Consider the following 144,179-nt stretch of genomic DNA (forward strand, 5'->3'; position numbering starts at 1 on the left):
TGCAACTTCTTTGGAGGATAGGGTCATAATTCAAAAGGATCTGGATAAACTGGGGAAATGGTCTGAGGTAAACAGGATGAAGTTTAATAAGGACAAATGCAAAGTGCTCCACTTGGGAAGGAACAATCAGTGTCACACATACAGAATGGGAAAGGACTGCCTAGGAATGAGTACAGCAGAAAGGGATCTAGGGGTTATAGTGGACCACAAGTTAAATATGAGTCAACAGTGTGATGCTGTTGCATAAAAAGCAAACATGACTCTAGGATGCATTAACAGGTGTGTTTTGAACAAAACATGAGAAGTCATTCTCCTGCTCTACTCTGCACTGGTTAGGCCTCAGCTGGAGTATTGTGTCCAGTTCTAGGCACCGCGGTTCAGGAAGGATGTGGAGAAATTGGAGAGGATCCAGAGGAGAGCAACGAGAATGATCAAAGTTCTAGAGAACATGACCTATGAAGAAAGGCTGAAAGAATTGGGCTTGTTTAGTTTAGAAAAGAGAAGGTTGAGGGGGGACATGATAGCAGTTTTCAGGTATTTAAAAGGGTGTCATAAGGCAGAGGGAGGGAACTTGTTCTTCCTTGCCTCTGAGGATAGAACAAGAGGCAATGGACTGAAATTGCAGCAGGGGAGGTTCAGGTTGGACATTAGGAAAAAGTACCTAACTGTCAGGGTGATCAACCGCTGGAACGATTGCCAAGGGAGGTGGTAGAATCTCCATCACTGGAGCTATTTAAGAAGAGGTTAGATAGATAGCTTTCAGGGATGGTCTAGAAAGTGCTTGGTCCTGCCATGAGGGCAGGGGGCTGGACTCGATGGCCTCTCGAGGTCCCTTCCAGTCCTACTCTTCTATGATTCTATGTAAGCCATGCATCCAGCGTGGCCAGCAACTCTGCATTCCTGTTCTCCAGTTCGTCCATATCATCGTCCGATATGTCTGCACCTATCACATTGTCCCACTCTCTTAGAACAATAAAATGCTGCGTGACTGGTGGGGCAGTGGACATTATGCACTGTGCAACAGCTATAGGCTGTTCAGTGTCTTTGATAGCTCTGTGCAGTAGAGTGAGGGGAAAGCTTTCTTGAAAAGTGACGGAAAAATGGCATGAAGTTCCTTGGACCGGCCCTTTGTTTTCCAGCGACAGATGCATTGCACTCTGGGATGATATCAGACATCCACAAGCAGTAGCCCCCACAAGACCATGTGGCTGAAACCCCAGCACCTTTTGGCTGCCTGGCCAGACCCTGGTCCACCACGCCATGTGGAGGCTGGGCTGTGGGGATCTTGCAGGACATGGGGCAGAAGAGTTGGAGAAACTTCTTTTCTGCAATTCACATCTCGGCAGAGCTGCCCCTCCTCCCCCGCAGGCACCATGTAGATGTCAGGGTAGACCCCGCAACACCGTGCCAGCTGGCTAGCCCTCTCCCCACCAAGCCACGGGATGGCAGTGCAGTATGGACCATGCTTCCAGTAAGCAGCATGTCCTGGCATGCGTGGGGTGAAGGGTTCTGTTTGCAGGGGCTTACCAAAGGCCAGGGGGACTAGCAGAAACCAGCTGAAGGGACCATCTCAACTGGTCCCTCAGCTTGCCCCTCCCCCCAAAAATTACATGTGCTGGGCAGTCTGGCCCCTCAGAGGCAACATGAGCCAGGGCAGGGAGCAGGGACTGGCAGAAACCAGCTGAAAGGACCATGTCAGCTGGTCCCTTAGCTTGCCCTCCCATAAATTTCCGTTTGGGGGCTAGCCCCCCAGCAATGTGTTTCTGGGGTGGCGTTCCCACCTGATAAACCCTCTTTGGGGGCTGGCCTGCACCACCAATGATTTCTGGGGCTTCCCCCTCCTCCTAATATACCCTCTGGTGGGGCCAGCCCACACTGCTAGTGATTTTTGTGGCTAGTTCCCACCTCCAGGAAACTCCAGGCCCTGCTCCAGTAATCTCCCTTCCCAAAGCATTTGGCTTGTGGGAGCCACAGGCTGTGACATGTAGTTTTCTTTAAGGGCGAAAAATTAGCTGAGGGAACGGTTGGTGTGGCCCAGTAGCTGGATGCTTCAACAGCGCTTTTCCTAGTCCTGTGGAGCCAGTTTGTTGGCTGATTAGGCAAAAGTTGTATCATGCTGTCCTGGTATGGTTTCAATGGGGAAAAGTAGCTGAGGGACCAGTTGACATGTCCCAGTCTCTTGGGTGATCCCAGAGCACATTCTGGCATGTGGGTTTGACAGTTCCCTGATGTGCTAGTTGGCAGATTATGCAAAAGTTGTACCTAAAGGCAATACTTTCCATTATTTCAAATGGATCAAATGGAAGGTGATCTTTCAATGGGGGGAAAAGCAGCTGAACAACCAGTTTACATGATTCAGTCACCTTCTGAAGCCAGCCTATGTGGTTTTCTTCCACCTGGGATTCCCTGCTTTTCCTCTGAAAAAATGGCCCTTTGCTTTCCAGAGGAGGGGAATGAGGGCAATGCGATGTGGGAAAATGACATCACATACCCACAACCACTTGCGGGGCACCTTTTTTCCCCATACTGCACCAGTGAAAAAGCCCAGAATGCTATGGAGTAGAGAGACCTGTGGGATAGGGTCTCATAAGGCACTGCTGCAAGTCTATCATTGGTGGTTTAGTATGGCAGCACTAACAACTTTGGAGGGAGGCAGGACACACATTTCACTTTATAAAACCCAGCATTACAAAATTGGATTTAATAAATGTGAATTTGTTGTGTAGTGTAGACATAGCCCAAGTCATTTGTATGGGATCTGAAGCGCCTTGCCATTTTCATTTTAGCCCTCTTCATCTGCCTTTGGGCAAAGGCTGTGATGATTTTCAGAAGAACTGCACATCTCAGATCCGTTTCGAAAGGATAGCAGATGAAAATATTAGGATTTGATTTTTATCATAGCTACATGAAGGAGCTCTTAGCAGTACAGTTCCAGGTCTTCGTATTTAATTGGTGCAGAAAATTTGACTTTACTTCCCGTTTTTCTTTTATAATGCTAATTATCTCTAGATTGGGTATCAGGCTTTGTGAATTACTGCTTATAATATGGTTTTGTCCAAATTATGTGGTTATGAATCTTTGTAAAGGCTTGTTTACACAGAGCAGCCATGTCCAGGGTGGGGAATTGATTTCTAAAGTGCACTATCTGGTACTCATGAAAAGTTCTCAAGTGTGTTTTACTCTCGTGCTGTTTGAAACAGTACTACATGGAAGTGCTTCGGGGAATTGCCATTGTGCACCAGCAAGGTCTTCGTGGACCAGCTAATACTTAACCTGTCAGTGAGCTTTAAAAATCACATTCATATAGCATACGTTGTTGCTTTATGTGGACAAGCCCTAAGGTTTAATAGAGCCAATGAGCCTGGCATGCATGCTGCGTGTGTCTGCATTCTTTCTCCCTTTCTTTGTCATTTGTGTTCCCAAAAGCCATTATCTAGGCCTTGGATTTCTGTGGTCTGCATTTATGTAGATAGGAGATGAAACATAATTTTCACAACTTTACATAAGTAGCTATTTTTTCTTTAAACTTAGAAGAATTACAGTTGCACAAACAATGCTTGCAAGTGTAGCATACACAGGAAATGGAATTCTACAATAATTTGCATTATCCTTTTGCTGCTTTTTTATATTGAAAAAGAAAGCCTTAGGAGAAACCCTAGTATTCTCATTTCATCGGGCAGCCATCAGTGTTGAAGTATTGTTTTTATTTTGTCTTTTTAAAAATGTTCATAAAATCATACAAAATGTAATTTTGATATACCACTGGTTAAAATATTGTTTTAGTAATTTCTTTTAGAGTTTTGGCCAATTGTCTTATATCACAAGTATTATGACATAATAAAAGCTCTTTTGGTCACTGCTACTTCAGTACCCTTTACTTGAGGGATATATTAAAATGCACTCATCTGTAAATATTCTACATACATTAAATAATGTATATTTAATGCTTTTGGACAGTTTGTATAGATGGAAAGCTTATTTCAGTTCCCTGCTACTACAGAATGTAAATAAAGTTGGGTGCTATAATGGACGTTCAGTATATTGTAAAAATGTTACAGTAATAGCTGTTCAGGCCTATGCATTTTTCATCATTTCTTTTATGTAAGGTTGAGTCTCTTCAGCTATGAAACAAACAAGTAATGCCTTCTGTTTACTTGTAGGTGTGATGCTCCCTTTTATTTACTTTTTTTCCACCTTGATATGTATAATATATTCGTAGTTACTCACTTTGAGTTGTGAAGAAGCAGAGTCTGAGAAAAATAATCAAGGGCTTTGTTATATAAAGGAATGTACAAAAGGTACTGCCTTTGTTTTCACATTGTCCACCAAGACTATTGCATTAATCTCATTATGATTACACTTCTCTGTAATATAATAATGTGCACCTAATAAAATCTCCAGCCCAGTTTTACAGCTGTTTTCACTGGACATAAGTCTTTTGAGGCTGTGTCCCTTAACAGTGGTACTAATGGTATTTAATATCATTGAAGAATTATTCCCTCGGAGAGATTTTGTCATTTAATGGCTGTAGGTCTAGACTATCACTACCAAGTGATTAAATAAAAGACAGAAAAATTCTTCATTTATATTAACAATCCTTGTGTACATAAAACTTAAAGGAGTTGGGTTAGCAAGCTAGTACAGGAGTGCCTGTTTTTACAGAATTGCAAAAATCCACATGCTGAATTGACAGAGTACTAGCCCCTTTGGATTATTCTTCCTCAGCGCAACAAAACAGTGACAAAGAATGTAGCATGTGTGCGAGGGGATGCGATCACAATACCTTTTGGGATTGTTTTGCAGTGTGCTGATCATGCCCTGACCCCCACTTTCTTGCTCTCTGAGGCTCCCCACCACCCTGTCTTGCTGGGCCAGGTCCTCTGGCCTCTCCCAGCCAAGGCAGAATTGGGGTTACTGCTCCCCTGCAGAGCAATGCAGACACTGATCCACTTTAGTTTTAGGAGGATACAGTTCTAGGCCATAGCACCCAGGAAAGCAATGCCCCAAACCTTAAATAAATCTCCCTCTGTGCAAAAATTTTGCACAGAGGGCACTCATCAGTTAAGCCCCCTTTTTCTATGAAAGGGAGATAGAGACAGTGGTGGCCTTCCTACTCCATGTAACAATTATTTACACTAGCATCTATTATAAAAAAAGTAGGATTTAAGTGGCTATAAGTGAAAACAGATCAAAATTGAAATGAACACGTATAGCTAGTTCTAATTTCACTAAGAAATCTGTCTCATGTGGAATCCTACCCTTAAGTAGCTGTTCTCATGTCAGGTAAAAATCTTCAAACCCGATCAGTTTTTTCATATTTGGGTTTACAGCCTTTCATAGTTTTTTGTTTTCTCATAGGACACCTCAGGCGAATTCCAAGGAAGACTGAAAACAAAACTGAGCTTCCCATTGCTAAGGTAGATTTTTTCCATAGGGCAGGACATCTTTGTTCTACAACTACCCCTGCCTCCCTATGGGGAAAAAAAACCACTGGATCAGAATGGTTTTCAGTACCAGGTGGTATGGTCACTTGTCTTTCTAGCACCAAATGCTGTCTAGATTTACAGTATAAATAAGTGTTTACAAGTCATTAAGTTAATCACCCAGTTATTAGGGTGCGGGGCAGGTGTAATGGTTCTCATTAGCACACAACTATAAAACAGACTTACAGTTCATATTTTAAACTTCACACAGAAGAATGATCAGTGCCCCAAAATAGAATATACAGATCCAGCAGATTGTAACATTAAAGTTGGTATGTTACATGGAGGTATTTTGTCCAAAGAACCCCTAAGGCTGTGGCCACAACTTTGAAGTGGCCATGCAAATGGCCATTGTGAAGATTACTTATGAGGCACTGAGTTGAATATTCACCACCTCATTAGCATTAGGACGCTTCTGGCCACGGCACTTCGAAAGCGCCACTTTCGAATGCTGGCTGTTCAGCATGGCTACACGGGTCCTTGCTGAAAGGACCCTGCACATTTCGAAATCCCCTTATTCCCCTCCACTGAGAAGAACAAGGGGATTTTGAAATGTGCAGGGTCCTTTCAAAAAGGAACCCCATGTAGCTGCGCCCAGCCACAACCGGAAGCGTCCTAATGCTAAAGAGGCACCGAATATTCAATTCAGTGCCTCATGAGTAATCTTCACTGAGCATAGTATCCTAGAACACCTGTGGGAGTTAGGTATCGGAGGCACTGTTTTGCAGTGGTTCCGGTCATACTTGTTAGGGCATTTTCAGAAGGTGGACCTAGGGTGCTGCTGTTATTCAACTCCATAGCAATGGTGCTGGGGAGTCCCACAAGATTCCATCTTGTCCCCTATGCTGCTTAACATCTACACAAAGCCTCTTGGTGAGGTTGTAAGGCATTTTGGAGAATGGTGCCATGAATATGTTGACAATACCCAAATTTATTTCCTAGTAACCCCAGAACCAGGTATGGTGGTAACTGAGCTAAACCTGTGTCTGGAGGTGCTAATGGACTGTGTGAAGTCTGATAAACTGAAGTTGAATCTAGATAAGACTGAGGTTCTGGGGATCAGGAGACCATGTGTTGAAGAATGTGGCATGGTACCCATTTTAGACAGGGTTACTCTCCCCCCGAAAGAACAGCTGTGCAGCTTGGGAGTCCTCCTGGATTCCTTTCTAACATTTGGAACTCAAATTCCTTTGGTGGCTGGGAGTGCTTTTGGGCAGCTTTATCTGATCTGCCAGCTGCAACCCTTCCTGAACAAGCTTGACTCGACCACTGTGATCCATGCTCCTGTCACATCTTGACTGGATTACTGTAATGAACTGTCTAGAGGGGCTACCTTTAAGGAGTCTTCAGCTAGTCTAGAATATGGCTGCCCAAGTTTTAACTAACTCATTATGCCAGTGCCCAGGCAGCTGCACTGGCTTCCAGTATGTTTCCAGGTACAATTTAAGTATTTCAGGCTTCACAGTTCTCACGGGGCAACCACAGCACTGCTGTAGGGAAAAGAAAAAATACTCGGTCCTTATTTTGTCATTTGTAAAGCACTTGATAGATACTCTACCAGATAATATGATTCCAATTTTTAAAAGCCCTCTCTCTCTAATTCACATTTTGTATCTGACACTTGAGACTACGGTCCTGGGTGTGAGACCTGAACCTTTATAAGACAAAGGAGATTTTGCCTTACCTGTTAAATTCTCTATTTTTAAAGTGCTACAAGCTCTAATCTGTTCCAACCTCAGATTTTTTTTTTTATTGAAATAGTGTGAACCAGAGGCATAGCTCAGTTTCTATACTAAATGTCTACTTTAAGGGCTTCTGGGTATGTCCATGTGTGAAAGCCAGTGCCTCTAGAGTTGGGATACAGAGCTCTATCTCACTGAACTGTAAGCAGTGTCTGTGAGCAGGTGCCAGAAATGCAGTAAGGTGAAGCTATCATGTCAAGCTATATAAGAGAGCACATCTCTAACTGAACTGTCTCATGTGTGCAGACTTATTAGCTAGCTTTAGAATTAGTCGGTTTGGTACATAGGTACTACAGTCCATTTCTGCTTAGAACACCTTGCTGTCTTCTGCGGGGCACTACTTGCAAGTCTTCCACCAAAGGGAATGCCCAAAGGTTTAGTAGTAACTGTTCTCCAAAAGTTGCCTCTGTACATTCAAACTACTAACTCATTTCTTGTGTGCCTCATAATGGTTCCTGTTTCAGGACTCTGCAGGCTAGGGAGAAAGATCTAGTGTTGGAGGAGTGTATTCCCCTATTTAGATGACTTGGTAGTACAAAGATACTCTAGCCCACCCCCAGGCAGATACAGCAGTTTTCTAGAGTTCTGCAGGCTCAATGCTGGAGCGGCTGTGCTGAAGAACAGCAGTTACTGAAGAACAACCCCTATTTCTAAAAATGCCTTCTGTGTTTTAGCAATATAGTTGGTGCAAGTTTAGGATTTAGGGGCACTTCTGTTGCAGAAACTTGTCATATGTATAAAAATCTGCTGGAGAAGCCCGAAGCTGCTACCATGCTGTGAAAGGAGGGCAACCCCATTGTGAAGATCAACAGAAGCTAGATGCATTTCACCTTGCAATTATTTTAGCTCTGGTTGGGCACAGGATTTCCCTTTCCTTCTGGTAATTTCCCCCTCTTTCTTGCCTGTCTCTCTCACCAAAACAAAGATTTGCAGCCAGTGGAAGGAGAGGGAATTAATTTTTTTAAAAATAATATCCAGGACCCATCCATGTTCTCTTTAGAATCTATTGATACAGCTACAGAGCTACGGTCACCATGGTAGGCTGTGTAATCTCATGCGAGAGCAAAGTAGAATATGCTGGATATGGCAGTCACTCCAGCCGAACTCTTTCCTGTACCAGTTCCTTAACTCCCTGCTGCACAGATGTGTTGTCAGCTTCTGTGAACTGAAACCAGGGAACAGGAGAAGTGTGCGTCAAACTGAGCACGAGTTAGGTGTTTAACTATCATTTGCAAGATGAGCGATATTCCAATATGACTATTTAAAGCTTACGCATTTATCCTTCTAAATGGTACTGGTGTGATTCTGCACTTAATGTGCACACCTGCATTTGAGCTTTTCTTTGTAATTTATTGTTCCCAAGTATCCCTCAAGCTACTTGTAGGGTTTATTCTTCTTAAGAATCTAGTGGAACACAGATTCATAAGGATGAATAGATCTGATAAAGACTTTACCTGGAGGTCAGGAATAGCCACCAGGACTTCATTTAAAATTGGGATATTTTTCTGTCTTATACCTTGCATGAAACCTCAATGATGGCTCAGCCTGGCTCTTAAAAGCTATTTTGTAAGCAAATCTAAATCTACCTAAAACAAACAAACAAAAAAAAAAAAGCAGAAGAGTAGCACTTTAAAGACTAACAAAATAATTTATCAGGTGAGCTTTTGTAGGACAGACCTGCTTCTTCAGACCATAGCCAGACCAGAACAGACTCAATATTCTGTGCCTTAAATATTGAGTCTGTTCTGGTCTGGCTATGGTCCGAAGAAGCGGGTCTGTCCCACAAAAGCTCGCCTGATAAATTATTTTGGTAGTCCTTAAAGTGCTACTCTTCTGCTTTTTTTATACTATATAGACTAACACAGCTCTTTCTGTGTTACTAACTACGAGAGTGTGGGCTTTTGATTCATAGGCTGATTGAACACAGCTGACATCTTCCTTTCAGTGTTTTATTGTGAACTAAGGACTGACAGTTTTTGACCAGTTGCTACAGAAACAAAGACAATGCGATCTTTGCAAATTGGATTTTATATACAGTGTACCTCAGAGGACACTAAATACACTTTAAAGGCAAACAGGATGCTAAGAATCATTAAAAAGGGAAAGACAGAGAATATCTTATTGCCTCTGTATAAATCAATAGTACTCCCACACCTCAAATAGTGCCTACAGATGCGATTACCTCATCTCAAAAGGGATATATTGGCATTGGATAAGGTTCAGAAAAGAGCAACAAAAATGATTAGAGGTTTGGAACAAGCACCATATGAAGAAAGATTGAAAAGATGAACTTTTCAGCTTAGAAAAAAGGAGACTAAAGGTGTGTGGGGGTGGGGAGGGATATGATGGAGGCATATAAAATCATGACTAGTGTGGAAATAGTGAATAAAGAAAAGTTATTTACTTGTTCCCATAACAAAAGAACTAGGGCTCACCAGGTAAAATTAATGGGGAGCAGGTTTAAAACTAACATAAGGAAGTTTTTCTTCACACTGAGCATGATAGGCACATGGAACTCCCTGCCAGAGGAGGTTGTGAAGACCAAGGGTTTTAACAGGGTTCAAAAAAGAACTTGATGAATTCATGGAGGTTAGGTCCATCAATGGATATTAGGCAGAGTAGGCAGGAATAGTATCCCTAGCTGCTGTCAGAGGTTGGAAAGTGATGTCAGGAGAGGGATCGCTTTTGCGATTGCCTGTTCTGTTTGCTCCCTCTGTAGCATCAGAAGGTAGTATACTGGGCTCCATGGACCTTTGGTCTGACTCGTTTTGATATTCTGGGGGCCTGGGACACTGAGATAGGGCAAGGAACCTGGGGAGAGTGTGGGACTCGGCATCAGTGGGGACAGGCAAAGTGAGAAGGAAGGGCGCACTGGGGGCTGAGGTGGGAGTGAGAGATTGGCCAAGGAGCCTGACTGTTTGTGAAGCATTAAGGACCTGCAGAGAGAAGTGCCACAGAAACCCCTCTGGGGAAACGAGCAATCTGGCCTGCAGAACAGGGCTTGAATAGCCTACAGTAGCTAAGGCATGTGGCCATTCTGAATGATGCGAAGAAAAAATACTGTATAAGCTGCCCATTATCTGAGTGCTGTCCATCCTGTGCATTCAGTGAGACAGGGGTCCTATGGGCAAAATAGTGTCATTTTATAATTAGCCTGGCCTAATAGTGATCAAACCAAGGTTGTGCAGGTGGTCTTTGTTCTGGTATTTCCTCACTTTTGCCTTTGGAACCCTGATGAGATACTTTTAAATGTATTTTATATTGGTTTATACCAGTGTTTTTCATTCTTTTATAAACTACCCCTTTTAAAAAAAAAAAAAAAAAAAAAAGAGAGAGAGTACTCCCAAACATCTCTTGCATATCCCTAAGGATATGTATACCACTGGTTGAGAAACCTGGTTCTGGTGTAATCTGAGGTTTTGAAAAAAGTGCCATTTAACCTTTCCAGATAGCTGTACCCTTTTCAGCTGTACCACCAAGTTAGACCTCACTTAAAAACTACTTACTTACAAAAACATGCAAAAATATCACAGAAAACTATTACGAAAAACTTGCTGGCTTTCTACCATCTTAGCAAATAAATGAATTGGAATAGAAATATGTACTTACATTTCAGCATATGAAACAGTAGAAACAAATCAGTGTCTGAATGAATTTCCAGATTGTACTGACTTTACTAGTGTTTTTATGGAGCCTGTTGTAAAACTAGATAAATATCTTGATGATTGGATGTACCCCCCAATGGAACTCCGACCCTGCTTGAGAAACACTGTTTTATACAGTGTATGCTGAAATGTGTGCGCACAGAGGCATTTGTTGCAATTTGAGAGACACTTGAAACTGATAACCTCAGATGCTTTAACAATCCTTGCTTGAGCTAAAATAGCAACTGATACTACTAGTTCTGCATTAGCCGCTGAACTTTGTTTGATGATTACACAGGTGATTGGTTTGTTCACCCCCACCCTTGCCCTGGCATAGTTAATGTAGACTGAGAATAGAGCTAATTAATGTGACAGGCCACAGCAGACAGGAATCAGTGAGAAGCCCAGCTGCAGAAAAGTGTTTGGATAGATTTGTAAGGACAGGAAATTAGAAGCAGAGAAAAAGTCTGTACTTTCTGTCTGGGAGAAGGTGGCAAGGTCTGGAAGCTGCAGTGATAGGGAGCTCACAGTTACTCCCTGGCCCGTGGGGAGGAGAGAATTGAGCAGTGAGCAAAGGAGGCAGGGCAGGGAGTAAACATGAGGAAAGGGCTCGAGGAAATGCAGGAAGGTCCAAGAAGGAGCAGATGTTGGGCACTGATTAGAGGGGCCCAGAGCTAGAACTTGGAATAGAGGGCAGGTCTGGGTTCTCCTACCAGCTGTGATGGAGTGGCATCAGGGGAGGATGCCTAAGACTGCTAGTGTGGAGAGACACTTTGAAAGCCTTGATATCCCAAAAGGGGAAAATAGTTTTGTGACCTGGCCAGGAGGTTGAGAGGCAGCTCCTGGAGTAAGTATGAGAAGGATTTTAAGATGGTGTGCAACTGTGGGAAGGCGCATTGACCTTGTGAAGCTAATCCATGGACTGGTCAGGAGGCGGCTGCATCCTAGCGGTGAGTAGACCACCTTGTGGCAGGGTAGTAAAATGAAAACTAAAAGGCAACCTGCAATACAGTAATCGCAAATCATTTAATCCACAGATATTATGGCAATACATCATATACCTTATGGGTGACTCGATCATAGCAAATATTATGACATACCAAGCCACCAGTATAAAAGTAAACAATGAATATACAGAATATACAAGTATGAGAAATACTTGAAAACACTTTTCTTCCACTTTAAGGCTACTAAAGTATATAAATAAAATGACAGACATTTGACTGTTTTCTAAAATATCAGACTCTGATTCCTGATATATGCAACACAAAAAGAACCACATACACAGCATATCCTTTTTCTTTTAGCTGGTCTCCTTTATGAATGGTGGCTTTATTCTGACTTTGTCCAAAAAGAAATCATGCATGCACTTAGTTTGCTCAAAAAATATCTTCCCCACCCCAAGTAATTTTGATATGCTCTGTGCACTAGCATTTGTGTGTGAGATACATGCTGAAAAAAGCATTGGTTAGATAAGTAGTGTTCTGGGGCAGACCTTAGGTTATTAAATATGGTTCTGGTGAAGGTCTGTATTTTCATCATATAAGGCAAATCTTGGAAGTCCTTCTGCCCAAACTTTATCCCTGTATGATGCAACAGAAGGGCAGTCCGCTTTAGTTGGTACTGAGCAGATGCCTCATGGACTCAAAAGAAGTGGGTAGAAAATCATGCCATTATGGTGCTGCCGTTATAAACATTTTTTTGTTTTCCTCGGCTTTTGAAGTAATCTTCAAAGATGAGATAAAAGAACGCTTCTGATTGTTCTATGCAATTGTACCTCTTTAGTGTACAAATCAGGGGTAGCTGGGTATCAAAGGATAATTGCACTATATAAAGGAACCATGGGATTGTTATTGCAAAACATAGGACACATTTGGGTTTTATTTTGTGTGGGGGGATGAGGGGGAGAGAGGATAGAAGTATAAAAAATGTTCTAATATCTGTTATGCTACAGTGTTTGAAGAATATTTACATGTGAAAACAATTCACTGTAATACTGATGAGATCACTGATCTGCTCTGTAAGCATTGCTTAGGTAAACAAATAGTTTACAAAAATGAGGTTTTTTTTTTCATGCATTTTAAAATTATGCTTGTAATTTTTGTCACGCTATTTGGTGTGGAATTTGACATCTGTCTGCAAGGTTATCTGTCACGCGTGTGTCATCTAATGGAAAGTACTGTTTCAAACAAAGGTATCTTTAGAGCTGTCATGGAGGGAGAAGTTTTAAATATACTCCAATGCTACCATAAGCCAGGGATGAATTGCTATAAAATTAACAGAATTTCAAAACAGAGGGAGACACAGTAACATTTGATACTGGCATAGATTTTCTTTCTAGTGTATTCCCTCCTAAGTACCAGGTCTTCAGGGCTAAATTTCAACCTGCCGCATGCAATTGTCTAGAGGAGTGGTTCTCAACCTTTTCACTAGGGCAGACCCCCATCACCCTCCAAACCATTCACAGACCTCCCTCAAAGCCAATTCTAGCTGCTATATACACTTCCTTTAATGAAAAGGAAACCACAAAATAGATTTTTGGACAGCAATTAATAACAGTATTGGAAGATATTTAAAATCATCATGGATTGTAACTTAACAATGTATCTAAAACTTATTTTCTATGTCTTTTTTTTTTTTTTTTGTCGACCCCTTGCAATACCCTCAAGACCCCCAGGTTGAGAGCCACTGGCCTAGAGAAGACAGGAAATATATGGTGCCCTCTTACTCCTTGGCACAAATTATTCATATCACAAGGCATGGGATAGAAAGAAGCCCCATTGGCTCCACTCTGGACCCCACCATTAAGGTCATGCAATCAAGGCAGCACATATGGGGAAATAAACTTGTCCAGCTTTAACTGGTAGGACTTGGTGACTCCATGATCTATCCCACTGTACTTAACAGAGATTTTGGCTAGCTGTATAACCATGCTGGTGGATTAGTGACTGATAGAGGTCACTGTCTACCAGTCGTAAGGCGCTAAAGCACATAAGGGCTAGAAAATGCTGATTCAACAAAACAAAGTTTCCACAAAACAGCAGCAGGTTCAATGAATTGCCCATCTTGAAAAAATATTGAGAAAAGTACTGGAAGTGAAAAATTTTGATTTTTCTGGTTCAAAATTATTTGTTTTGAATGTTTAAGTTAATAAGCCTGAAAAAAAATCTGTTTAAACTAAGAGTAAACTTTATTGAAGCATTTGAATTGCCCTAAAACAGAAATCTGCTTTTTCCAGTTCCTAGATGTTTTTGAAATGTCTTTTTTGCACTGATTTGAGATTGGAAAATATTTTGAACTCTCAAATATATTCAGGACAAGAAAATTTTCTCACCCATCTCTGTTGAGTAAACCAACTAGTTTGCATAGATTGACCACTTTTGGCTTATTTCAGTGACTGACTTGCTTCCAGGAGGCCTTGAAGTATGTCCTATCATACATCCTACACATTCTGAGGTGCTCTGCTCCACTGCAGATAGAGCATGTAAATTAATGGGTGCCCATGTAAAGATTGAAACTCATTAACAATTTGACTTTTGGAGGATTTAATCACAACAAAGTTGGCTTTCAGATAAATCAGTAACATATTTCCCTCTGCTTTCAAAAGAGAGAGCTTACCTTAGATGAGTAATGAGCAATACTGATACCAACCTTTCCTCATTCTTTCTTAAGAGCAATGCTAAATTCTTACCTGGTGTGTGGTGTTTTTTTTTTTTATTGAATAACTTCAGGAGTAATTTACAAAGGAGAAAACTTTACGGATCAGGACACAAAAGCTAAGTGACTTATCAAAGATCACAGAAGTCAGTGGCAGAGCTGGAATTAGTTGTTTTAAGCACTAGACCATGCTGCTTTGTTTTGTGATGTCCTAGTCTGGGGTTTATACAATCCAGACTCTCACCTGGACAGCTCTGCTGTTGCAGCCACTGTAAATTTTCTGCAAGATCTTTAGTTCTTCCTAGTTCTGTGATAGGTATTGATTGGTCTGTTCGTTCAGTGTTTTTTTTAAAAACATGTATCAGGATAAGCTACAACAGGTTCTTGGTGATGCTTGTAAGTTTCCCATGTTAACAAGCCTAGTTACAGAGCTGCAGATGTTCAGTACTTAGATGGCACTGTGAAAATACCAGCTTGGGACCCCTGCTTACCACGTGTCACTGTTTGACTGTAAACACAACTAATTACAATGGACAGACACGAAGCCAAGGCTGAAAAGTTGTTCCATACATTGTATACTGTCTTTTGAGACTGCCTGCTATTCACAGATGGAAATGGTGTTTCAATGGAGAAGGAAGGAATGGCTTCACTGTACCAGTTATCAGTGTTCGCCTCAGGTGTCCAGCTCTGGTGTCATGGTGTTCTTCAGCAGGATATTTATGCTCTCGTACTGAAAACAGTAATTGCAGAGGAAGTAGCATGGCCCTCTAATCTAAGCCTATGTGGTGGGCCGGTGTGCAAGGCCTGAACCTGGGGGAACCCCTGTTATTAAAGCCAGTGTTGTATGCCATTATTTAGCTTCTTCATTATGTTTGACCTTAGTTGGTGGGTGTTTTTCAGAACCAAAAGCACAAGTTTTTCACTTCTCTTCCCAGACGCAAAGCAACAGTCACCGATAGGCGCATGCTTCTTAAAGAAGCTTCTCTACTCTCTTCTCCATTATAGTCACCTGCCAAATTGGAAGTGGGCTCTCATATCTGTTCCCACTGCTACTGAAGGGACAGAACTTGTGCCCCTCCAGAGCCCACATCCCATTTGAGCCTCAACTCTTTTTTAGGAATAATAAAAACATATACTTGGGTGTTTGGGGGGGGCGGTCAGTTCTATGCAACACTCTTCTGCCTTTCCCCTTCTATCTCTGACACTGCCATATGTATTGAGTTTAGGTTCACTGTCACACAACAAGACCCAACACAGATACCGAGTTCATGATGTACTGTGATCTTGTTCAGCATAATGAACATCAGCATCCCCGTTGACCCTTTTCTTTGAAAAGGATGAAATTCCTGTGACCTGAGAATTCCCCGTTGTAGCTTTCTTGGTGTGTTTTTTTTTCTTTTTTTTTCCTTCATGACAAGCCAAGTGTGCATATGATGGTTTCTGATTAAGTCTGTGTAGCAGGAGGATGGTAGGAAGGAAGCTCACAAGCTTCGCCACAACTCGACAAGTATGGCTAGTTTGCTGCAGTTCTAGGAGAGAGTTTGCTTTGTTTTACAAAAGGCAAAGTTTCAGAGGACTTTCTCATCAAGTAGTTTGTTGATTCCATCACATATCTTTGTGAGGTAAGGTCGGCAATCCCCATCAAGGCTATACAAGGCAGAGAGAAATTCCACATCTGCAAAGTGGTTGAAGACATGGTTGATACGCCCGTGGGACCTGGGTGTCAGGTGTCGCTCTACCAGTTCATGCACCAGGTCTTTGCATTCGTTCAGAAGTCCTGCAAGAACATTTCTATCGAAGGTGTATTCTACCTCATAGAAACTGACGAGCGTCATGGCTGTCTGATTCAGCTTCTTTCTGAATTTTTCGACAATCTCTAGCTCTTCTTGGTTGAACTGATTGTTTCGGTAGAGGATCCCAATTTTTATTGCCACTTTAATCAAGTCTTTCATAATTTTGTGAGCTTCCTTCTTGTTCCCTGTGTGTTCTTTAGTTACTTTATATAACTCATCAAATATTTCACTGCTTGTGTCATCGATGAGCATGTTAGCCATAGTTTTGGTAGCCATTTTACTCAGGATCTTCTTCTGTGCTTGCAGCGCAAGGTTCTTTGAACTGAAACAATCGGGACCTATTGCAGAGGAGGGAAAAAAATAATTGTACTTGGAAATAATTTGTAGTGGTAAATTAACTAATAATTCAGGCTGTTTGCTAGTCATGCATATAAGGTGTCTACGGCTGACACGTTCAGGGAATTGTCCAAGGACAGAGGCACTAGAAATGCAAATTTAGGTCATGTCTTCAATACTGTTCCCCCCCCCCTCGCCCCCCACATCAGTTCTCATAGCTTCAGAAGCTCGTGTCAATATCCCAGTTCTTGATTCCTAAAATTAGGGGCTGGTCTAGAGGGATGGTGTAGCTGATGTAAATTTATATCTTGAATAAATTCCTTTAATCCTTTGCAAGCATTAAAACTCCATGCATAGTCTTGGTTTTCAAAATAGACAAAGCTTTAAAATGAAAGCTTCCCCAGCTGAAAAAGTTTTGTTTAGACAATGTGCACAGAGATGTAAATAGCTGTCAAAGACTCTAAGATTAAATGTGGTTGAGAAATACAGGGCCCATGAAGAATTATAGGCACAGTCACAGGGTGTCGCTATTGCTCCATACTTGATATAATTAGGAAGCATTTAAAAAAGTTGAGGGCACAGCTCCATAAACATAAATGTATACGTATCAGAGGGGAAGTCGAGTTAGTCTGTATCTTCAGAAACAACAAGAAGTCCTGTGGCACCTTATAGACTAACAGATATACTAACAGACGCATCTGATGAAGCGGGTCTTGGCCCACAAAAGCTTATGCTCCAAAACATCTGTTAGTCTATATGGTGCCCCAGGACTTCTTGTTATAAATGTATGTGTCTTTACTCTCAAATTTGGCATATTGACAACAAAACCTATCATTACAGAGTAAAGTTTTTGTAAGAATTTCTCCTGCAGAAGAAGGATGAGTAGTTTTTTTTTTTATATAACCATCATAAACCTGTATATCTTGCATTTTACACCCACATGGCTGTATTAATTTACATAATCTGACTGTCATTGAGCATGTTGTTTAAGCCTGTACTTCACTTTAAACATGTTTAGCTCTCTTTCAGCAAGGTATTTCAATGGAATTAAAGATTGCAATATTTGCCATACTCTCTTGTTCAGCATAAAGTGGTGGTGGTTGGGTTTTTTTGGGAGGGTGGGGGTGGGAGCGAGGGAGAAGTGTTTACAGTGGAAAAATAAAAGGCAATTAATTAGCTGTACAGAATAACCAGATAGGTGATTGCTGCTTCTGTGGTATGGTGCTTGGAGTGTTTATGGCTGTGTCTAGACTAGCCCCCCAACTTCAAAGGGGGCATGGGAATTCGGGTGTTGGGAGATTACTGATGAAGTGCTATGGTGCATGTGCAGCACTTCATTAGGCTAATTCACCCCGTGGCAACTTCAAAGTGTGAAACTTTCAAGTGCCGGCTTGTGTGTAGCCGCGGGTATTTAGAAAATTTTGAGGAGTAAAGGGACTTGGAAATAGTTCAGGCACATTGAAGGACTCACAGCTACACGCAAGCCAGCACTTTAAGGCCGTGTCTACATGTGCACGCTACTTCGAAGTAGCGCCCGTCACGGCTACACGTGTTGGATGCTATTTCAAAGTTGAAATCGACTTTAGGCGGCGAGACGTCGAAGCCGCTAACCCCATGAGGGGATGGGAATAGCGCCCTACTTCAAAGTTGAACGTCGAAGTAGGGCATGTGTAGACGATCCGCGTCCCGCAACATCGAAATAGCGGGGTCTGCCATGGCGGCCATCAGCTGAGGGGTTGAGAGACGCTCTCTCTCCAGCCCCTGTGGGGCTCTATGGTCACCGTGTGCAGCAGCCCTCAGCCCAGGGCTTCTGGCTGCTGCTGCTGCAGCTGGGGATCCATGCTGCATGCACAGGGTCTGCAACCAGTTGTCGGCTCTGTGGATCTTGTGGTGTTTAGTGCAACTGTGACTGGGAGGGGCGCTTTAAGGGAGCGGCTTGCTGTTGAGTCTGCCCTGTGACCCTGTCTGCAGCGGTTCCTGGCACCCTTATTTCGATGTGTGCTACTTTGGCGTGTAGACGTTCCTTCGTAGCGCCTATTTCGATGTGGTGCTGCCCAACGTCGAAGTTGAACGTCGACGTTGCCAGCCCTGGAGGACGTGTAGACATTATTCATTGAAATCGACTATTTGGATGTCGCTACATCGAAATAAGCTATTTCGATGTAGCGTGCACGTGTAGACGTAGCCTAAAGTTGCTGTGGGGGAGAATTAGGCTAATGAAGTGCTGCATATGCACTGCAGCACTTCATTAGTAGTTTCTCAGCACCCTAATTACCATGCCCCCTTCGAAGTTGGCGGCTAGTCTAGACACAGCCTATATGTGACACACAAGCAGTTTGGTCTATGTGGTAAAGCAGTGATAAGTGGGCACAAGTCAAGAACCAGTGAACCTCAGAGGTAGCCAACAGCACGGTCACTTTTAGTAACAGAATCTTGCCTCCTGCCTTGTCTCTATTTTCATCTAGTTATTTCTTTGAATTACAGTATAGAGTTTAGAAGCCTTAGTGGAGATTAGGTCCCATTCTGCAAAGCCAACACATAGTAGCTGTCCCACTTCCCAGGAGTGTAAAGTCTAAATGGATAAGATACACCAAAAGTGAGGGGAGTGAAGACGCATTGAACCAGAAATCGGGGGAAGATGCGCAGCTCATGTTTCACACTGTAGCAGTCCAGTAGTATCTATGAAACTGCTTCTTTCTGGCCATGGAGGATGTATTCCTTCCACAGGCAACTGGACCCTCACTCATCTAAACTTTGGATATACCCAAGCACAGGATCTGGCTCTAAATTAGCAGGCTGGAGGACTCTAAGACAAAACTTCAAATAAGCAGAGTTCTGCTCTCACTGACACACAAACCAAGCTCCAGGGTAACTCTTGTGGGGTACTTTGTGGAGGGGACATTAGCTCCCTCTAACAGAGATGAAATGTCAAGGAATAGAGAATTGATGAAGACGTGATCATGAGATGAGGCTTCTTTTTCATCTTTCTCCCTCTTTCTCTCATAAGTCAGTTGCTCAGCAGACGGGGTACTGTAACATTCACCACGGTGTGCAGGACAGCAGAAAGTGCTGCTCTGAGAGGTGGGAGTAAGTACTGTGTTTCTGGTAGCACTTATAACATACTAACAGCTGAACAAAATCCAAAAAGGCCTAGTCCTTGCCCTGTAGCATTTACACAGTAGTAGCTCTCAATTGCTAAGTCGAGTCCTGAATCTCCATAAATGTGCAGCTGTCCCTACCAGCTGAATACCTGTACATTTTTCCCCTCTGGCCCACCTCAGGGCCATTCACTTTCTTGCTCCAGCCATTAGAAGATCAGGTTAACTCTAATGCACATGTTGTGGAGTTGCCAACAAATGATGGTTCAGGAGCTTATCGTTTCATTGTCTGTAACAGTACTGAACTGTTGGAATGGGACAGATTCTCAGAGCCTGCTGCTCTTGAGGGATACTAGGTTAGCCCCCAAAGACCTATTCCAGTACTGGAGAAAGCCCGATAGAAGAATAATCCTGAAATTTCTCCAATGACTGGACTGAAGGTAGCTCTAAACTACATAGTCAATAATGTCTAGAGTAACCTCAGCCACGGACGCAGGTAAGGAGCTGCTATGAGTGATGCCAATTAAGGACGGCTGGCTGACTGGGGTTGCACTTGCTTAAAATCCTGTAGGCTGTGGAGCTGGGACAACCATCATACTGATTTAGCTACTGGAGTGGTCCAGAGCATCCCCGCAGTGATGTGGTCAAATGTCACTGACACGTGAGTTGGTCTCCTCTGTTGGGCTGGAAGGAGAGCTCAGCCAAACTTCAGTGAGTGGCATTGTGATCTAGTGCAGTGATCAGCACATTTATCACCGTGTGACACACTTCAGCACTCATGAGTGTGCCATGAAATAAAACCCAATCCCCCTTCCCTACCTCACCCCAGAGCCAGGCACCCCCAGCCTCCCCCACTCTAACTTGCTGCTAGAGACTCACCAGAGGCACCTCCCCGCTGCCGCCGCCGCCATGCTCTTCTTCCACCGAGGAGGGGGCGTGTGCACAGAGCGGCAGACAGCACTCCTGGTGTGTGGCTCTGAGGCACAGTGTGCCACAATGCACCAGTTGTGGAACGCTGGTCTAGTGCACGGCATTGCAACACAACTCAGATTGGGCCTGGCCACCCACCCATCCATCCAGCTAGGCCAACTGGTGGTGTGATCCAGGCCACAGGGAGTGCAGCGCGGTTCAGTCAGAACCCAAATCCAGGCAGCACCAGCTCATGTGCTTTGTGGCTAAGGAGGGGGGCAAGACTTCCTGGCTGAAGCAGACATGGGGTCACTACAGGAGAAAGGAGGGTCTGAGCAGGAACGGGCACAGGGGCCCTGCTGGGGACGAGGGGAAACTAGAATTTGTGCTCCCCCCAAGAAATGTGTGAATTGGCACTACAGGCTGTTGCATCAGACCACAGTGCCAGAGGATTGTCTTTACACTGGGATGACCCTCCTGAGGCTGGTTCTTAGTTTTGGGGTGCTCACACAGACTGAGCACTTTTTCATGTCTCGGGTATTTTGAGTCTCATTATTTTGGATTCTGCTCAAAACAGGCTATGTCTACACTCCCAGGGTTTTCTCAACATTACTTATTTAGACATTAGAACATCAAAATAAGTAATGTTGGAAAAATCACATTCACACAACCCCAGCGCATTGTGAAATGGAGCATTCTCATTTACTACCACAGTTCACACCCACAGCACTGCAAAAGGAGCCAAAACTAGCTGTGCTTTGTTCACACACACACTCCTTTTTTCAACCTTGAAGGGGGAGGCGGGGGCAGGTTGGCTGAAGTTTGCAAAGCAGGAGTAATTATTTGGAGGGAAAAGCCCTCTTATCTTGAATTATCCTGCTTAGCTGTGTGACTGCTATGGGGTGGTGGTGGTTTTTCTCCAGGAGGGGGGAGCTTTTTTTCTGAAAGAAGACATCCTCTGCTATGTAGACAAGCCCAAAGACTGAGGACATGCTTCTGGGATTACAGTGAATTAGAAATTGTTTTCCTGGAGAATTATTTCACTCTCCTAAAGATCTGATACAAAAACACATTTGATATGTTTCTGACTATTCCAAAATTGTCCATTCAGTTACTTTTGCTACTTTCTGCTGATTTAAAAATATATGGCAGATATCAAAGCTTTGAATTTCTAAACATTATATTTCCTCCTTGGCTGCATCATGCAACTATATAATTAACCAGGGCTTGATGGGTAGGTGTGGGTGTTCTTTTTTACCCCATATTGAGGGACTCAATTTGAATTAAATGTGATGTGAATTAGTGCAAACAGCTCTTAATTTGATAACTACTGAATAAAGAGTGGTATTTTAAAAAAGGATTATTCCACACAGCTACTGTTAAAATTCCTAGTCTTAGACAGCCTCTTTTTACCCATCAGGGAAAATTAAGAAATAAATAATAGGAAACAATGGTAGCCATTGGATAAACATTTCAGCAAAGATGTAGATAAATTGGAGAGGGTCCACAAAAGAGCAACAAAAATGATGAAAGGTCTAGAAAACATGACCTATGGGGAAAGACTGAAAGAATTTGGTTTGCTTAATCTGGAAAAGAGAAGGCTGAGAGGAAAAAGGTAACAGCTTTCAAGTACCTAAAAGGGTGTTACAAGGAGGAGGAAGAAAAAATATTCTCCTTAACCTCTGAAGATAGGACAAGAAGCAATGGACTTCTTGTCTGCACCTTCCTTGCTGCAGTTTAAGTTGGTGTAACATTATGGGTGAGGAGGGTGGTTCTGGGCATAGCTGATGGAACCAATCCTAAGTAAATTGCTTAAAATGGGGCCCACTTACAGCTCAAATTGTGAGTTCCTTCTTACTCAGGCAAATGAGACCTGTCACAAATATACCTCCGCCAGCCAGAAGCCCCACAACCAAACCCACAGATTCTTCTGCCCCCACGAAGAGATAAGGGACATCCCCAGATCAATATATACTCGGATCTTACCCAAAACAGCATGTCGTGCCAATCCTTTAGAATCTAAAGGTTTATTAACAAAGAGAGAAAAGAGTGAGAGAGAGAGTGTTAGTGGTACATTATGTACATCAATTACAGGTATTGATGCAGGCCAGCAGTGTTATATGTTTGATTTCTGGCAGGTCTCTGAAAATACACCCCAGGAGGGATGAGCCGCAATCCCCATAGGCTTAGTTCACGAGGATGGAAAACACAGATGGTCACTGCCGGGCCATCTTATAGCTTGCCATGTGAAGGGGGGGGAAATTTCTTTTCTTCTTCTTCCATAGGCAATGGAGGGTCACCTGACCAGGTGACCTGCCATGGCACTCTGCCATTGATCACTGGGCTAGCCAGCGTGTCCCAGTCCATGTCCATAAAATATGGAATCGAAGTCTGAGTCTCCAGGCATCTGTTCCTTTGTTTAGCCCATGTCACCTGCCTGGGGAGGTGATCACACCTTGTACTGTGAATCTCAGCACTAAAATGTTTCTAGTTCAGGTATAAAGCCAGTATCTATAACTTTATATACAAACATGGCAGAGTGAGTGCATTACCAGCTTTCATTAGACACCTCACTTGGGCCACCTGGCCCAAGATGTGGTGCAACCTAATACAATAATCACAGAAATGGCTTTCATATTTGATTTAAAAATCCAATAGTGTCACAGTTGGCCATTCGGAAAAAACTTCCTAACTGTAAGGGTGGATAAACACTGGAATAAATTGCGCAGGGAGGCTGTGGAATCTCCATTATTGGATATTGCAGAACAGGTTGGATAAAATCTAACAGGGATGGTGTAGATGGTGCTTAGTCCTGCTGTGAGGGCAGGGGACTGGGCTGGATGACCTCTTGAGGTCCCTTCCAGTTCTAGTGTTTCTATAAATTATACATTTTGGGTTATGCAGATTACTTCATCATGGATGGATTTTCTGATATAGCCTTTCGCCTAAGTATCTGCAAGGCCATCTTCTTTGCCCTGGCCTTCACTGGGACTCGGTCCAACTCCTCTGAAAGGTAATGAGTTGGATTGGTTGGGTGTCATTGCAGAACTGATTCACTGCAAATGTGGTTGCAGCCTGTTCTGTGCACACAAGCCTGTGTGTATGTGCACGTGGTCATGTTGTATATAAACATTCAAGGAGCACATTATTTCTGTAGCCTCAGTCAATGGCACACAGTAAAAATAAGCATGCATTCTTCTTCGAGTGTCCCCGTGGGTGCTCCACAATAGGTGTCGGGCTCGCCCGGCGCCGCAGATCGGATCTTCCAAGCAGTTTCTGCCGGACCGCGTATGCGCCGGCGCGTGCCGCTCCCTTGCGCGCTCCTGGCCACGTGCGCGATCCGGTCCCCGCCAGTTCCTCTTAACCGCCGTCGGCTGCAGACGGAATCCGAACTAGGCTAAGGCCAAGTTAGCGTATTCAATGGTTTTAACTGTTTTTTTCTTTAAAGTTTTCAAGTTCTGAGGCTACTGCAAGTTAGCCAGTTTTTTTTTTTTTTTTTTTTTTGGAAAAATAACAACAACAACAAGCGGGACGGCATTCAGTCCAGTCCCAGTAACAAGCGGAACACCGGAAGCCAGGAGCCTAGGGCCATCAGCCCTCCTGCCACGGCAGGCTATCGGAGAAGGGGAAAAACAGCACAGAGAAGGTGCTAAGTACCGATTAACAACTGAAAGACTCACCAACAATGTCCTCTTCAGGATTTAAGAAATGTGAGTCCTGCCGAGAGGCAATGCCAGCGTCTGATGGGCACAGTCTCTGCATAAGGTGCCTGGGGGAGTCCCATGTCACGCAGAAATGCTCCTTCTGTGCAAAACTAACAGCCAGAGCAAGGAAGGACAGGGAGATGCAGCTTAAAATGCTGCTCTTCGACAAGGCCCTCCAGCCAGACATGCCGGAGCGGCCGCAGCAGGAGGGACCCTCCGGGGCCCATAAAAGGAAAGCCGCCTCCCTCACCCCATCAGCGCAAAAACGGAGGAAAGTCTCCCCAGCCCGATCCCTGCCGGCAGCAACAGCGAGCAGGACGGGAGGAGCGCACAGCCCCCAGCCGCAGCAACAGCTGATCGGCGGCGGCATGGAGAGCCACGTGGAAGCGGCTCAGCCTCCGATAATCAAACAGCCGCCCCGCACCGCAGGCAGGGTGGTGGCTAAACAAGCGCTGGTACCGGCGGCACCGCAAGCAGTGGCACCGACCCCCGGGGAACCGGCGGTGCAGAGTGCGCAGGCACGCAGCCTGCAGGCACCGGAGGACACCGCCCGTGCAGCACCGCCCATGAGCGTGCCGAGCACGGCGCGGATGGGGCCGAGATCCCCTACACGCCAGGGGGCGGAGTTACCTCCTCAAGGGAGGGGGAAGGCTGCACACAAAACGAGGCACCGCAGCCCCTCTCCAGACAGGGCTGCGGAGTTGCTTTCTTTCAGCCCTCCGCTTATGCTGCAGACTCCAACCAGAAGGCAGGGGTCCCCCCTAGCCTACCCGGAGCCCCCGTCTCCATTTTTACAACCAGCCTCGCCCTGGCTGGGACCACCTTCACCCTTCCTGGGGTTTGAGCCGCTGGAATACGATCCAAAATCACTCTCTTCAGTGTCCCAGATCTCTTGACGATCTCGCTCCCCCAGACGCAGAGGGTATGCACCAAGGGAGTGGTCTAAGTCACCTTCCCAAGAACAGTGCCTATATTGCCATGGTTGCCCCTATCACGCGGGGCATAGACACCACCGGCAATCTACTAGGGAAAGATCCCCACAGACGATCTCGTATCCCCGAGGGCAATCGCGAACGGGGACAGAGACTCAAGTATCTCAGGGGGGACTGGTTATGGAACCCTGAGATTTTCCCTCGCAAGCCTCTAGCGAGAGGGTGTACCATCACCAACAGGAACCGGAAGGGTCCAGAGAGGCTTACCCCAGTGGTTCCTCGCTCTCCTCCCCGGACGAGGCTACGGCCCCAGGGGACGTCCATCCTCCGGACGATCTCAAACAGTTTCAAGAGCTGTTTAAGAGGGTGGCCTTCACGCAAAGCATCCAGACAGCAGAGGTGCAAGAGAAACACCATAAGCTCCTCAAAAATCTGAGACCTCCGGCCTCCTCCAAAATAGCAATACCGCTTGATGAAGCAATCTTGGAGTCCGCCACTACGATATGGCAGACCCCTGCGACTATTCCGCCTGTCCACAAGAGAGCGGATAAGAAATATTTCATGCCGGCGAAGGGCATGGAGTTCCTGTTCAGCCACCCACAACCAAATTCCTTGGTGGTGGAGCCGTCGCAACAAAGATCAAAGACATCTCAATTCAGGACAGGGGAACAGACAAAGATGCCAAGAAGCTAGAGCTGTTCGGCAGAAAGGTCTGCTCCTCCTCCACTCTACTGTTGCGAATGGCAAATTACGCAGCGCATTTAGCGAACCATAATTTCGACAACTACACTAGGTTAACCTCCCTCATGGACTCGCTTCCAGAGGACAAGAAACCGGTGCTCAAGGCCATCGTGCAAGAAGGCTACGCGGCCTCGAGGACGGGAGTTCAGATCGCCCTGGATGTTGCGGACACAGCAGCACGTTCCACAGCTACGGCAGTGGTGATGCAAAGGGGGTCCTGGCTCCAGACTTCGGGTATACCGAGGGATCTGCAGGCAAAGATAGTCGACCTTCCCTTCGACTCGCAGAAGCTGTTTGCTGAATCAACTGACTCAGTCCTTCATTCCAGTAAAGATTCAAGAGCCACACTTAGGACCCTGGGGATTTACACCCCTCCATACAGAAAGAAAAAGTACTACCCTCAACAAAGACAGTACCAGTACCAGCAACAGCGTCCCCAGTACCACAGGGGTTACGAGCAAGGGCGACATCAACAGCACCAGCAGTACAGAACTCCCAGGCGACGTTCACAACAGAGCCGTGCATCCTCGGGGCAGGGCCAAAGGCCACAAGTTTGACACACAGATCCAGGGCTGCGCCATCACTACCATCGCACAAGGTCATCCGAAGCGGCTATTCCACCATCGCCTCCAACCATTCTACAACCAGTGGCAAAGGATCACCACAGACAAATGGGTGCTGGAGATCATAGCCACGGGGTACGCCATCCCCTTCCAGTCGCTCCCACCGCCACGACCTCCACCCAGGCCCCACCTCCAGGAGGCCTCCCACGTAGCGATGCTCAAACAGGAGGTAGACCATCTCATGCTCATAGGGGCAGTGGAAAGAGTGCCGGAGCAACTGCAAGGAAAAGGGTTCTACTCGAGGTACTTCCTCACGGAGAAAAAGACAGGAGGCTGGAGGCCCATCTTAGATCTTTGAGGCCTCAACCGGTACCTGCGCAAGCAACGCTTTCGGATGATCACAATCGCCTCCATCCTTACGGCACTGGATGATGGAGATTGGTTCGCAGCCCTCGATTTACAAGACGCGTATTTTCACATAACTATCCATCCGGCTCACCGGCGATTCCTCCGGTTCATGGTAGGCAAAGAACATTTTCAATACAAGGTCCTACCGTTTGTCCTCTCCTCGGCCCCCAGAGTCTTCACCAAGACCTTGGCAGTGGTGTCAGCCTACCTGCACAGACAGGGGGTATTTATATTCCCGTATCTGGACGACTGCCTACTCAAAGGGGCCTCGAAGCAGGAGGTACTACGCATGATACGCGTCACAGCAGGCACGTTCTCTTCGCTCGGCCTGGTTATCAATCTGGCAAAATCAAAGATAGACCCCACACAGGACATAGAGTTCATAGGGGCACGCATAAATTCTATTACAGCGAGAGTATATCTACCAGAGACTCGCTTTTGGGCCATCGGCTCCCTCGTGCAGGTCATCACCTTCAGCCCTACGGTGCCGGTCCTGACGTGCTTACAGCTGCTGGGCCACATGGCAGCGACGACGTTCGTAGTACAGAACGCCAAGTTACATATGCGCAGCATGCAGCACTGGCTGGCGAGCGTATACAAACCGGCAGCACACACCGTTCACAGGGTGGTGTCGCCCACAGCAGAGGTGCGCAAATCCCTGCAATGGTGGGTAAACCCCAAGAACTTGCTAACAGGGGTACCCTTCCACCAACCACAAATATCGGTTTTTCTTACTACAGATGCCTCCCTCATAGGGTGGGGAGCACACATGGGCGAAGAGGTGACTCAAGGGCTGTGGTCCTCCACGGAGCAGTCACTGCACATAAATATACTGGAGCTCAGAGCAGTGTTCAACGCCTGCAGACACTTTCGAGACCATATACAAGGCAAAGTCGTCGGGATCAGTACAGACAATACCTCCACCATGTTTTATATAAACTGGCAAGGAGGAGCTCGGTCCCGTGCCTTATGTGCGGAAGCAGTCCGGTTATGGAACTGGTGCATCGCCAACAATATAATCTTGAAAGCCTCGTACTTACCAGGCACTCACAATGTGAAGGCAGACCAGCTGAGCAGGCGTTTTGCACTCACGCATGAGTGGCAGATCCGTCCCGATCTGCTACGACCGATTTTCCACGCATGGGGTTTTCCCCAGGTAGACCTGTTTGCCACTCAACACAACAAGAAGTGCCCATGATTCTGCTCCAGGGCAGGACTGGGACAGGGGTCCCTGGGGGACGCGTTCGCGATCTCGTGGAGGGGCCCCCTGCTTTACGCTTTTCCTCCCACAGTGCTGATCCACAAAGTCTTGCAGAAAGCCAGGAGGGAAGGAGCCCAAATGATCCTGATAGTCCCAACGTGGGATCGACAACAATGGTTCCCCCTACTCCTGCGCATGTCGGACCGTCCACCGATGCCTCTTCCGGTGGTGCCGGATCTGCTCACGCAAGCCCAGGGGTTCATAGTGCATCCGCACCCCCAAGGCCTGCGACTACAAGCGTGGTTAATCCATGGCTCAGCTCCCTAGAGAGCACATGCATGGAGGAAATGCAGCAAGTCCTAGAAAGTAGCAGGAGGACTTCCACCAGGAAGACCTACAAGCAGAAATGGACTCGCTTCACGGCTTGGTGTTCTACCAAACAGCTGGCCCCCCTTTCGGTGCCTATACCTGTAATATTAGAGTATTTACTGGACCTCAAGAGAGGAGGACTCTCACTATCCTCATTAAAGGTCCACCTTGCCGCCATTTTCGGCGTTCAGACACGAGGAGGAAGGGCACACGGTGTTCACCCATCCCATGGTTACCAGGTTCCTCAAAGGGTTGGTAAACCTATACCCCCCTCGGAAACCGCTTCCACCTTCGTGGAACTTGGACCTGGTGCTTAACGTGCTAACGGGACCACCGTTCGAGCCCTTGGCCACGGTTTCCCTCCACCTCCTTACGATAAAGACGACCTTTCTTCTCGCAATTACGTCAGCTCGCAGGGTGAGCGAGCTTGCGGCAGTTATGGCAACGCCACCCTGCACTGTTTTTTCCAAGGAGGTGGTAACCATAAGGCTGCATCCAGCCTTTGTTCCCAAGGTTTCTTCTGAGTTTCACATTAACGAACCTATTGTTTTACCCTCATTTTATCCAAAGCCTCATAACTCTAACAAAGAGACGCGCCTACACCTCCTGGACATGAGGAGGGCGCTAGCCTTCTATGTAGACAGGACCAAGTCCTTCCGGAAAACGGATAGACTCCTAGTCTCTCTCACTCCCAAATCGAAAGGAGAAGGTCTCTCTTCGCAGAGAATCTCGAAGCACATCGTATCCTGCATAAAAATGTGCTACGAACTCAAAAAGACTCCTTTACTGGCCACTCCCAGGGCTCATTCCACTAGGGCGGTGGTGGCATCAACAGCCTTTTTCAAGGGCGTTGCGCTAAAAGACATTTGCAGAGCGGCGACCTGGTCATCCTATGACACCTTCGCCAAACATTACACCCTTCACAGGGTATTCCAAGAGGATACCCGTCTCTCGACAGCGGTCCTCTCGGGGACAAGCTGCACATAATCCGATTTACCCACCTCCTATCTTGGGTTACTGCTGGGTAGTCACCTATTGTGGAGCACCCACGGGGACACTCGAAGAAGAAAGACAGGTTACTCATCGTAGTAACAGTGGTTCTTCGAGATGTGTCCCCGTGGGTGCTCCACTACCTGCCCATCCTCCCCGCTTCGGATCTCTATTTAGTGTTTTGCAGGAGCATCCGAGGCGGTTGGTCAAGGAACTGGCGGGGACCGGATCACGCACATGGCCAGGAGCGCGCAAGGGAACGGCACGCGCCGGTGCATGCGCGGTCTGGGAGAAACTGCTTGGAAGATCCGATCTGCGGCGCCGGGCGAGCCCGACACCTATTGTGGAGCACCCACGGGGACACATCTCGAAGAACCACCGTTACTACGGTGAGTAACCTGTCTATATTAAAGGCTCCATAAAGCTAACTGAAAATTTAATTAATGATAGTGCATATTAATGACAAGACTGCGTTAAAACCAGATTTTCATAATTTCAACATAATTATTGCATTCTAATAAATCCTTTAAGAAAATATTTTTTCTTTGAAGTCTCTTCTATCGGGGCAGCTTTTCTTATGCCAATTTGCTGACTGCAGGAACTTGTAAAATAAGAAACACTAGCCAGTAGGGTTTGAACATAATATTTTATGTCACTTCTACAGCAATTTGGTAGGATTTACATGTCAGAGACAGACTCATGAAAGTACAGTACCAGCCTGCAGCAATTCCAGAGAGATTCTGTTTGGCTGAGCAGTGCACATTTTTACTGAATGTGAGCTCTTTGCATAGGAGGTCACAGCTTCCTCTCAGATGGTCCTACACTATTTTGATCCTTGCTTTGGTCTCCTGGGGAACAGCCAACTGTAACACACACTGTCCAGAGCCATCCATTTCCTGAAGGCTCAACAATGCTGGCTAAGAAGGACGCAGCCCCCCTCTCTGCCCTGTGAATTCCATTGGCTTTGCGTTTACCCCTAACAATTTTCAAAAGTCTGCTGCGTACAGAATGTTATTTCAGAAATGACCTTGTCAGCCATGATCTTCCAAGCCATGTACCTGGACACCATGGGCCTAGGTGCTATATAAAAGTATAAGCTAGATAGGGACAGTGTTGTGCGAGGCACCTAGATTGTCTATTTGAATGCTAGTGCTGCAGTATTGGCAGTGGTAGGCTCCCAGCTGTAGAATGTCCTGTCTGAACAAATCAGACTGAGACCTTTTGTTCTGGTCAGTGTGTAAAGCCACTTAGGAGGAAAAAGATCAGGAAGAGTGCTCTAAGTAACATGGCTCCTCAACCAGTCATAGGCAGAGACTAACCCCAGAATGCTGGTTGTAAAACCCTTCACTTCTACTGGTAGCACTAAAGGACTGGGTATATTAAGTAAGAGGCAGTCGTAGACTCAAAAACCTCTAGATGTGATCTAAACACCACATGGGGACAGACCCACATTCAGTTCTTTAACATCTGTGACTATACAAATTGTCAAAGATCTTCTGATCTGGGAGAACAGAGAGGGGGAAAGAGCTATTTGTTTTGGATTCCTGCTTCCAAGTATTAATCAGAACTCAGACCCCAAATCAGTGATTGCCTTTCAAAGATTAGGCAGCTAGTCACGCTGATCAGATTTAAGACATTAATGAGGTCCTAGGCTTCATTCTTGAAGCTGTATCCTTGTGCCTTGTTCTCAGCTCTCCGCAAAAATATGACTCCTTTGCTTGCCACATAGGAACAGTCTATCTGCTGCTCTCTAAGTAACAGGACAGAGTATGAGCCTGTTAACCTTTTAGGAACATTTCTGTAGGTACAGTTATAAAACAGCTTAGCTGCGTCTACACTAGCAAGTACATCTGGAAAATCCAGCCCTCTTCTGAAAGAGCCTGTGGAGCGTCTACACACACCACGTGCTCTTTTGAAAGTGAACTGAAAGAACACGGTTCTTCTTTTGAAAGTGCTCCTCCGGTTCCGTAGTAGGAAGAGCACCCTCCTTTGAAAGAAAAGATGTAGGTGCACCACGGGCCACTCTTTCAAAATAGGAGTCAGGCCATGGTGCTAGCAAGATAGGGTGTGGAGATGCCTTGGCCAGCAGCAGTGGAGCTTTATGCTCCCCGCACCTGGCTGCGTTTAAAGATGCAGGGTCCCAGAAACTCCATGGCTGGAAACTGGGAGCATGCTGGCAGCACAGGTACAAGGTGCTTGGAGCACGCTGTCAGAGCCACTTCCAGAACATTGCTAGCCAGCAATGGACAACTGCTGCAGGAGCCCCAGGGCCTCCCCTCACAGGGCTTGCAGAGCCCCGGCCAGTCCCTGAAAAAACAGGCACCCTCATGGTCTGAGCTGGAGCTCAGGGACCTCCTTGGAATGTGGAAGGAGGAGGCCCTCCAGGAGATGAGTGGGAAGTGGTGGAATGCAACTGCCTTCTCCTGCCTCGCCACCAGACTGGCTGCTCAGGGACACCCTGCCCCCACCAGGAGCAGGCCAGGCGCAAAGTGAAAGAGCTCCAGGAGGCCTACGCCTGGGCCTGTGATATAGCTGGCTGGTCAGGGACAGGTCCTGCAACTTGCCCCTTCTCTCAGGAGCTCCGGAGCTTCCTGGGGCCCCGGGACACTGTGGTGGATGTGCACCCGAAGGCCAAGGTGGAAGAGTGGCCCAGTGAGGAGGGTGACCTGGTCATTGACCTCTCCTCATGGTTGTGCCAGACCTTGGCGAAGGACCCTCCAGTAAGTACCTGGTGGGGTGCACATCCCAGCTTGAGGGGCAGGGGCATTCACTTGTTTGGCTACATGTATTGTGTGATTTATAACACAGCTAGAAGAGGATAATTTGCCATTTGTTGGCTGTACAGATGTCGGACAAGGCATTTATCTACATTCTTTTTAGCCATTTATCATTCTTTGTAGGCACAAACCACACTGCATGTTATATCTGCAGAGGCTAATGAAAGGAAGTCTGCTCTGCATTCATCATTTAGAATGAGGTCCTTTGATAAGATACAGATAATGATCAAAAACTAGTCACATTTAGAAGCAGGAAATGGTGTGGAAAGGGGGAGCATGGCTAGATCACACACAAGCTGAAGAGGCCTCTTCAAGAGCTCCAACCAAAATTTAGAGCTGAAAAATTCTCATGCGAGGGTCGCATCAGTAAAGCCTCCTGTTTTTGGTAGTGGTGAGTGCACTGGTGATGCAAATGGCATGTAAACGTGCCTGATCTACTAAGGTGAATGAAACCCAACAGATTCCAATGCATATAGTAGAAATACTGGGGGGAAAAAATGGTAATTGTAGAGCCAAGACTGGCTACAAAAGGACCTTTATTGGTTTTAAGAGGTTTTGAAACAGAAAGACCATCTGCAGTAGTCTCAAAACATGTTGATTCCAGATGGCTGAACAGAGTACAAGGTGTTGAGGAGTGAGTCCTCAGCTATTTTTTGCAGGTCAATATGCATTTTTTCATGTACATGTTGCGTGCAATACCAAAACAGTGCACACGCCCATTTAAACAATTCACAAAGCAGATCCTGCAAGACTATAGGTGGAAACAGACTCGGATCCTGTCCACGTGAAATATAAAACCATTTTGCTAATAATTGTGTTCAAGCACAACCACTGACAAGTCTGGAAGGGTGTTTTTCTTCCTTGAGAAACTGCTGAAGAATATGTTGGTGAGGGGGTGAGATTAATATGATGCACAGACAAAAATCCTTGCTGTGCTGAACAGGTATTCTAGTAATGACCCTATTTACGCTAGCATGGATGTGGCCATTCAGTCACTCATGTCTTGTATTTGCAGTAAGTGTGATGGCAGACTCCTGTTACATGAGGATTGAGATAACATTTTTTTGGTTTGGTCCAGTATGCACAGAAGAGCCCTTTTGCACGTCTGCCACTGAGAGCTGCTGTGAAATATGCAATTTAGGTTACTTAACAATAAGTTGTACAGGCCTTTCTTCCCTATAGCAGATCACAGTGGGCGTTGTGGGTGTTAACTCCCATCTAGATGGTCAGTCTTTACCAAAAGATGTCTCCCAAGGTGGATGCTACACCTTACTTTTCCAAACAATATAGATCTGTAAAAATCCAAGGCTATTGTTTGGGTTCTGACCACAAAGATGGTTTGGTCTTATGCACGCTGCAAGACCGATGTTTTAGGTACCATGAGACTCTCACATTGTAACCAGACTCCCTTCAGCCTGGTGTTACTTACTAAGGGGAAGTTTGTATTGCCACTGTCTTTGTGTCTGTAGCATAATAAACATGGGTCTTGAGCTCTTAGTTGAGCTCTCTTTGCCTTTAGCTTGAGGTCATGAGAGATGCTAGTGGTAATTACAGATAAAGTGGCTGGTGCTCGTGTGCAGAAAATTAACTTACTTCAGCATCCAATGAGGTTGTGTGTGATCTTTTGTCTTAGAGCAGATTCAGGTTGTAGAAATGGGTAGTAGGACGCTGGATCTGCTAATTGACTGTTTAATGGTAGAAAAAGGAGCAGTGAAAGAATGCAGAATGTGATTGTAGGACAAAACCACAAACCAATTGGTCCAGTATGACCCACAGGTATATCCATTACTCCAGAGTAATGATAGGATTTGCACAGCAAAAATATTCAGTGTGTCTAACAATTTCAAACCAACAAACCCTATGGACCAGATGGAATTTATCAGCAATTTTTTTTTTTTTTTTTTGAGGAAGGCCAGTTTAAACCTGTAGAAGTGTCTAGGGTCCCGTGCTCAAACTTCTAAAGCTTTTAAATTGCTCTTATGGGCGTGTGCCCATGTGAAAAGGCAGTCTGCTTTCATAACAACCTGAGAATAAGGACTGTCAAGACTGTCTAGCCAGAGGCAGCTGAACAGTGTCCAAATACAGGAACACTAGTACTATTAATCTAATGTACACACTGATTGGGGCAATTTGGAAAGCAGCAGCACTACCATTAGGGCGACCGTATCTCCCTGTCCCAAATAAGGGACAGGGAGATACAGGGGTGAGAGTGGCTCCTCCTGGCTCCACCAAGCCCTGGGAAGCCGGGAAGGATGCAACAGCCACCAGCCCTCCCCTGAGAAAGCAGCAGCTGCTGGCCCTCCCCCAGGAGTCCAAGGCTCGGGGAAGTGACTCCCACCAGCAGCTGCCCCTATGTAGCTGCGGGCAGAAAAGGTCAGCCGGGGGGAGGGCCGAAATATGGGACAATTAGTCCCTTTAAAAAAAAAAGTAGGGACACCTTTTTGGCACACCAGCCATGGGACCGTTCCGCCAGCCATGGGACGGATGTCACCCTGATTACCATAAGCAGTGAAATGGCAAAATTAAAAATCGGTTGTTTTCCCTTCTGTCCTTCTAACAGCACAAATCACTTTTTGAAATGCTGCCTCGCAAATGAGTGAATGGCGTTAGCTAGCACAGTGGCCTAGCGGAAGAACTTCCTCCCCAAGATAGTAGCTTCAGACTTGACCTGCAAGTAGGAATGAACGGAGTTGTCTTGGTGTATGTTACAAAACCAGCTCACCCTCTGGCATCTCTTCATAAGATGCCCAAGCACGACTAACAAAAGGTGATGGGAGAAGAGGCAGTCTGACAAAGCCACGTGAGAAAATTTGCATAGCACCTTGCGCTAGATTAGGCAGTTCTCCTCCTTCACAAGCCCACAGTGAATACTTGAAAAAAATACAGGGAACTGAATGCAGGAGAACAGATCTGTCCATTCTGAGAGTATGCAGTGTAGCTGTGTCAGTCTGAGGACAGCAGAGAGACAAGGTAGGTGAGGTAATATCTTTTATGGGCCAGTTTCTGTTGGGGTGAGACCCATGTGTACAGACAAGCCCACCAATGGGAATTGGCTATACGTACCCTTAGATGGCTTTGACAATCCCAGTCCTAGAGTTTTAACTTTAAAATGATTGGGACAAGTTCATCTCTAGTAGAGCTCCATCAGTGTGGGTTCTACCCAGGAGGAGAGTGATTCTCAATCTGAGAACACCACAAGAATCTATTTAACTGTATCTCCTTAAAACCTGACGCAATCCAGACACTATGTACAACTGTCATTTCACATTGCAGGCAGGAGGTTTATGTGCAAGACTTGAGCTAGGACAAAGGAAAATTTAACCGAGAGGCTTGACGTCACGTACGATTAGCCCAACTCTTGTACCAGAAACGGAACTATGAAACATCAAATGCTGCATAACTGATACAGTCGTGGTATTTTGGCACATGAAGTAAATTTAGCCCAAGCAAGCAACAACAATGAAGTTATTTGTGCAAGATGCTTTACCAAGTCCTGGTCAGGATGATTTAGTTAGGGTTGATCCTGCTTTAGGCAAGGGGCTGGACTCAAAGACATCCTGAGGTCCCTTCCAGCCATAGGATTCTACAAACCTTGTAAAGTAAGACCCTCTTGCATTAAAAATTAAATCAGGGTGTTAGAATGATTGCTGTTTTGATTTTTGTACCCAACTGTGTCATGAGAAAACAAAAGGAGGGCTGTTCTCCGTATCAGCCAAAGAAGCAAACACTATTGGTTAATGTTTGGCGGTTGATAAATAAAAAGAAGAGTTTGTATATACAGCACATCAAGATAAACAGACATGAAAACCAAGCTGTGCTTTTTTTTTTCCCCCCTTAATTGGAGAAGTCCAGTTACAGTAAAGAGGGGTATGTATGGCTGGTTACTGTGGAAATAGAATGGTTCGTCTGTTGTTTACTATAAGTTTTAACAAATGCTCCGTGATATGCTGAACCCTGCACTTTACACAAATATTTAAATACTTTCAGTGTTACTGCAAGATTACTTTGATACCAACCAAGTGCAAACAAATGTCAAAAAGACAAATGCCCCTAGTGACCAGAGGACAATCATTTTAACAAGAGTAAATACATTCAGAGCACGAACTCGCACATCCAGGGCAAGAATTAGAATAGGGAGGACTTTGCAATAAGTGAAGCAGTAACAGACTAAATAACACATGCCTGCCAAAGCCTAGCTGCCCTGAACTCTCCACCATAGTTTTTTCCCAATGTGTGGCAATCCCAAGCAAGAAAATGGGCCCCTTGGTAGTATCTTTTGGCTACTGCTACAGCATAAACTACAATAAACACTAGTCTCTCTCTCTAGTCAAGACAGTTTATGGCTGCTCCAACAGAAGTGTGCTGCAAGGACCAGAAGCTACCCACACGTAAGTGAAAGAAAGCTGTAATTCACATGCTTTGAATTCCCTAAACCAGGGAGGGAAGCCTGTAAAACAGCAATGGCCAGGTCTGGCAACCTATGGCGGATGTCTACCCTATAGTGAACAGATGGGCCAGTTAACAGCTCAGGCTGCACCAGGGGAAGGAGGCAGGGTGCAAAGATTAAATGAGACTGCACCAGAAGAGGAGGGGTCCATATAAAGCCCAGGAGATGAGAACAGAAAAGGGCTGCTAGGAACAGGGGGCCAACAGCCTCGCTGGGTCCCTGGGCAAGGTGGGGGAGGAGCTAGCTCTGCACCCACAGAAGGGCTGGGGTCTTGGGTGGAAGGGACAGAGCTGGGGCTAGCTTCCCTCAGGAAGCTTCAGCACCACCCAGAATGGGCCATGCCTGCCAGAGGCAGTCCTCTGTGCTTCCTGGAGTGCACCGCTCAGACGTCTGGTGGGGGCGGCAACAAGAAGCCCCAAGCCCTTTTGAACTGTCAGGCCCTGGGTCAGTTGCACCACCTCCCTTGCTGTCAGCAGGGCTGGCTGCAAGTAGTCCGCAGCCCTTTCTGGGGAGAAGGGAGTGGTGGGGCCTGGGACTGCCATGGGGCCCAGGACAAAATGTGTGCGAAAGCCCACACCCCCAGAAGTGGTGGGGCCTCGGGCATAGGCGGCAAGGCCAAGGGCGTTCCCTCAGTGTGGTCCAGGACACAATGCCCTGCCCCAGAGGCACACAAAGTGGCACTCTGGCAGTAGTTCCAAGGCGCTCGGGCAGCTGTGGCTGGGTACACCAGGTCCTTTTGAATTGCTGGGTCCCAGTGCATTTGCCTGTGTTATCCCCGCATGTCACTGAGCCTGGAAGGGAGGTGTGCTTCAGGTCAGAGCTAGGTAGCCCACTGTTCCTCCCTGTGAGGAGTAAGTTTAGGCTGGCTAACCCAGAGAAGGGAGAGAGCCAGAAAGATCGGAAAGGCCTGTGGTAAAAGCACTAAAGGACAGAATAGGGCAGGCTGCTGCTGAGGGCCCAGAACTGGAGCCCAAAGCAGAGGGCAGGCTGGGCTCTCTTATCAGTCACTGGGGAAATGAGGCAGTCTTCCTTGGAAAACTTCCATATTCTGGAAGGGGAAAGACCACAATGACTTGGCTGAGGAGGAGGAAGCAGTAGTTCCTGGAGTGCGAGAGACTGTAAGGTGAAACAAGATGGGTGAAGAGACTGGAAGGTGCAGCACCTGAAAACAGCTAATCCCCCTGAGGAAGTGCCACTAACGGTGAGCCCCATGACTCAACTCCTTCTCTTCTATGCAGACAGGGTGGTGTGCATGAGATTTAGCTCCTGGCATTGTACAGAGAGCTATACAATGCACATCCAGCGCCCAAATAGTCCCTGTACATTGGCAGAACAGATGAAGTGGCAATTGCCAAATGCTGTTGTCTGAGTGGTTATTGTATTTCTTCCTCCACTGAGATAGGGAATGCTTGTGATATTTCCAACATCTGGGAACTTGTGGCAAGTGCTGATTTATTTTTTTTAGAGTGATGACCACGGAGGTGGAATGTGCTTAGTAGTATAGCATACTGTCTGATACATATGTGTGACGTGTGGACACAACTGTGTAGAACTTTCTAGGAGATAAGGTTGGGGAGGTAATATCTTTCATATCACTTTGTCTCTTAACCTCCTGGGATCAACACAGCTATACAACTGCATAGAACGTCTAAAACATTAGTGGGCACCGTGAATTGGGTCGGCCTCTGAATAACTGACAGTGATATTTCCAGCTTTGCTTTACTATATTACTAATACTGTTTACATAGAAAATTTTGGGCATTAAGCCATGAACGCTTCAACTGAATTTTTTGAAAATATTTTGTTTTTATTTTCTCCCATCAAGATGTTTTAGACACCTGCTTTCTTTCTAGAGGCACGTTTATCTTCTGATGCAATGTGGACATGAAAATAAGTTCCTGTGCTGTGTAACAGACACCTAATTATAAGGATAATCTGCTTTTATGAAAATTTACACTTGACATAATATCCTGTTATGGAAAATTATATGACTAGACAATTACAAAATCCCGATAGTCATGATGGAAGTATTTATTCCTCAATAAAGACAAGTCCTGAGTTCTGTGGAAACCTTAGGAATATAACGAACAGCAGGCCAACTGTCCTGATGAAAGAAACCTCTTGTATAGCTTTCCAAAAATAGAATATTTAATGATTTTTCCCTACAATCTTTTCCCGGAAGTAATAATTATCAAGAGTAGAAATGACCTTCCTGACAAAGTGTAGCTGGCCACTGAGAATGTTGAGTAGTAAATCTTGTGTCTAACACTGCTTTTTCCGGCTAAATAATCTTATTCTTCACAGCAGTGGTCTGCAACCGGTGTCCTATGGTGCTTAGCGTGCCTTAGAGTCATGTGCTGGGAGTGCCAACCACTGCTCTGCAAACGCACCCCACTGCTTGATGGGAGAAACATGCAGCAGCAGTGACTCTGTTTGTAGGCATCGAATTAGAGCATGGGGAGTGTGGATTGGGTCATAGTGGGGCACTGGGAGTGTCTGGTTCTGGAAGAGGGGAGGGGGATTGGATTACAGCTGGGGATTGCCTGGCTGTGGGGGAGCGGGAGAGGATTGGGTTATATATATTGAGTATGCTGTGAAATTGTAACGAGTGCAGAAGTGTGCCATGGGGTGTTAAAGGTACAGCTTTATAGTACCTCTTCTCTCCTAAATAGCGATTTGCATAAACATTAAAGAAGTTGCCTGGGTATTTGGCGCAAGTCCTGACAGATGTTTATGACCAGACTTTGGGAAGAGGTAGACAGACAGGATGCTGAGCTCTCTAGAAAATCTGGCCCTTAAAATCTAGGCAGTGACCATGTAGCTAAGCTAACCAACAGACTGGAGTACCCCGAGTGAAATCTGCTTTGACCTATGGAACCAAAACTTCGTTTTCTTCCCTTCCATTAATGGACCCTGTTGCTCCATGCTCACGGAATGTAAGAAAGAGAAGATGTTTGTTGTTCAATGAACTGTTTGTTATTGACACTCCCATATAGATTCCAAACCCATCCCCTAAAAATAATAATCTGTACTTCACACTACACTTTGCCATGCCCTATGATCATGGATTTTTACATTCTCCCAATGGAAGAATTAAAAGTGTATGAAAACAAAAAAGCAGTAAAGTAGCACTTTAAAGACTAACAAAATAATTTAATAGGTGAGGTTTCGTGGGACAGACCCACTTCTTCAGACCGTAGCCATACTAGAACAGACTCGATATTTAAGGCACAGAGAACCAAAACAGTAATCAAAGTTGACAAATCAGAAAAAAATTATCAAGGTGAGCAAATCAGAGAGTGGTGGCGGGGGGGAGTCAAGAATTAGATTAAGCCAAGTATGCCAAAGAGCCCCTATAATGTCCCTATATATAATATTATTATTATTATCTGTAATAAAGCCCCTATAATAATAGGGGCTCTTTGGCATACTTGGCTTAATCTAATTCTTGACTCCCCCCGCCCTGCCCCTCTGCTCTCTGATTTGCTCACCTTAATAATTAATTTTCTGATTTGTCAGCTTGATTACTGTTTTGGTTCTCTATGCCTTAAATATCGAGTCTGTTCTGGTATGGCTACGGTCTGAAGAAGTGGGTCTGTCCCATGAAAGCTCACCTAATAAATTACTTTGTTAGTCTATGTAGTATCAAAACAAAAAAGCAGTCAAGTAGCACTTTAAAGACTAACACGGCTCCTTCTCTGTAACTAAAAGTGTTATGAAAATCATTGCTTCTAAAGTGGGCTAAACTCAATAATTGGCACCACATGGGCATATGCATATTGCTTTCTCACTCTGCCGGCGTTGTTTTCAATGAGGTGACAAAGTACTGAAGTTTGTAAGCCTCCCCTGATCTGAGAGGTTCACAGGCCAGGAACTTGTCATTCTCCCTGTCTTGTTGCATCACAACTGGGCTGGAGACAATGAGAAGACTTTCTTATTTTATCTGATGCAAGCTGTTAATTCACAGTTACAGAATTTCCAGCCCCAGTGTGAGGGGAGTACCAGACAAGGCGTGTTTTGTGGAGAGTCCTAGCTCTACAGTCTTGGATTGCAAGGAGCTCATCGAGCACTATGCCTCATAGTGTAGCTCTAAAGCACTGGGACAGTCCGAAGGAGTTACTGTAGCTTTTCAAGAAGCACCAGCTACAGGTCTCCCCAAACCAGGCACCTCTCATCAAATGAGCAGCAGCTCTTCCGCAGCAACAGTATGGCCCCTCTGGTTCCCTTATTACTGACTGGAAGACTGGATTTATATCCACTTTTGTAATTTTACTTAATCCAGATTAATTTTCCTGTATGCTCCAATGAAGACAAGCCTATCCAAACTGTTGTAAGTAAAATGAAAATGGATCTAACCACTTCAGGGACATTGGTGCAGGTTCTGGTCTTGGAACTAGATATACACAGTGGTGAGATTTTCACTGTCATTTAAAGCAGAAAGCTTCATTTCTCTGGATTTTGATGTGCTGATGTTCCTCTAATTCAGAACAGAAATTATTAATCAGATCTAATGATCTGTGTAAGAACATAGCAGTCCTGAAGATCTCTTCCCTCTTTGAGCCAGTGAGACTGTTAAGGATATCCGCATTAGCCACTGCTAGCTTTGTGTGCCAACTAAAAATATTTTATTCCAGTAGAAACCTTGTGTGAAAAATTGCACTGCAGCTCTGTCTAAACACAAGAGTTGTATGACTGTAACAATGCTGGTATACTGAGAGTGGTAATTTCCCCTAGTGTGACAGCAATTATCAATGTACTTAGGCAGCATACATATTTCTGTATGGCATAGAAAACAAGCTCTATCAGTGTCAGCATACTTATAATAGTATAATTGTGTATGTGCCAAGGGCATGCCATTATTAAAAATCACACTCCTAACTAAAATGGTCTTACTAATATAAAATCTCTATAGACCAGTGTTTCTTAAACTGTTCCACAGAACACTGGTGTTCCCCAAACAACTCGCAGGTGTGCCATGAATGATTAGGAAAACACACTGATGGTCTATGTTTTCTGTTGTTAAAACCAGATACAATGCTGTGATACTTGATTAAATTACTTCATTTGACTTTTTGTTCCGTATGTTGCTGTTATGTTTATTTTTGGTCTGACAATTTTTTTTGAAAACTTTCATAGGTGTTCAGTGGTCTCAAAGGTTGTGTCTACACTTGCATTTCTCTTTTGAAAGAGCAGTGTAGACACAGGGTTTGAAAGAAGGAAGGAAGGGGCATGTGTAGACCCAGCCAAAGATGGGGTTTACTTTTGAAAGAGCAGTGTCTACACTGGTTTTCTTCTTTCGAAAGTAGCTATTTCAAAATATGCAAATGAGGTGTCAGATATGCAAATCTGCACCTCATTTGCATTTTCAACGTCACTCATTTGGTATACAATCCCAATTTTTCTCTAAACTATCATAGGCAATCAGACTTGGAACTTAGTGACTGCCATAGGTCCTGCAACCTCCATCTTGTGCCATTTTATCTGCTTTATGTCTGCCTTCAGCCAGGATGAAGGATGACTCAAAGTTAGGAATAGGTATATTTGGGGGCTTCCACATCTATGGAAAAGAACAAATGATATGTCCTCCATGTGCCATAATTCAACAGACTACCAGCCACAGAATATTGCCCCAAGAAGATGGCTGGAATTTGTCCAAGTCTTAATGCTAACTCTACAAAACATTTTCAATAAAAAGGAGAGCTCATTTCTCAATGCATGAAATGTAATGCACACTAATGAAACTACAAACTGAATCTTAACAAATCCACGAGGATTATTGCTACTGGGAAGGTACGCAGGCATGCAGATGTATCATGCAGATTCTACTTCATCTTTTTATGAAAACTGAGTGAATGTCTGCCTTAAGGTAAAAGTATTCATTATGTAAAATAAGCATGAATTGTTTAACAGTAATGAAAGAAAAATCCTCGAGTTGTGATGGAAAAACAGGAGGAAGAAAGATTGCAAGTGTTTTTGCTTGCAGTTTAGATTAAAGGTGTTGAGCATAGTATAAATATTTAGATTGCAATATTTCTGACCCAAGGTTACATAAATAACATTATACAATCAAAGCCTTCAGAGGACAACTGTTCATTAGGATAATCTGACTTGCTTATTGGATAGATTACAAAACATGTCCTGACAAGAGGACCATCCTAATAATGGAGACTATATCTTAGTCAACAAGGAACTCCTATTAACAGTTAGCATTAGGTGTAAGTGTGCTGGTGTGGAAATTTACTCACCGAAGCCTTTTACCGGAGGAAGGTGACATGAAAATGGTCCTATAGAACCACCAAACAGCTATAATAATTTGTCTCCAGTAAGTCCATTTCAGCACTGTTGCAAGGCATGCGTATAGCAGTTGATATTCTCACGGGCCTGTGGTGTTCCAGTTACACCCCTGTACCTTTGAATACATCCTCCTTATATTGTCATTGGCTCAGAATCATATTTTTCATCAAAGGGGAAAATCCACTAATGGTCAGCTGTGATTTGGCAGAAAAAAAAAAAACAACTCCTCTCCGAGCTCTACAACAGAATGGAACAAGTCTCAATGGCCACTGTAGCTCCGCGGGTTCAAAGAGGCGGCCCACATCAGGCTGCAGTTGCGCAAAGTACTTACATATGTATACTAGGACAACTAATGTTTAAAGTTATTGCATGTGCTCAAGTATCTCTCTGGATCAGGGCCTTAGTGTGTAGTGAAGAAGCACTATCAGTCAATACAAGATAAGAAGTCAGTGGAGAGAGGGCCTTTCCTTTGACTTCAGTGGGGGTGCATCTACACTTGGAACTAAAATAGTAACAGAGAAGGACCCGTGTTAGTCTATATACTATCAAACCAAAAAAGTGAGCTTTCGAAAAGTGGGTCTGTCCCATGAAAGCTCACCTAATAAATTATTTTGTTAGTCTTTAAAGTGCTACTTGACTGCTTTTTTGTTTTGACTAGGAACTAACTTAGAAGTTAGGCACTACATCGAAGTAGCTAGTAGAGAGTCTACGCACATTTTCCCTCGCTTCAAAGTTAACGTCAAAGTAGGGAGCCCAGCGTCTAAGTACTCACTCCATTCTGAGGAATGGACTAGTGCCCTACTTCGAAGGTTAACTCTGAAGTAGGGTTTGTGCAGACGCTCTACTTCGAAGTTATTTTTTTAGTGTAGACACAGCCTGGGAGTAGAATCAGGCTCCAGGAACTGAATCAAATGGAGAAGTGTAGCAACACTGTCATACTCCCACTGCTCCTTAAGATGCCACTAAAATTGCTGTCCTCCCCTCTCATTTTACATTTGCAAAAGGACAAAAAGAAATGCTATGAATCCTCACCTGCTACAATGGTAATTCTACCTCTTGACAAAACAAAAAAGTAGTCCTGTAGCATTTTAAAGACTAACACAATGATTTATCAGGTGATGAGATTTGTGGGACAGACTAACATCTTCAGATCTGGAAATTCTGATAAAAGTAAACTGGCAGAATGAGAATTTATTAAAGATAGAAAAAATGAAGACCGATGAATCAGCTATATATGACAGAAGAGGGGGCTAAAGGTGGGGGAAGAGTGGGGGGAAAAAAAAACAAGTTACTGCAAGTGTCTATTAAGTTCAGGGACTTGCCTGAGATCACTATGAATATCAAAGAAACTGGGGAAACTGTCCTTGTCATTCATAAGGTAATCACTATCTTTATTGAGGCCAAGGCATAAAGTGTTGAGCTTGAGAATAAACTCCAATTCAAATGTCTCCCTTTGTAATCTGGTGTTAGTCTCTGTTTCAGGATGCAAGTTTTCAGGTTTTGGATGCTATGGTGTGCTCCCCTGAAATGCTCACTGACAGGTTTAAGTGTGTTCAGATTCCTAATGTCTGATGTGTCCATTCATTCTTTGGCACAGTGATTGTCCAGTTTGTCCAATATACATAGAGGGGCATTCCTGGCACATGATGGCACAGATCACATTAGTGGAGGTACAGGAATATGAGCCCGATTATGTAATTGACATGGTTAGGTCTAGTGATGGTGTCTAGAGTAAATATGCAGAGCTGGCAATGGGCTTTGTTGCAGGGAAAAGTTCCAGGATTAGTATTCTGTGGTATGCCACGTGGCTGCTAGGCAGAATTTTCCCGAGGTTCATCCGCTGTCTGTAGGAAAGAACAGACCTCTCGCCCAGGGCCTCTGAGAGCGCAGCATCATGTTGCAGTGTAAATTGCAGCGTGTCGATTAATGTGCTGGAGGGGTTGAGTTGTGGGGGGCTATAGATAAGTGGTGGTCTGTTGTTAACCTTCTTGGGCTGATCTAGAAGTAGCTGGTTTCTGGGTATTTGTCTGGCCCTGTCAATCTTGAAGATTTTGGTAGAGATACAGACTAACATGACCATCTCTCTGTCACTATCCTACATCCTGACAAGACCATCCCCACTGTACATGGTCACTTGGCATTCTCTACCTTGCTCTAGTTAGCAATTTCCATACCTTGAGCACAGATTCTGGAGAGAATCTCTGCTGCACTCTGTCCAGAGTATTTAGAGCCTGTTTTACTTTCCTTCCAGCACAGAATAGGTGTGGAAATTTTCAAGGTGAAGCAGGAATGTTGCCAAGGGAGGCCAAGGTCCACTTGACCTCTTCACAGTGCTTGGATTTTCATCCACCTAGCAGCGGGCTCATATAATGAACTCTTATGAGAACCTGCTCATTCTATTGGAGACTTGTGCAAAGTTTACCCCCTTATTTAATCTAACAAAGTGAAAACTCCTTCATTAGTAGTAGCTTAGTTCTGACATCCTTGCTCAGAACAAGCTCCTGCTGAGTTGGTTGAGAGGCCTACTGGAGTAAGGGCAGGCAGGTGGTTCTTGCTCTGCATTCTCCCTCCTAATAACGCAAGGGGAAATTGTCAGCTGAGTCCAGCTCTCTGGCTCCCTGTTTGGCACCCATCCTGTGTAGGAGAACCCTCTGTTAATTGTCCACTCAGAGATGGGCGTTTTAATCACTGCCCTGCCAGACATCACGCAGGAGCTAAGCACCCCTGCACAGATGGCTTTTTGAAAAATCAAGGACCAGAATCAGTCTGGTCTCAGGTTTGGCAATCTGTTTTTGATTCTCTCAACTTGTGGCTCCACCCATTCATCAAGGGAAATGAAACTGTAAGCGCCATATGAATTGTGAGCAGTGGAAACAGGACTGCCATCCGAGCAGTTGAAACTAAATGTATTTGTAGTAGGGTGGTGCCTAAGACGCCATGCATGGTCCAGGACTCCACTCTGTCAGATGCTGTACAAACACAAGGGCTACATCTACACTAGCCAAAAACTTTGAAATGGCCATGCAAATGGCCATTTCGAAGTCTACTAATGAAGTGCTGAAATACATATTCAGTGCCTCATTAGCATGTGGGCAGTTGTGGCACTTCGAAATTGATGCGGCTCGCCGCCACGTGGCTTGTCCCGACTGGGGCTCCTTTTCTAAACGACCCCAGCTACTTCGAAGTCCCCTTATTCCTATGAGCAGATAGGAATAAGGAGACTTCGAAGTAGCCGGGGTCCTTTCGAAAAGGAGCCCCGTCTGGCCGAGCCACATCAATTTCGAAGTGCCGCGGCTGCCCGCATGCTAACGAGGCACTGAATATGTATTTCAGCGCTTCATTAGTAAACTTTGAAATTTTGGCTAGTGTAGACATGGTCAAGAAGATACATTTCCAATCTAAGTAGGTTCTATTATGGTAAGCTTAGAAAGGAATAATTGCATCTGTCACAAGTTAATGCTCATCCATGTGCCAGAAATGATCTTGAGTCCTTCCTGAGCATTTGCTCAAGACTTGGAAACTAATGCCCTAAAAATGCTTAGGCCACAGACAAAGATTCGTGCATGTGTTTCATTGCTATATAAAGGTATAAACTGTTACAGTCATGTTTAAACAAACTTTGCCAGCTAACAAACTAGCTGAACGTATCAAAGCCTCACTGAATGATTTCTCATTTGCTAATGTTTTGTTGTTTATTGAAGGAAACTTCTTCATGCTATTTAGACAATGACAAAATCTGTGGACTGCTTACAGTGACATAGAACAACGTAAAATATTTAACAAGAAAGGTTAAAGGGCTGCCCTCATCTCTCAAGGAGGAGGTCCCTCTTTATCCTTCCTTCTGGTTTTATTTATCATTAATTTGAGTTGCTAATTTTCTGCTATTCAGTCCCATATTGTGCTGCATTTGAAGCTTCACTAGAAGTGATGGGAGGAACTGAAACAAAATTGGCCTGATCTTAATGGAGTCACCCTTGTTGCCAAATTCAAGTCCTGGCCAGCTTTATTTTTTTCCCCCAAGTCTATTCAGATAGTTTCTTTGGAAGTGATCTGTGTCCCTTCCTCTTGGTCAAAACCTGAAAATGCTGAGGGCCTCCTTGGAGGTGCTGGCTGTTCCAGGCTGCCATTCCCATCGGGGTAAGCTCAGAGTTCCCAGCACATCCTCAGCATCGTGCAGCATAGAGTCCTTTGTGGCTGCTTGTCTGTCTCCTTTAAAGTTTGTTTTAGAACTAACACTGCCAGCATCTTCCCAACAGCCAGCTGCCTGCTTGTACTCCGAGTGCAAAGCCTGACAATTTACTATTAACTACTTTTCAATGTCCTTTCCCCCATGCTTTAAATACTGAAGTGCTTGCTGTGAAAACAAATGTCTGAGCTTTCCAAGCCGCTTGACCCTTCCGGCATACTTAATAGCCCCACTGCTTATGTGAGACCATTTCTCACAGGCCATGGCTCTCACAATAGCATCATACTATGCCTTATAAGCTGCCGTGACACTGGTGCCTGCCTGTTGCATCCTCACTGAATTGCTAGAGCTGTTAGTATACCCCATGATTTACATAGTTGATTCACCTCCACAAGAGGCAGTAGCTGTGGGAGAAGCCCTCCCATCCCCATCACGCTGTCTGCCCCTGGAGTTAGGTTCCTATTCCTGTGTTGCTTACATGGGAGGTTCTCATGCCCCTGAGCAACTTAGTTACACTGACTGTAAGTTGTAGTGTAGAGTTGGCCTGTGGGCAGCCCTGGTATTACACCAGTGGGCATTCATTTGACTTTATACAAGCAATAACTTGAAGAAGCCTGTGACAGAATGCAAGAGGCTACCAAGTGAGCCAGCCCTGGGATCACTGCAGGCAGGTCTATGCTACTGTGGAAATCGATCTAATTTACATCTCTCAGGGCTGTGGAAACGACATGCCATGAATGATGCAAGCTAATGATCTGTAGGTTGTGTCCACTTTGGCACGATGCCCATGGAAGGATGCTCTCCCATTGGCACAATGCTTTCACTGGACGAGTCCCCAACATAGTACTTTTAATGTAGCAATTAGCTCCCCAGACAAAGCTGGTAGAAGTAGATAATCAGTCTGGTTGGCTGGGTGGGATAAGGTCAGGCAAAGTAAAGACTTGCTTGGGGGAGGAGGCAGGGAGGGGAACAGGGCGAGCTGAGCCCAGTCACATGGAGGCCTCAGAGAAAGGAGCCCTCTGTTCTCCTCGGTCCTGAGGAGCAGGCCAAAGGCACTGTAGATAATGAAAACAGATTGTCACATGGGGATTGTTGTGGTAGTGATGGAGGGAACTTAAAAGGGGGCTGTGAATGCACAGCCCGTGAAGCCCACACCGTTCCTGTGAAGAAGACAGGAGTGAAGGCACACCGTGTTACAGAGCCATATCACGCAAAGAGATGGGATCGGAGGTTGCCAAAAAACATCTCTCCCTTTTCTCTGTCAAGAGGATGGCTGGAAATCAGATCAGCCTTTTTGGACTTGTCGCTTTCATTCTAAAATAACTCTGAGCTTAACAAATGGCTGCTGAGGTCAAAAGGATAATTAGTGAGCTAGCCTCCCAAGGCTTTGTTCCAGCATCTATGCCGGGAGCAGATTATACTAAAATCACTCTGCTCTGTCTCACCTCCCCATCTGAAGACTCCAGTAAATTATACAATGACTCTAAATCAATTTTCAATTAATCTCTCAAGATCATCCCCTGCTACTTCTGTAACTGGCAACATTAATGTCAGAAATACAAATCTGTATGTTGCAATTCAGAGAGCTGAATGCAGGAATTTATCCTGGGCAAAGTTGAACTCTTTCCCTTTCTTAATCCAGGCAGCTACAGTAATTGTGAAATTTGTTGTACTTCAGTCAAAGGTGAGCTGAGAAATCCAATCACCTGTGGATTTGGGCTAGGAAATTCTGAAGTTGCTCAGTGCTACTGAGGGCAAAATAAACCCTGGGAAGGCAACATGCTGTGCTTTACCGTTTTGTGTCCATTCACCACTACTGTCAAAACAAAAAGAGCATGCTTTGGAGTGTGTCCAGGGAGACACGGGATACATTTGTAATGATATTGTCTAATGCTGTTTTACCATGTGCTTTTTACTTTTTTATATTTGCCTATGAATGACCTTAGTTGTATTGCTTGCTTTTTAAATCTGTGCAAAATTTAAAGAATCACTGAAAATATACACGGAGAGAGCATTCTCATCTTTGCTCTCTAAACCCCATTGCTCTAAAAAAGTTCACAAACTCTTCTTGCAGTGTTCAGGGCATTTGCTCAGAGAAACTAAAGACTCAAATTCTGAAGGAAAATGGTTTTTGCCCCGCCCCTTTTTTCCCCCACAAGTTCCATTGCATCTCCTAGCACTAGCCTTTCCTTCCAGAGAAACTACATCTAAAGTAGTAAAGCAGTCTAATTAATATTAAGTAGAGTCAAAGGGATTTAGGAAATGATCCAACTTCAGTGGAAGACAATAAGGTTTATTTATTTATTTATTTATTTTTCTTCAGAGGGATGTACTCTTCAGCATTAATAAAGGTAGCAGAATCTAGTCCTATATAGTTGTGATGTCCTGTATGATAATATGGAGGTTGCTTCTCCAGGTATAATTGCTTCCCATTTGTTTAGGTTTGATCCCAAGAGTTCTTCCTCAAATGAAACCGAATTAACATCTACAAGATACACATCCAAAATTGTTTTAGATTGTTACTTAAAGGGAATTGTAATCTACTGTATGTTGTAAGAGAGACCCACTACGCTGAGTGTCATTCTCTCTCACTACATGGTCATGAAATATAATGTTTGGCATTATTTGTCCAATTTCTGACATGCACAGCCTAGGGGACACTCCTGAATTCAAGACACTATTTCAGGCAAAGATGTTTTTGTGGTATTCGAGCTCTAATCTTCAAGGCTAGAAACTGGATCAGCAAGTGCAAAAAGTGACTGACTGATTCTACTAATTGCTCTTCAGAGGTGCTTTCGAGTTACCATAGTGAAGTCTTACTGGCTAAGCGTAGATTACAGGGGTTTGCCAACAGAAATTTTTGTTGGAAGAGATCTTCTGACAAAACTTCTGTCGACAAATCACTGCAAAGCAGATTGCAAGAGCGATCCACTTGGACAGTGAGCAGCTGGACAGTTCTCTGTCAACAGTGGCGTTATTCCTCATGCAAAACAGCAGAACACTGTCCACAAAAGTGCTGCGTTCTGTCAACTTGCTGTCGCCAGAATACCTTGGGAATCTGGATGCTCTGTGGGTTTTGTCAGCAAAATGTCCACTTTGCTGACAAAACCCTCTGGTGAAGACATAGCCATTGTGTCTGCTTTTGCCTCCTTCTCCTTTCTCTTCTTTTCCATCATGAGATGATGATAGGAATTGCCTGGAGTAATAGGATGTAAATTACTAATGTCAGAATCTGTGTAGACTTTTTAAAGAAAGCAACATCCTTGCTTCACTTTACAAGTGAATGGGCAGCACCACTGGACCAGAAGAGCAGGTTCAGGAGCAGCACAATGCGATATGGATGTCTCCATGCAGTAGAAACTATAAATAATCAAATAACTCTATGATAGCATTAGCTATTGAGGCCTCCAAATAGAACGTATAGATTCTACGTAGTTGCTACAGAAATGTACACTGTATTTCTCTGCAGAATGCTTCAGTAAAACAAACTGCATTATCCCTATCCAGAAGACTAGCACAGGAAATATTTCCTTCTCTGTATGTCTCATCAGAATAGCAAGAATGTTTAAACAGCAACACTCTGATGTTCATATAATCTAGCCAATGGTGACCTTTGCCCTAGTTTATTTTCCAGGGGGACTGTAATAGTCTGACCACATAGTCAGTCATAAACATAAAACCCACATCTGCAATAGGGCTGTACTGTCTTTTGTTGGGTGGTGAAGTTAGGAAATGACAGCTAGTAAGCAGTGGTTGACATGGCATCTCCTGACTTGTTTTTCCTTTGCTGTTTTACAGGCAGTAGGCATTCCAACAGCACAGGTGTTTCCTGTTCGAGTGCTCTCAAATTAAATTTCTCCCAGCTACAAAGCTGCAAGAAAACAAGGCAGAACACTCCCAATATTCCACCCGCTTCCACACACGCGCCAAAAACATAACCTTTGCAGTTCTTTTCCTATCTTCTAGCACATGGTTCTAATGATTACTTCTACTTTCAATGTTTCAGCAACTGCTGCTTCTCTTTTCCCTCTCAGGGCACTGACAACCAGGCAGTTTTAAAATCCCAGGGTATGTCTACACTACATTACTCTTTCAAAAGAGGAATGCAAATGAAACACTGATTTACAAATCCAATGCTTCATTTGCATCATCTCTTCCAATTGCTTTTTTGGAAGAGATTTTTTTTCAAAGCAAAAGCAGTGTAGCTGGGGTTCTTTGGGTGGGGAGGGAGGGAGCCCTTTTTCGAAAGAACCTTGTAAACCCTTTTTTTTTCCCCCTCTCCTTCAGGAATAAGGGTTCTTTTGAAAAAGGGGTTCCCCCCATGAAAGAAACTTGAATACTTTTTTTTTTTGGGGGGGGGCGGAGAGATTATGCAAATGAAGCATGAGATTTGTAAATCAGCACTTCATTTGCATTTTTGCCCTCATTTGCATTCCTCTTTTGAAAGAGGAATGTAGTGTAGACATAGCCCTAGAGTATGTCTACACAGCAGGCTTATTTCAAAATAAGCTACTCCAGAAGAGCTTATTTCAACATAAGGCTGCTACGCACAAAATTCACTTTGAAATTTATTTCAAAATGAGCGGTTGTGTTGTGTAGATGCCAGGCAAGTTACTTTAAAATAATGGCTGTTGTTTTGAAATAACTGTGCAGTGTAGACCTACCCTTAGTCTCATTTCTAGTGGATAGTCCACACCTTGACAATAAGAGCTCTTCTTCCCACAGGACTGAGTGGGATTATCTCTCATGTCTAGACATCAGGGATGAAGCAATATGGCATGACAAAGTTCACTCTGCTACTTCTGGAATGATACAAGTTCTGTGGAAAAGCCTGGGGGCAAGATGAAGTTTGTCAATAAAGCACCTTTCATGAGCAGTGAATTCACTGAAAAGAGCAGAAAAGACCTGGTGCCTTCTAATCACCCACCCCTTGCTTCCCTCAGATAAAACTCGACAACTGCTAAATACAATTAATGGGCGTCTCAGGTAGCATTCCCTCTATCTTCTCCATCCATGGGCAGAATAAATTTTATGTGCCCCAAGGCGTGTACAGACGTGCATCACCAATAGAAATACATGCTGCCAGCTGTGGGTGGCTCTGGGTGCTCTGCTAATCAGCTGGGCAGCATCTGAATCTCTCCAGGGGGGCTGCCCAAGGGCTCATCTTACAGGAAACACTGGTCTTTGGTACCTTAAGAGTTAACAGCGCTTACTGAGCCATTTATTTTAAAAAGTTATCAATACGTAAATCGTACAACAGTAAAGAGCAGATTTACAGGTGCAACATTCACCCTAGGATGACATGAATGTAAGATAAAAATAAAGAATGGTTGTCGCTGTCCTTTAGAATCATATCATTCTCATGTGATGTACAGGCAATGCAGTGCCATAACCATCAAGAAAGCTGTTTTGTAATCACAGGCAAACCCCAAAGCACCTATACATGCTAATCACTGTCTTATTGTTTTTCTTACAGCTAAATCTGAAATTGGTCCCTGTTGAATAGATTAAGATTAATGCTTAGGTTTGGTCAGGAGAGGGGAAAATGCTTAGCAAAACTTTATGGTGCAGGCTCAACCCCTTGAGCCCTCAGAACCTGACCAGAGCCGAATGAGAGAATTTGCCAAACCATGGGAGGTCAATATTGTTTAGGAGCATTATCGACCCTCCCACTACTTATTGGGCTCCGAGAACACATTTAGGAGTAAATTACAGCTAAATAACAGTGCAGAACTGGTGGCTGTAAACAAACTTTATGGGACCATGGAAAACTTGCTCACACCCATCAAAAGTGGTTGTCTGGCTATCTAAAATCATGCCATATTATAGATGTTGCTGGACAAGAGAGTGCCAGACTAGAAGTTCAACCTGTACTCGAAATGCTTGCGTGGAATCGTAAGAATATTTACTGGACGCAGTTCAAACCTTGCAGAATTTACAACATTGCAGCATTGTGCTACTGCATAAAATCCAGACAGTATAATGAACTAATTTGTAGGCTGAGAGATGTGCTAAAAGTGAACTGCACAGTGGAAGTGGTGGTGAGAATTAACTATTAATGTCTCTAACGTGCTTTGAAAGCGCTAAGTGTTAGGTCTTAATAACACAGATGACGACACCTGCATTTAAAAAAAAAAAACAACTCCCTTTAACAGATATTGGAAGGGACCGATTCCACTCTGTTACTCTTGTTCAATTTCTCTGAGCTAAATGAACAGCCATTTCCTTCTCCACAGCCAGAGACAAGGGCTGCGTCTACACTATGAGATAAAATTGATTTTAAGTCAGTTAGCCCAATTTTTCCCAGTGCCTGTCCTCACTGTAAATTCCATTAGCTTGATTTCTGGACCACTAAAATCAACTCAATATCAAAATCCTAAAATTGTAGTAACCTGACGGGTGTAGCATTCAATTAGAATTTAAAAATCCAAATGAAGAGTAGTGAGGATGTGGCATGTCCTTAAATCAAATTCATTAGTCTCCACAGATGTCCCATATGTATCCCACAATGAACCACAGTTCTCTGCTCTGGCCTCTTACATCTCTACTACTCTAAAGTGCACAGGAATTAGGCAACAGGACTGTTACAATTCAGCACCTGCCAGCCCATGGCTGTAGAGTCATGAGAGGCTGAAAAATCTTCTCTTTTTCTTTGCTAGGAGCACAGCTGGGGGGGGGGGGGGTCCATGCTTCTGTGTATACCCCTACTCGCTGCCTTTTTTCCTGAGCTGCCTGGTGCCAGCTGCTTGACCCCCCATACCATGTGTCTGCTAGGCTGTGGATGGGAGTTGTGCTTGTCTGGTAGTATGAGAAAGTTCTTTTCAGCCATTTACATGTGGTCCTGATAACCCACCCCCTGTGCCTGGCAGTGCCATACAGTCTGGAACATTCCCACGCCCAGACGCATAAGATGGCTTGACCCTGAACCAATAAAAGGACGTGCTGTGCAAGGTGCCAGGCAGATTGCACGCAATGAGGGTCACAATTTTTTGGGGGCTGGTTGTTGCCAGGGTCTTACAGCTGCCAAGGGGATTTCTCCCTCGGAAGTCATGATATTGAGGGCTGGCTGTAGCCAGGCCTCTTTTGGCCACCCTGAGCCATATGTCTCCATGAAGGCAATGTGTTAGCTATACAATTATCACAGTTGTCGAAGTAAGGCTTGCAGTGGGGAATATTTGTGTCCTAAGGGTCTTGTTTTCATGTGCAAACCTGGCTGTAGTCTGGGGTCTTTTACCCTGATGAATCTTTTTTGGTAGGTGGTCTAAATCCAGATTTATGTCCTGAATCCGCCTCCATGGGCGGTCGCAATTTTCATGGCTGTCAACTCTGTCGTCTTTTAGCTGTGCTGGCCTATGATTGATTCATTTGAGTTTCAGTGCAGCACTTGTGTTTACTTAAACTTACTTAACATGGCAGGGGAAAGAAGGGAATGAAATGTGGGAAGATGGCATCATATACTCACATCTACTTATGGGGCCAGAATTTAATGAAGCTCAGGGAACTGTGCGATAGGTTCCCACAATACACTGTAGCAGCACTCGATTTAAGCTTGGCAGCAGTAAGTCGATTTTGTGAGGAGCATGCAGGAAGGTGAAGATGCTCAAAATCGAATGGATAAAACCCAACGTTAAGAAATCGATTTTAATAAAATCCATCTCTTATTTCATAATGTAGACATAGCCTCAGCCTCAACTCAGTGTTTTCAGTTTTAACCTGATTAGAATGGCTGGGAGCTCCAGAGAATCTCAGTTTCCAGCTTTGGTATCTAGCTCATTTTCAGCAGCATTTGTTTGTTTCCTGTTTACTTTTAGCTGCTTCTCACTATTAATTAATATTCACCCCTTTAATACCTAAGGGCTTCAGAGCTGAATTTTGCTCCACTTACTCATGTGAATAGTCTCACTCAGTACTACTGGTGTGAGTAAAACGAGCAGGACTGGGCTAGAACATGAACAAAAGAATTCCATATTTTCCATATAACTTCCAACACTTGTCCTAATTTTTGTCTGCGTCAAGGCAACCATTATTTCCATGAAAACTTACTGTGCAATATTTATAGTGCAGTAGCACCTTGTCAGAGCACCTTTATGCTTGGCACTCTCTCAGCTTAATGAAAACTATGGCTCCCATCCCAAAGTTGCATCTTTCCCATCATCTTTGCTCTACAATTTTCAACAATATTAATAGAATTTTTTTAAAAAAATCCTTTTGGAAGTACAGATCATCCTGGCTTGGGTCTATACTAGCACCCCCCTTTTTGAAAGGCAGATGCTAATGAGACACTTCAGGGTATGCTAATGAGGTGCTGCAATGAATATGCAGCACCTCCATTAGCATAATGGTGGCCGCGGCACTTGGAAAGTGTTTCTTTTGATCGCGCGTGGCTCATCTACATGGGGTCCTTTTTTGAAAGGCTCCTTCATACTTCAAAATCCCCTTATTCCTATTTGGTTATAGGAATAAGGGGATTTCGAAGCGTGCAGGGTCCTTGCGAAAAGGACCATGTGCAGACAAGCCACACGTGATCAAAAGTGGCACTTTCGAAGTGCTGCCATTATGCTAATGAGGAGCTGCATATTCACTGCAGTGCCTCATTAGCATACCCTGAAGTGTCTCATTAGCATCCCCCTTTCAAAAAGGGGGGTGCTAGTATAGACCCAGCACATATGATGTGATTACATGCAGCTCTATGCCAGTTTACACTAGCAGAGGATCTGTTGCTTGCAGGGAACTAAATATCACAATGCAATTTCTTTCTTGAATTGATTGAGGGCAAGCAATTGAACCTGCATGCATAAGACTCACTTGTATTCCTGAGCATATATCATGGCCCTGTCTTCAGATTCAGTCTAGGGAGATGCAGATTTATGATTTCTGGCTCTGGCTTGCCGCCATTTTAATGCAGGTCTCCACTCTGATTTCAAATGCAAGTTCAGTCTAAAATTAATTGCCTGATAGGACCCATGGTAACTGTTGCTTCCTGGCTGTATTCTCCAAAATGTATTTTGTTATATGACTTTAGAGGACTACAAAATGTTTTTAGGTCAATTACCAACACCATGAGGTGAGCTAAATCCAGCCAACTCTGAGGAGGAAACATTATTTGCCACAAACTCAGCAGGATTATTTTATATGACTGAGAAATTTCTGTTTTTGAGTAAATTTATGTATTGAACAAGAGCCTTGCTAAATGTACAAAGATTTGGGATAATGCCAGACAACTACTGAAAAAACTAGCCAAATGATCATTTTCATTGAAGTTACAAGCTGGCTTTACATGTAACATCTCTGTATGGCTGAGTTGTGTGTGCCTTTCATATGGTCTCTGTGGTTGAAGTGGATAGTTGATCAGTTTTTTTTCCCGCCAACAAAAGCCTATCATTTTTTTGTGTATGCTTTCATGTTATTGGAGTTCATACGAGTCTCCATGTATCTATTCAGTATCTGAAGTGGTTCCTGCTTTCTTTTTAGTTGGATTAATCTAGACAATTTAGGACTGAAAGTGGGTCAGCTCACTCTTTTTTTGTCTGCTTGATGATGAAAAGGTACTAGAAACTTACATTAAATGCTATCTCAACAATCCTGGAAAAGTCTGGAAAGAGACAAGCATTCCACGAGCTAATAGTAGTTTAACCAAAATTGTTACCCAACTACATACTTTATTGTACGCATTGAGTGAAAGTCACACCTCCACAGAGCCCTGACTCAACACCTATGCACCCTGCTTGTGTGAGACAAGGGCCTATGATTTTGGATAGATACTGGCATCACAGAGGAGAATTTTGCCGTGTCCAGCTGGCCATGGGGGAGAAGAGCAAAGTTTTTAAAAAAGAAGTGGGAAGAATGCTGGATAATGAGTTCTGTATCTCTGCTGATATTGCCCTTCCCTCCTCTGACCTGGTAACTTGCTCGCTTTAATGCAGAGTTCCTTTTGTTCTCTACTTAAAGGTATATAAGGTTGTGAAAAGGAAAGGCAATTTCCCTCATCCAGGGTACACAAGCTCTCTCTATTGCAGGAGTCAGTCATTTTAAGGGGTTGCCACATGACTAACCACTGCTTTCTGGCACTCTGGAGCAGATACTTAATAGGCTCATCTGGTCCATGTCTGGATTATTTATTGGCTACATTACTGGTGCTCATCTGGTTACTGAGGAACATTTACAGGACTTAAATAAAGGTTTTTCATGCGTCAAGAGGAGTAAACTGAAACCAGATTGTGTTACTTGGAAAAGTGATTTACAAAGATGGAAATTATTCTGGTCCAAGAAGTACAGAAATAGAACAGCACAAGCAGCCCCCATAGTTGCCAGCTGAAACAGGAGCCTATTTTGTACTGTGCTTGTTGCTGACTCCTTTCTTGGGTTGCATTCTGCCTGTACGGAAGAAAAATCTTGTTCAACTGCATTTTGAGCTGCTGAGCTTCCTTTCAGGTTGGAAGGGATATGCTTTGGGTGCAGAGTCCCTGGCGCTGTCCCCTGAGTCATCCTGGAAAGCTAAAATAGTGCACCCCTTAAAAGAGACTAGAGATTTGTAGGGGAATTCCATTGGGACCGAGGGACCGCAATCTTTCTATGGCGTTTAGAGCCTCTCTGCTGTAGCAGCCATGGCCTATATCTGGTAAGAGTGGCTGTCACTGATCTCTCACGTGTGGGAGCTGGTTTGGAAATGTGGTAGTCAAACACATTAGTCCTGTTTCCCTATGTCCCCCAAAACTCCTCCTGTGGGCTCAGAGCTTGTAGTCGTCTTGTATAGCTTTTTCACAAACTGGCTACTACATGGAATTGCATCATTGTTTAGGGTCTGCTCTGCGGGGAGCATATATTCAGGATCTGATATTTAGAGAGCAAAACGCTGTGCAGGGCTTTAGGGAGCTTGCTTTATATAAGGTTCAATACCGAAAGCACAGGGGGCATAGAACACCCATGGGCTTGCACATCCTGACCCTTCTATGACGATGTAAGAAATACTGGACTGGTGGGTTGTGCAGGAACAGGATGAAATTAAAGGCTGTGAATGATGTACCTTTGGTGCCATGGAGAAGGGAAGATTAGACAGCACCTCTAAAATTCCCCAATACCTTCCTAAGTAGATAGAAGCTGTGGCTATGCCTGGTGAGCATGGAGAGGACAGACTACATGTCTGTAGCAGCTGACCCAAGCCATGGTGAGGTGAGAGATGTCCTCTAACAAAGAGAAGGGTAGAGGGTATTGGTGCTACAGTGTACCAATCTTGGCCTCTAAATAAGGCTGAGTTAATCTAATGGAAGACATTGGTGAACCACATCGTCTGGCTTCACTTAGGTTTCTCATTACCTCCAACATCAGTCCTCGAAACCACAAACGCAAAATGTACTAGAGGAAATTAAATTCTCATGGCAAAATACTGTATCACACGTGAGCACTAGTAGCAGGAACCCATGAGCCTCACAGAATGCTACAATTCCTCAGTGCACTCATACCATAGGTCAGAGGGCAACCGCACAGTAAAACGTGCCTTTGTATTCTTACAGCATTCATCATTTAAAAAAAAAAAAAAAAAATCAAACCTTGACTGCACAAACTAACTCAGTGCCAGGCTGCCTACAACTTTCTCTTCACTGGAAGGAGCCAGGAAGCTTCAGAGAACTCCTCTACCAGCTGAGAACAATGGGAGTAGTCACTTAAAGCCAGAATTTAAGGATTTTTATGATTTATTCAGAATTATTTGTTTCTGAGTAACAATCATTACTGTCATGCCAAAACCTTAAAACTGTTAGGACACCCTTACCAGCTCATTGGCGCTTGGTTTGCGCAGCAGACTTTTCTTGATCCCCTTATTCAGGGATGGTTTTTAACCCCATAATATCTAATGTATTCATTTTTTCATTCCCCATGCTTGAAATTCATCTAAATGCACAGAGTCTGAACAAGGTGTTATGTCTCCCTGAATTCAGTGGAAAGCCCCACCAAAGTCCAATAAAATCAATGGGATTTTTCTTTCAGGCTCTAACTGAGAAGAGGATCTTTCCAAGCCTCTAGCTCTGGTGTGAATTTTACCTTTTTACTACAGTGGCCTCCAATCTTGTGCTTGAACTTTTTCGATCCCCTTGACAACTGTTGACTTCTCAGGCTTGTTACCGTAAGAACCTTATCTGCTTCTGAGCTGCAGTAACGTTTCTCTTGTGGGTTGCTGCCAATCTGGTGGCTGATCTGAAATTGTTTATTTACATCATATCTAAAAGCTTTTTGATATCCCAATCAGTGGCCAAATGAAATAGTCATTGATTTCTCAGAAGATGTATATCAGTCTTTACATCACTATAAAGAGGAAGAAAAATAGAGAGCTGTGAGATAATGAGTCATAACTTTAGAGTATCTCATTCTTTCAGTGGAAAAAGCTACATCTGTACACACATTGCTAGGGACTGATAATTATAAATACTTAGAAAATGTTAGCAAGCCTTAAAAGTTTATAGAGTATGTTTAAAAACTTCTGTATATTTGTGTACAACTGTTGAAGATATCCAGCTTGATAAACTATCATAACCCAGAACAATGGCAATGTATAAGTTATTAACCCCTGCTAGGGAAATAAAACCAGCTGAGTATCGATCTAACCTAGGCAGTGCTGTTAGTGTTGTCAGTCATTTCCTGAACAGGACTGATGACTGTCTCTATACAGTGCAGAAGGAAAGTGCTTATTAGATTAGTGATGAGAGTCATAGCCTTCTGTGGTAAGTTCTTATTTGGAGAAGAAAAATGGAGCTACATCAATGGTTTCCCAGCAGATACAAAAATCCTCTTGACCTATTAAAAAAGAAACAGTGAGGTAACAGTGTTCCTCTATGCTCCAACAAAACAAAGCTGCAGAAATGTAGCACTTTATAACTAACAAAATGATTTATTCGGTGATGAGCTTTCGTGGGACAGACCAATTGGATCTGATGAAGTGGGTCTGTCCCACGAAAGCTCATCACCGAATAAATCATTTTGTTAGTTATAACGTGCTACGTTGCTGCTGCTTTGCTCTATTAGAAAAGAGCTGGGTTTCAAATAACTCACATATGGTACAGTTTCTCAGCTTGGGAGCTACTTAGAAGAAGTCCTTTTGTCCTTTTACAGTTCTTTTTTCTTTAAAAACAATTGGAAATGAATGTTCTAATTAAAACTGCTCCTTTAAGCTGCATGTTTTGTGTTTAACCCATCCAAATCCTACATGTGAACTGAGTGGAGATAAGAGTAAGCAAATCATGCAGTAGTTGGGGAGAGAAGGGGAACATTCCCTCTCACTTTCCCCTGAGCCAACTACAGCCAGATGTCCAAGAATGCCTATTACAACCTCGGACTATTCCCTTTTGCATTGTGCTTTCACCACCACAGGAGTTCGGGGAATTGCTATGGCAGAACGGCTCCTGGGAAAGTGGGCACTTTTTAAAAATATGACATTTTGATTCATATATTGATTCTTGTGTAAACGGTGCTAACTGTTCTTCCAGTCAGGGCCCCTCCCCCTCCCCCTCCCCCTCCCCCTCCCCCAACCCTCCGTGTGACAGAATCTGCCCTTCTGATACCGCTTTGTGCACTTTAGGTGGTGGTCTCGTTCCCTCAGCATGCTGCAAATACTAGTCTTGGAAGCTGAGGCTCAACCACAGGTATGCAGTTCTAGCTATGGCTATAGAATTGACACCTGTGCTCGTCTAATTTGGCCATCCCTTCTGGGGAAGGTCGATAAGCAAGTTTCTCCCACCAACCTCCCATACTCCTCACATCTTGTGAGGAGTACTGGCGTCGACTGCAACCCCTGAGAGGTTAATTTTGCATATCCATACCAGATGCACAAAACTGAACCCTGGAAGATCGACCCTCAACAGGCCAATCTTCTGGGGTAGTGTAGATGTAGCCTGAGTGTTGCTGGCTGGAGCTGAGCACTCATGGGGAAAAGCCAAAAGTCCTCTTCAGGTTTTCCACCAAGATAAGTCCAAAGCCCTCATTCCAACACCATCAGCTCTGTCTAATCACTCAGGTGGTCTAAATAGCATCCTTGTTGTGTTCAGAAGTCTTGAACATAAAGTGACCAGGGAATCACCCAACTCAAGGGAGTATTTTGAGGATGTCTTCAAGACTGGAATTTATCACCAGAATGGAGACCTATCAAGTGGCAAGAAGGAGGGAAAGGAAAGGAGGACCTTAGTCTGAAAAGAGAAGAAACCAAAATCTTTTGGGTAAAGAGCACTTGCAAAGGGCCACAATGGTGTAGGCTCAGTTATGAGGCAAAAACCAAGGACAGGAAGATAGAGTTCCTCATGCAAGTTTACAAAGACTGGTGCGGAGGGAGAGGCAAGAGCATAACTAAGGAAATATGATTTGTTCAAGAGTAAATGTGTGATTATGTAAGAGAGTCATAAGAGCAAATTGTGTGTGGTGATAACACACATGGGTATTTGGAAGCAAATGTGAAGTACTGTACAGCTAGTAACTAAAACAACAGACTGATGCAGCCCCCCGGCTTGTTTTTATTGTAATTTCCCCCTCTGTTCATATACCAGTTTCTGCTTGCTTTGATCAGTGTGGCACGTGGAGCGCCTTCTACTATAGCAAGACGTACAAATTCCATATCAATTCAAATGAAAGCGAGCGAATGCTGCCTACAAATGTGCCAAAACTATGACAAAATTAAAGTGTAACAGAACTTACAAAGATATTGATGGTGGCAAAAGCCTCAAGATGGAACCCATTAACTTTACTCTTTATCTTTATGGGAACAGAGCCATTCCCACATCAACTGATATCTGGTCTAGCAGCAAATTAAACACTTCCAGCTTGTACCTTGCTTCAAAAAGGAGATCTGGATTCCATTCCTGGCTGTGCTACAGCCTTCCTGCGTAATGCTGGATAAACCCCTGCATTCCTCTGTGCCTCAATTTGCCATCGGTAAAAGAAGGAATAATGCTTCTTCCCTTTATGCTTTGTCTTGTCTAATTAGTTTTGTAAGCACTGTGTGGGACAAGGACTGTCTGTATAACGCCTAGTGCAGCAAGGTTCCTGGTCTCATTTGGTGCCTCAGATTGCTACTGTTCATATTTCACTGGGAGTTGCAGCTATTCTTTACTCCCCTAGGATTCTGCACATAAAGTGTAGGAAGCTTCTGCACTTTGAAGAATGTTACTGAAAAACAGAATCCAAAATCTTGTTTACCGAATACTCAAAATGTCACCTGTGTGCCCACTGGGAGCATGTCTACGTGGTGTTGAAAACCAAAGCTCGCGTCTCCCACTGAAAGAAGTAGGTCCAGCACAAGGGACTACCTCCTCTACGGTGTCTCTCTCAGGCCAAGGGAACAATCCTGCTCAACTCTAGAAAGGCATTGACAGATTTGTTATGAGCTTCACATAACGTGCAGTTATATGTGGCACTGACTTAGATTTCCTCCTAACTGTAAGATTGGATCGTCATGCATATTTAGAAATTGATGCAAAACTTTTTCCTCCAAGCAACACAAAAGAGGCACTAATTAGAGACACAGACCTCCCTTGGTAGGAGGGTTTGCGGCAGCCATGCTATGGGAGGCCCTGCAGTGGCCACCGCAACTGTGACAGGAAGGTCCCTCATAACAAGGCTAACTTGTGTGGCACACGGCAGCCTTGAAGATTACTTGTGGGGGCGAGGTGCAGTAGTACGACAGCAGCAGAGGTCGCCCCTCCCCGCCCTGCACTCACCGTGGCAGCAGGAGCCATGGGAAATGGAGCACTAGCGTTCCCTCTAATTTTTTCCATCCGGGGTGGAAAAAATTTTATGTGCACCAAGGCATGTGCAGATGTGCACCCCCAATAGAAACATGCTGCTGGCTGGGGGTGCTCTGCTAATCAGCTGGGCAGCACCTGTATCTCTCCTGGGCAGCTGCTTAACTGCTCAGCTTACAGGGAATGCTAGCCCCCACCCCAGCCTGCTCCACTCCTCCAAGTGATGCTGGCTCAGGAGAGCAGAGCAGAGTGGCCTGGACTGAGGCCAAGGCACTCTGCTTCTTGCCACCATGGTGAGTGTAGCAACCCTGCTGGCAGATGGCAACAGAGAGGAGCAGGCTATTGGGTTGCTCTGCTTCCCATGGCACCCACTCCTGTGGTGAGAGGCCCTGGTAGTTTCCTGGGTCCCATCTCTCAGTGGAGAAGGCTTCATGGAAGGGCTGCAAGGAAACGGGCAGGGGCAGAGTGAGAGCTGGGAAGAGCTGTGGCAGGAGCAGAGCAGGGCTTGGGGTCGAGGAAGGAGTGAAGTGGTGATAGGATGTAGCAGAGCAGGAGTGGGCCTCAGGTGCAGAGTTGCTCCAGGCCCAGCATCCTCTACAGCATGGTTTCCCAAACTGGGGGCGGGGGGGTCCCACCACCCCCTAGAAAGACCCAGCATTTGCTTCTGGCTCTCAGCTCCTGCCATTTTACGTGTGCGACCCAGCGCAGCTGCTAGAAAAAGCAGGCAGTCGGCAAAGACCCATGTGCCTCCTGCAAAGGTGAGTGAGTGTGGATTGCGGGGGAGGAGGAGGAGAATAGGGCTAGAATGGGGAGGGGGGTGCCTGGCTTTGGCGGAGGGGCAGGCGGGTGGCCCTGGCAGCTCAGGACTCGGCAGGGCGGCTGGCGCTACTAGCATGAGGCTTGGTTGGCTGGTAGGTGGGTGACTGGCCCCGGCATCTGGCAGAAGGGAGGTTGGCTGGCCCTGGCATCATGGGGCTTGGTCAGCTCGGGCAGTTGGTTCTAGCAGCGCAGGGCTCAGGTGGGCAGGTGGCTGGCATGAGCACCTTTTGGCAGCTGGCATGGGGCTCAGGCAGCTGGGGCAGCACCAGGCACCCACAAGGGTGTAAGAAAAACTATCTGTGCTTATTTTTAATTTTAAATAACATTTTTATATTGCTTTATATCAACTTTATTTTAAATTATGGATTGACTTTGTTGTTAAAGCTCGGGTTGGATGATGGTAAAGAAGAGGTGGGGGGATGTGAGGGTTTCTCAAAAATCAAAAGCGGGGGCATGATGCAGAAAATTTTGGGAACCACTGCTCTTCAGACAGGTCTTTCCAGCAAATAAGATGAAGGCTTATTTCCATAAAAATATAGTTAACCTTGTGAAAGTAATAAGGGGTACAGAAAAGAGGGAGTGCAACTGACAATGTACCAGTAGAATAGAACCCCTAAGTTATGAACATCTTAGACATAGAGGTTGTTCATAATTCTGAAACATCTGTCATGCTGAACAGAACATTAGTTTTTCTTTCCAAAGTTTACAGCTGAACATTGAATCAATAATACAGCTTTGAAACTGTACTAAGTAAAAGAAAAGTGCTGCATCTTAATTTAAATGAAACTAAGCATGCTTTCCTTATGTCAAATCTTTTTTAAACTCTGCCTTTATTTTTAGTTTACATTTAACACAGTACTGTGCTGTATTTGATTTTTGTCTCTGCTGCCAATTGTGACTTCCAGTTACAAATGGGGTATGTGGTTGACCAGTCAGTTCATAATTCTGAGATTCCACTGCACAGTTATGTACCCTATACCTTCTTTTATTCACAAACCAGTCTTAGTGGAGTCTTCTATTTTCTTTTTTGGGAGGGTAATTAAAAAAAGAAAAAAAAAGCAGCGTCTTTTTTTTTTTCCACCTTCCTTTCATTCCTTCTACTGTTCCAGTCTGTAACCCTCTTCCCTGCTGTCGTCCCTCTTCACAGAACTGATCCCCTGATTTGTAGTCCATCCACTCAAAGACAGACCATTCTTTTGGCAGACTGGTAACCCAACTTGCCAAAGGAGATGTGAGGAAAGCAGGACTGTTCCCCCTAAAATAATACTAATTATTTTCCCTTGATCACATTGATTTTTCTCATTGTGGCTGTCTGAATTCAGACTCCAGCTGAGCAGTGTTCTCTGATTCTTCTGTGCACCCTACTCCAGTATTATGCAGTACATGCAAATAAAAAAACTGATCATTTTAGAAAGTTCCCTAGGCGCCAGACTGGCCTTGCATAAACTCCCAGGTTTTTAAAATGTGCAACACAAGACAGTTAAACCCAAACTTTATTCTGTTTGTTCTCTTCTGAACCAAACTTCACACGTGAGCTAATTAACTACATCTCTGAATGGACTGGAAATGATTACAGTTCTGTAATGCTGTGGTTTCCTAGCAACCATGAGAGATAAGTTGGAGACTGTGAAAGAGAAACCTGAATAACGGTTTTTCCAGACGCTGAGGGTAATCTTACTCAGGTTTATTTGCTGGCTAGCTAGCTGATTATTTTCACTTTCTTTCTACTTGCCTACTTTAAGGCTACATCTTAAACCTTTAGGTTGTAAGGAGAGAATTTTTTGTAAGGCATTTAATTCTCATGGAAGTGATGAGGCACTCAAGCATCAATTGTTGATTTGAAAATCTCCCTCTAAAATGTTGGAAAGACAATCCTGCCTCCAGCTTCCAAACTCAGACATACATGGTCCCCAATCCCCCAGACCAGGATTTCTGACTAGAAGTCTTGCCTGAATAAAAACTGCAAGCTGAGGCTGGGAGTGCCAAACCCCTTTGAAATGCTGTATGAGCATCACTCTGCCATTCCATGGGGCTTCCACAGGCCGTCCCCCCCACCATACCTGTGGGCCTGCAGTGGCTGTCAGCCCCATTGGGATGCTTTAACTTGGTACAGGGGAGCCACATTTTCTTTGGAAGAATTAGCTGTATTACATCAGTTCCTTCTGTCACTTGTTTCCTGCTACTTTGGACAATTTTAGACCTTAAAGTTAATTATTCTATTTCAGTACTTTATTAGAGGTGACACTGTCACTGCATTCTCAAAAATGTCAGTTTTTCAAGGAAGTTCCTAATCGCATTCTAACAACCAAAATTTCAAAGAAATCTTTCACAGCTCACAATCATTTTGCACCTTGCTGTACAATTGCCACTTACATGTAACCTCCTGTAGCTAGAACTCTGGATTTCAGTTGTATCTCACCACAACTAGAGAAAAGTCTCTACCACATTTTTTTTTTCAACTTTGTGGGGGTTTTTTTGGGGGGGGAGAAGATGAGCATGGGAGCTTCCTTTAGTTTGAAAGTTCCCACCATACCTGAAATAGCCCCCAACTCCTAAATACCAATGTTCAAAGCCCTCGCCAACTAGCATTGAAGAAATTCCTCCGTTCTTTGACCAGTTTCGAGACCTGCACAGCTGTAGCTCCTGTTTCTCTGTATTGCCCAAACTCCCCCCAAGAGCATTTTAAAATACCCAGTGAGACAGGAGAGAGAGTCCTTGTAAATGTATCGGGTCTGTAGAAACTTACTAAAATGTCTGAGTGAAATATTAAATGTGATTAGATGTTTGTTTTGCTCCAGGCTTCTTACAGAGCAGAAACTTACTATTAGCAAGCTGAAATATTCCTTTTATGTCTTTCACTTTATATATTCAGAAATTCACTAATAGGTTCAGTAAACTAACCTAAATATATTTAAAAACAAGAGAATTTCACTTAAGTATTGAGTTTTGGAATACGGTCAAAGTGATCCCAAAAGGGGCAGGTGAGGAACAGTTCCCCTCCTGAGGTACATCATAGGCTGGCATAGCCGAGGTTAAAGATGAACTGAATTAATTATGACAGCTGCTCCAGGCTGCTTTTCATTTACAAGGATGGACTGAGGAATCACCAAGATGTCTGAATGTAGCAACTTCTCCAAATGTAGCTCTTGTCTCTTGTAGCTCTTGTAACTGAATGGGGGCACTTGGAATTTTTGGCTACAGCCTTGAAGACAGCTGGATGGACTAATCTCACGGGGTTTTTTGAGCTCCCAAAACTCCCATTGACCTTTTAATGCCAAATTCACAGGAGATAACTTTTGTTTCTAGCAAAGAGCGCAATTCAGTAACATGAAGGAAATCAAGAGAGGAAGCTAGCAGGGCTGACTGGTATGAAAAGCTTACACAGCATAGAGAAGTGGAGTTAATTGGAATGAGTTTTTGTTAGTGGTCAAGCTTCAATTCTTCTGGGAGATGTACTTTACATTCATATTGCTTTAAGCTGAGAGGTACAAAGCTTCGCCCCCCCCCCCCCCGCCTTTTTTTTTTTTTTTGTTTTCCCCAAGAGGCTTTATGAACATGTTAACCGCTTTAACACCTACAACTTAATTCCATCAGGGCCTGGACAGCCCATACATGGCAATAAGATATGTGGCTTCACTGCCAGCCATTTTGTGCACCAGTTTTTCTTCATGATACACAGGATTAGCTCCCATTTTTTTCTAGGGTTTATGGGGGCCTTGATCCTACTTTCCTTCTCCAGGCTGAACTCCCATCGGTGCCTACATGACAACTATAAAGCATAACTCATTAACCCTGATTAAACTGTACTTTAGTGTTGGGAAGTGCCAACCTCACCACCCACAGTGGCTGGTGACAGGTTCCTACTCTTTGTTCTGGACTAATCTTTACCTAGTGGCAGCCCCCATCTCTGTTGAAGGGGAAGGAAACATTGGGTGTTTCCCCAACCTGGCCAACCACTTGAACTGAACTGAACCTGTGTTCCCTTGAACGTGTACAGGGCTGCCGGAGAGGTATAGTAGCAATCATTCCCTCTGTGTCTGCACATTTTTGACCCCTCTCCACTCCCTACAGCCTCTTAGTGCTAAAACCTAACACTTGCCCAGTCCCTTGTCAAGGCAGGGGTGGAGACAGCAGCTCCACATTCCTAGAAGGGGTGGGGCCTGAGGCAGAAGGGGTGGGACTGGGACAGCCAGCACTTGGTGCTGCCTGGACCATGCCACTTCCCCTTAGCCAGGCTTTAGAACTGCCCAGGGTGGGCTCTGGCAGCAGTATAAAGGACCCAAGCCTCCAGCTGCTGCTGCAGAAGTGGAGGCAGCATCCAGCCATTAACTGTGGACCCTCTTGAATTACCAGGCCCTAAGGCAGTTGCCCCTTTTGCCCCTTCCCATACCCCATCAGTGGGCCTGCCTCAGTGTCCCCTCCTCTTAGGTAACTGAAGAACCATCAAAGCACTTCTCTCACTCTTCCCACTGGAGTCTTCTCTTTCCTTTACTCCAAGGAATTTCAATCTGCTTAGAAAAATAACCCAGGGAAAAGTCATACCCCTATGAAAGGACAATAATAATCCTTGTCGCTTAGAGGCTCCAGTGTTCCTTTTCATGTTAAAACTCAGTGAGAGCCAGCCCAGCTTCTTTAGAGAAACTGCCTGTTTAGTCTAGTTTGAGTCATGTTGGGAATAGTCCTACTTTTGCAAGATTTTACTCCTGCCATTTATGGCATTGTTTTCATTGTTGAGGGAAGTCAGTGAAGCATGTTTAAAGTAGAAAATGGTATTTTCAGGTTTGCTAAACTGCATATCTATTGCCCAGTAAATCTGCAGTGCTATTCCTTTAATTCCTTTTTGTTCCCACTAGAATCTGCAAATTCCTGTGGAATCAAGGTTCCTGGTTAGGCATATATTTTGAAAGGTGTTGCTTTACTATTACCTTGCCACCTCTTCTCCAATCATCCTTGGCTACATCTACACTAGCCCCAAACTTTGAAATGGCCACGCAAATGGCCATTTTGAAGTTTCCTAATGAAGTGCTGAAATGCATATTCAGCGCTTCATTAGCATGCGGGCAGCCACGGCGCTTCGAAATTGACGCAGCTCGCTGCTGTGCGGCTCGTCCCGATGGGGCTCCTTTTTGAAAGGACCCCTCCTACTTCAGAGTCCCCTTATTCCCATCTGCTCATGGGAATAAGGGGACTTCAAAGTAGGCGGGCTCCTTTCGAAAAGGAGCCCCATCGGGATGAGCCGCGCGGCGGCGAGCTGCATCAATTTCGAAGCGCCGCGGCTGCCCGCATGCTAATGAAGCGCTGAATATGCATTTCAGCGCTTCATTAGGAAACTTCGAAATGGCCATTTGCGTGGCCATTTCGAAGTTTGGGGCTAGTGTAGACATGTCCCTTATGTTGCATAAACTTGATTTGAGTTTGTTCAGGGTGTGTGTGTGTGTGTGTGTGTGTGTGTGTGTGTGTGTGTGTGTGTGTGTGTGTGTGTGTGTGTGTGTGTGTGTGTGTGTGTGTGTGTGTGTGTGTTTCCATTTTTTGCCACCATGACATTTTGATCCATGATGGTGCCACCCTTGCAAATGAGCGTTTAATTGCCAAATATTCTTGTATACATTTTTCTAAGTTGATAGGTCTAAATTGTCCAAAGTAGCAGGAAACAAGTGACAGAAGGGATTGAAGTAATACAGATAATTCTTCCAAGGAAAATGTGGCTCCTCAGTCACAAGTTTAAAAGGATTTGTTCTCATTTTGAAAAAGTTGATAGTGTCCCATTTGATCAACTTTACTGAAGTGGGGGAGTAGGACATTAAGTTTGATGTGAGCTTTTTTTTTTGTTTCCATCATCCTTATTGAAATGTAACCACTTTGTTCAGCTCTATTCAGGAGCAGTCAGTGTTAATCTTCAACATCCAAACTAGGATAAAGAGACGTCTAAATCTTCCATGGAAGCATTTCAGATCTTTAGGTGTTTTCTAGCTTAAGCTCCAACTAATGTTCCCTCTAATCTTTTTCCATCTGTGGGCTGAATAAATTTATGTGTGCAAATGTGCACCACCAGTAGAAACAAAACACTTAGCTTGTGGACATTGTGCTAATTGGTTGGATGGCATGTGAATCTCTTCTGAGCAGCCACAAAAGTGCACAGATTACAGGGAACACTGATTCCAGCCCCCTTTCCTTACCTTGTAATGTTACTTTGGCATAGCAGAAAATAAGCAGTGATTGAAGCACTACCTTTAGGGTGTACTCCTCACATGTCTACTACTAGACGCTCCATGGATTAAATTCAGCATTGTGACTGGTCCAGTAGAAGGACTGTGTACTAATGAAGCCCCAGGTGAAGTTTCTTTTGAACTCACCCTCCATGAAAATGAAAAATTAAAAGAACTAAGAGAATCAACACTGCTGTGTAGCAGAAGATGGACAGTAGTACGTGAGGAATGAGCCAATAATAGCTAAAACTTCCATGGTGGGGGGAATAGGATTACTAGTTTTGGATAAATTTACTTGTGGAGGTTTCATCATAAGGCAATCTTTAAAGATTAGTCTCTAATTCCTGGGAACACCTGAACAATCCTGGAGGGCTGGCAATCCTCAGGGGAGAGGAATACTTTCCTATTTAGTGCTACTGAATCTGTGCCTGAAACGTAAACAGCTATACTTTGTTTGTACTGGGGTACGGTCCCAGATCAGGGCTGGCAGGTACAGATACAGAACAAAAGGACAACTGCTGCCCCAAAAAGTTTAACAAGCTGTTTAAGGTTTCATCAAGAATGCAATATAAATTATAAGCACATTGATAATGGGGGAAAAAAAGTGATTTTTCTCAGGCGAAATCTTCCTTTATTTCTGATGTATGGATGTTTGAGCACTTTATTTAAACCTTTAACTACCCAAAAGATGCTACAACGTGCTTGACACAGCAATATTATTCCTTGAAATATTTTGGCAATCCAGATGGACATAATGGATATATAACCACAGAACCTCAATGTCTGTGGTAGTTGGAGACCCACAGTCCCAAGCTCTGTCCAGATTAACGAGAAATTCTGGCAAAAGATATGCATTGTGCAATTTTGCGCTTGCATATCTCTTGCTGACAGTTCTGTCAGGAGAGGCTTTTCCACCAACTTGTCCAACAGGGCCAAATACCAGAAAAACACCTCCCTCGAGATGTCCCTTCTTCCTCAGGGAATGAGTTGCACAGGGATGTCGAGAGAATGTTCCCAGCCGGCAGATCTCTTCTGAGAGAGCTGCAGTCTGGACGCGCACTCTGTCGACAGAAGCCTGTAGTCTAGATGCAGCCACAGGCTTTGCAGAATAAGTGAAATATATCTTTTTTTTTTTTTTTTTTAATTAAATTCAGAAAAGCTAACAGTCAAAAACCCCTAATTCTGCTAAACTGAATTCCCCCCTCCCCCGCTATGTGAGGAAAGCTATATTGTAGCAAGCTGAGTACTGCCTCTTCAGAATGAGACCCCTGCTTAGCCACTGAGAAGGCTGCGCTGCAGGGAGGAATTTTCATCCTGTGTTTCTACAGGCCAAATTTGTCGTTGTCGTTGTTTCAGCTCATTAAAGAGACTGAGCTCTCTCTGAAATGGGGATGTGGGTCAGATACACCCTGTGTCAGGCTCTGCCCCATTCTCCAGGTGAAGGGAGTAAATGCTGGGATCGGCTGACCGAAGCTGGAAGACTCAGAAGTAGACTGGTTTGGATACAGAGGGCAGCCTGAGGTTTGGCTTGGAAGTACAGTCACGCAGGATAAAAAGGCAGTAGCAGTCAGAAATGTTCTCCTTAATTCCCAGGCAGAGAGTCTGGGGAGTGAGAACCACAGGGAGTAAATATTTGGCAGAAGGCTCTAGGTCATGGGAAGACACATGCTCCATAGAGAAAACAGTTTAATGCACATTTTATTGGGACAACTAAAACTCAAGCCTTGAAGAAAAAGGTCTGAAATCCACACACTTTGAGGCGTGGTAACAGAGAGTAAGCTGTGCTAGTCTATACACTATCAAAACAAAAAGCAGTCAAGTAGCACTTTAAAAACTAGCAAAATAGTTTATTAGGTGAGCTTCTGTGGGACAGACCCACTTCTTGATCTTCCCCCCCACCCCTCCACTCTCTGATTTGCTCACCTTGATTATCTTTTTCTGATTTGTCCTCCTTGCTTACTGTTTTGGTTCTCTGTGTCTTAAATATTGAGTCTGTTCTGGTCTGGCTATGGTCTAAAGAAGTGGGTCTGTCCCACGAAAGCTCACCTAATAAACTATTTTGCTAGTCTTTGAAGTGCTACTTGACTGCTTTTTACTTTGAGGAGTGGTTTTAGATGTGCTGAGTGGTCAACTGGCCTGTTGGCTTCTAGGCAGTTTTAATTCAGCTGTGTTCTTAGGGATACGTATAATCTTAGACTGCAAAACACAGACCATACTGATAGCAGAGATTAAATATTCAAGCCCACCCCTAATGTACAGGGAACAAACCTGGAAGGTCCCTGCTACCTTAGAAAATGTGCTAATGACCATGATCATGCTAACAGAGGCGAACAGTTTGTCCTGGTAAGTTCTCCTTCAGTGAATCGGCTTCTCTCTCTAGTTCAGTGCAAAAACTCTGTTTGTAGGAAGGGGAAAAAACAACAACCCAAAAACCTAGTTTGTTTTGTGGATTTTACTCCCCACCCCCGTCGGCTGGCCTGATTTCGTGCACAGCTTTCATTTATTTTTATAAGGGAGGGGCTCAGAGGAAAGGCAGCATCATCTAGTGTAGTGGCTTAAATGGTGGATTGATGAGACTGGCAACATACCATTGTTGGCAATCTGCAACTGCTAGGAGCAAATAACTCCAATGGCTGATGATGGGACACTAGATGGGGAGGGCTCTGAGTTTCTAAAAAGAATATGTTTCCTGATGACTGGCTGGTTGGTCTTGCCCACGTGCTCAGGGTCTGAGTGCCTATCATATTTGGGTCAGGAAGGAATTTTCCCTCAGGTCAGACTGGCAAAGACTCAGGGGGAGGGGTGGGGAGAGGGGGTATTGCCTTCCTCTGCAGCATGGGGCACAGGTCACTTACAGGTTCAGCTAGTGTAAATGGCAGATTCTGTGTAACCTGAAGTCTTTAAATAAGACCTGAAGACTTCAGTAACTCACGCTGGGGTCTATTACAGGAGAGGGTGGCAGAGGTTCACTGAGCACATAAGAATACAAGATGAAAATAAAATTCCAATACAAAATATTGATAGTTATTATTTCCCTCTGTTGAGAGTGCTGAAGTAACTGGGAAATTCTCCAGTGGCCTTTGCTCTGCTTTGATCCTGCTCTATGCTCTTATGTTGACTCAACATATGGTAACAGCCCTGCCCCTTTTCTGTAGCTTTCAACTTTTCTCCTGCTGCCAAAAACGGGCTCAGCACTGTAGGGTGTGTGACGCTATACCATCAGATCATTGTTTCTCTGGGTGGTCCTCCCTGAACTGCTTAGATCAGTCTTACAGCCAATGCAGCACATTACAATGATCTCACTGTTGTGTACAGGAGAATCTTCTCCCATGAAACGTGATTCCTTTTTATGCCATACGTTACACCATAAGCAGAAGGAGAAGACACCGCTCTAGAATTCTAGACTTTAGGTGTGTGACTTCTCCGTTCTGACAAAGCAAAATCTTGCTATCTACCTTTTGCACGGAACAGGTTTATGTGCTTGTGTGCGTACAAGGCTAAGTCTGTCCTAGGGAAATAAATCAATGTCAAATACGCATATCTAGCTATGGCCTTTGTGTAGCTAGAATCAATGCATCAGAATCGACCTATTTCCCTAGTATGGACATAGCCTCTGCTCTGCCATCAACCTTGTGGAGTATAGGGGTCTACTGCCAACTCCACAAGAGCGATTTTTTTGTATGACTTTACCACACGTACAAAATCGAACTCCAGAAGACCAACCCTGACTAGGTCAATCTTCCCAGAAGTATAGACATACCCCAAATCAATTTCCCATTAACTTATAAATACTGAAATCATGTTAGTAAAACCAATCCATTCTGACTCCCACACTAGTTCATGTATATGCTGCTTCAAGAGCTGGATAGTTGCAGCAATTAGAATTAGGGGAAATTTCCTTAGCACAAAAGCGGTATAGGTCTGATCTATACAACCAATTTTGCCCCTGTGAGCCTACAACGTTTCTGTGGTGCTGCCCAGCAACAATTGTGGGGAAGCAGGATGCTCAGACGTATGTCAGGAACTGTTCTAGCCCTGACAGCGACCCAGAATTCAGATGGTATGAAGATGGCTTTCCCCTTTGTCCCAGAATCTGTCCCAGCAATATTACAAGCCTTTCAGATTTATTTGAAATGTATAAAATTATTTTACAGATCTGTTCTGTTGGCGTCCATATATATCTCCTGCTAACAGTAATGAGAGCAAGCTGCTAAGGGAATTACATACCTTCTCCGAAAAGATAACAGCTCATATTCTGCAAACTGTGTTTTTTATTTGGATAGTTATGTGATTATATGGGTATTTATAAAATAAATGCCAATATTCGAATATCTGTGCTTGTAGACTTTAACAATTAAAATTATTCACTTTGCTATAGACTGGAAGCCTGTAAGATTCAACTTCACAATCAAAGCTTCCTGTACATAGCATAAAAATATCTGATTAACCAGACAAAATATTGCTATGAAAGCTAGCTTAGAGTTGTAGGATTTTATTCTTGAGCAACTTTTTTCATCTTTTTTTCATAACCATACGGTCGGTACAGGAGAGAATTTGCTTGCATTGTTGCCAGGGATGATCCAAATAAGACTAGCAATAGGTTGTTCTGAATTATATGCCCCAGTAAGATCTAAAGTTGCCTCTTGCCTCTCTGTCTCAGAAACACAAAAAATAAACTATTGCACAATTACCAGTTTATTATAATGCCACACATCACATATGGATTTCCTTCAAATGTGAAATGCTATCTCAGGCCCCAGCAGGTGCCATGGATAATCAATAAACCTTGTACCATTGTGGTTGCCTCCCATGGTCATTCTGGAGGCCAAGTGATGCTTCTGTACTGCAGTGTACAGACAGCCAAGGTGTTTTTATTGTGCCTTTCCACTTCCTTGCTGCTGTGATGATGGAATTAACAGACCTTCTACAGATCACTCGTAGACCTCTGAGATTGTGCAAAGGGAATTTGTGCTTAGATGAAGCTACACAAAGCAATTAAATTACGCTCAATGTAAGAGCAACCATCATTTAACTATTTACTATATACAGTGACGTAAAATTACATGGAACTTCAGGGAACATGTATTCTGTGTATTCTCAAATTTTCCACCTTTATCTCATTCAAGCAACGCCAAATCAGCAGTGAGAAAGAAGGGAGAGATTCCTGAAGAAGTGGGTTTCAGGTAATATCTGACAGAGTGGGAGAGCTCTTGGATGAGGACAGGGCAAAGGTCACAACTCACTTTTGCTCACGCATCCAGAAACTCATATCTCCTCCTTTTGGGTTCCTTGGTTTCTCCTCTTAGGTGTTCATGTGCTAGACCTCTGCAATACGCTGTACTTGGAGAGGTTGCCCTCGTCCATGCTCTTTGGCCAGAGGAAGGGCTTAGGCTCTAGATACCTCCTTGCCTTTGCTCTTTCTCCTCAGAGGCCAAAGGACTTTGCTTTCTTCACAGTGTAGTTCGTATGAATACTCTGCCAAAGTCTGGAGAGGCAGGCAATGCTTAGCCGCTCTCCTGAGAGAGCAAAAATGTACATCGCTAGAAAGCAATTCCCTTCTCTGCCCTCTCTCGGTCAGACTGACAGCCTCTTGGTGCTTGGGTCCAAGCCAGGGATGTGCATCTCTCTCATTGGACCTGCTACTGAACTCCAGATACTTAGTATCCATTATCATATTAAAGTTAGGTTACTTGTATGCCCGTCTGTCCCTCCCTGCCACCATAGCCGTTTGCTCAGGTGTGCTGCCTGTCTTGCTCTATGGCAGATTCCTCCTCCTGCCTGTCTGCAAATTCACAATTTCAAAATTTATCTTGATTTCTCTCCTGTACATGTGCTTGCTAGTCCACTCCACTACTCTTTTGTTACAGGGGTGAGAGTGCGTCTGCCTGGGAGCATCCCATTTCCATCTCAGCTGACTGCAAAGGAAATATGATTTTTGACTCAATTTTCTACTGTCATGAAATATAAGCTATTGACAGATCCAGTCTGTCCGTCCTCCATGGCAGAAGCATGAAGCCAAGAATGTGGGAGAGAAACCAAGGGGAAAGGAGTGGGAAGAATGATGGGAGAATTAAACCTGTGGGGAATAAGTGTGTATGGTGGGATACGTTGCAAATTATGCAGGGCCTGAAAAGCAAAGATGAGACTCATGGGTAGAAAAAGGTGGCTTGTTAAGGGGGGAATTTTGACAAGGAAGAATGTGGTGGGGCGAAGCGGCGGGAGACGATGGCATTAGTAATATCCTATTAGACCTGAGCAAGAGACAGTGAGGCCAGAGAAGGGAAACGTTCAACCAACCAACTTAAGAGACAGTCCTGGGGTAAGTAGTGCAGCAAGTGAGAAGGGTGGGCTTTGGAAGCATGAAAAATGGTGAGGCAAGAGAGGAAGTTTCCAGCAGGCCCTGCACAGCTGAACAATGGAAGGGGGTAAAGGAAAAAAATTATAGCTACAATAATTGAGTGCAAAGAACCCAGCAGCATCAGTGGCCCTAAAGACCCTAAAGGAGAGAGAGAGTCCTGGCGTTCCTCTCGCCCTCCCTTCTTGTATGTGGCGAGGAAGGTGGGAGCAGCACACACACTTCTTTTTTTAATAGATGCCAACATCCCTCATGTTCTCACCTTGCAGAATTGTACCTGCCCTTATTCTCTGCAGGTGGAACGTCTCCTGACGCTGCCAGCCTAGGGAGTGACCTGCAGTATCACCCTAAAAGGCCACTGGTTCCCAAGGCCACAACCTGGTCCTTTACTTTCTGAGAGGTCACACATCTTATAGCTGAACTTTAAACCACTTGCACAAGCCAAAAATCAGCGCAATTTTCGGGAAGAAGGGGCCGTCTTCCGGACTCCAAATCATGTGATCGCACGCTAATGAGGCGCGGGGAATTTGCATCCATGCCTCATTAGCATATTTCAGGCCGTGTATTACCATGCCACTTTCAGAGAAAGTGGCCTGTGTAGAATCATAGAAGAGTAGCACTGGAAGGGACTTCGAGAGGCCATTGAGTCCAGCCCCCTGCCCTCATGGCAGGACCAAGCACTTCTAAACCATCCCTGAAAGCCATCTATCTAACCTCTTCTTAAATATCTCCAGTGATGGAGATTCTACCACCTCCCTTGGCCCTGGAGAATAGCAGAAGGTACCCTAATCTGGAGGATAGTAAACACCAGCAGATCCACAAACTGACTGCTGGAGCTGCTGTAGGCTCTCAAGCTTTGTCTACACTATCAAGTTTTCTCAACAAAACTGGGTTTTGTTGACAAAGCTCATGGAGCGTCTGCACTTAAAACGAGTTCTGCCAAGAAACTGTCAACAGAACACCACAGTTTTCTCAGAGTTCTGTTGCTTCTGTATGAAGCAGAATGCGTCTGTTGACAGAATCTGTTGACAAAACTATAGTCTAGATGCTCTAACAGACAGGGCTTCTGGTTCACCTGGCAGCCCTATTTGCAGAGCTTCTGGTTGGCCGTTATATAGAGAGAGGGCTGGGCAGTCTGGCTGCTCTCTGTTGACAGAGTGAATTGCTCTTTTGAGCTGCTTCTATGTGCAGGTGCAATCTGTTGACAGAGGTTTTGTCTGAAGATATGTTTCAACAGTAACTTCTCTCAACAGATGGCTGTCGTGTAGATGCATCCTCAGACACACCACGTTCTCCAAAACTGACTGGCAGAATCCTGGAATTTTGATGGGTATTGGTATTTCTCAATCTTAGAAATCTGTTTGGTTTCTGGCATCCTACCTATTCAGTGTGATGTCTGTAAAATCAGTGCTCTGAGAGAGTATGTTAGTGGTGACTTTAAGTGGATGAATAGACTCTCCTTTTAGAAGTCCAATAAGAAAAATCTCAGCCATGTCTGTTCTGGTAACACCAAATTCCTTCTTGCAACGATGATACCTGAAATTAAGCTGTAGTGACTGATACAGGAATATATTCTTAAAAAGAAGTACATGTAAAGGGGAGAAAAGATGGACAAAATGTGTAATCATATGTGGGTTAGCTAGATTCTCTCAAGCATTTTTTGACAGAGGTAAGGTTTAGTTACTGGAGGAGAACAGAATGGAGTCTTTTTTTTTTTTTTTTGGCACAATGGAGAATCTGGTAACCTTCACCAACAGCTGTTTTAGAACAAGAACTAATGGTCATATTTTTAAAGGTACATAAGTATCTTTTAATTCACATAGGTGCCCATTGGGCTTGTCAAACACTTTACTCCCAAGGGGTTACAAAGGTAAATATAAACATTCAGGGTTACAATGCAAAATGTACCACGGAATCATTTATTTTAACATTAAGCAAATGTCAAGGGTTTCATGGCCAAATCACATGAAACATAAGATAGCTATCAAATAAATAAAATTACTTCAAGGGAAATGGTTAAAAGATTTGTGTGTTAGATCTCTATTCACCAGTTAGTTGCCTCTATAATGCATTTACTGAAGGAGTAAGCATCATATTTGGAAAGGAAGGGAGGAAAATGTAATTTAAATACACTTAAGTTGAACTTCGGGGAGCCTGGATGAGTGTTTTCGTAAACATGAAGTTTTGAGATCGTATTTCATGAAAGAGGTATAGGAGCCATCAGTAGCCCTTGCTACCCTCTGTTTGGTTTGTTTGTTTGTTTGTATTTAAGGTTTTAAAAGCACAATACACATTTAAATAAAGAGAGTGAAGGGAACTTCCAATGAGCACGAATAAGTTGCAGGATGCAAAGCCAAGACAGCTTTCCTTTTCAGTCAATAGATGTAGCTGCAGTTTACAGAGAAGAGTCAGAACCAGGGTTAGTAGTTAAGTTTGCAGTTCAGAACTCTTACAATGAACTAATTCTGCCTCTAAAACTGGGGAAAAGGTTGAATCTTGATCCATATTCCAAATCCCTGCATTTGCTGGAGTGTATGGTGATCCGGGGATTTACAGAATTTGCATCTAGGGATTTTACTTGGGACCTTATTTACCAGATTGTAAGGGTATACAAGTAGCGCTTCTCACTTTAGGTTTAACCTATAAAATACCCCCAGTACAAAATAAATTATTACATTGGTGTTTATCTCACGAGCACTGGAAGACTCCAGAAATGCTTTCTTGTATCTAACCACGTAGCAGAGCAGCAATTTTTGGATGACAGGGGCATGACTTCTAAATCACACTAAAGTACTGCGCATTAATTGGTCTTTGTAGAGCTGCTGGTGTGCATTAAAGGTTGGTTAGTGTACTTTAATGTAGTGCTGTTAGAAACAGTTATGTTAAAGCACAGTATGGGACATTACAGTATATACTGCTGTAATGAAGAATTAACATGTACAAACTCATAGTATATACAAAGAATAAAAACTGTGGTAAACTGAGTTTTTGAACATTTATATAAAATTCAGATGGCTAAAACTAAACCCTGACAAATGAAAAACACAAGTCTTTTGAATTTCACTTCTACTGGGACTTCCAACAGAGGAGCTCAGTGTTACACACAATAACTAAACCTCTCACAACCTGGTGCGGAATAAACATTCCCTTCTGAAGTGTAACACAATAATGGCTTACAGCTTGCTGCAAAGCAACACATAAAAGAGGTGGAGAAGACTGCCTGGAACGGCAGGGTATTCATTGTTATTACATAAATTACCACTGAAACTTTTAAGTGCAGCACCAGGAACCAAGCCTCTGAAATCTGAATGCGAAGGTAGGAAAAATAATGCACTGACTGTGCTGAGAGAAAGGGCTTTGTGCCAGCAGCTATTCTGCCTCTCATAACTGATGACCTGTGTTGCACATTAATTGTCCACGTACAGCATTGGAAGACCAAGGCAGAATGAAGCTGAATCTAGACTGTGCAAGAAGCCAGTTAATAGAGCAGTGAGAGAAGTAGAGGTAAGAGAATTCACTTATTTGTCAGCAGCTACAATATGTGCCTGATAAACCATGTCCTATTAGCAAACTATCAGCGTGAGTGACCAAAATTACAGCACAGTAACAAAAATTCATGAGATTGAAGTACAGTAACAGCACATGTGAAGCCTGCCTGACAGGCAAACAGACCAACTCAATTACTTAGAACGTGGGGTTTCCCCCTGTAACGTGAGCAGTGATCACGTGAATGGGGAAAGAGTTATGACCTGCAAAAACTGTAGACACCCAGGATAACAGGGGTAGGTAGAGCATCATTTTGTAGATCCTAACCCATGTCCAGGGAGGGCTGTCAGGTCTGTGCTACTTAAATTGTATGGCTTGTTGTTATGCAGAAGAATGAACTGGATTATCTACATGGCTTTAAAAATCCATAAAGACTAGACGAGGCTCTCTGACTTCACGGGGTTGCTCACCTGCTTAAAATGAAGCTTTTGCAGCTTCCTGACAGGTTTGTCCTAGGATTGGATGGGCCCATGTCATGAGAAACAGCTGCTCCCTGGCCTTCCCCTGGTTTGCAATGCATCCTCAACTCTAGGTCGCAGCCTTACTTCCACAGCCCTCCAGGGAAAGATAGGACTGCGTTGCATTGATGCCACTTCATGCCCCCATCTCCACCATTTCCAATAAGCTTTTCTAAATCCTTCTGTGTCATCCAGCAGAGGGCTGAACAAAAGCCCTTTGCCACAATCTGAGTAGAGGGAGACACTTTTGGTGAATGTGGTACTGAAACAATGTCAACAGCTTTTCCCAGTGTTTATGAATACTGTTTGTTGCGCTGCTGTCCTGCCAGACTTTTCCTGACCAGGCCCTATGACTGTTCCCAGTTTGCTGATTCAGAGCTCTGTTATAGCGATGCAAAAAATGATTGATAACATACTTCAGAACCCCAACAACCCAGGTACTCACCCAGATAAACCACAGCCTTTACATCCTCAAATTTCACAAACGATCGCTGCCCCATTTCAAAAAGCAGTTGTAAATATTGCAGATGTCGTTTCAGTGCTACATACATGAGCTCCATAATTCCTGTCTTTGAAGAACTTTCCCCTGGCTCTTTTAATATTACTATTTATAACACTTTCTATTTCTAAATAATTCTGTCTGCAAAAATAACTGGGCTCTAGGAAGGCTTTTGACTCTACTTTTCATAAAGATAAAAAAACAAAACAAACTTAATGATCACCCATTTATGCAGATCATATAATGTGATAAATGATTTATAGACAATGATTTGCTAAGCAGTCCAAATTGAATAATACAACTGGACAGCTCCAAATGAATTGCGTATGCCTTTAGAGCCCTATTTACAATAATGAATCATTTTAAAATCTAATACTGTTTACTCAGTACATAATTCTTTCCCAGGGTAGAGTTTAGATAATTTATCAGTTTTTAATATGCATTAAGCTGTTAGTGCCTGAAGTTATGGGAAAATGCTAATTCACCGACATCGATAGCAGAAGCCTTATTTACTAAAACAGGCCAGGAATTTTGTCCGGAGCATATACTTGCTTTGGCCACTGGCAGCATACAGAATTCTAAACTGTGAAGCGCTAATGATCTATAAAACCCTAGCCCCAGATGAGAACAGAATATGGGGCCCTAGCTGCAATCCTTCATGGGCCAAATTTCCATTGATTACTCTGAGAATTTGGCATAAGAAGGGCTCCAGAATCAGACTTTTGATAGGATACACTTTCTTGGGGGTGAAAGGGGTGTGGTGAATGACCTTACAGTGCTTTGTAGGAGAGATGTAATTTAGCCCTTTGTCCTGATGTGGTCAGAATACAAATACAGTACTCCTCTGTGCATGCAAAAAAAAAAAAAAAAAAAAAGTCAGTATTCTGAAGTAGGAGCTTAAGTTTCAAACTAGCATGGCAAAAGACTGGTGTAAGTTGAGGTAGCCAGACAGTGCATACCAGATGAGGGTCTGCCCTTCTCTCTTTCTGTCACTCAATCCATAACACTAGTGATATGCTACGACTACTGCAGGCAACTTGAAATTTAATGGCCTGTGCTCCTGGGGAGGAGGAAGGAAGAAAAAAAAGAAAAAAAATGACTAACTCCTAGTGGTCCACTTTCAGAGGCTCAGGGCCTTCACTAGTAATGTGTCCTCATTTCCTCAGCATCTTTTTGGTATAAGGTTTTTATAAAACTGATTCTGCTCTGAAAAGTTACTACTTACAAAATAATTCCTCGATGCCTCTCTCTCTTGTGTGGCTATGGTATATTTTAAGAATTACTTGTTCAACTTCTTTTTTGTGGGGGGGGAAGCTTCTATAGGCTGTTCACACTTTATGGAGTAAAAATGAGTAGGCTATAGTTAAACAAATGAAACTGGACAGGGTATGTGTCGCTTTGAAATGTGGAGTAGAGTCAAAGTGTGAAACCCCCTGCCCCCCGCCTTTAATAAACTGGTTTATACAGTAACAGAGAGATAGCTGTGTTTAGTCTGTATTCTAACAAAAGAAAACAAAACAGTCACATTAATCATTTTGTTAGCCTTTAAAGTGCTACATGACTGCTGTTTTGTTTGGTTTATACAATGTGTTGAAAAGAATGAAGACATATATAGTACATTGAATGTGGGGACAAGCCTTTCAGATGCTAAAATCAAATATATTTGTCTTCTAATAGTTAGCCTGATTAGAAAGCAGGGATGGATGAGACACACTGTGGTTGACGCCAAGTCTCCAAGGCTGGATAGTCTAGCATGGGGATGATGATTTCTCAAGTACAACTGTTTATCCTATATTATGCCACATAAGACACTTTTGGCGGACAACATACAAATATGAAGTTACCATCATGATACAGTATGTTCAAAAACATGGAAAAAGTACTTCTGCTCCTTCTGCAGACTAAGCTTTAATTGGCTATTGATGGAAAAAAGACTCCTGGAATGTTGAGATTAGACTCCAGCTGGATCAGTGGAGGTGCACAAGGGACTGTTTTATCCCTTCAGCACCTGCATTCAGCACCTGTATTGAATGCACAGGGGTGGGGGCGGGGGAGAACTAGTATTGCTGGAGGTATTTCAATCCCTAAAGAATGGGGTGTTGGTTTGTATTTATATTGCAGAAGCAGCTGGGAGCCCTACTGATACACCAGAACCTTCCTGTACTAGGCACTGTACAAACACAATAAAAAGACAATCCCTGCCCAATGGGTCAAGGACGGCCGAGGTCCCTTCTGTCCTCTACAGCAGCCAGGACTAGTGCTAAATGGAGTGCACGCTGAACATCTAAATAGTGTATGTGCTACTCCTGAGAGTGAAGTCCAAGTCCCACTGAAGTCAGCAGCAAAACTCCCATTTGCTTCAACAGGGGCATCACCCTGAATGTGCAACTCCTGACTATCCTGGAGACATTCTGCAACCCCACTCTGCAGGGCAGGCTGCTGCCCACGGATATGGCACTGACAAATTCCTCCCCAGCCTTCCTTTCCTCTGCCTGAGAAATAAATGAACCCTAGATTTTTGTGCCTGCCATAGTGACTGACAATACAACTATCAAACACCCACCCACATATACACTGCACTGTACATATGGAACAGTAGGCGAAAAAGCCCCCCAAAATCCAACAACACACTGCTTTCTCAGAGGAGCATCTGCAGAGTCAAAGACCTAAGGAACAGCTAGTAAAACAATTTCTTTAGGTTGAGGGGTAGGAGACCATTATAGGGCCTTTCTTTAGAAGAATTACACACTACCCATTTAATTCACCTGCCCCATAAGACCAGGGATGCCAGAACGTATTTGATGTTGTACAAGGAGGAAAGAGAGCAGTGGGAGGTTTAATACAGCGTTCAACATCAACTGCTGAAAATTAGCAGACTGCATGAAAAAGAATGTTTAGGGCAATCTCTAATCCCCCCCTCTTTTTTTTCCTTTAAATAAACTCTTCCCTGTGTAACTCAGTGTGTAAGAGGTGATAATTAAGAAGTTGTTAGATATTTTAGTAGCACATGAGCCTGACTTAAAATACATGACAGGGCCCTTCCATAACACGTAAAGCATGGGGAGCTGTACAGCCTGATGTTTGTCTATTACCTTACAAAGATACTAGCAGATTTACCTGGCATTGCTCGGATCAGAGGTGTACCAGGGCTAGGATGTGTTCCCCAGTCCCTGCCTGAGCTCTGGGGTGGGATGGGGCAGGGGAGGCCAGTCTGGACCTGAGCTGGGGTGAGTGGGGGCAGAGCCCAGGATGAATTCCACAGCCAAGGCCTGAGCTCTGGGGGGAAGAAGGGGTAGGGCCAGCAGAGCTTCCCTTGTCTGGAACTCAGGGCTGGGGTGAGAAGGTTTGGTGGTGGGGGAGAGGGCAGAAAGGGTTTGGGGCAAGTTCTTGACCCCAGTGGCTGGGGGGAGGGGTTGGGAAAGGGGTGGGGCCAACAGGGCTCCCCCATCTGGCACTGCGGCAGAGGGGCACTGACGCTGTCCAGTGGCTGGCAGGATCAAGAGCCCCATCCCCAGGTGGCCACTGTTGTCCTGCTGCAGCCACCCCCAGTGGTCACCCTGCAGTATTGCTGTTCCCTGTGCTCACTGCCCCCAGTGGTGAGTCTGAAGAACTGTACGTCATGCCTTCTCTCTGTGCCCCTCCTTTTCCATGGTCTAGAAACCATCAGAGTCCAGGCACTTTCCATTTTCCTGGCACTGTCAATCCCTTCTCTTGCTTTTTTAGGGTAAGAGGAAACTGCCTTCCAAAGTTGGTGGTCCTAGCCATTAAGGTTTGTGAAGAGTTCTTGGAAAAAACAAACCCTCAGATGCGCAAACAAATGGACTCACAGACAGACAGATGCACACATCTACTATATACTTTAGAGGGCGTCTGTCAGCGCTACGTTCATTCAAGAACTCCTCTTAAACCATAAGAACTATGACCACAAAATTTGGTATGCAGGGATGATATATTTCAGACTCACTCCTGGGGGCAGCAAGCCCAGGGAACAGCAATACTGCAAAGTGACCGCTGGGGGCAGCTGCAGCAGGAAAATAGAGGCCACCTGGAGAGAGCACTCTCCACCCTGCTGGAGAAGTGAGTGCCCCTCTACTGCTCAGCCACAGTGCTGTGCAGGGTGAGCCCTGCAGTCTTCCCTGATTCCCCCACACAATTAGCCTCCCAATCATTTGCATGAACCATAGCTTTTTTTCTGTGTATTTTCCAAACAAAAAAAAAAAAACCTCCTTATTTCTCTTATGTACCTGAGCAACGCTGGGTCAATTTGCTAGTGTTAAATAAATGATAAAATGTGCAACAGGACATCACTTACAGATCGACCTCATCCGAAAGCTCTATGCACCAAAAGGAAAAAAATAATCTATAGGAAAGAAACCTAGACTGTTACTAGATTCTTCCAGCAGTGATCTCCCTCTCCTAGATTTTCATACTGACACCCATCACTGGTATATTTGAGTGTCTTTGGTATAAAATCAATAGCAAAGTCTCCAAGGGACTTTATGGAGTCTCTGATACTTTTCCTTTTGCATCTGACGAAGCGGGGGTCTTTGCCCATGAAAACTTATGCTCCAAAAACTCTGTTAGCCTGCAAGGTGCCACAGGATGTCTTGTTGTTTTTCCTTTTACAGGAACTGAAACTCTGGGCTGGGTTATTTTTGGAGAGGAGAAGGTGACTGGAAAGGGCTTGGGAACAAAAAGGGGGGTTGGCCTGTGAGTGTTACTTACAGCAGAAGGGCATTCTCAAAGGAGAAGACTGCAATATTTCCTAATAGATCTTCTCCACCTGAGTCTGGTCTTAATCACAAAATAAGTCTGGCAACAATACACATTAGGGGCATGCTTCTGAGTTCGCTTATATATTTGTGCTGGTGTAACTATGCTGACTGAAAGGAAATACTTCTGATTTACCCCAATGTAAGTCAGAGGAGTCAGGCCCTTCCTGTAACTAGATTCAGAAACCATGTATCTGCTGTCATCTGTAAGTAGTCTTTCGTTGGGCAAGACTACAGGGAACTTGTCTTTATTTGCTTCCTGTGCTGGGCGTCCTTCAATTACTGGACATGTTAACAGTTACTCATTTATTTTACTCGCTACTTAGGGATGTGGGCAATTTGGGGATGATAGAGGAAAGTGTTTTTCCATCAGCGGTTTTCAGTCTTACCTAAAAACTATGCAAACTCAGCCACCACTAAGCAGCTGTTTTATGTTTTTGTGACAGTTACAAGTTAAGACACTCCAAAAATAAAAGTCTAAGGATTTTGCATGTCTGGGTTTGGGGTGGGGGGGAGAGAGTCTTCCTTTCTGAATACTGGGTCAAATACCCAAAAAGAAAAAATGCAGCCCCTGCATGGAAAGCGCAATGGACCAGATTTGTACCCAGATAAGCTCTGCTAAGTTCAGTGGTGTCACACCATGACTGAATTTAACTCCCTAAGACAAATCACATGGTTACCATCAAAGAACCAACTTGGCTTCAATCAAATAGGTGTAACAAGGAAAAGAGGGGGCTGAATGCCTTCTACTATGGGCATTTGTCTTAGCTGGTCAGACAACTCAGGAGGGGTAATTGCTTTTGCTGTCTCCAAAGGTGTAGTGGAATGGAAAGGTCTAAGGGGGAGCTCTGGTGAATTCTCTGTCCTGGGCAGAGTGCATCACCCATTAGATCCACTAACTGCTGCTGTGCTGATGGGGGGACTTATGGCCAGAGACAGTTGCACGGTGTTTCACTGGGCCTGGGGGAGGGGAGGGGAATGAAATGTGCAAGTACAACATGGAGAAGGGCTAGGAATGCGGCTGAGAAGTATCTAGGGTCACAGTATCCCAAACTGACCAGTTGTCCTCCATGTGATACCAGCGCGAACAAGGATACCAGGAGCTGTGTTAACTGCGGCTTTGTACCTAAGACAGGAGCAGCCCTGGCCTCCCCCTGGTCAGCTCAGTCCTCAGCTAGAAGGCTGGGGCCAGTTCCAGTGGTGAAAGAGGTGGACAAACTCGACGCGGGGTAGGACCCCAGCGCCACCCCCAGAAGTTTTGCAGCCCCCTGAGGAAAGCGTAGAAGCCTCTGAGCCTGTCTGGCCTGGCGAGAGCAAAAGGCTGCGGCGGGAAAGGCGGGTTTGCAGAGCGCCCTGCCCAGCTCCGCTCGCCCGAAGCCGCGGCAGGGGGCGGTTAGGTGCAAGGGGGGGAAGAACTTCCTAACTTTCCGAGCAGTTCGCTCTGGCCCAGGCATCCGGGGCGGGCACCTGCCAGGGCCGGGCTGAGTTTACCTGACCCGGGGGTGGGGGAGCAGAGCCGGACTCGATGCCCCTTGGCAGCTCCTTCCAGCCTGGCGCGTCTGTGCCCCCCTGGCTCCGACCCCATCCGGGCAGAACCGTCTCGCGGCGCAGGCAGGGGCTGGCTCAGCCCTCCCCGGCCCGGAGATCGGCGCGGGCGTCCCTCCGCGCCCCCGGCTCCGGCGGCGCTGCCCTGCGCTGGAAGTAGCTGCACAGGATCCGCCCCCGCCCCGAGCCCCGGCTGGGTCCGCGTGGCGCGGCGCGGCGCAGCTCAGCCGCTCCCTCGCCCGGCCGCCCGCCCGCCCTACCTGCCGGTGCCAGCAGCTCCCCTTCGCTCAGCTCGCCGGAGTCCGAGTCCATGGTGCCGCCGCCGCCGCGGAGAACTGCCGCCGGCCGGGGCAGAGCGCAGTGAGCTGGGAGCGCGGGCGGCTCCCTCCTGTCTCCTCCCAGCTCGGGCGCCGCAGGCAGCCGCCTAGCCCCGTGCCATTGGCTGCGGGGCGGTGCCGGGGGCGGGCGGGGGCGGCTCCGCGCTCGCCCTAAACTTGTTACCGAGGTTGAGCTAAGCCCCGGCAGCGGCCCCAGCCCGGCCCCTTAACCCTCTGCTGGGTCCCGCCGGCTCGCTGCTCCCCTGCGCCCTTGGCAGCCAGAGAGCGCACCCAGCCGGTCTCTAGGAGCCGCTCTGCAAGTGCTGGTCGAGCCTCTCTCGTCCGGCGGCTGGGGGGTGGAGACACTTTGCCGGACAAGGGGAGGTCAGTACTGTCCAGCACATACCACCTCCTCCACCGCTTGCTGGCCTCTGAGCAGGCATTTGGGGTAAATTGCAGGTAAGTAACAGCACAGAACAGGGAGAGCCAGGACTGATGTCTGGAAACAAACTTTATGGGACCCTAGGAAACTTGGCCACTCCCATGATTAGTAGTGGTCTAGCTACTTAAAATTGTGCCTGATAACAGATATTGCTGGACAGGAGAGTTCGGGATTAGAGAGGTTCAATCTGTGTTACTCTTCCTGGTATGCCCCATTCACCCATCAGATGGGCTGGTGCCAGGTGCTGTACAAATGCCCAACAAACCTCACTGCAGCTTCCCTAAGGAGCTTCCCAGTGATCTCAGTCTGTGTCCTCTGGTCAGCAGCCTTGCAATGAGGGGAAGGGGCTGCTGAGTTTCTCCTTTTTTGTTCCTCCCCCTTCCCTAGAACCTTTTCTGCCCTTTGACCTGTATTTGTGTCTTCCCTCTGGACTTCCCACCCTAGATCAGCTGCCAGTTCACAGCCCCACCCTGTCTAGCTACTCAAAAACTAAGCAAGGAGAGAGTCAGTGCTGACCTATGTATCTGAGCTACCATCCCAAAGAGATGATAAAGCAAGCATGTTAAAGACTAACCATTTTATTTATTCAGTAATGAGGTTTTGTGACTCATTAACAAATAAAATGGTCAGTCTTTAAGGTGCTACAGGACTGTTTGCTTTGTTTTGCAAAGATACAGACGTACACAGCTACCCCCGGAGACTATATACCATGCAAAGAGATAACAATGGCCATACTGGGTCAGTGGCCAATGTCTGGGAATGTCCTAGAGGGAATGAACAGAACAGGCAATGACGAAGTGATCACCCATTCCCAGTTTTGGACAAACAGAGGCTAGGGACCCTATTCCTGCCCATCCTGGCTCATAGTTATTGATGGACCTGTCTTCAGTGAATTTATCTAGCTCTTACTATCTTAAGGTCAATAATGGGGCAGAGGAGTTCACACCCCTTGTGCCACCTCCCTTCCTGCTGTTGCAGAGCGAGACCCCAGAGCTGTGCTGTGAAGCACCCAGAGTGCAAAGTTGCCCAGACTGGCATGGCCTAACCCTGTGTAGCAGAACCACAGCAGCAAAAGCGGAGTCAGAATTTTCCTCACAAACTGTAGAAAGTCCCCGTGTTCCCTGTGTGCTAAAGTGCAAGCCGCTGAGACAACAGACCTCAGGATGTCACAGTCTGGTCTCTCCGCAGGACACACCTCTGTATGAAAGAGGAGGGTAGCTGCAAGCTGCATCATTTGTATTTTGTAGGTTAGGAGCAACTTAATTTGGGAAGTTGTCATCATGATCCTTAGTGGGTAAAGTTGGACCCTCCAGCCTTATGTTAACAAGACATTTGTGGGATTTCCTAGACAGCCATGTCAACTCCATGATAATGACAACAAAGTCTGTCTTTAACATCTAATTGTTTGCATTTAAGTTTATAATGATCGCTACAAATGATACTGAACAAAGTTGGATAACGGAAGTATATGTATCCAAATCTAAGGCTGTGTCTAGATTGAAGAGAGCTGTTGGCAAAAGATAAGCAAATTGCACGATACATTTGTGTATCTCCTGGCGACAGTTCTGTCGGGGGGAACCCCTCTGCCAACACATCCCTTCTTCCTCATGGAATGAGGATGACTGATGTTGGCAGAAGGCTCCTGGAGTGGCAGACTTCTGTCAGGAGACCTCCAGGCTCCCAACAGAAGCCTGCAATCTAGACATAGCCTAAGAGAGAGAGAAAACTCCTAAGCTTAAGCAATGAATCTGCTGTCTCTCACTGAAGCAGGGGTTTGCAACCTGTGACTCTGGAGCTGCATGCAGCTCTTTAAGGACTTCTTTGTGGCTCCCAGTGCTATAATTACAAAGATAGAAACAAAATCCCTCCTGATGATTTGATAATCAGTGAACTTCTAAAAGCCCAGCAGTGAACAACTCATATCTAAATAGCTAAGGATATGTGATCTCGAAACATTGGATAACTCCCCCCTTTTGTAAGATATGACACTGTATCTGTGTTTTCATCATATTGCTTATAAAATCTTGATTTTGAAAAGGAAAAGGAAGCTTACGGCATTCCTACTGTGAAGGGCAACTTGCAGTTTAAGAAAGAGAACTGAAATTAAACATGAAGTGAAATTTGCAAAATTAAAATAGGAAGACAGTGGTACAAACACACACACACACGTAAAGTGTGAGGAAATAGAATATGTAAAAAGTTTGTGAACATCCCACAGTAAATATGTATCCCCTTACAAATCAAAGTACCGGCGGGTGAGCTGTGGCTAGACGCGTGCCAGTACTTCGAAGTTTAAAACTTCAAAGTTTCTGCGGGGGTGGGGGGGGGGTATTTGCTTAATGAAGTGCTTCCTATGCATGGCAGCACTTCATTAGTAAACTCCCAACACCCTAATTACCATCCTTCCTTCAAAGGAAAGTGGTAGTATAGACAAGCCCATTGTGTGTGTATTGTTATTAAGAGGGGTTACAAAAATATGGTTTGATGTTATTTATTAAGGACCATCTCATATTCACATGCATGGCAGCTCTTGAAGTATTGAGATTTTTTTCACCAATTTTGAATAAAATGGCTCTTCTTGCTATTTTGGGTGCTGCCCCCTGCATGATAGCATCCTGAGTGTAAAGGGATAATTCAGACATATTACAGAAAGGAGTAGAGAGCCCAGGGACACAGTGCAAAAGTGTGTTGTGGAAAAAGCTTCATGGCAATAAGAAGTCCTAGAATAATATCACATAATTGCTGCTGGTAATGACAGACTTCATATTCAAAACAAAATCTGAGCGCTCCAAGGTACCAACTCCCCACCTTTTTAACCAGCACAAGCCCAAAGAGTATAAAAATTATTTCTCTGCAAAAAGAAGCAGTCTAATTCTTTAAGATAGAGTGGTGTGGTTGCCTGTCAGATGGGGATTTAGTTTAATCCATCTTCTCAGTCTTTCCTTCACCTGGATGAGCTTCTGAAAAGTGTTTATGTCCTGCTATACAAATATTATCACACGGTTGACAAATGTCAACTTTTTAATGGCAACAACAGCATAAGGCAGGGTATGCTATATTATAATCACCTCTGCTTCTGGGAAAGCTTTAGGAATCCACATTCCATTATTCATATAGTCAGTGGTCAGCCAGTACTCGGTATTAAATGCCACAGATTCAAAAGTCTTTATTAGATGTTCAGTTGTCAATGGACAGCATTCTCTTTCATGACTCTTTAAAGAAGAAGGAGAAGACTTGGCTTGTGATAGTGAAACTGAAAACTGAACCCCACTGGTTTTAATTCTTGTCTGTCTTTTCATCCTTGGATAACCAGACCAATAGATAACACAGTGGAAATGAAATAACTTAATCGATATTGTATTGCGTCAGAGGTGAGAAATAGACACTGTGCATTCTCATTGCTGGCCTTTAATTCTTTTCCATTCCACAGTAAATTCTCTTTCAGGATCATTTTCCTACTTTATTTCTTCTAACGGTAAAGCAGTCACTAAAGTTTTCAGCTGAAATAGAAGGAGCATATTGTTTCATTTCAAACCATATGGTTAGAATTCATTTTTTTTCCTTTAAATGCTTGTTAGCCAGCAGAGTCCAGCACTTGTCTTAACATGTGTCCTGGAAAATTCCATATGCGTAGAGCTCAGAACTACATAGTTGCTACCCATTATAACAGCGTGCTTAGAAAAACCAAATCCAATTAGAGACACTGTGCCATATATATGTAACTTAAATAATAATCTATGTACTGAAAACAGTTTGTTTGATTTTCTTTTCGTTTATTACATGTGCTATAAATTGCTTTCTGTTCAGCTACACAGTTCACTGTTTTGATCTCTGTACCGTAACATGCGTTTCTTATATTACAATACATGCACAGTCCTTTGAATGCATATGGCTACACCAGATGCTGCAATGATACTTTTAAAGGCCCAGATGAACAGGTGGGTTGCCACATCTTCCTGTGCATCTACCCTATTCATGTGACACTCATTTGGAACCCTTTGCTGCCTATTTATTGTACCTGAGTTCTGGCTGTCAGTTTGAGGGCGGGCTCTAAAGACTCACAGTTCATTATCCCTTAGTCAGCATTCAGCCACTATGCAGGTTACATTCACATATGAGCAAACTTGGACTGTGTCTACACATGCCCCTCCTTTTGGAGGGGGCATGTTAATGAGGCAGCTTGGAATATGCTAATGAGGTGCTGATATGAATATGCAGCACCTCATTAGCATAATAATGGCTGCGTGTGATTCAAAAATGCTGCTTTCAGAACACGCGCGGCCCGTGTAGATGGGAGGTTCCAAAAGGAACCCCGCCACCGAACTACAAAAGCCCCTTCTTCCTATTTGCTTTTAGGAAGAGGGGGCTTTCAAAGTCAGGGAGGTCCTTTAGAAATTTCTGAATTTTTTCAGACATAAGGGGCTGGCAACAGAGGGGCTTTTTGCCAGCAGGGGCACGTCTGCATGGCCTCTTTACTGCTGGCACCTCCCTCTGCCGAGAGCAAGCACTCGCACGGCTATGCTAATGAGCCTTAGGACCATGCTAATGAGCAGCCATTTGCAATTTCGAGGCTGCTCGTTAGCATGGAGCTGCCAGGAGAGCTGTTCTGTGTAGGCCCAGCCTTCATAGGCACTGATTTTGTGGGTGCTCTGGGGCTGGAGCATCCATGGGAAAAAATTAGCCAGGTGGGCCTGCCAATGGAGGGACGGGCAAAGGAGGCAATTGCCCCAGGCTCCTTTGAATTGCTGCTGCAGCTGGGAGTATGTCCAGCAGGGCTGAATGCCCCAAGTCCTGTCCCTTCTGGGGTATGGAATTAGGCCTCCCACCCCACCTTCCCCAGGGCCCACAGTGTCTCTCAGCACTGCTGTAGCCAGTGCTCAGCACCCACCAACAGCCAAGCTCCCCACTCTGCATCCCTCAAGTAGCATCTCTGACTCACCAGGTCCCCTACTGATCTACTCTGCCTGTTCTCTTCCAGCACTTCCTTTCACCGTAAAACAGCTGTTTAATGATCTTCAGAGTTCCAGAAGGGAGGGGGAGGAAGGGGGATGCAGTACATTTGGGGGAGGGGGCAGAAAGAGAGAGAATAAGCAAAGGGTGCAGTCAAACACCCCCACTGGGCCAGCAGTCAACACCTAGGTATGTCTTCATGGCACCTCTGTAAGGAAGGAGTGTACTGTTATCCCTATTTTACAGACAGGGATCTGAATTAACTTGCCCAAAGTTAGACAGGAAGGTTGTGGCAGAACATGCAATTGAATCTGGGTCCTCTGCAGCCTAAGCTGTCATCCAAACCACTGGGACAGCCTTGGTCTCTGAGTTAGAAATAGAGCGTGCCAGTGAACAACCAAAGAGACAGGAAAAGGAAACTGGAGAAGTAAAGCAGGGTGAAAGATCTGTGAGTTGTCATAGCTCAGTGGCTGGGTACAGAGACGTAGGAGGAGAACCCCGTGGCCCAAAGCTTTTGAAGCCTCGGGCTGAGTGTTTTCAGATGACTGGGAGAGAGCAATGACTGATCATGTCAAAGACATGACAAATGGATTAAGAAGGACAGAAATGGGGGAGCTTGAGGCTTTGCTAGGTAGTCATGATGAATTCGGTTAGGGCACTTTCAATGGTGTGGCTGGAGTGAAATACTGGATGTGAATGGGCCAAAGAGAAATTTGGTAGAGAGGCATTGAGAGTAGATAACCTGTCACAACATACAGAGGCAATTAAACCTATTTCCTCTGCCTCCCTTCTTTTTCTCCACTCACAACTCCACTACCCTTAATAAGTTCCCTCCATCCCAGGCCCCTATGTTCTGCATACTCCTGGACTCTTTCCTTCCTGCCCATACCAGGTATCTTGCTATACTATGTCACTACCGTACCTTTTTCCATTGGTATCCTGTCTCTTCATTTGTCAGATTCATGCCCATTTGCCACTTCTCCCAGGCTCTACAAATCCAGCTGTCTTCTGCCTCCACACTCTAATTTCTCCTTATTCTCTCTCGAGGCTCTTGCCAACCCTCCCTCCTGACTCCTCACTTTTATCCCATTTTCCGACTCCCAGCTTCATACATTCTATCATGCTGCTCTTATGTTTGACCCAGGCTTCAGCTTTGTCTCTCCTCCTTAAAATTCATCCTTAACATGCCCCCAAGCAACATCTGTGCCCTCTCCTGCCCTCTTGCTCTTGTGTTTAACTTGTCTGAATTAGAGTGTAAAACCTTTGGGCCATGAGGACAATGCACTTTTCTTTTCTTGTGTGAATATAATGGCCTATATATTATCTGTGATGATAATAAATTAATAACCTTTGTTTAATTAGGAACCTCCCCAGAATGTGCTGTTTCTGATGATGTTTATATTTTGTCTTCATATTGTAAAATTTTGCCTTGTTATCACCAAATTCCATTGTTATCTGCCATGTATTTAACTGAATGACATCTAGTAAGAAATTTGCTAAGTGTGGTAGCTTCCATTTACCACTCTTGGGTTCCGTTTCATCTCTTTGCCATGATGCCATTGTGCAGTCTAGTTTGGATGTCAGGGTAGATGGATGTATTTCATGGGGGCTGAACATGCACACTGTTAGACTAAGCGATTGACGTAATGGTTTAGTTGTTATTCTATCAACAGCTTTACCATGCCATTAATTGTCAACCTACCAATTTCTTACTGATATGCAGATGCTAATCAGCCTTTATAAATTCTTTAGCACATTTTATGTCTCTTGCTGCACATGTAATGTTATGTTATAAAAAGAAAGGAGTCTTCTACTTAATTAGAATTCTTTGCATAGCCACCTGCATTGTTTAAGCACTACTCATATGCCAGTATGCTTTCAAAGCTCTCATTTTTTGCTTCTAATTTAGACAAAGTATATGTGACACGTGCTGCATATACGAATATTCAGAAGTGTTTTCTGCCTGCATTTACTTAGGTGGCATGATAAACAGCCTCAGAGGGGTAGCTCTGTCTGTCTGTGGCTTCACAAATAACAAGCAGCCCTGTAGCCCTTTAAACTGTAAATTTGTTAGGTCCTTAGCTTTTGTGGGAAGAAGTGTGTTTTACCCATGAAAGCTCACGACGTAGTACGTTTGTTAATCTTTAAAGTGCTACAGGACTGTTTGTTATGTAGGTAGCATGAGGCATCCTATGGTACCATTCCAGAGTTCTTAGTATCCCATCAGTGTTTTGTCAACCAGTAAATACGCTAGACTGAATGCCAGCTGCATGCCTATGATATTGGTGTTTACTTACAGAAGAGCTGAGGAGGTGATGGTAGCTTTAGGAGAGTTAGATAATCAAGTTTAGGGCAAGGACTGAGATTTGGCTTTGGTGGCATTGATGTGGCACAAGACGTGAGATTTCAGCCCCCAAAAGGCAGATAATTGGCAAGCTCGCCTATCTTGTGAGCTTTTTATCACTCTAGATTGTGTTACTCTTCTAGAGGGCACCTGAGGGTGACAGTAAACATTGGATCACTCCACTGATTTATATTGTCAGATTCCAACAGAGGTTGACTTATTTCCCCCTCTATTTTTAAGCTAGCCTGGCACGAGGGAGGCAAAAACACGACAGGGATAAGCACAGTGGAAATTTATTAGTAGCAAGACACTAATCTGTTTCTGCCTTGTGTTGCACGATGACACCATGAACTGAGGAAGAGGGAGCAGAGAATGTCCTCCTGACCTCAACCGTCCTGACCTATGCAAGTAGGATGCTTTACGTCCCTGCTAAGTTACTTCCACGTCTTCTCTGTCCTTCCCTTGCTACTTGCTGTTTACTATTTGGGGATAGGGTTTCGCTCATAAGGTAGCACTCTTCGTTTCAGATAGCCATTTAAAATGCCTGTGCGCTTAACTAATTTTTAAGCTACAGGTTGAAACTCCCTTGTACAGCACATTCTCGTCTGGCAACATCCATTGTCTTGCCAGACAAGAGATGTTGCTGGATCAGAGAGCAGCTGTGGGACCACAGACAGGGAACTCTGGTAACCTGAGGTATAAGAACTGACTGAGGCACAGAGCCCAGCCATGGACAAGGGAAGCCTGGTAGCCCCACAGCTGGGAACTGTCCAGGATATGGACATCCCACAGGCAGCCCCATCCACAAGGACCCCTGTCTGGCTAGGGGGAACCCTGGCAGCCCCATAGAGTCCCTGCTGGCAGACCCATAGCTGTGGGTACCCCCTCCCAGAACAGAGGGGGGGCAGCAGCCCTGCAGGGGAGCCCTGTTGGTCCCCCGCCTCAGTCAGGCAGCCAGCGTAACCTCTCCTCATCTGGCAAATCCCCTTCTCGGGACCACTGAAGGTGTCAGATGAGGGAGGCACAACCTGCATTCAAGAAATGTGCTATAATGGAGGTTTTTGTTAGGTTGTTTTTGTTTTGTTTCTTAAAGAAATACAAACATTTATGTTTAAGCGAATAAAAGATATTGATCTGGCTTGTGGGTACAAGGAAGACCATCTTGGAGATGGTTCATGGACTTTGTGGGGCAGAGGCAAAGTTTCATGTTCTGAACAGCAGTAGAAATAAGATTTCTTAAGCAATTATGATGTTGACTCAGCCCACTTTCCAAAACAGGAAACACGCAAGCAGAGGGGCTGACAGCTTCCACAGGCCCAGGGGCAAGGTGTGTGTGGGGGGCCCAGCTCCATGCCCCTGGAAAGGGTGGAGTCTGAGTCATAAGGCGTGGGGCCAAGAGCAGTCAGCCCTTGGCTCTACCTGGAGCAAGGCACTGGCCCCCCCATCCCTCAGAAGCCATGCAGCATGGCGGAGGGACGCTCCTGCACCATTCAAAGGGGCCTGGAGCTCCCGGCCACCACCACTGTTGCTGTGGCAGCAGGAGCAGTGGCCACACCCCTTTGAAATGCCAGGCCCCTGTGCATTTACCTCCCCACCCTCCTGCCCCCCCATTGGTGGGCCGGTCTGTATAAAATCTTCTCTTTATGAGAGACTAAGGAAAAGCTCCAACCCATTAACAACCTCAGTGTTTAACAGAACCCCCACCAATCCCTGACCTACTCAGCATGCTGTGGTGTAACAAAGGTTGAGGCTGATAAATGCAAATGTAGCCTCAATTTCAGAAAACATAGCTGGCTTCCTAGTTGCCTTGCACCATTGAAAAGTTTGTATCTGAATACATGTGAGTATAATTACATAACTGTTTATCTATAGACAGTGGAACACATCCTGAACTACATTAAGCACCTGCAACTTACCATGAAAGCTGTGTTTGTTGTAGATTGCTCTGTGCTTGTTAGCAGTTGTCTCATTACCCTGGCATGATCCGGCAGATGCTTATTCATAGAAGCAGTAATGATTCATATGGATAGTCCTGTTGGCCAAACTCTGAGGTATTTTGTTAATCAACCTTTTCTCCAGCCAACCGTCTCTGAAGTTTTTTAAGAAGTTTTAAACGTAATTGTCATGATCCCCAGGCTTTATGAAAACTGGTTATGAATATGCATATGCATAACTTAAAGATGCGTTATATGCAGTACATCATGTGACATCTTTTTAAAAGTTGTCATCCACTAAATCTATATATTCCATTTTTGTGCTTGTATCTTTCTTGTATCTGAAGCTAGAAATATTAAGCGGGAACCTGTTTTATTATTCCAATTCTTCTAGTAAAAGCCATTAATGATACTATAGGAACTTAATGGCTTAAATCAATGAAATCAAATAAAGGATTAAGTCATGCATTGTGAAAAGCTTAACTTTTCATGTAAGCCCAAAGTGTAGATGGTCCTAAAAAGACATGTGGCCATAGCACCAGGTGCTAGAATCTATCTTGAATCTGGTATTTTTTTGTGGAGGTGGGGAGACTAAACGAAGGGTTGCTGTCCTGGGGAAAATCTATATAAGGAAAGGAAAGCAGGTCAGGCTTTTGTCTTCTGAAATTGGTTCCCTACTTTAAGAGGATACACATGGAAAAACTGGAAACAAATGACTCTAAGACACAGAGAGTTGTAAACCCAGGCCAGAAGGAAAAAAATCATTTCTGCCTTGCAACATTTTACCTGAAACACGGACAAAGGATGAGTATACTTTGAAAGTAACTAGGTTCTTAGTGTATTAGGCTTAATTGGCATGTTTTATCTATTTCAGCTTAGTAATGGACTTGAAGTGTCTTTGCCACTTGGAATCAATTAAATACTACTTTTTATACATAATAAAAACACTTGTTTATTATCAAGCCCAGTGTAAATAACTGTTACTTGTGGGGAGAGCAACCACGATGCATATCTCTCCTTCACTGACAGAGAGGACAAATTTATGTGTTTTTTTCTGTGTAAAACTTTCATACAGAGTAAGATGGATATATTTGTGGTCTTCAGGCCATGTTCCTGGGTGCTGTCAATGGCCTTATAGCTGAGCCCTCCCAGAGCTGAGCTGGTTCAGTGACTGTGTTGTCCCATTGGGTTCTTTTACCCCAAGTCTGGGCCTTGGGTGGGGGAGACCAGAGTTTTTGGCTCAGCAGGAAAAGGTGGTAGGGTACCCCAGAGGGCAGTTTGGTGGACTCTGTGGCTTGACCAGCTCACTGGGTGACAATCTCAAGGGAACCCCCGTGATCCAACCTGTCACAGTAACAAGTGGGTAAATATGCTGCCACCCTGAAGTCAACAAGAGTTGAAGATGCTCAGCATCTTGCAGAAAATGCAATATGGAAAAGGATCAAACCTTGAGCAAGGAGTTCAGTTGGTTCCATCTACCTCATTCAGAATGCTCATTTTTCTAGAAATGCTATCCCAGTGCCACTGTCTCAGCCAAAACAGGCTCACTTCCTTGCTTGTTTCAAAGAATTTAAGACCAGACAGGACCCATAATTCATTCAGTCTGACCCTCTGTATACCACAGCTCATTAAATTTCAACCAGTAACCCTTGCATGGAGCAACTTTGATTTAAGAAAAAACCATTGTTTTGAAATAACATTGTTTCATTTATTTTTATGAGAGGAGAGAGGACATTAGTGCATCTTGAATTTCTGCTTATTTTCCATTTGAATCCAGTTAGTTCTTCTAGACTCACCTTTCACATGACCACAGGCATTGTAGCTTTGAAGCCATTACACTTTGCTTTCTTCTCATCAGTGGTATGAACAAACCATTTCACATCAGCATCATCTTATAGATTCCCTTCAGTGAAGGGATCACTGAGGGTCACAGTCTGCACCTCTCTGGAGAAATAAGCTTTTGTCATCTGTGGTTTACTTAAGCCAAATAACCTGCATGGATCAAAGAACAAGGCCCATAGTATTATTTCATCTGTTTTCAGTAGACAGCTGGAGGACAGAGCAGGGAATTAATAGGACCGAGGCGGTTAGCAAAGCTGCTGAACCGGGCCTTGGTTCTGCACACTGTTCCAAATGGCTGGGTTGCTATACCAGCACTGGAGGCACAGAGCTGCTACTGGCCCTGGGTGGGGAGTTTCTGGAGACAAGGAGCTCTGCTGGCTGGAGTGGGGTGACTCAGAGTGCCTGACCTCCCTCGATCCAGCAAACTCTCTCCTTCAAGATGGCTTAGGTCTGAGGGTCCTGGACCAGGGTTAGGGTTCATTCTGTTATCAGGTTGATAGCCCCTGTCCTGTATCCTGTATCCATTTTCTTTTTACTCTATGGATTTGGCACATTTGTTTTGTGTTGTACTTTAATGGGTTTGCATTCACCTCTCACAAGCATCCCCTGGCCAAGTGTGTGTGCCTGCTTTCTGTCTTTTTTATGGAGGCTGAGTCACACGCAGTCTGTGTGCAAAATTAAAAAAAAACCAAGCACTTTCTGGGGTACAGGTCCAACATGGCCTCTCTTGGCCCCCTGTGAGGTCTCTCAGTTTGTTCCCACTCAAGTGATGTCCTCCAGGGCTTCCTCCCTGGAACAAACATCTTCATTCTCTCAGGGACCTTCTGATTCCAGCCCTTTATCTAGGTCATAATAGTCCAACAGTCCACTCTGAGATGCCTCAAGATTCAGGCCACTTATCTCCGTGTTTAATGAGGCGTTGGGGGAACCCAGTGCTGTCCACTAACCCAGCCCAGGGATCCTGGAGATAACAGCTGTCTGCTATGTCCATTCCACTGTAGATCTAATTCTCTGGGCCACTCATCCCATGGCTCTTTGACATCTTCACCCTTACCTCAGAGCTCTGACCTGATTGCCATGAGTTCTGCACATGTAGCTGTCTGCAGAACTTCTACTCATCAAACCCTCCATTCATGCAGTCTTCACTTCTTGAGCTCAACACAGTAACTAACTTTTGCTTTGTTTTGCTTCTCCTTTTATATAGCCTTCTTGGCCCAGTGATTGGCTGCTTTTTCTGCAGCCACTCTAGCCTGCTTGGAGGACCTCTTTTCTGCTCTTTTTCTGGGACATGTTGTGGCAGGACCACCAGACCTCCTGCAGAGGCCCAGTCCACCCTCTCACGTGAACAATAAAAACTTGACTTGGAAATACTTTCCCAAACTGAAAATGTGTGTGCTGTCCCTCTGTAAAATTCTACCTTGCCATGGTTATCAACCAGGTTTTTTATATTATAATGATGATGATGTTAACACCACTAATATTCTAGAAATTTGAGGTATTATTTGCAACTTGCTATTTCAGGACAGGTGGTTAATAACAGTACAAAAGATATTAGAAAACTAATTTAAAAATACCCAGCAAACCTTTCTGCTAGAAATTTTAGTTTTCCAAGGTGTGGAGCAATAGAAAGCATAGAGAACATCAACAGAAATTCCTTGATTGTCTCAGTCCACTCTTTGGGGGTCAGATGCAGAATGTTAGCAGAGTGCCATCACACAAGATGTTAGTTACAAGTAATTTCCTAGGAACACTAATGGGGGAGACGTGATTTTAATTCTAATGGCTGCCATTTAAAATTACACTGACAGTTCATATTCCTTTTCCCCCAGTACTTTGGCTGAATCTTGTCATTCTGTTACCAGGTTGATAGCACTTCTCCAGTGGTTATGCGTTAGAGATATTCCAGGAGTTAACCACAGCTAAGCCATAAGTAAAATACCGTTGAACCAAGAGCAAGATGCTTCTTGTCACTGAGCTATGTTCCATTGTGTTTTGAAGCATTTTTGCCACACATAGTCTGATTATGGGTCATCCTTGTTTTCATCTTTGATTTCAGATTGTGTGTAGGAGGAGAATTCCACAACTTCATGTTACCCTCAGAAAGCAGAGGAAATCTGGTTGCTAGGAAACTGTGGAGGTGTTGTACTTTACTTTCTTTTTAGAATAGTTTGTTAGCTGCCATCAGTGATTCCATCGACCTGTTTTTCATGCAAAACATCCATGTAGCCTCCCATTATCACAAGCTTGTCAGAAGTTCAGAAATACTGCAGAGTAAAAATTGAACTCGAGGTTGAACCTCTCTAGTCTGGCACTCTCTCGTCCGACATCATCTAGAATCCGGCATGATTTTAGTTAGCTGGATGTCCACTTGTCATGAGTGTGTCCAAGTTTCCTGTGGTCCCATAAAGTTGGTTTACAGCTACCAGTTCTGGCTCTCAGTGTTCTGTGCTGCTTATTTAGCTCTAATTTACTCCTAAATATCTTCTAAGGCCCAGGAGGCAGTAGAAGTGTTGGTAATGTGCTAGATAGTAGCGACCTCCTGTGGTACAGCAAATCCTTTTGTTTGGCACCAGTCAGGTCCCACGGGTGCCAAACAAGAGAGGTTCAACCTGTGTTAACTCCATGCTGTTTATTTCTGTTAGTCCGTAACAGATCAGTTTAGATTATATTGTATTTATGACTGCTAATTTTATATTACACTAATATAAATAGATGATGAGTTGAAGCAGAGAGAGATCAAGTGACTCGTTCAAGATCACGCAAGAAGTCTGTGGAAGAGGAATATGATGAACTTAGCTCTCTTGAGTCCTTCTGTAGTCACTTAACCACATAGATATCCTTCCAAATGTTTCACTGTATGCTTTTAACAAGGGCTTCGCTCCTCTCTGGCAGTACAAAGAAGCCCTAAAGCTTCCCTTAAATTGTCCCTTGAGTGTTCTCACACTGGGGAAAGCTCAGGTTGTATAAAGCCACTTCTCCTTCAGCACCCAGTGGGAACAAGGCCAAATGGTGTTGTTGAAGTGTCCTTATGCCCTGGCCAGAACAGCCTCTTGGTGGTCTTGAATGGCCAACACAAATTAGAGCATTTTTTAGGTTGCTCTAATTTGTAGCACAATCCCAAGTCCTTGTTGGCAATATGCTACCTTTGGTCCTGTCTCCATGTATCTTGTGCTGAGCACTTGGTCAAGCCAGTGGTTCTGGCCTTTGTTTTTGGTCCCTCTACTAACCTCTCTCAAAATCCTGAAAGCACCTCTTCCCAACAAGGCCATTGAAACAAATCAAATGAGGAATAAGTAGTAAATGTGATGAACCTCACACAGGCTATGGGATTTTTGGGAAAGTGAACTGGAAATTGTTGAAGTACTATAATGTCAAAACTCCTTATCTGCATTTTGCCAAACCCTGATCTCTGGCGGCGGCTGAGTAGGCATGTAGAATTTCAAGGGCTACATTTCTTTTTGGGGTTTGGTTTGTGTATTTGGATTTCAAAGACGAGATCAGTCTTAACAATCAAGCTTCTAGTAATCTTAGCAGGAGCCCACTGACATGGTGTCTACTCCAACTTAAACAACTGGGAGGAAAATAATGAGGATATTATGGAGAATGGTTGAATTATTCATTATAACCACACTCTTCCTGCAAAATGTTAGTGGACTTGTTTGTAGTCTTTGTAGAAGTTGATGTGAGCGTTAGAATCATGTGGAAGCGCTGTCTCCATCTGACAAGTATGTTATTCCACATCCATTTTGGAAGTAGATAACAAAATGCACCTGACAAGGGAGATCACATTTCCCTACGCTGAATACAGGACACTTGGTAAAATTACTCGTATTTATGTGAGGTCAATGGCAATAATTTAGAATTATGCACTACAAATGTTCAAATTAACATCAAGTTGACTGAGCCCTGGTTAAAAAGAAATACTGAGTAGCTGGACTCTTTTTGATTGATCTTCTTTTCTTTAAGGCAGGCATAGGAATCTATGGCCTCTAGGCCGGATCCAGTCCCTGACTTGCCTGGATTTGTCCCAGGAGGCTTAGGGTTCCCTTCCCACAGTGGTGCAAGTCAGCGCTGGCAGTTCAGCCCCATGCTGAGTTTCCAAGCCTTGGCGCCCCTCTATCTGGCTGGAGTGTGAGTGCCAGCTCCCCGCTCTGGGGGGAAGCAGCAGGGAGCCAGCGTTAAAGCCCCCGGAGACGCGAGGGAGGGCAAAGTATCTCCGTTTGCTGCCATTTCCCTCCTGCCTGCCCAGAAAAACAGCAGTGCAAGGAAGCGTGTGCCTGCAGGCTCCACCTGCAGGAATCTAGGTCAATGGGAGTGGCAGAGGGTAGTGCCTGCAAGCAGAGGGTGGTGCAAAGCCACCTGTACTATCCCATGAGCGGTGCCAGGTAACTGCTCCATTCCCCTGCTCCCTCCCTCATCCTCGCACCCACAACCCCAGTGCTCTCCTGCATTGCATCTACCATCCAGAACCCACACCCCTAGCCTGCTCCTGTACCCTACCTTCCTCCTGCACCCCAACTTCAGGCCACTCCTGCACCCTATATCCCACTCTGACCTGCTCTCCATCTCCAGCCCGCTCCCACACACTGCCTCCCACCCAGCCCCAGCCCCTGCACCTCACCCTACAGCCAACCCTGCACCTAGATTCCACACCCCACTCCTGCACCCTCCCTCCCTCCCAGGCCCTGCACCCTGCTCCTGGCAGCCCCCTCCCACACACTGAACCCCTCATTTTGCCCTCTCCCCAGCTCCTACCCACAAAGTCTACTAGCTCCAGGGCTCAGGAAGATTGAATCCAGCCCTGGGGCGAAGCCCTGAACCCTGTTCCCACCTTCCCTGCAGGGCCTGGGCATGAGGGAGCTGCTAGCAGCTTGAGTTGGATGCCTGAGGTGAGTGTCTCTCTTTTTTTATGCTTCCCAGTCAGGGACCAGATCAGTGAGGCTTTGCCTTTATTTCTTTGCTTTTCACTTGTGTGTGTGGCCCCGCACTGATTTTTCTGTGGGTCATTGGCTCCCATCCCCCAAACGGCTCCCCTGCCCTGCTTTCAGGTTTTCGCAGGTAGAGGTGACACACACATTCCTGTACACCTCTATCACACAGGATGGGGGTGGCTGACTGACCTGAACCAACCCTTGTTACCCAGTACTTTCCATTCCCCTTGCCTGGCTGGGCCCCTGGGATGGATCCGCCTCTCCTGGCAATATGTGGGGGGCATGCAGGGGCACAGCCCACCATCCCCCTGAGATTGCAGTCAGGATTCACACCAGACCGTGACAATCAGCAGCCTCTCAGCACTGCAGGAGGGAGGAGATGGGACCTGCTTCCAGCTGAACGGGGTGGAGGTTGGGGTGATGCAGCCTATGTTTTTCCAGAGGTCTTCCCTTCGCTTCTGCCCCCCCACACCTCCATCCCTTGTAGCTAGAAGCTGCTTGCCCCTTCCTGCCCACACAGTATAGCAATGCAGTTAACACCTCCAAGCTGCTTCTGGCCACTGATATAATCCTGATGCCTCCTGTCCCCTGGCTACATCCTGGGCTGGAAATGGTTTATTCCTAAGGCTGCACTGAGCACCAGGGCCCAGTGAACTGTACTGCCCGGGCTTCAGTGACCCTGGCTAGAGAGATGGCTCAGCAGGGGAGGATGCCTAGGGAATACAGCAAGTCCACACTCCCTGGGAGCAGGACCTAGGGCAGGCGTAGCATACGAAGAGGGTGCTAAGCACCCCTGACTGGAGACCTGCAGGGTTGGGGCCCAAAAGGCCAGAAATGGCTGTCTCTCTGCCGCTGCAGAGCTTAGCTGAGGGGCAGAAAAGTTTCCCTCGCCGGTGCTATGTGGAGCTTTGGCACATGCAGGGCTTGCCACTTGTGGCCGTCACCCCAGGGGTTGGTTCTCTGCACAGTACCAGGAGTGGGACACACCCCACCAGGAGGGATATGAAGGAGCAATGGGAGCTGAGGGGTGAATGGGCACAGCAGGGAGAGGACAGTGAGAGGTGAAGCCTGTAAAAGGCCAATGGGTGGGCAACAGTGTAACCAGCCACTGCCTGTCTGCACTCACCAGCCACCACAGCAAGAATCTGGAGCTGGCTGGAAAAGGAGCAGGGCAGGGATTTGCAGGGGTTGGGCCCCATACGTTGCAGCTTTGCCTGATCAGTCTTGCAGTCGCCCCCATCATCAGCCGCTGGACTGCTCCGCTCACTGACGGTGAGTGGGCGGCTGGGGAGAAAGGATCCGGCCCCACCAGGACTGATGGGAGGGAGAGACAGAAAATACGAGACAATTTGCCCATTTTTAAAAATAATAAGTAGGAACACTTGCCCAGGGTCTTACACACAGCACTGTCCCTCTAAAGATGGGACAGCTGGTCAAACTACACCTGAAGGCGTGCCTGATCAAAAATGGCTTTTGAGACATATTAGACATAGGAAGCAAAGTTAGAGATATATAGGCCAATAGATTAGTTCTTGATTTATTTATTCATCTGACCAGTGAAAGTTATACACCCTATAAAAGGGGGGCAAATGCCTGTCTGCATTAGAAATTATTCAGCCAGCTCAGCATGACTGACAATTTCTGCTTAAAACAAGCCAAAGGCTGTGATCATTGTCAAAATCGTGGACAGAAGTGTTTATAGTACTGATCTGTGTCTAGCTCTTCTGAGCTCCCCTGCATGCTCCATCTGGCATAGGCCTGGGGATAGGCTGGCACTATTTCTGCTATTACCCAAAGAGCTAAGTTGAGGTATTGAGACCCTTAGATACACAGGGGATCTGACCTCGGGATCCTTTGGCAAGTGTGTCAAATGGGAAGGTGAAAGACATCCTAGAAAGGAACAGGTAAAATCCGTTGCCTGAATGTATTTGCAAATAGAGAGTAATATTGTTTGCTGCTCTTGAACTACAACGCTATGACAAATAATCACAAGTTCACCCTGTGAGCCCCCTCTTCCATTAATACTGAAATGCCATCATCCCAGACAGAAAATTCTGTTTTACATGTAGTCTTAGGAACATGCAACACAGACAATTAGATTACATGTAGTCCTACATCCTTCCCAGTACAGCGAATGAAATTACATAGAAGCTTGCTGTCCAGACAGCTGCCAGGGGAGTTATTTGTATTGTACATACACCAGAGGGCCTAGTTTCCCTTCAGCCACATGGATATGAACGTGCTGACTTCAATGGGAATGACTCTTTTGCATCTGAGGGCAGAACTGGGTCCTGCAAATGTACGTTCACTTTGCTTTTGTACAACAGCTTTGAGGGCATAGTTTCCAAATCGGCTGAGACCAGAGATCTGCAGCTAAGGTCAGGTGTAAGGGTTCCTTATGAGCCTAACAGGACATTAAATATAAAAAGCAAATTTAGCTAGAAAGCTGCGTTAACGTTTCAACAGCCGCCATCCAAGTATAGACACGAACTGGGGAAACCTGGTCAGGGTATTGCCTGAAAGCCAGACATCAGGGGACCCCAAAGTTGGGGCACAGATGAGTCTAAATGACTACAGGCCTTCTGTGACCTGTATGGGTCTCCGGGGATCTGTGAGAGAATTCTTTGATCATTTTATTAAGGGGTATTACCCCTTCTCTCTGGCAGAGTCATGTATGGAAAAACCATGAGAAGGATCTCACAAGTCTTTCTTCACTGCAGGACAGCCTCATGCTATGGGACAATCACAGGGCTGATCCTTAGAGCTGGTCAGACAATTAGCCTTCCAATGAGAAATTGTCTCAGAGTTAGGAAAGAAGAGTGAGAGTACCATCCCAGCAGCGAGGGTACTTGCCTGGAATATGAAATTCAGGTTCAAGTCCCTGTTTGCCGGATTCCTGCATCCCAGGTACTTCTGTGCCTTAAGCCACTTAGCTATAGAATCGGCCTCTCCAGTTAGAGTTGCTCCACTCTGTGCAGTCACAGAGAGGTAGCTATGTCAGTATGTCAGTATCACCACAAAAAAAAAAGGGGGGGGCAGTTCTTACGACCTGACCAGTGCCAAACCTGAGCATTTGCCAAACCACGGGAGGTCATTGTCTTGCAGTATTACCAACACTCCCATGGCTTACGGGCTCTTAGAAGACATTTAGGGGTACATTAGAACTGAATAACAGCACAGAATATGGAGAGCCAGGACTGGTGTCTGGAAACAAACTTTATGGGACTGTGGGAAACTTGGCTACACTCATGATAAGCAGTCATTTGGCTAACTGAAATCATGCCAGACCACGGATGCTCCTGGACCAGAGAGTGCTGGGCTTGAAAGGTTCAACCTGTGTCAGACAGTACCTGTTTACACTGACTTTCAACAGGTGTCAGTGTTTGGCAAGAGAGAACCAGACCTGCTGTTGGCAAGGCATTATTTGATTTAAAGAATAAGAATACAGCACAGACCAAAAGATGACAAACCAGCCATTACTATAACAACTGTTTCGACCCAGCATCCTGTCAGAGCAAAATTACAGTCTTGGAAGGAATCTGAGGTGTCTGCCAAATAAGCGCCCTGTCTCTGGAGGTGAGAAGCACTTTCAGTGAGAGCTAGAGATGCTCATAATCTCATAAAAGCTGGCAGAAACAGGCAGGCAGGCAGCTCAGCATCTTGCAGGAAGCACTTAGCACCCTACAGAGACCAGGCCCTAGAAGAGGAGGTAGATGGCTGACACAATGGATAGTAGCGTGGGATGTATTGATGGGTACCCTGTGGAGCACAACCTGCAGACATGCCAGGGCAAAGCGCTTTCCATTTCAGCATGTGATAGAAGGCAAGCCACCTTTATCTTCCTAAAACTGTGAAGCATAAGAGCTTGTTGTCAGGGACCGAGCAGCAGGCTGCAGGCAATACCCACCTGTTGGTTACCTAACACTTTATGAGCTATATATTGACAGCCACGATGAATAATGAACTGAGTCATTCCAGAAATTCACTTTAGATGTCACTAACCTACAGGGTGAGGTGACCACAGCCCCCAAAGAAGGTGTTAGATAAAAATGAGTAGGATGATTTGCAGTCATCCCGCAGTATGTGAGCTAGGAAGCTGCAGGTGGGCTTTTTGGATCCCAAGGAAGCTTCCTAGCTAATGAGTTACAACAAACAATGAATTGCTGCCATTTTAAGAGAAAATGAGCTGTAGCTCTGCCCCCAAACTAAGAAGAAGCCACAGAACAGTGACCGGTGGTAGACAAAGGGCCCAGTCCTGGAACAGAGAGTGTGCAGCAGACTGCTGAGTTTGTGCAAAGTCCCACTGATGTCAGGCTCAGCAGATTAAAAGGGTGCTGTTGGTTACAGGATACCAGAAAACTCATCCATAGATGATGTTACCCTGTAGGGGTGCATGTGACATCTGGGGCATGTCATACTTGCTCACCAACAGGCCTGTTTTAGTTTTACAGAGTGGCTCACTATAATCTAAAAAGCCAGATATATGCTTGTGCGTCTTGAGTGATGCATTCAGATCAATAAGGAGTGGGTTTAAAGTTAGAGGGCGCAGATCTCATGTTTGGGATTTAATTTTACATCCGCTGTACAACTTTTTTTTCCTGTGAAACCCCAAATCTCATATATTACATTTAATCAGTCCACACAGTCCCCCAGATGGAGTTGTACTTCCATTTTTATAATTATTATGGTCTTTTAAAAAAAAATCTGTGTGAGCAGCAGTGTTCCCTCTAATTTTTTCCATCTGTGTGCATTGGGGGATGTGCAGATGTGTATCTCCAGTAGAAACTCAGACTGCTGGCTTTGGGAGCTCTGCTAATCAGCTGGGTGGCATTTGAATCTCTTCTGGATGGCCACCCAAGCTATAAAGGAAGCATTTCCTTTTTGGCATAGCTCTCATCAGAGCATCCCATGCTAGGAACAGAAATTACTGAAGCATTCATAATAAGCACTGAATTAACAAGAAAACAGACACTTTCACTTTAATGTGAACTACTGGAGCCTCTCGGAAAGGCACTCCTAAAATAATTGATTAGGCAGCTTTTCTAAAATTTTGAAGGGTAGGGAGGGGCGTGGTGTGGGAGGTGGAAATGAAAAGGAATTTATGAAACAGAAGCATGCACAAAAGTCCTGGCTGTCGAGAACATACTATTTGTGCCAAAAACTGTCAAAAGTAATTTTGGCATACGAGGATCAGTTTCACAAGCAATCATCTGCCTAATCATAAAGGTTGGCTGATGTGAGAACCTCTTGACATCAAAAGTAGCTAATAATATCTGGAAAAGTAACTCAGCAACACACAGGACAAAATTTATGTGCATTGGTTTACTGAGCCTAAATGTAATAGAACCTAATGGTCTTTTAAATGCATCCCTCCTCGAGTGTTATGAGAAAGAGAATCTTGAAAAACCTTACACAGTGACTCATCTGATATTATGATGTGCCAGTGTTCATGAACAATTCTGTTCATTTTGTGTGGATGTGCATGTGCAAGAGGTGTAGGCAGCAACTACAGTTTTAGATTGTGATGGATCAACCTTTAGTTGGTGAGCTTGTATTTTTGATTTATGAGGAAATGCTTTCCTCTCCTGTACTGTTAGAGGGAAGTAATTCCACCTCTTTAGTGAAGAACGTAATAGTCTGTTTCCCCTTTCCCCTGATATTTCATAGTTTTCAAATGTGTGGTGGAAATTCAACCTCCTTTCATACATGATTAGACAGGGGTTTTTATTCCATTCCTGCAGTCCCTTGTTGACAATACCCTTAAATCAGTACCAGTGGCTTTTCAAGGGACACACTGCCTACCTGGTTCTTGGTCAGATTTTATCTGCTGCTGTAAACTGCCTGTGCAGATGCATGGAGCCCTACAAATTTGCAGATATCCACTTTATATCTAACAATATCCACCAATCATTTTTAGGGGTGCAGATACAAATTTTGTATCTGGCCAGGGTTCTACAGATATTGGTATCTTTCACTAGTTGTCAGTTTCAGCTCTAATTCCCATTTTATCAGGTTACTGGCCTATGCCATAAGCCAAAGACCCCTTAAAACATAAAGCACTCGTTTTCCATTTAAAAAATATTGAGAGTAAGAACAACACCTTCAAAGTGTCCTAGACCCTCATTTCTAACATTAGTGCAATTATCTATCAATTTTTATCCATTTTAGATTCTTCCATCCTGGTAACTATCACTGTGTTTATTTAAAATATTGTCATTTTGATTATCTGTTGAATTACAAAGCCTCCAAGAACAGGTTGATTTACATGTGCTTTGTCTTGCAATGAGGCAGTGTTTGGAATATGAGAGTTCCCACTTGAATCTTGGACTTTGTGTGTGTGTGTGTGTGTGTGTGTGTGTGTGTGTGTGTGTGTGTGTGTGTGTGTGTGTGTGTGTGTGTGTGGAGTGAGCCATTGATCAACAGATCTCATATTCTAAGACGTTGTTGGTGAGCGACTAAATCAATCCTTGATTGGGAGAGCTGATTACAGATATCACATAAAAATCTGCCAACCATGGGTATTGTACATTCCTTTTGCACCCTATGCTTTTCATGTAATACCGGGATACATTGACTCTTAAAGCATTTGAGAGCCTATACAATTGTTTGCCACCAGGACAATCTGTCCTGAGCTTGAATTTCTAAATCATTGGGAGATATGCTGCATGAGTTCATGTTAACCTTTAAGGTATCTTTATAGCACTTGCAATGACCACCAATAGAGTGCTTTCCATGACGAATCTGGCCAAAGAAGAACATCTTTGGTCTCTGTGTATCATACTTCCTCATAACATGATCAAGCCAGTGAACCTGTTTGTTCATAAGCATTGCTTCCATGCCCATGACACAACATAGCTTATGCACCTCCCTCTTAGGAATTTTGTCCCACCAATTCAAATGTGCAATCTTCCTTAGACATGCTTATGTAATTGATCAAGTTTCAAAACCTGACAGAGATGTATTGTCCATGACTCTGATCCGTACAGCAGGATATTCAGGACAACTCCCTAATAAATTGCTACCTTTAACAGCATGGTCATGCCATAGATGTTTGGTCAATCTTCCAAGTGCAGCATTGACTTTGTCTAATTGAGCGGATACATCATCATAAATGTTTAGGCTAGAGGACAGTACCCTTCCAAGGTAACAGATCTTGTCAACAGCCTTAAGGACGGTACCACCACTGGATCACTGGAGTGCTGGGCTCTTTCCAAAGAGGCTGAGACACAACCTCTGTCTTCTTGAGGCTCACTGTCAGAGACATCAGCACCTTGCTTTGTACCATTTGATATTACATTAGGTGCTGATATCTCTCCATTGCTAAGGATGCAACCTAGCATGCCATCATGAAAAGATGGAACAATATTGATACCTTTTTCAAGACAGCCAATTTGCCCAAGTACTTTCCAGAGCCCTTTTCTGTTGACCATGTTGAATGCCTTGGTCAAGTTGATGAAGTATCACACAGAAGTCCTGATGTTGCGCTCTACATTTCTCCTGTATCGGTCTCTAAATATCTGTTGGCAGCACTTCAACCAACATGAGAGACACACTGGCTTTCAGGAATGATGCCATTTTTAAACACATGTAGTGAAAGCCGGTTGTAAAGGAGGTGGGCCAGGATCTCACCAGCTATAGAGGGCAGAGAGGATGCCCTGCTTGTTATCACAGCATGCATGGTCATCTTTCCTCTTGTATATGTATATAGTCAAGAGATTGTGAAGTCCTGGGCACTAGATTCTTCTCCCAAATGGTGATAAATAAATGGGTAAGATAGTATATCAGCAGCTTTATAAATTTCTGATGGAATTGCATCACTGCCAAGCACCTCTCCAGATTTCATCTGTCTAACAGCTTTTTGTACCTCATCAAGAGTTTGTGGTCTTACCAGCTCTGAATCACTAACCCACTGAGGAATCTCCTCAAGAACTCTGCTGTCAGAAGTTGAGATCTGGTTTAATACTTTGCGAAAATGTTCAGTTCAGCGGTCGAGGATTTGTGATCTATTGTCAGAGTGACTGGTGCAGAGCAGACTAGTGTAGATCCAGCAATGTGTGGCCCATAGACTGCCTTCAGCCTGTCATAAAATGCTTTAAAATCATATCTATTGGCTGCACCCTGAAACTTAACTGCGTTCACCTCTTAGACTTAGTAACACACGGCCCATAAGCACTGAGTCTAGCTACTAATGGACTATACTAGTTGCTTAAATTCATGCATTTCATTGTCCACCTTATGGCAAGCACAGTTTCTACCAACTAAAGTTATTTTAGTTGTCTTACATCATATCAACTTAGAGAAGAGCCTACATATTTACTGCCTAGCGTTGGGTTCACCATTCCCACATGAATGGTCTGTATTTGTGTATGTGCAAATAGTTCATAGATAAAGTGCCATTAAACATTGTTCAGGACTATGTAGCATAGTTCATGCTCTTTTTTTGGTGGGACCAATAACTGGGAGAATATGTACTAGTGCAGTGCCAAAGAGTGTACAGTTCTCCCATACTGAAGGCTAAACCTTATACTTTTTGACTGGAGTTATGATTCTCTAGAATCATAGAAATGTAGGACTGGAAGGTCAAGAAGGTCAAGACCAAATAAACATAGACTATCACCTCTTTGTCCAACCTGTCCTTAAAAAAACATCCAATGATGGGGATTCTACAGCTTCTTTGGGAAGTCTCTCCCAGAACTGAACTATCTTTACAGTTAGAAAGCTTTTCCCAATACTTAAATCTTCCTTGTTCAGATTAAGACCATTATTTCTTGTCCCACCTTCAGTGATCATGCTGAACAATTGATCAGTTCTCTTTAGAACAGCCTTTAACATACTAGAAGACTGTGTTTCAGCCCTTGCTCAGTCTTCCTTTCTGAAGACTAAACATACTTTTTTAACCTTTCCTCATAGATCAGGTTTTCTAAAGTTTTTATCGTTTTGTCAGTCTCCTTTGGATTCTCTCCAGTATGTCCACATCTGTCTTACAGTGTGGTGCCCAGAATTGGGCATAGTACTCCCCATAAGGCATCACTAGTGCCAAGTGCACCATGACAATTATATCTTACTTCTTACATGTGCCACACCTGTTAATACACCTCAGAATGATATTAGTCTTCTCCACAACTGCATCAGATTGTTGACTCATTTTCAAGTTGTGATCCACTATACACCTAGATCTTTTTCAGCAGGGCTACCATCCAACCAGTTATTTCCCCCTTTTCTAGTCAAGTAATTTTTCTTCCTAAATAAGATATTTAAAATTTATTGAATTTCAAGATGAAATTCAATATAATTGACTAGAAAAAATATCCCTGAGTAGAAGACATTTCTCATGAATTTGTTCTGCTAGCATTCAAACCATGTATCACACTTGCTGTTAGGTCCCAAGCACTCTGGAACCCCCCTCTACAACTAAGATTCAAAACAAAAAGCAGTCAAGTAGCACTTTAAAGACTAGCAAAATAGTTTATTAGGTGAGCTTTCGTGGGACAGACCCACTTGTTCAGACCCATAGAAGAAGTGGGTCTGTCCCAGAAAAGGTCACCTGATAAACTATTTTGCTAGTCTTTAAAGTGCTACTTGACTGCTTTTTGTTTTGATAGTGTATAGACTAGCACGGCTTCCTCTCTGTTACTATTCAACTAACATTCAGGGATCTCACCTCATTTTAGATCCTCCATTTGTGGCTCATTCTCTCCCTGAACAGCTAAAGCAACCAATGCTGTATAAAACCATGAAGTTTGTTGAAAGCAGCTGCAAGGAGAAGGCCAAATGCTGCCTTACTCTCAAGTGACCAGGACTACCAACTCCCTCCACTCTACCTCAGTGGAAGCAGCATCAGAAACAAGGTCTACCCTGATTCCTTCCCCTACCCCCAACTTCCCTTTCTCTTCCCCACTTTCCTGGCTGCTCCAGCTCCCACAATCACTTCTCCTTCCAGCCAGCCACCCACCCAGTCTGGCTTCTTCAGGGTAACTGATTGCCTGCAGGCCTGTCTCTCCACTTGTGCCTCTCTTTAATAGCTCAGTCCTGTGGGGAGCTGAGCATCTCCTGAGAGGGGCTGTGTGAATCTGCAGTTCCTACTAGCTTTAATGGAATAAGTGAGGACTCAACTTCTGATGCTAGGCCCACAGCCTGAATAAAGCCATGCCAGCGTTGCTATCTCAGTTTGAGTCTGTTTTTCATAGCTTTATAAGGAAAACCCAATGAATACTTATTGTTATTTGTGGAACGCTATTTGCAGCAGTTGTGTATTATATTAGCATCTGACAAAGCATTCATTTTGGTTTACAATGAAATTGTCTCTATTTTAACTGTTTATTCTGATGGAGCTGTCAGTCCTGGTCCTTTGTGTCTGTTGTGGTAACACAGCTGGATTGCTGAGAGTGATTTGTTTGTTTCTGGTCTAGATGAAGGCATTGTGGTGAAAATGTTAACCCTTTTCTGTGCCTTTGTCCTGTAAGGGGGATGGATCTGAGCAGAGATTAGTCAGGCTTGGTCAGTTTTTGGTGTGCAAAAGGCTCTGTTGTATTTGGAAAAAAATACTCACAAGGGGCTCTGTGACCAAGTGGGTGGTGTTCCCTGTAAGATGAGCACGTGTGCATCCACCTAGGAGAGATTCAGGTGCTGCCCAGCTGATTAGCAGAGCACACATAGCTCCCACAGCCAGCAGTGCTTCTACTGGTGGTGCAAGTCTGCACATGCCTTGGTGCACATAACAAAATTTATTCCACAGATGGGTGGAAAAATTTAGAGAGAACATTGTTAGTGGTCTTTTAAAATCTTTATCCTAGGGGCCCACGGGGTTGTGCAGCCATTCAGAACATCAAGGTCCATCTCCTAATTCTTAGGAACTGTCACTAAAAATAAAATAAAAGTCCTTTTCTATAGATAAGTACAACAAAACAGTCTCTGAAAGTCTAAACTGAGGTTAAATAGCAGTAAGGTAGCTATTAAATAAACAGGTAAGTAGAGAAGATGGAGAGCTGGGAGGTGGGTTGGAAATGGGAGGGAGCGCGGGCTATAATGTCAGAGGAAAAGGAGGGTCAGGGCCAAACTGGGAGACAAGATCAAATCAATATCTTAGATGCCAATGTAGAAATGCAAGAAGTATGGGTGATAAGCAGGAAGAACTGGTAGTGCTAATAAATAAATACAACTCTGACATTGTTGGCATCACAGAAACTTGGTGGGATAATACACATGATTGGAATGTTGGTATGGAAGGGTACAGCTTGCTCAGGAAGGATAGACGGGAAAAAGGGAGGAGGTGTTGCCTTGTATATTCAAAATGTACACACTTGGACTGAGGTGGAGATAGACATAGGAAGCAGATGTGTTGAGAGCCTCTGGATTAAGCTAAAAGGGGTAAAAAACAAGGGTGATATCCTGCAAGGAGTCTACTACAGGCCATGTACCCAGATGGAAAAGGTGGATGAGGCTTTTTTAAAACAACTAACAAAATTGTCTAGGGCCTGGGATTTGGTGGTGATGGGGGACTTCAACTATCCAGATATATGTTGGGAAACTAACACAGTGATGCACAGACTATCTAATAAGTTCTTGGACTGCATTGGAGACAACTTTTTATTTCAGAAGGTTGAAAAACCTACCAGCAGGGAAGCTGTCCCAGATTTGATTTTAACAAATAGGGAGGAACTGATTGAGAATCTGAAAGTGGAAGGCAGCTTGGGTGAAAGTGATCATGAAATCATAGCGTTCACAATTTTAAGGAAGGGTAGAAGGGAGAACAGCAAAATAGAGACAATTGATTTCAGGAAGGCAGATTTTGGTAAACTCAGAGAGCTGGTAGGTGGGTCCCATGGGAAGCAAGACTGAGGGGAAAAACAAGGAAGGAGAGTTGGCAGTTTTTCAAAGGGACATTATTAAGGGCCCAGAAGCAAGATATTCCTCTGCATAGGAAAGATAGAAAATATGGTAGAAGACCACCTTGGCTTAACCAGGAGATCTTGCGTGATCTCAAAATGAAAGAGGAATCATAAAAAATGGAAACTAGGACAAATTATGAAGGATGAATATAGGCAAACAACACAGGAACGCAGGGGCAAGATTAGAAAGGCAAAGACACAAAATGAGCTCAAATTAGCTATGGGCATAAAGGGAAACAAGAAGACTTTTTACAAATACATTAAAAGCAAGAGGAAGACCAAGGACAGGGTAGGCCCATTGCTCAGTGAGGAGGGAAAAACAGTAACAGGAAACTTGGAAATGGCAGAGATGCTTAATGACTTTGTTTCGGTCTTCACTGAGAAGTCTGAAGCAGGAATGCCTAACATAGTGAATGCTAGTGGGAAAGGGGTAGGTTTAGAAGATAAAATAAAAAAAAGAACAAGTTAAAAATCATTTAGGAAAGTTAGGTGTCTGCAAGTCACCAGGGCCTGATGAAATGCATCCTAGAATACTCAAGGAGCTGACGGAGGAGGAATCTGAGCCATTAGCTATCATCTTTGGAAAATCTACTCTGTGCTGGTTAGGTCTCAGTTGGAGTATTGTGTCCAGTGCTGGGCGCCACAGTTCAAGAAAGATGTGGAGAAATTGGAAAGGGTCCAGCAAAGAGCAACAAGAATGATCAAAGGTCTAGAGAACATGACCTATAAAGAAAGTCTGAAAGAATTGGGCTTGTTTAGGTTGGAAAAAGAAGATTAAGGGGGACATGACAGCAGTTTTCAGGTATCTAAAAGGGTGTCGTAAGGTGGAGGGAGAAAACTTGTTCTTCTTGGCATCTGAGGATAGAACAAGATGCAGTGGGCTTAAACTGCAGCAAGGGAGGTTTAGGTTGGACATTAGGAAAAAGTTCCTAACTGTCAGGGTGGTCAAACACTGGAATAAGTTGCCTAGGGAGGTTGTGGAATCTCCATCTCTGGAGATATTTAAGAACAGGTTAGATAAGTGTCTATCAGGGATGGTCTAGACAGTACTTGGTCCTGCCATGAGGGCAGGGGCCTGGACACGATGACCTCTCAAGGTCCCTTCCAGTCCTAGCGTTCTATGATTAAATCAGACTGAATGGACTAGAATTAGGATGACCATGGCCAAAAAGGGATACTCCCCAGCCCTCCCCAGCTCAGTGAAATTGAGTGAGTGAGTAAAAGTGGGGGAAAGTGACCAATGGAGGGAGAGGGGGTAGAATGAGTGTGGCAAGGCCTTGGAGAAGAGGCAGGGTAAGGGTGTTCAGTTTTGTTCAGTCAGAAAGTTGGCAAGAATCTGAAAAAACAGGGTTGGGTATTTTTGTCAATTAAGCATTACTAGAAAAATATTCAGGACATTCTGCAAGACAGCCAAATAGACCCTTCATTGGGCATATCGACCAAATCTTACTTTTGACCTCACTTTTGAGATAGCTCCTCACTTTTGACCTCACCATAGTGGATTGACCAGAGACTGGCAAGGATGGGTGCATAAGAGGGATTCTGCACCCATGTAATGCACACAAGGCCCAGCGATATCATCACAGGACCTAACTAACATCAACCACACCATCAGGGGCTCTTCCACCTGCACATCTACTCATATAATATATGCCATCATCTGCTACATCCACCCTGCCTGAATAGACCTTGTCAGCTTGAGACTCCCTCTTTAAATCCTTCTCTGAAATGCCCCCAGTCATGCATCTGATGAAGTGGATCTTTGCCCACAAAAGCTTATGTTCCAAAATATCTGTTAGTCTATAAGGTGCCAGAGTACTTCTTGTGTTTGAAGATACAGACTAACTCGGCTACCTCTCTGATACAAGGCCCAGACGAGCTCAAGGATTTGTATTGAGCAGTTCTCCACGGAACTTCATCTTTCTCCCACTGTACAACCTTCAAGTTATTTCAGTCCCACATAGACAGGAAGATGACCAGACTCTCCTTCCAGAAAGTGTAACGCACATATGCACTCAAATCTGGATAGACTAGCCATGTTCTCTTCTACCCATTGAATTGTCATGGGTTGGAATGAGATTCTTCTCTCTCCTGACTGATATATATATATATATATATTTACAGTATACACAGATACAGTCCAGAAAAGTCTAGCAAAGCACTTTTATCATTTTTAAATCTAGCTGAATCCCTCTAGAATCTTCCTGCTCTGGAAAAATCTTGGTTCTAGAGCATTCTTCTGTTTTTTCCTTCAGTTACATTAAATGCTTTCCTTCAGAACTGTGTTCATCACTGAAGGCCTTTCTGGGGTTCCCTATTTACTGTTTCCTTATTTTCAGTAGGTGTGCCTTTTTCTGAAGCTTTTATCAGCATGTGGATAGTTTATTTCTATGTACTTTACCATTCTCTTTCATAATATTACAAAATTTGCTTTAATATTACAAAGGCAGCTCAGAATTTCCTTTAATACTACAAGAACCATCCCAAATATAACTTCCCTGATAGCAAGTCTGAAGAATCTGAGTTATCTTCTTTGTTGCCACATTTTGTGTCACAGGAGAGGCAATAATGTTCTTTTACTATTTTTTTGTAGAGCACTGACAACATGGTTAGTGCTCTGCAAAACATAGGATAAGATCTAACCCGTTTCCCAAGGAATTCACAATCTAATCCTGGGAATGAGTGGTCAGTTAGGCAATCCGTTCACCAAAAGATTTTAATAAGTTGCTTTTTAATATAATGGCACTATCTTCATTTGGTATTTTCTCTTAAAATTGACAGTCTTGGGCCTTATTTTCATAATGGTGTAATGCCAGGTCCATACACAGCTTTGCACACACATTTTTCGTGCCTACTTTTCAGGAGTAATTTGCATGGGCAAATCAACACTTTAAACATTAAAATATAGCATACATGCAAAAATAGACCTAGGGCTTTGGCTTTTTTTCTGCTGCTATGCACTGATTTTATGGCTTCAATGACGTTTCTACAATAAATACCATATATTTTTCCACATCAGTGTTTTGGATGTCTCTTTCATTTAGCACAAATCTTGATTCCTGGCTCCTAGTCCAATTGTTTTACATTTGTCTTCAATGAATTGCATTTGCAATCTCATAGCCCAGTCATCTAATGACCCAAGTCTTTTGGAATCTGGTTTTATTATTCCTAATTATTTGCTCTGCTTTCAGTTTTAGTATCATCTGTAAACAGAGTTATTGTTTTTGGTACACTTGTTCGTATATGAAACAAAATATGTATCACGGCTAACGTTCAAAATATGCTTTGTAGTTCTGGACAAATTGCTTTTCCATAGATTGTCCGTCTTCCTATGTATAAATGGTACTGCAAATTCACATATATGTACAAAGAGTATGTGGATGAGGTTCCTTTGAAAATATGGCTCAGGATAAATAATACAGGGTTTAAATCTGATGCTTTAACAGATCATAATCCTTTTAAATAGAGAAAAAGGAATCTACCATATACAAAGTGGAGCAGACCAATAAAATTCAACCTTAGTATAACTCCATCAGTGACATTATATCATGGATGATTTTTTAACTGTATTTACAGAAAAGATCCATTTAAAGATTTTGAATAAAATACAAGAAAAATATGTAAAGTGGAAAATGTGTACAGTATGATTACAGTGGAAAAGAGCAGATTGTAAATTGCATAATATAGTCAATATGTAGGATTACATAGACTTAATGGTGTGATAAAATGTGATGACAGATATGAACTGGGTGACACTAGCAGGTATTTTCGGTTCTGCATAGCCATGCCAGACATCTTGTGGTTTTGTAAACTACAAACCAAAGCTGATTTCAGTCTCAGTTATATAAGCTTGCCAACATTTGAGTGGAGAAAGAAGTCTGGAGAAGTGGTTTCAGTTTTGGCTAATCTCGATTTAAAATGGCAATATATAGGGCTGATTTGGATGTAGTAAAACCTTTGTGATTAGCTTTTAGTCTTACAAACTAAACCCAGGGATAAGTTGAATCCGGGTTACATTTATCCTCTTAATATGAGAAGCAGGGGAGGTGGAGCAGGTGACTGCAGAAACAACTCCAGTTTTGGCCCACCACTGACAAAGCAATACTGAACTTAATTTGCCACTGTAATCCATATTGTACTAAAACTGTGTTCTTCTCCCTCTACTAATTTTAGATATAGCAATTCCTCTGGAATTAAAGAAGGAAACTGCTGGTATTTTCAACGTTAAAAAACACAATATATAATATTTTAGTTAGATTAGGAGCATTTTCGCAAAATGATTGTCTGTATTCCTGTAGGGACTGCATGCAAAGTGTTAATAACATAACACAGTTTGATATGCACAAGAACAGATGTCCTGTGGCAAATAAGACTGGGAGAAATTAACAATCATCCTGTTTTCTAATGCACCGTAAAGGAAACATTGAACTGCAAAATGGGGGCTCCTGCTTGGATGCTATTTTCTCCTCCCCCTCATTATTGCACAAAGAAAAATATCAGAACACAATAAAAATAGAAACCAACGTGATTCCATTTGTTCATTTTTATCCTGGAGGGGAGCCTCATTTGATGATCCGTATTCTTCACATAATTGCCAATGAACTGAGCTCACCTTTCAGCTCTGAAGCACAACTGTTAATTGCATAAATGCAATGCATAAAAGCATGTAATGTGACCCTAATGTCAGTTCCAGAACATTGTAACCATGACCTCTTCCTGAGCTATTATCTCACTCACTAAATCATTATGTCCACGAAATATGTGAATGCACCGAAGTTTGAGTAGATAGAGTCTGGAAAAATTATTCCAGAACTGGTCAGTTTGTTTCAAATAGAGATGGGAGAAAATCATGGTTGATTTGGATTCAAGTCCCACTTAGTCAACCTGTAAAAATCTGGGAATGTATGTTACATTGAATAGTTTCATTAGTTTATTGTGCATTTCATCCTGTCAATATTCAAAGATAAGCACATATTCAGTGCCTTATTTACCTTCCTTTTGCATAAGTATAATTTGGGAATAACTCCATTTGAGTCATTGGAGTAACAACAATGTTACAAGAAAAGAATCAGGTTTATGAATTTTTAGAAAACCACAAGGTATCATATTCACATTTCTCTCTTTGTAGGGTAAGATATTTGACAACTGTCATAACTTTTTTTATCTTATTTACATTATTCAATAGGGACACTTAGCCAGATGACCCCCACTCAGAGGGAAGATGCATTTTAGATATTGGAAATCTGTCTTCTACGTGTCTATTTGTATTTGGACTAGCACCTTAAAATATCAACCACTTATTGACTAATGACCTTTTCATGAAAAATGGATACTATTTTTGCTGGCACAATTTTGCCTCCAGTTAATTGTGGGTCCAAATGCTAATATTTAGTTATCTTTCTGCACAGCTGGAGGTCTTAATGAGAGTCTTTTAAAAATCAGGCTGTACAGGTTGAACCTCTCTGGGTGCATCTACACTTAAATTCCTCTTTCGAAAGAGGCATGCAAATGACGGTAAATTGAAAATGCAAATGAGGCATAATTTTGCATATTTGACACCTCATTTGCATATTGTAATTTCAAAAGAGCTTCTTTTGAAAGAAGAAAGCCAGTGGAGATGCTGCTGTTTCAAAAGTAAACCCATCTTCGAAAGAATCCTTCTTCACTTTCGAAAATGGGTTTACTTTCAAAAGAGCAGCATCTACTCTGGCTTTCTTCTTCCAAAAGAAACTCTTTCGAAATCATAATATGCAAATGAGGTGTCAAATATGCCAATTTATGCCTCATTTGCATTTTTGATTTACCCTCATTTGCATACCTCTTTCGAAAGAGGCATGCAAGTGTAAATAAACCCTCTAATCTGGAACTCTCTCATCCAGCAACATCCATCATCTGGTATAATTTCTCATAGCCAGATGATCACTTATCATGGATGTGGCCAAGTTTTCTGTGGCCCATAAAATTTGCTTACAGCCACTAGTCCTGGCTCTCAGTGTTCTGTGCTGTTATGTAGGTGTAATTTACCCCTCAATGTCTTCTAAGAGCCCAGTAAGCAGTGGAAGTGTTGGTAACCTGCTAGACAATATTAACTTCACGTAGGTTGTGTCTACACTAGCCCAAAACTTCGAAATGGCCATGGCTATAGGAATAAGGGGATTTCGAAGTTGCTGGGGTCCTTTCGAAAAGGAGCGCCGTCTGGTTGAGCCGCGCGGATGCGAGCTGCGTCAATTTCGAAGTGCTGCGGCTGCCGGCATTCTAATGAGGTGCTGAATATGTATTTCAGCGCTTCATTAGTAAACTTCGAAATGGCCATTTGCATGGCCATTTTGAAATTTTGGGCTAGTGTAGATGCAGCCATGGTCCAGCAAATTCTGTCATTTGGCACTGGTCGGGTCCCGGGGGTGCTGGATTAGAGGGGTCAACCTGTAATTCTGTATTGATTTTTCAGTGGTTGAGTTCAGGTCTATCAAAGTCAATGGGAATCTTCCCATCTACTCTTTAACTGAAATGAGACTCCAAGCTAAGATCTAGTCCATGTATATTGAGACCTATATCCTCAGAAGTTATTTTTCGTGCTCAACTGGAGATAATTATAAAGGGCATGATTTGTAGAGGCTGAGTGCTGAGCATGCTCTATCAGGTCCCTTTCAAGAATCTAAAGCTGAGTGTCCACAAATCGAGACACCTTTAATTACTAGTCTCTTTTGAAATGTTTGGTCCTGGTTTCTTGGAATACCTTTGTGTAGGTGGTTCTTTGATGGATTCCCTCTCCTCTTATAGTTGACGTGGTGATGGGTTTCAAAGAGAAAATAAAGGATGTAATAAATCAACTGTCCAAAATGTTAAGATTGTTTGGAAATACAAGCAATGGGGCAGACAACAGGAAATCCTGTTCTGAATTATAGAACAATGGATTTTCTACTTTGCTGGTGGTCTGAAGACTGAGTAATTGAGTTCTGCTGTTTATACAATACTGAGAGTTTTCAAGGGTAATACTGCTGGAAGGGCTAGTAAAATGTAGCTGAGTCCCATGATTATTTTCTCCTGGTCTAGCCGGAGAAGTAAGGGGTGATATATTCCAAAAGACAGACCGGAACAAGCATTATTAAAAGCAGTAACCCAACAAAACATAATTCTAATAACTTAGTCCACACTTAATGGATAGTCCAAAGATAGGCTCTACTAAAAATAATGACTGGCTTTTCTGAAGTTCTCAGGATGCAGGAGAACTCCATAGAAAAGTGTTTGGCCCTTTTCAGGGACACAACTCAAAAGCTCCCTTTTAAAGCATGGGAAGATGACACCACTTGTTCCTCTTTAGACTGCCTTCTCCTAGCTATAATGGTATTGGGGACTTCAGTGTTCTTTGGTCTAAACCAGGGGTCAACATGGGTGCAAAGAGTGGCAGGTGAACTGATTTTCATCAGCACGTGAGGAGGGAACTCATCCTTGCCCCTCCTCCCACCATGCGGCTGGGAGCTGGCTCAAAGCCCTGCTGCCAGAGATTAACAAAAGACCAGCTAATGCTACTAACCATCACCTAAACATTAAAGCTCTGCATCTTAATTTATTTATCAACAAAGCTGTTGTAAGTAGGACTATTAGTGACTTTAAAAAGTATCACTGGCATTCAGCCTGTACACAGATGTGAAAAGGTCAAATTTTGGCACTCCACCTCAGAAAGATTGCCAACCCCCATACACTTGCAGTTTGACTGTTCCTTTTATTCAGTCACCCTGGGTCTACATGTGCCCCTTCCTTTTGAAAGCAGCATGTTAATGAGTGTGTACGAAAGATGCTAATGAGGTGCTACAATGAATATGCAGCACTTCATTAGCATAATGACAGCCGCAGTTATTTCAAAGTGTGGCTTTTCAAATCGCACGCCACCTGTGGAGACGGGACCTTCCGAAAGGAACCCCCAGTTTTTGAAAGCCCTTCTTCCTATCTTGTGATCGGAAGAAGGGCTTTTGAAAACTAGGGGGGGTCCTTTTGGAAGGTCCCGTCTCCACGGGTGGTGCGCGATTTGAAAAGCCACACTTTCGAATCGCTGCAGCCGCCATTTGCTAATGAGGTGCTGCATATTCATTGCAGCACCTTATTAGCATCTTTTGAACCTGCTCATTAACATGCTCCTTTTGAAAGGAAGGGGCATGTGTAGACCCAGCATCAGGGTGCGTCTACACTTGCATGCCTCTTTTGAAAGAGGTAGGCAGATAAGGTAAATCGAAAATGCGGATGAGGTATAAATTTGCATATTTGACACCTCATTTGCATATTCAAATTTTGAAAGAGCTTCTTTTGAAAGAAGAATACCAATATAGACGCTGCTCTTTCGAGAGTAAACCCCATCTTTGAAAGAATCCTTCTTCCCATTAACTAGGCTGTGTCTACACTAGCCCAAACTTCAAAATGGCCATGCAAATGGCCATTTTGAAGTTTACTAATGAAGTTTGAAGTTTACTAATGAAGCACTGAAATACATAGTCAGCGCCTCATTGGAATGCCAGCCTCTGAGGCACTTTGAAATTGACGTGGCTCACTGCCACATGGCTCGTCCAAACGTGGCTCCTTTTCGAAGGACCTTGGCAACTTTGAAATCCCCTTATTCCTATCTGCTGATTCCTATCCAATTCCAATTCCTATCTGCAATTTTGAAATGCCGTGGCTGCTGGCACTCTAATGAGGCACTGAATATGTATTTCAGCGCTTCATTAGTAACTTTGAAATGGCCATTCGCATGGCCATTTCAAAGTTTTGAGATAGTGTGGATGTAGCCATAAAGGGAGGAAGGATTCTTTCGAAGATGGGTTTACTTTCGAAAGAGCAGCATCTATACTGACTTTCTTCTTTCAAAAGAAGCTCTTTTGAAATTAGAATCTGCAAATGAGGTACAAAATATGCAAATTTATACCTCATTTGCATTTTTGATTTACCTAATTTGCATACCTCTTTTGAAAGAGGAATGCAAGTGTAGATGCACCCTCAGAGATACAACAATTGAATTAACATATTTATAAGTGTTGTCGTGATCACTGAAAGTTTCCAGTACATTTCTGAGCTTTCTCCTCAAAAACAATAATAGGAAATTTTATTTGCTGGGCATGAACTCTTTAATTATCTAGTTTTCATTTGCCCAGCAAAAGAGGAGTTGGAAACATCTGTTTGAGGTGCCTTCATCTTTGGAAATGTGCAAGAAAAAGATAGGTCTAAAAAATACCTGAGTAGCCCCTATGGTCATTACATTAAGATCAAACTTAGTTTAGGTCTTTGATAAGGGTAGATGAGGGGATGCTGACACATTTCAGGCACGTGTATTCAGCTGGGACAAAGCGGGGGGTGGAATTTATTATGGTTAGCCAACGTGTGAACTGCTTATTGGGGTAGATAACATTTGTTACCCACAACCAGAGGTTCAGGGAGACGGGCAAGTGGGGTTATTTTTATGTAGGTATTTCCCATTATTAAATGGGAATATATCTCTTAATTATGTGAACTTCTCTAAACCAAATCTTGTAACCCCTGGTTAGAATTTCAATATGAACTTTGAGTCAGTAAGTACTTCAGAACTGAGAGGTCTCTCTCTCTCACTCAGTTTCTCAAGAAAAAGAGGAACAGCACTGAATGATCCCTCTGATCTCTTTTTCACTGGCAGTTAGCTGTCTGCGGAACTTACTGCATAATGATTTAGCTGCCCCAGCACTGGTTTTAGCGGATAGTTTCTATTTCAGAAAGTCTTCAAGCCAGATCCTCAGCAACAGTAAAATGTTTGCTGATCTATACCAGTTGACAATCTGTCCCACAATCTGAAGCCTTAAGAAAATAGAAATTTTATTTCTCAAAACCATTGTGAGTCATAGAAGTTTATTTCCAGAAAGACATTCCTAGATGTCAGTCTGGTTTTATGTATTCTTTGGTTTGATCTCTGTAAAGAACTAAAACACAGGATAGTTGTGTCACTGTAGCAGTACACAACAAGGAAAAAAAACCCATCCGTGAGAACACAGAAGCAAACACAAACCAATAAATTATATCACTTGAGATCTCCATGAAAGATAGGAAATGTTAACTTGACAGCTTGTTCTTATAGACTAGAGGCACATTGAGTGAAGCAAACCCTGCTTTTATTTACCTAAGTGGCATGTCTTTGACTTCAGTGGAGTGGCACCAGTATAAACGAGGGCAGAAGTTGGCCAAGTAGAGAATAGAGAGATGAAACTGGATTTGAGGAACAAGTCTTTCAAGACTGGAGTGCCACTTCCATCCAGATAGATAAGAAATAAGATAGATTTTGATATATTTGTCCCACTTATCCTCTAAGCAGTAGCTTTTAGTAAGAAATCTGGAAAGCAGTTTAGAAACTTGATTGGTGTATGCTTAATGAGTCCCTGATTGCAATTAGCAGCTCTTTCGTGCTTAAGGACATAAATTTAGGGAACCTGAATTTTGAAAGAATTTACTACCTGTGCCCATTGGTGTCTACCAAAGTTCCCATTTACATTAATGGTGCAGAGACAAGTGTCAAGAAATAGACTGAGGACAGAACAGAATTTTTTTTCTCCATGTGCAAATTGAGCTAAGTGCTGCAGCTCTTACTTGCTCATGTTCATGTTGCCCACTAAACTCAAGGACCTTGCACGGTGCTGAGCACTCTGGCCCCAGCCCTGCAAAGTACGTATTAAAGTAGGTGGCTAGTCCCAGTGAAATCCTTCAGATTGAAATTTAAGCTTAGGAGAAAGTATGTTCTTAAGTGCTTTGCTTGGTCATCCAGAACACAGAGATGAACCCTGATCCCCTGAGACAGGGGTCGGCAACCTGCAGCTCCAGAGTCGCATGCTTCGAGGAATCATTTGCACAGATGCTGGAATGACCCCACCCTGCTGCCTCTGGAACAATAGCTGTATCTCCAACCTGGCCAGTGCCCGACTTTCCCTCCTCCTCTCACATCTGGCCAGGTCAGGAGTCAGCAGGGTAGCAGTGGGTGGGGCTGGCCAGTGCTCTGTTCATCCTCCTGCTCCTCTGACATCTGGGCAAGGCAGCAGTGGGGCGGTGTTGGCCCTTTGGTTGCTCCTACGTGTTTTGGCACAACTCTCCCTGCAGGGTCTGGATCCCATGTGGGCTCGAGCAGAGCGTGCTACGGTGGGCTGTGGTGAGCAGGGTCCCACTCCAGACCAGTATGGAGCAGTTTGGGTGTCTATTTTCCACCTACACAGTGTTAAAATGGGGATTCTCAAATGTTTTTGGTTCACATCTGAAAAGAGAATTTTTTTTTCATGGACCACCACCTACCCTTGCGTTTGTGAAAAGATAACATCTCTTTGGCGGTTATCAATTGCTTAAGTGGAAAAACTTTAGGAATGTGTTTAATATATTTTAATAGCCTTTGTGATTTAGTAATTGGAAATAAAGGACACAGGGATACATGCAGTAATGGGATACAGTAAAGAAATTGGAGACAAGGAGAAAATTAGTAACATGTTTCAAAAAGAGACATTTTATAATGAGATAGAGCTGTTATTTCTATGCAAATGCAAAGAGCACCCATCATAAATAAGATTACTATGCTGTATGCTCCTAAATTGACCCCCTTTGAATTCCCAATTAATTTCTGGTACTCATTGCCACTAGACAGGACTGATCTTGCAGCTTACTAGGACTTAGAAAGGGTTAAATATTTACATGGATCCCAGTACAAATCATTGTTTGTGCACTGGTCTTAAAATAGGGGTATAGAAAGTATGGTTTCATGTTATTTATTAAGGACTGTATCATATTCACATGCATTGTGGCTCTTGAATTACTGATATTGTACCCAAATTTGAAAAAATGGCTCTTCTCACTATTTTGGCTGTAAATCCCTGCCCTAAGAACTAATGGATGATTTCAGGATCCGTCCCCTTATGTAGGATCGCTGTTGCATTGGCAATAAACAAACAGACCTGTATTTAACAGGAATGGAGTGTTGATGTAGCCTTGTAAGTCCCAGGATATTAGCGAGCCAAGATGGGTAGCCTGATGAAGAGCTCTGCAGCTCAAAAGCTTCTGTCTCTCTCACTCACTAACGGAAGTTGGTCCAACAAAAGATGCTACCTGAGCCACCTTGTCTGTCTTTGTTATTGTTTAATATATTCTCAAATCTCAAACCTTTAGTCCCTTCACCAAGTAAATAAAATACAGAAATCAAACCACACAAAGTGAAATAACAAATAAGCACTTGATTTATATTCTTCAGCCATATATATCCTTGTTTAACGCGTTAAGAAGATAGCCTTCATTTGATGACACTTTTCCTTCAGAAATAAATTTCCTTTTCACTTCTCATTTTATCTCCCCGTTATATGTCTTGTCTATCTCAAAATTAGAAGTGACAATTGCCCACAGGGATTTCACGTCTCTTTGAAGTAAGCATGAGAGAGAAGGTTTCATTTTAGATGTGTTTTTTGGAATATTTTTCTTTCTTGACATCTCACAAGCACAGAATGAATGTCCATGATTGGAAAAATGGTCACTATTTACTGTTCAGAAAAAGCAGCATTGCTTAAGTCTTCACATCAAGGTGATCCAGCCTTTTCTCTGACAGCTAATGTTTGAGGCTCAACAATAGCAGTTAGAGTAAAACCTCAGCTTGTGAATGCCTATCTAATTCCATTAATTTGAAACTGTTGAGAGCTTGGGAGCTTTCCTTTATATTTTAACCTTCTACCAGTATATTGGATTCATGCTGAGCCACAATCCTTATGAAAAATCGCTTTAAACAGCACAATCAGGATTGATATTCAGTTCTGCCATGAATGCAGGGGACTGAACTAGATGACCCATCCATTCATATCTAGTCATATAATTCTGTGATCCCTGGCAACAACTTTGACGATGGTGTATGATTTTCACATTTGCTGCTTTACAGCTGTCTCATTGCCGTGGTTGATTCAGGGGCTCATCTATGCTGGTTCTTCAGAAGGATGTCATTGCTCTATTTTACAATATTATGAACACTTTATAGGCATCTTTTCCCGACGGCACCATTTTGGAAGGGCAAGGTGGCGACAGCTATGTGTACCAGACATTGATTGCTCTTCTTCCCTTTCCCCCACTATCAGGGAGCAAGGGGAAAGCACATAGCTTGTGTCACTTACCTCTCTGCCCCCACCCCAACCAGCAGGGAGTGAGAGGAATGCATGCAAGCTGTGTACTTTTACATGGCTTCCGGACAGACAGGGGAAGGGGAAGAAAAAAAGCAAGCAACATCCAGATGTGCCAGGCTGGAGCAAACTGCCTCCCCATCCCCCCCACCGCTCAACAGCATCCTTATCTTTTCCCTCAGTGAATTAAAAATAACGTGAATACATTTTACTGGTCAAGAAAATTAGAGGTGTAGGGGTGAAGTTCTAGTCACACCCAAGAAAGCCCTGTCGACGGGAGTGAATTCCCCTCAGCACCAGATTCTGATATGGGGCACTTAGGCCATGTCTGTTCATTCTGAGCATGATTCTAGGTCAGGGATTAGGTAGCGTTTGAAACTAGGCTAACTAGGATTATCAGCACTGGCACAGGCTACATTTTCACTTTGGGGAAGATCGACGCTGCCACAGTTGATCTTCGAGAATTCAATTTAGCATGCCTGGTAGGGATGCACTGAATCAAACTCACAGGGCTCCCACGCTGGCACTAGTACTCCTGCCCCTTGGTAGGAGTCAGGGAAGTTGGTTGGAGCATTTTCTCCCATTGATCTCCCACAGTGGGGATGGCACAGAAGCCAAAATCAAGGTACATCCACTCCAATTACCACAACTGGAGTTGTGTATTTTAATTTGACTTTCACCTTTAGTGTACACCTTGCCACAGAAAAAAATGCGTCTTCATCCGGGTGTCTGTAAGTTTGATTAAACTGAAAGAGAGAGATGGGTGACAGCTGAGAATGAAAGAGGGCTAGGTTAAAAAAGTGCAGTTATCACCTTGCTTCCTAAAGCAACCCTGATCACCTCCCTGTCACCATCATTTTTCCTTGTCCTCCCCTCTTCAAAGCCTTATTTTCCCTCAATATTGTCTTACATAGCCCCTTCTAATCTGCTAGTCTTACTTGCCCTCCTTCTCTTTCCTTGATTCACTGCTTCCTTCTCTTTTCAACAGAGTGCAGCAAACAGCTCTGAAAATATACTTAATGTTTGGCCACACTAGTATGTATACTGTAATGATCAGTGCAGGTAGCACCTCTGCTAATAGATGGTGCTGTATCTTATTTTAGCGTTAAGTTGTCTTCTTTGTTATTATATTGGTCAAGGAGGAGAAAGGGCATTAGTAGAAATTCAATTTCTACCTGTCTGTGCAGGAGGTGTTACTTGAGGTGTTTCAATAAATCCTGTGATTCTATAATTGAGTATTATCACAGGTGATACTTAAAATGTTAATAAAGTATAGACTGAGTTCTTTTTCCTGGAACCTTTAGCATCAAGTTTTGACCTCAGTGATTTTTTTGCAGTACTGCAGAATCTTACCAACTGAAATGGTTAAATGGTTAAATTTGACCTATGAGAGAAGATTAAAAGAACTGGGTTTGTTTAGTTTGGAAAAGGCTAAGAGGGGACATGATAGCAGCTTTCAAGTATCTAAAAGGGTGTTAAAAGGAGGAGGGAGAAAAATTATTCTCTTTAGCCTCTGAAAATAGAACAAGAAGCAATGGGCTTAAACTGAAGCAAGGAAGGTTTAGATTGGACATTAGGAAAAAATTCCTAACAGTCAGGATGGTGAACAAATTACTGGAATAAATTGCCTGGGGTGGTTGTAGAATCTCCACGATGGGAGACATTTAAGGACAAGTTAGATAAATTTCTAACAGGGATGATATAGATGGTGCTTGGTCCTGCCATGAGAGCAGTTGAATTGGACTTGCTGACCTCTTGAGGTCCCTGCCAGTTCTAGTATTCTGTGATGCTATGATTATTCATTCATATTATTTCTTTCACAGTAGTACTTACTGCAGGAATTCTCTCACAGAGGCAGAGGTTCAGAACCCCCCCAGGGGGGTGCAGCAGAGTTACTGCATTGTGCGGGTCATGCCTGGTCAACCTCCTCCCCACACCCACTTTGCTTCCAGCATTTATAATAGTATTAAATATATGAAAAGGTGTTTTTAGTTGATAAGGGGTTCACAGTCAGACTTGCTATGTGAAAGGGGTCACCAACACAGAAGTCTGAGACTCATTAGCTTAGAGCTCCCAGCTGATGGGACTCCTTTACAATAGGCTCTGTATGGACTCACAGTCTATGAGAATCCCTGCTCTGGAAAGTTTACATTCTAAATAGGATAAGAGCAAGAGGGGAAATTGAGGCAAATAAAGGAAAAATGTCCATTGTTGTGTGACGTATCAGTGAGAGATCTGGAAGTAGAGTCCAGGGATGAAATCTGGCTCCCACCCATGTCTATGGCAAAACTTCCACGGCATTTCAATGGAATCAGGATGTCACCCCAAGATTACTGGCTCTTTTCCAGTGGCCTGTCCAGAGTTATGCTGCACTGTTGACAAAAACAGACTCTTCTGCAGTATTTACTTCGTACAAATGACTGACATTTTTTCTTAAGGGTTAAAAAAATTACATCATTGTCATTACAGTGGAATTAATGAATGGGGAATTTTTTTCTTTAAGATGTCAAGCCTGGAAAACTAACACATCCTAAAATGAACAAAGGTGACAGTCTGGGATTTTTGAATGAAGAACTCCATAAGGCCCCTTTGGAACTGCCAGCCATTATGGTATGCCTATGGTGGGCTCAACACAGAACAAAGATGTTCCTGACTCGAAGAGCTAACTTACAAAAGCTTAGTTTTTAAAGCTGTGGTTTTCTTTATTCTGGCTTTGACAAGCTAGATTTTCATATGCTTAAATGTTTTATCAACACTACCCTTTATTATATGAAAGACAAATGTTAAAATACATACAGACTCTATTTAAACCCAGTTACTGGTGATGCATATTAAGCACCTATATGACAGCACATTTATGATTAATGTCAGTTTAATGCAAATCACCTTGCAGACAGTATAATATTTTCTCTGGTGTAATATTTATAAAGGAAATCTATTTACATTTTACACTGGCAAAAGGATATTGTGTTCAGTTCCAGTCACTTTCAAGCAGGTATATCCCTACATAATTAATCTCCTCCCTTCTCAAAAGATAAATGCTATTTAATTATGAAATATGTAAAGATTCAAAATGTAAATGCTGTAAATTCAGTACGTCAGGTTTAAGGAATAGAGATTTTGGTGACAAACTATTTAATAATTTATACCCATTGATGTCAATTGGAATCCAAAGCACAAGCTTAATCTTTCTTTGAAATGGTAACTTTGGTGTTATCCTGTAGTTTCAGATGCTTGACTTACAATTATTTATGCATCAGTGAGAGTGTGAGCAGCAGTGATGTATTAAAACAACATTTGTGGATAATAAAAGACCAGTCAAAGAGTGATTAATCATTAGTTCAGTCTGTAACAAATTTAATGCTTACATTTTACATGATCTGCTTTGAGAGTCAGTGAGTGACAGAATAAAATAGCCATCCGTTGCTTAGATTGGGAAGGTGCTTAGGTGAAGAGATAGTATCTTAAACTATGTAGACTAGTCTACAGGCTGAACCTCTCTAGTCCTGGACCCTCAGAACCTGACCAGTTAGACAAGAAAATTTGTTGGACCACAGGAGGTCATATTATCTAGCAGCATTATCAACACTTCCATTGCTTACTGGGCTCTTAGGAGACATTTAGGGGTACATTAGAGCAAAATAATGGCACAGAACACTGAGAACCGGGACTTGTGGCTGTAAACAAACCTTATGAGACCATGGGAAACTTGGCCACGTCCGTGATAAGTGGTCATACAGCTAACTAAAATCATGCTGGATTACGGATGTTGCTGGACAAGAGAGTTATGGATTAGAGAAGTTCAAACTATAATAGAAAGCACTTTCAAATTCAACATACATTTAAAATGCTCCTTTGTCCGGGCCAGGGCTAGGGCATGCAGGACTCAGAAATTCTGTTCCTCTAAAACTACATGTTCGGGACCTTTATCCTCAAATCTTCTTAAAAGAGGAGGAAAAAAGCTCTTCAGCAAAGGTCCAGGGAACTATCCACAATGATTCCAAGATCTCTAGTAACAACGAATTTAGATCCCATCATTTTTGGATGTATAGTTAAGATTATATGTTTCTATGTGCATTACTTTGCCTTTATCAACACCGAATTTCATCTGCCATTGTGCTAGCTAGTCACCCAGTTTTGTGAGATCCCTTTGTAACTCTTGGAAGTCAGCTTTGGACTTACCTGTGTCGAGTAATTTTGTATAATCTGCAGATGTTGCCACCTCACTGGGTACGCCTTTGTCCAGATCATTTATGAATAACTTGTCAGCCCAGGCCCCACTTCCTGCCCTCTGGAGTACACTGTTTATTTCTGCTTTTGTTTCCCATCTTGTAAGTGGAGTACCTAGCAAAGTTTTCATGATCATCTAACTACCCTTCAATTATCTGAATGAGAAATCTTTGATGTTTTACTTACCTGGTTCCTGCCGCTATTTGTAAGCAAACTCCCTACCCCAAAGGCAAAGCTGGGAGCAGCACCAGCTCTGTTGCAGATAAAGTGCTTTAGCTCCAGACACAGTTCTCAAGCAGACATCAAATATGAAATTCAGAGGTTCAAACTTTGTGTGGGGGTGGGGGTGGTTTACAGCACTCTCTAGGCCCCTCTAAATGGTGCCCCTCTCTCCACATACTTAAACCCCTTGGACATAGCTGCAAAATTCTATGTTTTATGGGATAGTGAAAATCTAGCTTAACTTCAGCATAAGGAGGATTCAGTTCTAATACCACTGTATCAACTCATTCCTCCTGCAAAAAGCAACAAAAACAACCCAAAAATACCCATCCCCAAGAATAAATCAACATCTGCATTATCAACGTGATATAAGCCGTGTCTACACGTGCACGCTATTTCGAAGTAGCGGCACCAACTTCAAAATAGCGCCCGTCACGGCTACACGTGTTGGGCGCTATTTCGAAATTGAAATTGACGTTAGGCGGCGAGACGTCGAAGTCGCTAACCCCATGAGGGGATGGGAATAGCGCCCTACCTCGACGTTCAACGTCGAAGTAGGGAACATGTAGACGATCCGCGTCCCGCAATATCGAAATAGCAGGGTCCTCCATGGCGGCCATCAGCTGGGGGGTTGAGAGATGCTCTCTCTCCAGCCCTTGCTGTGCTCTATGGTCACCGTGTGCAGCAGCCCGTAGGCCAGGGCTTCTGGCTGCTGCTGCTGCAGCTGGGGATCCATGCTGCATGCACAGGGTCTGCAACTAGTTGTCGGCTCTGTGTATCTTGCGCTGTTTAGTGAAAGTGTGTCTGGGAGGGGCCCTTTAAGGGAGCGACTTGCTGTTGAGTCCGCCCTGTGACCCTGTCTGCAGCTGTGCCTGGCACCCTTATTTCGATGTGTGCTACTTTGGCGTGTAGATGTTCCCTCGCAGGGCCTATTTCGATGTGGTGCTGCGCAACGTCGATGTTCAACATCGACGTTGCCAGCCCTGGAGGACATGTAGACGTTATTCATCAAAATAGCCTATTTCGATGTCACCACATTGAAATTGGCTACTTCGATGTAGGGTTCACGTGTAGACGTAGCCATTGAGTTCCATATAGCTAGGGGAGGCAGAACGTACTCTAAACTGTGATAACACATAGAGTTGATACTCATTTTTCCATTATAATTTTAAAAATACTGTGTGGGAAAAGGATGCCACAAAAACAAATAAATGGGAAATGCAGCCTGCAGACCTCAGCCACAGATATGCATTGCCAGGTGATAGGCTCATAACCTGCTCAGATGACTAGAAGCCATTAGGAAGGGGAAAATGCTGCCTGTATTTTACTAGTACTGTATGCTGGGAAGTTTTACAGACTTAGGCACCTGACTCCCAATAAAGTTAAATGAGTTTGGCACCTAATTCCCTTAGGCTCTTTTCACATGCGAAGCCCTGATTAATAAAACCTTTCATTTCAGTGGAATCATTTTGGGGCCTGTGGTCAGTGAGGTGCTGGTGGTGCAGATGGCAGCTGAGTTGAATGAAGTTGGTAAAATGTGCTATACTGTGAATTATCTAAGGAAGAAATTTAGGACAGTGGCTGAGACCATGCAAAAGGGTCACTGACAATGGAATGAAATGCATCTTCCCTCGCTGTGGAATATAAGTAACTTCTGACTTTGGTGGGAGATATTTGTATATATGGCAGGGCAACAGGCCTTCCAGAAGTAGTATACGTTGACAACCAAGTTTACTTTCCACTTGCTCAATTTTCTTTCTGTATTTTCCCCAATGATTTTACATGCTGAGGCTGAGTGAACTCCTGTTTTTGTAAATGGTATGAAATAAGCAATATTAAAGTACAGCTCGTGTCAGATTCTACATGAGTCAGAGGTGGGAGGGGGAGATAGACAGCAGGTCAAGTGAGAAGCAGGAACAGAAATCCAGACTGCAGTGTTTCTGATCAGGAGACATATGTTGCATCCCCTTGGTTTGACTCTAGTCAGTAGAGAAGGTGTTGAGGTCAGCTCTGGCATGTTGTTCCGGTAAGTACAGCACATAAAAGAAGACTACAATAATATTGATCAAATTTCACTGCTTGCTAGTGGGTGATAGAACAGGACTGTGTGCAACTTACATATTTTTTTTCCTGAGGACTTCAGTAAATTGGGGCCGTTGACAGTGGGTGAACAGTGGGGAGCAGAGATTTAAAGGGGCATGGAGCTCCTGACCATCACTGCCACAGCCACAGCAGCAGCAGCTGGAGCCCCAGGCTCCATAAATTGCAGCCAGAGCCCCAGGTAGTGCGGGCCAGGGAGTGCTGAAGGGCTGACTGCCAAATGCTAGCCCCCACCTTAGCCTCTTCCACACAAGGCGCCACCCCTTCCGGGGCCCCAGGGTCTAGCAACTCTTGTCAGCAGTCCAGTATTTAACAAATACTTAGAAACAAACACACGCCACGAATACTTACCCTGAGAATGTAGTGTCTGAGCTCTCAAGGTGGGGAGAGGACTCAGCTGTGAGAGGAAAAGAGATCTGTAAGATTCTCTGGTGGTAGCTAATGCCAACCAGTCTGGTGACTGTTAGGCTGACTTTAGCGAGGCTGGGAGAGGTAAGAAGTGCTTTGGAGGCTAGGATTATCATTCAAAATAATCTCGACAAACTGGAGAAATGGTCTGAGGTAAGTAGGATGAAATTCAACAAGGACAAATGGAAAGCACAGCTCTTACAAAGGAGCAATCAATTGCACACATACAAAATGGGACATGACTGCCTAGAAAGGAGTACTGCAGAAAGGAATCTGGTGGTCACATCCTTGCCAAGCTCCCGACCAGTCAAAAGTGAAAGCTACTGAATCTCATTGGCCACCCATGGTGATTGGACCAGGGTAACAGGAATGAGACAATATTTCTGTTCTATTTTCTACCACTGACAACAAAAGTAAAACAAGGCTCTAAACACAGGAGTTAAAATGTATATTATTTTCAATTGTGTGATAGCTAATGGTGTATTATTATCTATCTGCTCATTTGCTAATCATCAGTCTCTGTGTCATATACTTTAAAAGCATTTAGAATTTGATTCAAAGCCCACTGGAATTGATAAAAAGCTATTAACTTCAAAAGGCTTCAGAGCAACCTTATGGCCTACAATATATTTAGCCTTTATTAAGGTCAAGGATAATCGCAAGCGGACCCTTATCTCTCATCTCTGGTCATGCTTGTAGCGATATTTCCTAGTAGGTGTTTTGTATTCATTCAGCAGACGTTTTTCAAATAGTCTTTTATTTTTTCAAATAACCGCAATAGAGAACTGGTGCTCCTGTCACTTTGCTGGGAACATGTTGTGCTCAAGTGGGTGTGCAGATGAAGCATTTGTTGCCAGAAGAATTATATGAAAGTGGTGAAAAAAATGTCTTATAAGTGTTCACTATTTTACTTGTAAAATTGATGAGGAAAAGGGTTTTCCTATTGGTAAATGTCCTGAGAGCACAGACACAATAAACCATCATACAAAACAACCTGCAGTTGCCATTTTAATAATGGGACTTTTGTGTATCAAAAGTGAAAAATTAGAAAACGTCGTCTACAGTTGCAACTGTTTCTGAGCTTTTTCTCTCAGGCTACATCTACGCTACAGCGATCTGTTGCCAGAAGTTACTGTCGGAAGAGATCTCCTGGCAGAACTTCTGTCAACAGATCATGTCCACATACAAAAGCAGCTCAAAAGAGCAATCCGCACTGTCGTCAGAGAGTGGCCAGACTGCCCAGCTGCTCTCTCGACAGAACAGCCAACTGGAGGCTCAGCAAACAGTTTAACTGGATGCCCTGTCTGTTGACCAATGACCCCATGGAGCATCTACATGGCCTTTTTTGGTCGACAAAGTCATTTTTCCTCATCATGGAGAGGCAGCATGCTGCCCATGGAAGTGCCAAGTTTTGTCAACAGACTGTTGACAAAATGCATTTTGTGTGTAGATGCTCCACGAGTTTTGTTGACAAAACTGTAGTGTAGACATAGCCTCAGTAGCTGGAAAGTGTCTCTCAAGCTCTAATGGCATTTAACCTTCCTCCTGTGGTGTGGGGGCTTGCTTTGGAACGGATGCTTATGTGAAATTCTTTGCTATAGCAATTAGGTTGTCCTTCTCAAGTGAGCAGCATTTACTTATAAGATTCATGGTTTTCTAGGTGATGGAATGAAAACAGCTAATTTCTTGCAGCTTTTCAGAATATCTTCTTCTACCTGGATTGAAATCAGGAAGCAGAGAGGCTAAAATAACGTACTTTAAAAAAATAAGTTAAATATGAACTTTAAAAAAAGAGATCAAATTTTCAGCATTGATTCAGAGTGGGCCTTTCCATTCAATTAATTTAATTGATCCCGGGGGAGTGGGGGAGGGAGAGTGAACAGCAGTCAGCATCATGACATGCATTTGCCGTGTCCCTCAGTCTTACCTCTATCATCTTGCAAATCAGGTGTTAAAAGAAAACAGGGCTAACCTACAGGCCTGGAGTAGTGCTCTGTAGAGATATTCAGGTGACCCATCCTAGGTCTCCTCAGCTATGGTGAAGTTGGCATGGCTTTTATTTTTACCATGCAAGCAATGCCAGCATAAATTACAATTATAACAATATCCTTTTTATCCTAATGTCACATGACCAGATAAAGTGAAGTAAACAACCTAGGTCCTGTACTTCACAGCAGAATGCATTATGCCATGGTGGAAAGAGCGGTGAAGCCGAAAATCTTGCTGTGGTATTTTGTCACTTTTCCTCTCCTGCGAAAGGTTGAGAAGAATTAAGAAGCATATGAGAATTGCTCAAGCTGAGTGGCAAGAATTCACTCCATTCCTTCCAGATGGCTGAGACTTTCTTTGGAATGCCTCATGTAAAATTAGCTCCCTGTTTATTCTCATATAACAACAGCTGCAAAGGTGAAGAGGAGATTAACCTGGCGGAAAAGTCATAAGAGCAGTGAAATGCCTTTCTTGCAAATTAGTTTGTACCGTGAGTGATACAGTTCTTGGTTTGAGCAGAAGGAGATGACTGCAAATAAACCGTTTGATTTGCTATGGCTGTGTGTACACTACAAAATAGCATCAAAGTTAGACTTCGAAGTAGGGTGTCCACACACAAAATGCACCCTGCTTCACTTAGAAGTAGGCTTCCCCCTACTTTGAAGTAAAACATCTACACACAATTAGCCCCTACTTGGAAGTAAGGGGCCAGGAAATGATTCAGGCATGGGGTCACGTGGCCGACAAGCCCTTCTGGGCTCTCAGCCAGACAACCCCTTAAAGGGCCCTTTCTAACACCTCCCACCCTGCACGTGCTCAAGGCTGCCAGGCTGTGGACAGCAGCAGAGCACATGCTGGGGAGAAGAGCTGTCCAACGTGCCTGTTCCCACCCTCCTCAAGGACAATGTCCTCTCTGCCCTGGCCAGCCTGCGGGCCATGCTGTTTGCTTTGCTTTTCCAGTGGCACAGCTGGGTCACCTGCATGGGATCCAGCCTGCAGGCCCTGGCTACGGCACTGCTGCCCCTCCCCGGAGCCTCCCCGATCCACAGCCAGTGGGCCTTTGCCACCAGCACATAGTGCTGGGACCCTCTGGTGCTGGAGGACTGGGACGACAAGCAGTGGCTGAGGAACTTTCACAATACCCAGCAGACATTCAAAGACCTTTGCCACTGGCTCGCCCCAGTTGTGCAGCACCGGGACGCCCGGATGCAGCCAGCGCTCCCAGTGCAGAAGAGGGTGGCCATTTCCCTATGGAGGCTGGCCACCTCCAACAGCCTCTGGTCTGTTGGCCACCAATTGGAGTTGGCAAGGCCACTGTCGGAGCAGTGATGATCAAGGTAAGTCTGGCCCCCACCATGGACGCACCCTGGGAAGGGGGCTACTGGGCAGGGGACGGGGTGCCTCCTGGTCAGGCGTTTGTGGACATATCTTCCTTCCCCCACTGCAGGTCGTCTGAGCCATCAACAGGGTGCTTCTGTGACACATCGTGACCCTGGGGGACCTGGACGCCGCCCTCACCAGGTTCGCAAACCTGGGCTTCCCCAATTGTTTCAGAGCCCTGGACAAGATGAACGTGGTGATTCAGGCTCTGGACCACAGCGGGGGTGCCTACATTAACAGGAAGGGGTACTGCTTGGTGGTACTCCAGGCCCTGGTGGAAGCAAGCGGTCATTTCCTGGACGTGTATGTGGGGTGGTTGGGCAGGGCCCATGACACCTGGCTGTTCTGGAATTCATGGCTGGGACGCCACATGCAGGAGAGCGTGTATGTCCCCCAGCTGGAGCTCACTCTTGGGGACATCACAATATTCCCCTGCATCGTGGCCGATGCTGCGTAGCCGCTGTACCTGTGGCTTATGTGACCCTATACTGGATGCACCATGTCAGCCCAAGACACCTTTAACGGTCACCTCGACCATGCCAGGGACACAATAGAGTGGGTGTTTGGGAGGCTGAAGGGGAGGTTTTGCAGCCTCATCACCAGGTTGGATGTCAGCCTCCCAAATGTCCCCTTCATTGTCGCTGCCTGCCGTGCCCTCCACAGCCTTGTGGAGGATTGGTGGGAGCTCTTTATCCAGGGCTGGGCCACGGACCTGGGGCGCTGGCTATGAACAGCTGCCTGCTGCCCCATGCCATGAGGCTCAGAGATCAGGGTCTGGATGCCTTGTGCCAGGCCTTTGCACAGGGCCTGCCCTGAGCATCCCAGCCACACTCCGCACCAGGGGCCCCCCGCCCTCCCCCTATACTCCCCCCATCACCACTCTCCCACCAAGCACCAGGGACACGGGGTTAGGGTGGGAACAATTAACTTTATTGTGGGCAATAAATGTATTTGTAGAACCAAACTGAACAACGTGTTAAACTATTTACATTGCAAGGGGGAAATGGTCCATAGGGGTGGGGGGGTTAGGTCAGGGGACTGAACTGGGAGCAGGGCTGGGATGGGAGAAGGCTGAGTTGCCCAGGGGCGTGGGGGGCCAGGATCCATGTTGGCTGTGACTGCCACTACCACCCTGGGTCCAGGGCCCCCTGCAGGGCTGTGAGGGGGCCGGGACCACAGAGAGGTAGGGCTGGGGTGGGGGTGCTGCAGGCTTGGCCTCCGCAGAGTGTGAGGGGGGGCACTGGGGCTGGGCCAGGTGTGCCCACCTTGGCCAGCAACCATCGAGCCAGTTTGAGGCAGGCAGCTGATGACAGGTCCGCCATGCGCTGGGCAGCTGTGGACTGGGATGGCGAGGGGATGGGATGTTGGACGAGGTGGGCGGCCAAGGGCTGGGCCACGGGGCTGCTGGCCAGCTGCACCCACACATCTTGCTCCATCACCAGCCAGTCCCAGAGCACGCTGATCATCTCCCGCATGAGTGTCTTCCCAGCCCCCTGTGGCTGCAGCCTGTGCAGGTGGACTGTGGTGGGTTCCTGATGACGGACCTGCGGAGACAGAAGGGAACAGGGGGATGGCCCATGAGTGCTGGGTCCCAACCCCAGGGATGTTGGGGCCCCCACACCAAAACCCTGCCATCCGATGGCCCATGAGCCCTGTAGGATCCCGGGTGCCCAGAGTCTCCCACTGGTGAGGGTCGGCCCATGTTCCATCTCCTTCCCCCATCCCCAGGCGTATGGGCTGCAGGCCTGTTCTGGGGAGCGGGGGCCCATCCCCAGCCCTTACGACATTCTGCTCACCCCGTGCATACCAGCTGTGACCTCCCAGGGCTCGGGCGAGGCTCGGCTGGAGGAGGCTCTGCTTGGTGTCTCAGGGGGGAGGGTGATGATGAGGGTCTTGTCACTGGAGCCCTCGTCATTGCCCTTGGTCTTGGTCTTTATGGTCCACTCCCCATGCTGGGGGCTCATGATGCTGGAGGGGCCTGCCTCCTCGTCGCAGTCTGCAGTGGGGGGACCGGCCATGTCAACCAGATGCTCCAGGATGGTTGCCTCTCTCAACCTCAGGAGCCTGTGCAGCTCCCTCTAGTGGGGGCAGTGCACAACCTGTGCCCCCACCTGGCTGGCAGCATCATGGGCTTTGATGTATGCCTGCCTCAGGTTTTACTTTTATTCTGATGCTGCTGCCATTGTGGTCTGGATGGCCTCAGGTGGTGAGGCTGCTGGCCAGCTGGTCAAATGCCTCAACATTCCTCTGCTGGGCACCTGTTTGTCAAAGGACCTCCTTCTCCCCGCCCTAGAGCGAGGAGGTTCTTCAGCTTGTCCTCAGTCCAGGAAGGTCCCCTTCTGATGCAGCACTTGCCTGGGTGCTCCGAGCCCTTGGGCTCCTCGTCCAGGTCTCCTAGGGGGAGCAGAGGGGTTCTGGCATCCTGCCATGTGGCCAGGGGATGTGGGGGCGGGCTAGTGCTGTGAGCAGGGGCAGTCTGAGAGGGAGCTTGTGCTGCCCCTGCTAGTGGCACAGTCTCAGCTTCCTGCCTGGGGTTGCCAGAGAGCTGGTTACTTTAAGGTGGCCGGCAGGGACCATAGAGCCATGCATGGGCTGGACAGACTGCCTCTGTCCTCCAGGGGACCACCTCATTGGCAGACCCCTTTCTTCGAGTGCAGAGCATCTACACACACTTAACTTTGAAGTTAAACTTCAAAGTAAGCCACTACTCCATTCTCAGGAGCTTCAAAGTAAGGAAAAGTGTGTGTAGATGCTCTGCATGCTACTTCGAAGTAAACTTTGGAGTCAGTTTGTAGTGTAGACACAGCCTATGGTATTCAAACAGAGGAGGGCAGAAAGAGAAAAAGGATATCTTTCCTAGCTAGGTGAAGCTTTATTTCCCTTTTTAAAACACAGAATATGTTATAATGAAAAACAATTGCTAGTTGGATTCAGGCATGTTGCTCGAGAAAGTTCTAAGATTGAAGGAGCAAGGAGTTTTAGAGCTGAAGTCTCACAGAGAGGGGAACTAGCAAAGACTATAAAATATGTGGTTGTTTTGTGACAGCTAATAGTAACTAAGGTTTTAGATGTAATAACTAAACTCACTGTAGCCCACAGTACTAAATATTACAGAATATTAAAACAATTCACAGAGCCATCCAATATTTCATGTGAAAGGGCTAGAAGGATCCAAGCAGATCTAGAAAAGTGGTTGTTCCCCTCTATTTGGCACTGGTGAGGCCATGTCTGGAATATTGTGTCCAGTTTTGTGCCCCCCAGTATAGAAAGGATGTGAATGTGCTGGAGCAGGTTCAGCAGAAGGCAACAAACATGATTAAGGGGTTGGAGCACATGACCTATGAAGAGAGGCTGAGGGATTTGGGCTTGTTTAGTTTACAGAAGGGAAGACCAAGAGTTGATTTAATAGCAGCCTTCAGCTCTTCCTGAAGGGGAGCTCTAAAGAGGATGGAGAGAAACTGTTCTCAGTGGTGACAGATAGCGGAACAAGGAGCAATGGTCTGAAGTTACATGAGAGGAGTAGGTTGAATATTAGGAAACACTACTTCACCAGGGAGGGTGGTAAAGCATTGGAATGTGTTACTAAGAGAGGTGGTAGATTCTCCATCCCTAGAGCTTTTTCAGTCCTGGCTTGACAAGGTCCTGGCTGGGATGACTTATTTGGGGTTGATCCTCCTTGAAGCAGGGGGCTGAATTAGGTGACCTCCTGAGGTCGCCTTCCAACCCTATGATTCTATTATTCTACAACCCTATGAGTCTATGATCCTACTATGTTCTGTGGATGAGGCAAGAAGGCTGGCTCAAGAAGTAAAATTTTACTTTTTCTCTTATTTAAAGAGATAATTTCCCCTCAACTGTAGAGTCAAAACCTGTTTTGTGTATGAGCGAGCTGTATGAGTTCTGATTCATGTAATCAGTTTTAAAAAGCATAAACTTGTGTTATCTGGAAGTCTATGATGGTTTTTGCTGCATGGAACTGAGTAGAAAATAAGTCTTAAATTCATGCTGTCAATTTCTTTATCCAATGCTAAATCAGAGACTCATCATTCATTAACTTGAGCTGCATTATGCGGTCCTGCCAAACCCAAGCTGTCAAAAATCAGACCCTCTCCACTCCAAAAACATTATGAGTTTGGCTTAAAAATCATGAGATTAAAAAAAAAACAGAAAAAAAACAAGCAAAAAAACCAACAACATGCGTTTTGAGCTGTTTTTTTTCATTGGGGTCTCTGCTGTTAGGTCACATTTTCAAGTTCTTTTCTGCAATCAAGAGGGTGGAAAACTTGCTTTCTGAGAGTCTCATGTAAACACGTGCCTCCAGAAAACCAAGCTTCAAAAAACCCAAGCACTAAATACTACAAGATCTGTGGTTAAGTAGTAAGATTAGACAATACCAGGCACGAAGCAGAGAGAGGTATTGAATTATAATTCCATTTCGTGTTAGATTTAAAAATTTCAAAGTCTGGCTTTATTCCAATTCAAAATGAAAACCACAAAAATTTAAATTACATGCGAAAGGGAATTACAGCTCTCTCACCAATACTACTGGAAGGCTCATCTTCAGGACAGCCAATATAATGTACTCCCCCAGAGCCAGGGACCCTACAAATTTGTGCTGTCAAGGTGCTGCCTTGGATGCTTGGAACTCTCAGGATTTCCTGGCAAACCATTAGCCCAACAGACATGCTGGTCAGGACACACAAATATGGGCTCCAGGTTCTCCCAGACTCTCTGCTCCCAATCAGCCCACCAGATGGGTGAGCTGGCAGGAAAACAGGCAGGTTTCCAACAAAAATCTCTCTGGTTTCTGGTGGAATTGTGCTTTTGATAAGTCAATAAGTTCCAATAAAAGCATTTTATTGCAATTTCC

The 144,179-nt window shown here is 44.3% G+C and overlaps 1 protein-coding gene across 2 annotated transcripts; it reads right to left on the reverse strand.

The window, feature by feature from the left end:
• Window positions 1-10,775: 10,775 nt before the first annotated feature.
• TNFAIP8L3 (TNF alpha induced protein 8 like 3) lies at window positions 10,776-87,492 on the reverse strand. Of its 2 annotated transcripts, none has more exons than XM_075006638.1 (2): window positions 87,454-87,492; window positions 10,776-16,657 (listed from the first exon to the last, which is right to left on the reverse strand). In XM_075006638.1, exon 2 carries the CDS (start codon window positions 16,593-16,595, stop codon window positions 16,095-16,097), a length of 501 nt encoding a protein of 166 aa, XP_074862739.1. In that variant the 5' UTR covers window positions 16,596-16,657; window positions 87,454-87,492; the 3' UTR covers window positions 10,776-16,094. The 2 variants fall into 2 exon arrangements, 1 of the variants encoding a protein (XP_074862739.1); XR_012647105.1 differs by lacking the exon at window positions 10,776-16,657 and adding an exon at window positions 59,932-60,060 and having other exon boundaries at window positions 87,454-87,474.
• Window positions 87,493-144,179: the final 56,687 nt, after the last annotated feature.

The sequence above is a fragment of the Carettochelys insculpta genome, chromosome 12 (genome assembly GCF_033958435.1).
Source record: "Carettochelys insculpta isolate YL-2023 chromosome 12, ASM3395843v1, whole genome shotgun sequence".
NCBI lineage: Eukaryota > Metazoa > Chordata > Testudines > Carettochelyidae > Carettochelys > Carettochelys insculpta.

Bases quoted from the DNA above. Each gene is read 5' to 3' on its own strand.
- TNFAIP8L3 (XM_075006638.1), bottom strand. From the start codon at position 16,595: ATGGCTACCAAAACTATGGCTAACATGCTCATCGATGACACAAGCAGT.